This window comes from Clarias gariepinus, chromosome 18, assembly GCF_024256425.1.
Source record: "Clarias gariepinus isolate MV-2021 ecotype Netherlands chromosome 18, CGAR_prim_01v2, whole genome shotgun sequence".
NCBI classification, from domain to species: domain Eukaryota; kingdom Metazoa; phylum Chordata; class Actinopteri; order Siluriformes; family Clariidae; genus Clarias; species Clarias gariepinus.
Window position 1 is genome coordinate 17,583,362 of NC_071117.1, and position 115,364 is coordinate 17,698,725.

At 38.6% G+C, this 115,364-nt stretch overlaps 4 protein-coding genes across 4 annotated transcripts; 3 read left to right on the top strand and 1 right to left on the bottom strand.

Moving 5' to 3' along the window:
- Positions 1–15,350: 15,350 nt before the first annotated feature.
- On the top strand, positions 15,351–20,470 carry cracdlb (cracd like b). The gene is made up of 9 exons (XM_053477327.1): positions 15,351–15,399; positions 15,565–15,721; positions 15,893–16,025; positions 16,255–16,413; positions 16,509–16,577; positions 16,701–16,895; positions 17,015–18,308; positions 18,455–18,804; positions 19,882–20,470. Exons 1-9 carry the CDS (start codon positions 15,351–15,353, stop codon positions 20,029–20,031), a joined length of 2,556 nt encoding a protein of 851 aa, XP_053333302.1. The 3' UTR covers positions 20,032–20,470.
- A 2,395-nt stretch (positions 20,471–22,865) lies between these two features.
- LOC128506711 (interleukin-1 receptor type 1-like) lies at positions 22,866–34,358 on the top strand. Its single transcript, XM_053477275.1, has 11 exons — positions 22,866–23,286; positions 25,935–26,136; positions 26,529–26,715; positions 28,213–28,366; positions 28,718–28,777; positions 28,850–28,982; positions 30,504–30,643; positions 30,739–30,873; positions 31,020–31,184; positions 31,774–31,776; positions 33,104–34,358. Exons 1-11 carry the CDS (start codon positions 23,196–23,198, stop codon positions 33,421–33,423), a joined length of 1,590 nt encoding a protein of 529 aa, XP_053333250.1. The 5' UTR covers positions 22,866–23,195; the 3' UTR covers positions 33,424–34,358.
- A 1,668-nt stretch (positions 34,359–36,026) lies between these two features.
- Positions 36,027–60,132, top strand: LOC128506873 (probable ribonuclease ZC3H12C). Its single transcript, XM_053477481.1, has 6 exons — positions 36,027–36,218; positions 49,097–49,904; positions 53,575–53,714; positions 53,933–54,167; positions 55,556–55,662; positions 55,768–60,132. The coding sequence occupies exons 2-6, from the start codon at positions 49,195–49,197 to the stop codon at positions 57,150–57,152; spliced, it is 2,577 nt and encodes an 858-aa protein (XP_053333456.1). The 5' UTR covers positions 36,027–36,218; positions 49,097–49,194; the 3' UTR covers positions 57,153–60,132.
- Positions 60,133–60,203: 71 nt separating this feature from the next.
- On the bottom strand, positions 60,204–110,183 carry LOC128506874 (radixin). Its single transcript, XM_053477482.1, has 15 exons — positions 109,942–110,183; positions 99,652–99,759; positions 83,763–83,846; positions 76,941–77,036; positions 76,252–76,374; positions 73,779–73,930; positions 73,081–73,164; positions 72,776–72,922; positions 70,038–70,134; positions 68,523–68,686; positions 66,187–66,317; positions 65,058–65,218; positions 64,840–64,932; positions 62,916–63,140; positions 60,204–62,827 (listed from the first exon to the last, which is right to left on the bottom strand). Exons 2-15 carry the CDS (start codon positions 99,661–99,663, stop codon positions 62,663–62,665), a joined length of 1,734 nt encoding a protein of 577 aa, XP_053333457.1. The 5' UTR covers positions 99,664–99,759; positions 109,942–110,183; the 3' UTR covers positions 60,204–62,662.
- Between the last annotated feature and the right edge of the window lie 5,181 nt (positions 110,184–115,364).

A 115,364-nucleotide genomic window follows, 5' to 3' on the forward strand; every position in this document is an offset into this window, starting at 1 on the left:
ATGTCCCAGAAATCTGGCGCAAAAAAGTAAAGCCCACCTGCAGCATCTGCTTTTTCTTCTTGTTCTTTTTCTTAATTGATCTGCGGCTAACCAGGTAGGTGGTGCTTTACCACCATTATGAAATATTATGGGAAATTATGTGTTAATTTCTATGTCTGATAGAATCAGACATACAGTAGGCCTAATTGGGTCACAAGAAAACGTTGAAGATGCAGTCATAAATATATAATCAAAAATAGGTTTAAGGGCACGAGGTACACCCAGGACACCCCGTCCATCACAGGGCACACACACAATCACATGCTCATTCACACACTTCGGGCAATTTGGAAATGCCAATTTGCCTAATCTGCATGTCTTTGGCCTGTGAGAGGATAAAAGAAGCAGTAAACATGAGACCTCGCGCTGGATTTAGCTTTTACTGTGAGTATGTGACTGCTGTGTTAAATAAAACATTTTATATTTCAAGCAAATTCACCTGTGACTTTTGGAGACATGAGCACTGAATATGTAATTGTAATTACTATGTGAATATTAAAATCGTTTTGATTTAAAGGTGCTATATTTTTACACGTTTGTATGCTTTATGTGTTCAAGTTTGGAATCCGTCTTTGTTGTCTTGCAATAAAAGTTTGATTTTGCACAATGAATAGTGAATGATTTCTATATTCATAATTATTTCTCCTCATCATGTGCACATTTGCATACAACATAACATTTATACAAATCTATTCTTTAAATGACTTGACTCTTTGTCTAAAAAAGTATTTTGGAAAACCTTTTATAGTTTAATTACAGGCATTGTTGGCTAAAGTGATAGCTTTCTTGCCTGTCATGTGGATGGCCCTGGTTTAATTCCCACCCGGTGCCCAAACCTCAGCCACTGGATGCAGTGCCAGACCCAAGCCCAGATAAAATGGGAGGGTTGTGTCAAGAAGAGCATTCGGCATAAAGACCTGTGCCAAGTTGTTTGTGGACCGTTGTGGCGACCCCACAATAGGAGCAGCCAAAAGACTAACACTTCTTTATAGTTTATCCAAGACCAAACCATGAGCTGTTATAAAGAAAATATCACTTTTCAGTATAAAATGTAATGTAAATTTAAGATTATGATTATTTAGGAAAGTTCCATCTTGGAAATCTTTCTAATCAGGGATAATAGTGTTGGTTCTAAAAATACAAGGAATAAATAGTGTACAACAAGGTAAATGTATACCTTGGCATATCAATTTTTTTATATTTGTATTGCAGTTTAGGCCAAAACCTGCTATAAATTCAATTTATCCAACAAACTTAACAGTTGTTGCTTTGTGTAGTGTATTCGTGGTTGGTTACTTCTAACTGAAGTAATACAGAATACAGAATATTCTCTTCACCCCTGGTAAATTAAGATTATCCACAATAAATATTAATTTAAAAGAAAAACACTTCAGGTAGAAATGCCTCACTGCTGTATTAGCGCGCCTTCCTGAGGTACTTTGATCTGTGGGCGGAGACTTGTGAGCAAGGAACGTTTGAGACAGGTGAGGGGGCGTGGCTTAGCGTCGCGTGACAGCCAATTTACAGCGAATTCAAACACCTGCAGGTCCGCGACGGTCGCGCGCTCCGGCGCTCCGGGTACAGCTGCTTATCAACGTATTTATTTTTTCCGTCTACAGACTGTATTCTGAGGTTTGTCTCTGTTTATTCAGAAATATTTCTCATCAAATCACGAAATTAGACTGTTTAACGTGTACGGTATGAAAATGAATTGTATGCTGTTTTAAAAATATGGTACTTAAAAATGGCTCAACTTTACAGGTATGGGCGACATGAATCTGTGTATAATCATATTTCAGAATAAAATAAATATGTTGTGAGGAATGTAGTAAATGTAAACTCAGTGGACTTTTTACACACATGTGAAGGTCTCATGATTTGATAACGCCATACTATAGGAGTTTATGAATTTATGAGTATATGAGGTGTTTAAAAAGTACAGTGAGAAAACTGGCTATATTGTTTTTCTGTTTATCAAAAACAGCTTTATTTATTTATTTTTATTATTATTTTACATGTTTCTTAAACCTAAATAATAATAATAATAATAATAAAGGCTGTAACCTTCAGGTAAAACTTTACATAGGGATAAAGAGAAATGCAAGATAAACATAAAAGCATAGTTATTGATCATTGTTTGTCACATCATATTCGTAAGCTAGCCTGTAACTTCATTTAGACTTTTGACATTTTGATTCTGTGAATAATTTTTTCTGCCATCTTAGTTATGCCCAAGATTATCACTTTGTAAAAATATCTACATAAAATCTAAAAATTAATAATAGTTAATAATAGCCCTTATTGCCAATCTATCAAAGGATTTATAATAATAATAATAATAATAATTATTATTATTATTATTATTATTATTATTATTATTATTTAAAACTGGATGTCTATTTCATATTTAAGACTTGTATATGATTTAGGGCACTGTTATTATTTCCATTAGACTAATAATATTAGCCCTTGATGGGTAAAATGCCAATATACCAAAGGATTTATTATTATTAGTAGTAGATGTTTTATTATTATTATTATTATTATTATTTAGAACTGGGTGTCTATTTAAGATTTAAGATTTGTGTTTATTTCCATGGTACTGAGGTAAGATAATAATTTAAGAAGTAAAAATCCAGAAGGGGTAAAAAACAAGAAAAATTCAATTCCTTAATAAGTTACGCATAAACTCGATGAATTAAACGGAGATATCTTACTTCTTGGTCTACACTGTAAGAATTGCTGAATTATGAGCTACATGATATGTTAGAAAAAAAATTCTAAAGAATTTGATAAAAGATAAGGATAAAGATATTATATTTAATATTCTAAAAGCAGCTCTATTAAAGGACTGTCTAAAACACTGTCCATAAGGTGTGTAGGCTGAAAAAATTTGGGGTTCATACCCAGCTCTGTCAACACAGTTGCACTACAGAACCTTGTTCCAGCTAGTCAGCAACAGGGCATGTTCATGCCCAATAATAATAATAATATTAATAATAATATAATACTAATAATTATTATTAATAATATTATTATTAATATTATTATTAATATAATAATTATTATAATTGTTATTATTATTATTATTATTTTATGGTCAGCTACCCAGTTGTTAATGTTGCAGCCTTAGTAATGCACGTCTATGAATTTGTGGGCGGAGCTTCTAAAGGAGCCTTAAAGAGTAGGGTATATTTGTTTGCCGGTTCAGTTAAAATGTCAGCAAACTTTCCGCAGTATCGCTGACTCCTCCTTTAAAGTATATATACTTAATCTTAACGTGTATTGCAGTTGTATTTTAAAGGATCATTTTTAATCTATCGTTTTTTCCACAGTGCTTTAGTACAGTGTTACAGCCTGAACATTTTCAAAACTATTTTAAGTTTGTTTCTGTATGCAGTCTAAAGAGAGCGTGCAGTTTAAAGAGAGCACAGTTGATGGTGAGGATAATGAAGAGTTCTTATTAAGGCGCAGTTAAATTTTAAATGAAGCTGTAATAGACCTATTTGTTAATCTCATTGTTCTGTAACCTGTAAGGTATCGCCCAGGTAATGAATAAGTTTGAAAGGCAGGACAGTACGTATGTACAGTACAATCGCTAGATATTGCATGTTTGCATTTCTGTGTGTTTGAAGAAGTGTGTTATATTACTGGACTTGTTATTCTCCATATAATTATATTCAGTTTACACAGAAAGGTTTAGGAGTTAAACCAAAATCTGTACTACACATTAACCTTTAAATAAGTTACGTATTCTGGAAGATATACACTTTTGTAGGGCTCTGGATGAGCAGGTGATTGGGTGGGAAACATTAAAGAGTGGGCAGGTTCAAGTGTTAAGGTCATGTGGCTGAATATCATGTATAATAAGTCAGTTCATTTTGCCATGGAATCTTCTTGTAATGCTGTGCAATACTTCACTGGAGCCGCTGATATATGACTGATCTGGAATGTCTTAAACTGCAGCGTGCTGTATACAGTATGTTCTCCAAGACTAACATCAGGCCTCTTCTGACAATTAGCCTCATGTTTTTTGTTAACACTGCACTGAGGAGGGCACATTAGCGTGCAAAAGATGTCAAGCCAACAATCACCAAGATATACACAAGTTAAAAATTACCTTTGTGATGTGCACGGTGTCCACATTTAACTTGGTACTTTATATATATTTATATATATATTAATTTTCAGAGTCAAACTATTTTCTTACCTCACTTACTTTAGGTTGTATTCACTTTTTCAGGAAATTAGTTCCAGACTTTCGGGGACCTCTTACGTTGTTAAGTAATGAAGGTTAAGTAATAGACAAAAGAATACATCAATTCGCATAGTATTGAGTCAAATTAACTTTTTCTTTCTGAAAAAGTTGTATTGTTGCTACGAATTGTATAAGTTTTATAAGTTTTTAAATAAAAATTTAAATTTTATTTGTCAAAGACAGTCATACACAATATGACACAGTATGCATTGAAATGCTTGTATGACTGCCCATGTTTAAAAAATAAAGAATATGAAATTAGAATATAGTAAAAAAAAAAAAAAAAAAAAAGGAAAATAGTGTAAAAAAATTTTTTTATGAAGAATATGAAATATGAAATATGAGTATAATAAAAAAATCTTACAAAAACAGAAAATGTAGAAAGGTTTTAGCTGTAAAATTTACACTATGTAGAAGTTTATTGCCATTACCAAATAAGTTGTGCTCTGCATGAGGGTGAGGTTGCAGGTGATTGTAATTTATCAACTTACATATGCATACTGTACTAAATAAATCAGGGTTTAGAAAACTTTTTATTAAACTCTGTTTCATCCAGTTTGGTCTAGAATACATGTTTCCACCCAATTAAAAGATTGATTAATGATGATTAATAATTGATTAAAGGTTCTCCGAGATAAGTCTTGTGTAACTTAAAATAAATACCATATGTTTAAACAAATTGCAAATTTGAAGTAATTTCTATGTTAAAACAGTACCAAATTTATATTTATTGTTAAGGGTTTTTAAGTTTTTTTCCATTAAAGGTATAACATGGTTTCTTAAACAGAAGTACATTGTAATCATAGTAATCAGCCACAGCCTCATACAGTATTATCCAGTAATTACAATGAAACTAATATTAAAAGCTATGTATTTAAAAGAGTGAGGGAAAAATGTGTCCTTTATTTAGGTGTGTGATCTTTCTCAAAGCCCACAGGTTAATTAAATAGATTTAATGTTTTCGAATGAGCCTTGGAAAGAAAGGCCTGTTGGTAGTGGCAGCAGGAGCTCCACTACGATGCTCCTGTACGCCTGACCATCACACCCATCCAGTATGGGCTTGCGGAACATTTCATAGGAGCTGCTTAAGTGGCAACTGGACTTGCTTGAATTTCTTAAAGGTATTTCACCTCTCATCTGAAACACTTCATCAGGTCTACTGTGAAATCACATCAGAAGTGATGAAAGAACTGTATTTTATGTGGGTGATAAGTGGGGTTTTAGGCCATCTCCTACAGTATGTTGAGAAAGGGTCATTCTCGTTTGATGTTGACAGTGATAACATTTCAAACACTAACGCACTTATAATGGAGTTCTTTCATCACTGGAACAGAAACTCAGGGGTGAACATTAGGGTGTGACTGACTTAATGACGCCACACAGTTTATAGACCTGCCACTACAGGCCAGTGTGAGCTGATATACAAGCTGAAGTCTCTCAGATGAGAGGTGAAGCGTCTTCAAGACACTTGATAAACATCCAATTCCAGAGTAAGTGCTTCTTTAATATTATAATAAGCTTTACTTATCAAGGAAGGCTTTAGATTTTAGAGCATAGCTGTGGATGTTTGTCTATTCAGCCACAATTAATTAATGGGGTCAAACACTGATGCCAGACAAGGGGGGGTGCAGACTGGGTGCAGTTGTTTTTTAATTTATCCAATGGGGCTCTCTTTGTGCGCAGAAGCGTTCCAGTAAGGAGAATTGTAAAGACATTATACAAAGTTATGTCCCTCTTATTGTGTGGCAAATGTCTAGGTAAGAGCTACATATGGGTGCAAAATTGCTCTAGGATACATATGTTGATATTGTAATGCAGGTCTAAGCACAATGGAGAAAGTCCATGGCAATGTGGAGCACTGATGTGAAGGTGTATCTTTGGGAAGGCAATGTGGTGTCTCCCAGAAGTCCTTGTAACCCAATGGTAGCATTATTATACATTGTTCATTGTTAATAATGCCATGTGTTAATATAAAAATGGGTACAATACTGTAAAAACTTTGAGAAACCTTACTGTAGCAAATGCATTGCATTGGCTTAACCCTTCTCCATAAAAGATGGAGTTTTCGTTGATTGGTTTTCATCATTCTTTACAACTCCTTCTCTTTTTTTTCAGTCAAATATTTGAATTGTAAGGGTTCGCATTAATTCGTCATAAAATCTGGTCTGAGTCAAGAGTATTGATAAATATAATGTGTCTTTTTGAAGCCATCATTCAACATTTAAAATGATAGTGGAAAAAGTAAGTGAGCCCTTTGAATTAATAACTGTTTGACTCCCTCTTGGCAGCAATAATTTCAACCAGACGCTTCCTGTAGCTGTGGATCAGTCCTGTACATTGTTCAGGAGGACTTTTATTTCTTGCTGCCAAAACTGCTCCATCTCTGTCATATTCTTTAGACGTCTCATTAGTGTGTCCTTCCGTAGCAGCTCCATTGCTCTGAATTGTCCACTTGGCGGATTTGGTTTTTCTAAAGTCATTCTAGTGTGGACTTGCTCTGGTGTTTTGGGTCATTGTCTTAACTTCTGCTGATGTACAGACATCCTCCTATTATCCTAAATAATTTTTTTATACACTTAGGAATTCATCTTCCTTTCAATGACTGCAAACTGGCCTGATGCAGGAAAGCAGGCCCAAATTATGATATTTTCTTCGTCATACTTTGGGAAGGTGTTTTTGATAATGATGATGATAATGATGATGATGATGATATGCAGTGCCCTTTTTATGCCAGATGTGGCCCTGCAGGTTTTTTTTAAATAGTTCAATCTTAGTTCCATCAGTCCACAAAACATTTTCCCAATACCGTGATAATATAAATAAATATTTTGCAAACTTCAGGCATGCAGCAATGTTCTTTTTAGTAAGCAGCAGCTTACTTTGTAGTGTCCTGCCATGGACACCCTTCTTGTTTTTTGTGTACTGTAGACTCATGAACACAGATACTAACCTGTTTCGTTGATGCTCTCAAATCTTTGGCTTTATCTCCGTCGTTGTGCTTTTCGAGTCATTTTGACTGAGCGCCCACTTCATACTGTAGATCCTCTGAAAGCTTTTGTTGGCTAGGCATGGCTCATATAAGCGCATTCTTCTTGTGCAAAGCAAACTCAAAAAGTTTGCATGGGTTATTATCAGACAAAGTAGCTGTAGTCCACACCACCAAACTTATTGTCCTAATAAAACTCCAGGTATGCTAACACCTGACTCCAATTAACGTTTTTGAACTTAAGGATTCACATACTTTTTCCACTATGAGGTTTTTATGGTTGTTCTCAATAACGACTTGAAAGAGCCCAAAACGGGGCCCAAAACAGAAACGATCAGGATTTCAGCTCTCCAGTCAGTTGGAGAGATTCTATACCACAGTCTAAAAACCTGAGCTGGAGAACAAACATGCTAAGTGATCACCCTTTGAGCTAAAGTGTTTCTTGAGAAAAAAATTAAGTGAGCAGATAAGGGCTTCCTTATTAGACTCACATAATAAAAAAGTGAGCTGAGAGAGAAGAGTGAGAGCAAGAGAGATAGGTCACAGATAATAGCTATCCAAAGGTCAGTTAGCAAGAAGGAATGCGTTACTGGATTGCTAAGGAACAGCATGTGTGTCTGCAATAACAGTGTTAATGATCGAGCAGCTCTCTCCGCTCATATGGCATAGAGATCTACAGAGTGCGTAGTGATACTCAACACGGTTATACAGAGTAGTAATTTGAGTTGGCATAGCCCGTCTTAGCTCCAACCTGTCTGATCATAATATACTCTACTCTAGAGACTGATATGTGTGATAATCTCAGGAGATCAACAGCTTCTGATTGACACCAACAACCATGCAATAGAAAAAGGTCCTAAGATCTACCTTATCACCTTTCTGATGTTTGAAACCTGAAGCACTTGACCTGAATCTGCATATTTTTTTGCATTGCACTGCTATCACAGTAGCTGATTAGCTGACTGGATGCAGGATGTTCCTCATAAACTAAAGTAATAAAAATGTTCTGTGGTGAAGCTTTCCGTGAAGAGGAGTGTATTTAGTGTTTTTGGAATCTGCAAATTGCTGAGTGCTGCATGTTTTGCTGCTGTTTGGAAAGTAATCACATTTTGGGTGGTAAAATGAACTACTCTTTGCACCAGGTCACAATGCCCCCCACCCCATGGTTGATTATTTTCCAACAACACCACCCCCTGTTGTGCTTTATTTCTTCTTATGACACAAAGCAAACTGATTGTTGTATACAATGATTGTTATACAGCTTTATTTTTTTATACACAGTCGGATCACATGACCATGTGTAAGTGAATTCAGCATACATGGCCTTTTCTTAGTGAATAAATAGACCAGAGTTTCCTCCCTGTACAGATAATATTACCCGAGTATAAGGCAGCACCTGAATCAAAGCATTCAAATGGGAAAGGGAAAGAGCTTGAAAGGATCAAAACGACCCAGAAGACTGAATTAAGAGAGAACATTTCAAACTGCAACGTGGTAGTGGTAGTGTTAGTAGTGTGGTTGCATTTTCTTTAAGAAGTATTTTGTACTGTATGACACACTTTTTTCAATAACAGACACTACACTTATTAAATATATTCGAACAACTCCCCTTTAAGTCCATAAATACCAAAAACGTCATGTGATGTGTAATCAAGTGATGTGTAAGCTGTTCTGTAAATGTTTAATTGATAAGTTAAAGAGGAGTTTCCCTGACAACTGAATACCTGAGCAATGTGACAACGTGTGAGTGCAGAAGCATATCTCAATTATAATGCTCCATTAAAATTGAACCATTTATTATACTGTACATAAAAGAAAAACAACCATTATAGTGCTTTTCTTCATTTTTTTTCTACAAAGGGGGGAAGTGTTGTGACATTTTTAGAGCACCATAATTTAGTATTTTTCATATGCCTTGTCTTCATAAAAGTAGTTGATCAAATGTCAAACCTAATTTTACTTCCGAAAAACAAGCTTTCTTTTATTTTAATGAAGTCTTGAGGGAAAGTTCTTTAGGTTTCCCAAAAGAGTTTTTTTTCTCATTTTCAGTCCAGTTTTTTGTATGTTAAGCCAAACAGTGACCTATTAATCAATCAATGACAGTCGTAGGCACAAGGCAGGGTACACCCTGGACGGGGTGCAGGGCACACAATCACACATTCATTAACACACCCACTTATACACTATGAGCAATTTGGAAACACCAGTTAGCTTACCCTGCATGTCCTAGGACTGTAGGAGGAAATCATAGAACCCAGAGGAAACCCACTAAGCATGGGCAGAACATGCAATCTCCATGCATAATGATCTGGGGGAATTCATCCTGACCCTCGAGATATTGTGCGAGTGCTAACTATGCCACCGTTGACACCTATGGATCATTCCGGCATACAAAAATCTAATTTAAGGCATGAACCAGTGAGAAACAGGTGCAGATGATGACAGATGATCAGCGATGGTTGTGGTTGGAACAGACGAGAGGGGAAATGAGGTTGCTGCTGAGGTTGCTACATAAACAACCGGTTTTAAAATTGTATCTTAAAGTACTTTGGAGCCTGTCGCTGTAAAAGCATTTATTTAAATTTCTTTTTCAATTAAGTTAATCTACATAAAGTCTTTTAAGGAATTATATGTATTAGAGATGGTTCAGAAATTCATTCCGTTACATCTTTTTGATTCTTTCATGTGGCGATTCATTTAACACTATAATGACTGTAAAAAAAATGTTTTTAATGTTTTATTTTATTTGTTTGCTTTTGAGGTGGTGAAATGTTGCAAATTATTTTCTATGCATGTTTAACCCTGACTCTTTTCTTTTCTTTAATCACTTTTGGTATGTCCTGACCACTGTGTATAGCAACATCAGAGCTACAGTTTTAGAGTTGCTCTGATCCAGTTGTCTAGCTATTACAATTTGGCCCTTGTCACAGTACTGTAGCTACAGTTACACTATCTCATTACAATGGCGCCTGGAAGTTGCTATGACATACTGTATTAGGCAGCAAGTGAACATTTTGTCCCTGAATTTGATGTGTTGGAAAAATAAAGAATAGGCAAATGTATTTAAGTGACTTTGACAAAGATCAGATAATGGTTAGGAGAACTCCAAAACTGTAGCTCTTGTGAGGATGTTCCTTATCTGCAGGGGTTAGGACATACCAAGAGTGGTCAAAGGAAAGAAAACTGGTAAACTCAAATAGCTGAAAATTTTACTTCTGGTTCCAGTAGAAAAGTGTAAGAACACAGTGTACTAACAGTGTAGTTTTGGTTGCGAAAGTGGGACTGCTCAATATTATAGTATTAGGCAGATGGTCAGAATATATGGCTGAACAGTATACAGTAACAGTCAAAAGTTTAAACACAATTTTGGACACTACTGGATTTTTTTTTTAAACTATGACATTATGTATTTAGTAACAGTTACAACAACAAAAAGAACAACAACAATAACAGTCAGTTGTTATTTTAAGACCCAAAGTTCAGCTGTTCTGGTATAGTTCTTCCAAGATCAATATTGTCAGCTGTACGTGTAGACCGCTCCAGAAAAGCAAGACGAAGACGTACTGTAGCTCTGTTGCAGAGGAGAAGTTCATTTAGAGTTACCAGCCTTAGAAATCACCTCAGATTAGAGCCGTTATAAAGGCTTTACAGAGCATTAGCAGCAGACACATCTTAATTTCAACTGTTTAAAGGAGATTATTGCATTTTTTAGGGTATAGTTTTACAATGTAGAAATAAATACAAATCAGGACCATGGAGTTAAAAACTTCTGACTATATGTTTGTGTAATTTAAATTGGGATAAAAACTGGGTACTTACAGAATAGCAATACAAATCAAATCAGCACAGTATGATGATAATATCGTATTGGCCGGTCCCTGGTGATTTTCATCCCTAATATATTAATTGGCTTTCATCGTACCATCATAAGTACTGTGGTATCACCTGTGCACTTCTCTGGAGAGCTTCCAACTACAGTTTGGTGTGAGGAATTTACATAGTTATTAATAACCAGATAATAGATAAGCTGAGGGAGTGAATACATGCAAACCAGTGCAATAGAGAAACTGCTGGTAAAAGTAATCAGCTCTTTATTTGAGGGTTTTGCTGCATGTCCAGTAGTTTCCCTTAATAAAAAGGGAAATATGTTAACTTTCTTTGAAAGATTAGTGATGCAGATTAACACTTTCGTTACAGTAAAACTGGTAGAGTACTCTAACTGGATAATCAGTTAAACATTATGCATTTATTTGACAATTTTTGTATTATATAAAGCAGAGGATCCACAAAGTTAAGGCAGTAGGATACTATAAATGATTAAAAATTAATTATTAGTTCCATGGCTTCATACTCAGTAGTCTTTCTCCGTTCAGAGTCAGTACACTACAGGAATGCTGAAAAGTCACATCTCATTGGCATCGCTGTGCAGAAATGAACTCCCTTCTGACTTTAATATTTAAACCTTGCTCTTTTGATTTACCAGATTTAAAACATAGTAAATAGGAAAGAAAAAAATTGTAAGGCTTCCTTATTTTCAGCTTTGGTTCTCATGACAGAAAACTTCAACCTGAGCAGAATTGTTATTAATTACTTAGAAGCTGTTATTCTAAACACGATTTGTGCTGAGTCAGGCTCATTGAAATGCATCATGGTGTCTGGGTTTAAATAATGTGAGGGAGAGAACAAGCAAGGAGACAAATTGCAAAACTATTGCATGAATGATTTAAGTTTTTTAAATCAGGATTCATGAGTTTGTGCAAGACTTTAGGCTTCAGAACTAATAAAGAAAATCTAGAGTTTGCTATGAACAAAACTATAATATGTACACATAAAAACTATATGTACTGTACACTTAAAAATATAAGTTAGTAACAATGTTGTGTTATTTTTACCGATGCACCTAATAAGTACAAGAACAGATTCTAATTTTGATCTCACACCCTCTTTTCTATCACACTAACAACTTCACATGTACCTTTTGTCCCGCCTCTCTTTCTTTTGCAGATGTCAGTGATGTAATGGCAATGGATGGTGGGTGTTAGTGTGTGTGTAGGCACAGCTTTCTTCCCAGAGAGACGGAGGCAAACAAGGGACGAAAGGGAAACCACAGAAGAGAGTGAAAGAAGGGCTCACTGAGACTTCACATCACCCTGCTGGTAAGTTTACATTATATGAATAGGCAAAATGTCCATCCATGTATCAATACATATGTGTATGTTCTTATGAGATTTTTAGGTAGGAAAGTGGGATATGTCTACAATCCTCTTTTCAGATCTGTGTGATTTTGTCCACTGTGTCTCATCTTGCCATTTGTCATGGCCTGGCTTTGCAAAGCTGAATGCCATCAAGATACAATGAAAGAAAGAGCATAGTCTAGAATGGATGACCTTTATTGATGTTCAGGCACTTTAAGTAAACAAACTGTGTAAATTCAGTGTTAGGACTGTGGTGTAAAAAAAAAAAAAAAAAAAAAAGCTTATTTAAAAAAACGGTGGTGTTACTTTCAACTTTCTAAACACAATAACCCAAAAATGACCTGTTACAGGCAGGATAGCTACTCTTGTTATGGAGACCTGATACAGCTCCATTCAATAAAGTGCACACATGAGGAAAGGGAGGAAAAAAAAAACAAGCACAATAAATGGCTGTTTGACAGCGTCCAGTTTAGGATAATGTTTCTGGATAAAAAGCCATTTGCTGCTCTTTTATGTAATGCCAATATAGAGGCCACAAAGGTAGACATTCTGTGTTAATAGCTTTACCCTTTTCTAAACATTTTCCAGTTTCCACACTGTGTGTGTCTGGGACTAATGAATAGGTGAGTACAGACAAAGTCTGTGTTTCCTAGAGACTGAAGTGCTGTGCACAAGATTTCCTCCAATATCATGCCATCCACGCAGTGTTGATTGCTTTGCGACCGGTGCCTCAGGCCAGGCAAAAGTCAACTCCACACCCATGTCAGGTGGCTCTGTCTCAGTTCAACAACCTTTCATCCCAGAAACCTGATTGTGTTCTTCTTCTGATCTATCACAAAATATTACATGAACAGAAAACCACTTCAATCAAATTCTGTTTACATACAGTATACTGCTTTTATATTTTATAACCATGTTTAAGATATACAGTATAATAACATATTTTTAAACAATGCCTTGCTTACGAAGTCACTCTTGACCTTTGTAGCCATACAACCTGTAACTAAAAGATGATTGGGAATATATGTCATGAATGTCTAGAGAATAGCCTATATTAATGGATGGAAAAAAAATTTAATAGTTTTTTCATTATTATTATTATTTACATAAAGTATAAAGTCCTGGTGTAATCATTTCCCATCAGAAGTCACATACTTTATTTAATTCAGGTTACCTTTATGCAATTAAAGTTGAACATGGTAAAAATATACCATTTAATAGAGAATATACACGGATCACCGATCATAAGACATTATGCCCAATATTGTGGAGGTTCCCTTGTGCCACCAAAACAGCTCCAGCTCCTGAGGGCACAAGACTCACATGATCTCTGAAGTTGTGCTGTGGTATCTGTCACCAGGACATTAGCAGGTCCTCCATGGATCAGACTTGTTTTTCCAGCACATCCCATGGATCTTCTATCTAGTAAAGATATCAGGAATTCAGGAGGCCGGATCAACAGCCTTGAACTCTATCCTCAATACACAGCAATCTGTGATGCAATGGGTGTCCGAATACCTTTCTTTCATCGCCAGGATTAACTTTCTAAGCAATTTGCCAGATTAGAGCAGACAGTGTGGCCTTTGCTCTCCACATGTATAAGTATAAATACTGTATGAGCCTTGGGTGCCCATGATCCTGTCACAGTTTTACTGGTATATAATTGATAATCAATGTTAATGTTATGACTGACTTAACCAGCATGAAGACCAATGTGCTAAAAACATTAATTATCCATGAAAGAATCATTAAAACCACTATTTTAAAAATGGAATGAATATGGCACAGCTGTGTCTCCAGCAAACTAATGAAAAATGCCCCCCCCCCCCAAATGTTGAGTTTGATTTAGATCTTCACATCATTGTGGCAGTTAAAGAATCTGAATCTAACGCCATATCCACATTTTTATATTCTCTTCTCAATCATCATTTCATTATATTTGTTTCATTCAGTGATAAGCAGCACATTGCATTGCAGGTAATGCAAGAGGCTGATGATCTTTTTGAAGCGGTATAGATACCCCTGTTTGATCTAGACCACACCCTTTTTGGTTCACCTTATACAGTATATAGATATTGATATCTGTAGCACTAAACGAATAGAGCTGGAGAAAACTACACTATGTTACAACTGTATTGCACTGATATGAAAGTTGACCCTGTGTTTACTGATAATATAACTGGGTGGCACCATATAAAGGCAAAACAAGAATAACCACAAGGTAAACATGGTGCATCACATCATGCTTTACATAAAACCAGGTAAAATAACAATGAATAAATTAATACATTGGGTCAGTTTTTAAATCTCATTAACAGAATACCGTATACTGTAGCAAATAAGCAATAAGGTCCAGGGAAATAAAAGCACAATAATGATGTCATGACCAAAGCACAAGATTATGTCTAGCTGACATGTCCTGGTGTGAAAAGTAAGGAAAAACATTGTGATGTTGTCTTTACATTATCATGCCCCGTTTAGACAATGCTAGCATAGAGAGTGTCATCGGAATGCTTCAACTTTGTGCAACAAAAGCAGACATCACCAGGCAGTTTGGGGTGGGCAGGAATGCCATGTCCAAGCTATGGAACAGATTTTGAACAACTGGTTCCACTTCTGACACCTTGGTCAAGAAGGACAAGAGCTGGACGTGCAAAGAGGACGTTTCATGGTCCAATATTGACTTGATATCATGGACATAGATATAAAATTTAACTTTTTTATTTACTTAACAGTAATTATATTTGTAATTTGTCTAAAGAAAGCACATATTGGAAATCACTCAGGTGAATGTGTTTATGCATTGATGTAAATTTTTTATATGTAATATCTTTATGTAATATGTTTTGTCTTTCTCTATGGCATAGCTGTGATGGACTCCACTCCAGGAGAACTGAGTGGGAGCACAGAGGATGCCACAGGTTAGAGTTTTTTTTTCCCCCCAACTGAACTGGTTTAACTGGTTTATAAATATTGCAGGAAATGCCATTACATCATTAGCATAGTTTCCTGTGCCAAAGCAAATGGATTTATAAACTTAAATATTATTACTTAAAATAAAAGAGGGTTTTATCTTTGCTTATCAGGAAGGAAAAAATCAAGATTTAAGTTCTTCAAAGAGCGCCTTTTTGGGCGTCTGAAGAAAAAGGAGACCGAAGGACGGATGAAGCAAAGCCAGTCTACTGGTGATGTTACTGCACACGAGGGTGGAAGAGGCGAGGATGACTCAGAGGATGATTGTCAGTGAGTAAAAGATTTATCATTCAGTTAAATTCCCATCAAGCCCATATAAGCTTCCTTTAAAAATGTAGTCTTTGTGTATATTTTAATGAGTGATGGTTCTTATTTGACAGCTTAAGGTGCTGTGTGCTGTCAAATCATTGTTAAAATTGTTTAAATCTTTTGCTGTTGCAGCTATCCAAAGGGTACATTAAGCTCCAGGGCATTGTCTCATGATAGCATCTTCCTGGCTGATCAGCTCCAGTCCTCACAGCCAACACGGGTTCTCTCACAGGAGAATGTTCACACCAAGATTAAAGCTCTGCAGGTGAGTTAATGGTCACAATTAGCTCTATTCTACCTACATAATTCTTCTCAGCAGCCTGTAAACAAATCTAATCTATTTCACCTTAGCAAGATATTATGCTCTGGTATCTTAAGATCTTAAAATGATATTAATCTTTTAGATTATCTTAATCTATTATATTTACATATGAGAGAATGCTTAATTAAGAAGTAGAACCTGAAGGATAACTACTGTTTGTAACTCTAAACAGTTGAAGCTCCAGAAACAGAACATCCGACTGGCTCCTCCAGTGTTCATTCCTGGAAAGCGGATGGAAGACCCTGGAGCAACTTCTGAGGATGATGGCTTACCTCGTAGTCCTCCAGAAATATCCTTCCAAGAGGTAGCCATGCAAAGCAGAGCCGCTAAGGTGAATAAAATGCCTCAAAATGACACAAAGTAAGTCTGATGTTTGGTAACTGTTCTTCCTTGTGAGTGAAATCATTTTCCTTTTGGTTCTCACAGCATCCTGAAGCAAAAAGCCATCTCAGCCTGTTAAGTTTAGAAGGAACAGGTAGTGAAGAAGAAGTGCAGGTAAGGTCCTCATAATGCTGCAACACCTTTCTGTTTTTAATCACTGCAGTTTGTTGTTGATGTTTCAGTGTCGCAGTGTACAGTAGACATTCCGTCTTAACACAACTTTTCTTGCACCCTCAGGGTGGTTTCTCACAACCCTCATCAAGACCCCTTTCTCCGGTCCCCCAACTTTCACCTGCTGAGCTACCCTCTCCTGCTGTGGATTTCACAAGCCCTGCCCAGTACATCCCTTTGTTAGACAATTCAGCTGCCCGTCATCGTATGTCCATCAAGCCCAGGAATAAACGAGCAAACACCAAAGCAACTAAGAAACCTGTAAGGATTTTAATCTGCAATATTGGTTTAAAAATAGACACAAGTTCTTACAAGTCTTTTACAAGTACACAAGTAAATCAATTACCTTTATGTTTTTTTCATCTTAACTTCTTTCGCAGAATCTGTACCGTCCTCGGTCCAGCAGCACGAACAGCCTGGATCATCCACTTTCAGAGACAGAAGAGAAAGAGCAAAGTGTCACCCCTACTCAGATTATGCACCATTACTCCTACGCTACTGAAGATTCAACCCATGCCGAGGAGCCTGTATCACTGCCATCCAGTGCACACTCACAAGAAGATCCAATGAAATCGACACGGTTGGATGGCAGGCCATGGAGTCCACTGAACAGCAATAGTGAAGCTCCAGAAGACTTCCACTATGAGGACAGAACCAACATCACTTCACCAGTGTCGTCTGATGAGATTAAAGCCCTGCATTGCTCAAACCACACCAGAGATTCTCTGGCAAAAGAACCTATATATGACAACTATAACACAAATAAGATTACTGTTTATGATGAGCATCGACCCAGTACTCCTTTAAAAACCCTGTCCATTTGTCCAGTAGATATTGCATTTGAATATAGTGTTATAAAAGAAAGAATTGATGATAGCTTGGCAACCGGTAGCACAGATCAAATGGAATCAGTGAAAGCAACCATAGATGTGGATGTTTTTAAACCACCAGAGGCCATAACTAGGCCACTTCCTGCACCACGCATCAAAAAGCCAACTTTATTGAACTTAAATAGCGTTCCATCTAAAGTATTAACTATGAAACCTAGCGATCCTGAAAAAGAAGCAGGAACTCCATCACCAAGAGATGATAAACCACTGAGACCAAGCTCGTTTCGTTTTAACATTGCATCTGCAAAACATCGCTCCAAGACTCCGAGTGATGAGAATGTGGCTAAGCAGGATGAAGAAAGCTCTGGTAGCACACAGAAGGGCCAAGCCTACAATCACAGCCCAGTAGTACACGTGGAAAAAGCTGAAAACACAAAATCCACTGAGCTTTGCAGAAATTCTTCCTCAGCTCCAGATATAAGAGGCAGTTTATGGAGAGAAGCAATGTACCAGAATGCCTCCAAGACAGGAAATGGTGACAACCCTGAAAAGTCTGAAAACACAGAAAATCTAAAAAGTGAGATAGCTGAGGAATCTGAGGACAGAAGAGGACTGTTTGGGGTTAAACTGAGAAGCACATCCCTGTGCCTAAAGTATCGCTCTGAGCTTCCCAAATCAGAGGCCGAAATAAAGCAGCACAGCCAGGAAGGCCATCATATTGTAGCAGCAAAGGATAAAGTTTCCAGTGACACTGAAGCAGTCATTAATGACAGAAAATCAAATGTTTCGACAAATCCTGCACCACAAAGCTTAGACTCACAACAAGATCCCGCTTTAGATAAAGGTACATTCTGTCATTAATGAAGAGCATAATGTTTACTGTGTTAGAACGTAGAACTCCTAATAACTTTGAGATTTTTATTTGTTTAACTTTTCCTTAATATGTTGTGGAAAATGTATGATTTTTTTGTTGTTGTTGTTGTTTATTAGACAGTCAAACAGACAGCAGACCCGAACCAGCATGGAGGAGTGTTGCTCGAGAGAAGGCTAAAGTCCAGTCCACTAAACCACCAGCTCAGCCAGTTACACCACCAAACTCAGCATCTTTATCAACACCTCCTCAATCCTCCTCTACTCAACAACTAAATTCAAAACCTTCCCTACAGCCTAGACCACACTTAGCACCCACCAGCAAACCCCAACCAGCTCATCAAACATCACAGCAAATGCCACCCAAAGCAGCTCCAAGGGCAATGGAAAGATGGCCCATGTCCAATCAGAAAGAAGAAAAGTCTTCTGTGAGCCAATCATTACCCAGGGATGATTTAATGGATTTCAAGGTGAGATAGAAGATAAAAAGGCACTTAAAATTGTACATTATTGTGAATGCATTTATTAGGATGTACATAAATGTATAATGCATTACATTAGATATTCCTACAGTAAACACCCACAGTTACAGTACATACATAACAGAATATAAGATAATCAGTTATATTGATTAAATATACTCCAATCACTATTTTAATCATCTTTTATAAGATGTAAGCCTTTTTTCTGCACATCCTTTATACTTACAGGCAGCCATTTAAATTTTTGAATGAAACATCAACCTACAAGTCATTTAAAATCATTACAGTTTATTATCATCCTGATTTCTACACATAATCCTAAATAAAATATAAATAAAATTCCAAATTATATATGATACTGTATATAGACAATTTAACATCCTCTGACTTGCACTTTTGTTCACACCAAGTACAAGAAGATTTACCACATCTTCACCAAGTTTCCTCCAACTACGATCATTCATGATTTTTTTTTCAAGCCCCCGAATTCCTCTCACTATGGACTTTTATCCTTTACTGCTGTGCTTTGTATCTTTATAGTAATGCAATGGTCATTTCTTAACACAATTCCAGTATTTTCAGCAGCTGGATTCCAGCAATTTTCAGGGGTAGCAGCTGCCTGACAAAACCCATATTTAAAACCATTCACATGAGCACTTTAAGCAAGAAAACACTTTGTCTTCTTTGTAAATGCTTTTAAGACATTCTGAATTGCCTCTAAACCATTGATGTTGTGTTTCATTACTTTTATTACTGCTATTACACCTCACCTCACGGATGACTCCATAAGGGCTCTACTTTTGTGTGAAACAAGGGATCGTACACCTTACTGTACATAGTACACTGTCTTTGCATTTTAAGCTATTTGGGTTTCCACTTCTAAACAGTTAGCTGATAATATTCTAAAACAGAATAAATGGAAATAAAAAGAAAAACAAATGGGATTTACAGTACAGGACTGTCCACCACCTCTATGGTTTATTCTCTTCATCTTTTGGCTATATAGTACCAGCAAAAAAAGGATGGATATAATTAATGTGACTTTTAATGTCTTTTATATTGCAGGGACAATCAAAACCCGGAACCAAAAGTAACAGTCAAATAGAGCCGGATCAGCAGCCTTCATCAGACAGAGCTCAGCCGACTTGGATGGAACTTGCCAAGAGAAAATCTCTTGCCTGGAGCGACAAGACCTTAGATTCTATGAATTTTTAATTATCTAAATAGGTTCAAAATGCACATGGACAGCCACCAGAATACTTTTTTTTTTTGTAAATACCGACTGGTTTAAATATGCTTGCTGTGCAGAATTACTGTACTTATCAAACAATGAAAACTAAAATACTTGAAATCTACTGAAAACTAAATCTTTTCTTTTTAGTTTGCAATTTTATAAGACTAAAACTTTATTAAAATTGGTTTACTTTATAATGAAAACAAAAAAAAAAAACACATTTTAATACCTTTATATATTATAGGCTTTGTGTATCTCTCACAACTGGCTTAGATAATCAAAGAAAAATAATTAAAGTTTAGTCAGTATTTATTCTAATTTTTTTTTTGTTTGCTGATAAACAAAAACACAGCACGTTATCATCCGGTCTTTTTGCATTGTTTTATTACAGTTTCCTCCTGATTGGAAAATGTGCACATCTACATACCTGTAGTCTTGACACTTTCCACAATTATCATATAAATGTTCAGTGTAAATTAGTTCATACACACACACCTGGCATGTCCTAGTCATTGTTAACTGACTGGCTGTACACGTATGGGGAATTTTTATTTTCAGAGATTAAGGAAATAAAATGATCCCGTTTGTAAGCACTAGTAGTGACGTGACGGGAAATCACTGAGCTGCGACATGTACAGTAATAGTGCCAGGTATTGTTGCACTGTTGGTGCCAAATTAAAAATAAATGTATGAAAAGAGTTTCAGTATACCTTTTAATAAGTTTTGTCATAAAGTACAGTAAGTGTCATAATAATAATACATAAAATAAAACGCATGTTATTTTCTGAAAGTAGATACCAGTTTCATCACTGAATGAGTTTCAGCACACACTATCACCATCTCCCTCTGCCACCTTCCTGGTTTAGTACTGATCTTTATTTTAGTACACATCCTAGTTACTTTGACCGATCAATTATAAGTTTTCCTTCATATGTTCATTGTTTTTTTCTGAATAAACTGCTGCTATTTTACACATACTGTCATCATCACAGAAGCTGTCCTTAGTGATTCAGTGATGCACATGCTCAGAAGTTGCCCCCAAATTAGTTGTGTTCAAGCCATTCACCAAGCAAACCTACAGTATGAATCAATGAATGTCCATTCACAAGCAGTTTTAATTTTCATAGTTGTGTAAAAAATGTGTAAAACATTTCATACTGAAAAAGGAAAAATGTTATAGTGTATTTATAAATGTTTGGAAAGAAAGAAACATCCTGAAGAAATGTTTCTTAAAAATTAAACCAAAGCTGTTGCTTTGGTTCTATGGAACTAAAAGCCTGTAAAATAATCCTATCCAAATAATAATAATTTGTTTAATTTTTGATTTCACATTAGAACATATTGCTTAACACTGTAAGGACGTTTTTTTGTTGTTGTTTAGTTTTTTCCAAAATCAGCTAACTGTACACAATACAATAGTGGTTTCCTATATACTGTATGTGACTGACATAGAATAAAGGACAAGGGGGAAAAAAATTAATATGGGTTTCCTTAATTAACAAATCAAATAATAATCTTAAGTAAAATTCAAGTTTATACATCGGATACACATACAGTGCCGTGAAAAAGTATTTCTCCCTTCCTGAATAGTTATAGTTTTGTATATTTGTGATACTTAAAGAGGTCCTATTATGCTTTTTCAAATATTTTCTTTCATGCAGTGTGTCATGTAGCTGTATGTGAACATAAACTATCTGCACTATCTGTGACACTGACAGTGCACGATAAATGGAGTTTTTGTCTATTAAAAAAAAGAATCGGCTCACATTCGCCAAAACGAGTCGTAAGCAAATCTATTTTTACTCTGTTACGGATCCACGGCACTCCGTAACATATTTGCATAATGTCCGCCCACGTCCTACGTCCTGAACAACTTGCCTGCCCACGTTCTACGTCATGAACAACTTGCCCGGCATCTTACAATTACCGTTATCACACTCTTGTTAATGTGACCGAGCATTCATGCCAGGTTCGCTTATACACTTTGTAATATATAAAAACAATAAAAACATGAGCAAACGAAATCCTTTTTAACTGTTTATTCTCCACTATTCACTAAAACTGAACTTAAAACTCGTGAAGTGGTAAGGTGCATGCGCACTTCGCGTGGCCGGAGGCATTTTTTCACTCTGGGTTTGCCCTAGAGGCTAGTAGTAGTAATGGTGGACTAGCGCTGGCGTTATTTGTTTGGATGAGAGAAGGAGAGATTGTTGTGGATCATTTTCCTTCGAAGATTTTTTTAACCGGATTATCTTTAACTGGACATATTCTATGGATTTCTCACCCTCCGTCATCGGCCTCTCGGACTTCATTAACCCCGGTGAGACCGAACCATACTCGGTATACTATTAATATAATTAATTAAGGGAAAAAATCTCTCCAAACCTACCTAACTCTATGTAAAAATGCAATTACCCCCTAAACCTAATAACTTAATGTGCTCTAAGTCTCCTGAGACAGGCTCCAGGCCGGTATAGACAATGAGTGAGTGAGTAAATAAGAATTAATACAATATGATTGATGTATAAGAGAAAGGAGACTATTAATGTAATAAAAATTTTTATACTCATTGGTAATTCTATAAACTTAATGTGGGACGCGACTCTGTGTGAAAGTGAACGGAATTTAAAGGTGAAGCTAAAATATATCTGGCGCGCTCTAGTGGCTGTCTGCATCAAATTTCTCTGGATTATGGGATGTCCTTTTTTGTCATACTATGGAAGACATTACACTACTTCATTTTAAATCTTTATTTTCTGCTTTGTGACGATGTACAGTACACTATTAGAACGAAACTTAAATTCAATGAAGTATGAAGTAGTTTGCTGTAAATGGTGCAGCTCATTTTTACACAATTTAACACTTCCCTTCCTGCTTCTACTATTGTCTGCTCCTGAAACTCACAGGGTTCTGCTTTTGTGTCTTTCTCTCCATATTTCTGTGCAAATCCCTCGGTGACCAAGCCGGTTTAGCCGAATCAGTGGAACAAAAAGACACCAATGGTTTTCTAGGAGCTGAGGAGCAGCGGTGTGTTTGTGTTTACCGTACTGAAAGTAACTGAAACTTTTTGTTTTGACAACCATCATACTGCCTACCTCTACTCATCTATCTAGGTCTATCTCTACAGTCCTGTACATCACATTTCATGTTGCTGTTGAACTCCTTGAGAAAAATGCCTGGTGTTTTGATTTTACTCTCCACTTTGGTCTTTTCTTCATCAGCTTACATTTGCACAGGTAAGAGCAATTTAGTTCATTTGGAATTTGGGCTTTTACTCTTTGTTATAAGACAGATTTTTGTATTGGTATGATTGTGATGATCATATTTCTTTGTTATTCTTATTAGTAGTAGTAGTAATAATAGGGTAATAGAGTACTACGCTTACTACTACTACTACTACTAATAATAATAATAATCATAATAATAACAATAATAATAATAACAACAATAATAATAATAATAATAGGCAGCATGGTGACATTGTAGCACTGTTGTCTTGCATCTCAAGGGTCTGGGTTTAATTCTAACCTCAAGTCTGTGTGCAAGCTTAGTGGATAACTCATCTAATGCAGACTTGGCATTGGCATTAATTGGCGTTCCCAAATTGCCCACAATGTTCGAATGACCATGTGAGTGTGTGTGCCCTGAAATGGATTGGCACCCTGAACCTACATACCCCACTTCATGCCGAAATTCAGGATAAGCTGTAAAGATCATAAATAAATTAATAATAATAATAATAATAATAATAATAATAATAATAATAATTTGTAGTAGGCTTTTATTGTCACTTCGACCATATACAATTAGTACACAGTGAAACGAAACAACGTTTCTCCAGGACCAAGATGCTACGGTACATGCAACATAAATTAACAAAAAACTAACAAGTTAACTTAGAGACCCAATTAGCCGGCTAGCTAAGTAGAAGAAGTACAGTAGTAGTAGACAAGAAAGTAATAGTAGTAGAACTAATAAAGTAGTAGAAATGGCACTAGCACTAGTTGTAGGAGCAGTAGAGGTACAGTAATGGAAGTAGCAGTAATAGAAGTAATAGGAGGAGTAATTATGATAGCAAGAATGAGAAACAGTACTTTAGAAACAGTAGTAAAAGGAGTCAGAAGTAGTAGTAGAAACAGTCAGGTCCATGAATTTTGGAACAAAGAAAAGTCTTTAGGCGTCTCTTCGAGACCACCACATTGAATTCGAAACGATGTGAACAGAGTCAAGACTTTTAGCTTTATACCAAGGATCTTGACAAAAGTATGTCATTAACCATTCAGGGATAGTTTTTTGTACACACATGGGGAGTCTCATAAATATAAGAATAAATGATTGAAAAGAAGGTGCATGGTCAGGTGTGTCCTGTTTTCCTATTCCTAAGTGATTAGTCAATCAGATAAAAGGCCTGGAGGTGGTTCTTTGTGTTACATCTGTATTTAGTAGCTGTTCACTCGAACTCTTAACATGAGCTCCAAATACAATAGGGGTCTTTGTAAGCGAAGGTAGCCATCTAGCGATAGCTTAAACATTGGGGGTGGCCAATACAACAGTTTGAAACATTCGTTTGAAGAAATTTATTGCCAGCCCAGCAACAGCAAAAGATCACGATGATCACAGGAGAAACTAAAGTGGGTGACCGCAGAATCGTGTCCATGGTGGAGAAGAATTCTTTCACAACATCTAGTCAAGTCAAGAACACTTATGAGGAGGCAGGCGTGTCATGGTCAAAGTCTACAGTCAAGAGACAGCCTATGGGGATGTGTGTATACAGTATGAATAGCTGGAATATACACTGGAACCATGGTCTATGAAATAGACAGTGGAACCTTGGAAAAACTAGTCTTGAAATACAAAAAGTATTATGGGTAATTGTCTTTCATGCTCAATCTCAATGCACATGCTTTACTGGTAAAGTCAACATCTGGCATGTATATACTGTTTACTATAACACTGTGACCTTGTGTTTAAAGCATTTTATATTTTCCCTTTGTGTGTGTGAAAGTCATCCTACACAGTAGCCCCCTTCCTCCTCCTCTCCTGAATCGTCAAAGTTTCCATTATTGCTTATGGGGGAAATTTGGTTTGATATACAAGTGCTTTGATATACAAGCACATTTTCAGAACATGTTATGCTCGCGAACTAAGGTTCTACTGAGAGGCACAACTGATAAATCAATGGATTGGGAATAAGCAGCTGTTTATCCTTAAGAAACCAGTTATGAGTAAGGCTACACAGCTGTTAAGTCCCAATCCCTTGAGTTCTCTTTGCCTTGTGCATGGGTGCATCAGGAAGAAAAGAGGAAGAAGTAGTGCACCCATCATGCCTAGTGCTTACACTACGAATCTGTGGAGTGAGTATTATGATCTGGGGTTGCTTCTATTGGTCAGATCTAGCTTCAATAACATTAGGTCAAAAAAATTAGGTCAGCCGACTACCTGGATATACTGAATGACCAGGTTTTTCCATCAATGGATTTTCTTCCCTGATGGCCCAAGCATATTCCAAAATGACAATACAGTACTATGATTAATTTGGCTCAAGTTGTGAAAGAGTGTTCAGGAAGCATGAGACATCATTTACACACATGAATAGGTCACCATACAACTGAGAATTTTGGGGATGTGAGAATTTATGGGAAAAGACATTTCATCATCAACACAAGATCTTTGAGAGAAATTATGTGACATTCTGGACAGAAATAAATGTTGTGCCGTTGCATAAGTTCATCAAAGGCGGTTCAACAAATTATTATTATATTATTATTATATTTCATTGGCATTATAGTTCTACTTAAAAAGAATAAGACTAGTACTATAGTAATAAAAACAGTAACCATCACTTATGCATATACAGTAAACTATACATAACTTTTTTTTACAGAGCACCCGAAGAAAATAACGACCGTTAAAGGTCAGACTACTATTCTCCCCTGTGAATCAGACCTGGACAGTGAAAGTTCAACATTTAATTGGACTAAAGATGGCAACACTATAGAGTCAAGCCTACGTTATAAAATGCAAGGTGATTTATTCTGGATTTTAAACACTACATCATCCGACAGTGGTCTTTATGTATGCCGAAGGTAAGAAAAAGCATTATTTTGTGTAACATTTAAATATAACATTAACATTAATCATTATTCAGTTTAATTCTGTGCAATCTATTTTAATAATTAATCATTACAAGTGTTAGTAATTAATAAACTAGACGGATGTTTGATTACAGTCTCATGCATATGCCACTTGATCTTGTTAAAATATCAAGAATGTAAATGAACCTTAAGTACTGTAACTTTGCAATTAGTGGAAAACAACTGCACGTCTTTGCTAGCACAAGAATCTATTAAATACATTGCAAAATAAAGCAACATCAGTGCCATTCTCATGGTCTGTCAGCGTTTTAAGTGGTATTACAGCTTAACAGCATAAAATGTAAATAGACATACAGTAACCCAGGGTGTCCTTTGTCCAACAGCACCAACTCAACTGGTATTACCATGCATGGAAGCATGGAATCACAGGTACTCGTGTCCATTGAAGCTGGACCTTGTCCGAGTATCCCAGACATAAAACTGACCCTGGAGGGAACCAACATCACCCTCAACTGTTCTGAAGACCTCATTCCGGTCCTGGGGCAGAGACTGCAAGTGGAGTGGAAGAAGGTCAGGCGTGATAACTTGTCTGTGATAAGTTGAGTTTAGATCATAATAAGTCAGTGTTACATTTTGATATCACATTTCTTGACGTACTGTATATAATAAACAGTAGACTCCTACAAAGTGAGACATTAAACTGTCTTCAGTATAACTACTGCAGCAGCTTTTAGGTACTTAGTTATTAACCTAGTTAACCCAGTGTAAGTATGTATCCAATGTTGTAAACATTAAAGCCCTTTTTGTAAGTCGCTCTGGATAAGAGCGTCTGCCAAATGCCTAAATGTAAATGTAAATGTAAATGTACAAATCTACTTCTTAAAAAATGTTTTGTAGCTCTTACTGTAGCTTCTATATTTACTTCATTTACTTACTTAAGTAAATATTTCAGGTATCTGCACTTGACTTAAATAGTTTTACTATTGGATACTTTTTACTTTTCCTCCACTACATCCTACAACAATATCTGTATTTCTACCCGTACTACATTTCTGCTTTTCATAACCAAAGTGGATGATGTGATACTTTGAAACGTAAAATTTGAACGTGAGTACTTTTGTACTTTTACTCAAGTATAAATGTAAATGGAGGACTTCTACTTTTACTTAAGTAATATTTTACCTAGGGTTTCTCTAGCTTTACCTAGCTACATACTTTATATTATAGTATTAACCCTAGGGTTTTTATAGCTTTGGAGATATTGTACTATGAATAACAAATATACAATAACACAGTTACCTCAATGCTGGCAATAAAGACTTCACATAAGTACCGTGACAATATATTAGATGTTGTACTTGCATAATCATTCCAAGGTGCTCCTACCAGAATTATTGATATTTTTTTAAAGAACCGGGTAGTTTTCGATTATTTTATAGGATGTCAGCAAAATTAATTAACATGTGTGTCAGTGAAAAAAAAAAATTAATTATTGAGAATTTACAATCAATACAAATAAGCTGATTTAATCTTTAAATAGTTGATAGACTAAGTGTACCACATTTAAACTGATCACATTTAAAAAGCATTGCGACATTGCATACTGTTTATGCAGTAATACATTTTAATGTTGAAATTTAATTCATTAAGGTGCGGCACTGTGGAGATGTGGTTAGCACTGTCGCCTTGCACCTCTAGGGTCGGGGTTCAATTCCCGCCTCGGTATCTGTGTGCATGTTTTCCTGATATATGGTGGGTTTCTGGAATTCCCATAGAGTGTGAGTGTGTGTACCTTGCAATGGATTGGCACCATATCCATGATGATCGATGAGTAATTAATTAATAATAAATTCATAACTAATAATTAAAAAATGTTATTATTTTTGAAGGCATCTTCGCTAAGACTTGTAAACCTAAGCATTTTGCTTATTAATTTATTATTAAAAAATGAGGACAATACATTCCAAAAGACAATAAACACATGCTTCTGTTCCACCTTTTACACTTTTTATTGTCCTCTTCTTCCTCCTTACTGTATATAAAACTTGAAATGTCCTTTTTTCGCAGGACTGCGAGCCAACAGACTTACGAGGCAGTGAAATCACTCTTTTTAATGTTAACATGAACAACACCGGGAACTACACCTGTCTGGTCATCTTTAGATACGAAGACAAAAACTACACAGCGTCTCACACCTTTCAGCTCACCGTGCTACGGAAGGGTAAGTGAACATCCAGATGAGCAAATTAATGTATAGAATAATATATAGCAATATATCATAATTAAAATTACACAACTTTCAGTCATGATGAGAAAAACCTCTTCATCTTTTTTCTAGCAATCATTTATTTTCTGCCCAAGGCAGTGAATGTACAGTAGACACTCCTTACCACACAAATCGCAGCATCAAACATCATTAAATGTTATAGTCTCTGAAATCACATTAATGGATTTTAAAGCAGGAGTTGTATTGTAATAAAAACAGTGACGCGTCTCATACAGTACCTGCATCATACTGTATCACACAATCACACAATCAGATCCTCATGTTGAGCTTTTGTGTGTTTCACAGAGCCTTTGAAGAAGCCAAGTGTAATATACCCTCGTAACAAGACACTATATGTCAAGCCAGGCAAGTTCTTACCCATGTGTATCTAATCCGTTTAATGGAATATTAATAAACAACAATGTGCATTATTCACAGGTGTGGAAACTAAACTGGAATGCAACGTGTTAATTGGTTTTGGAGAGGAATTAAAATTCGAAACCTCTGTTTACTGGCTTATAAATGAATCTTTTGTTGAGACACACCCAGAGCTTCAGCAGAACCTGACCACGTAAGCAACCTCTAGACATCATGACTTTATAGAAAGCGACAAATTACAGTGTAATGTTCATAGAGGCATACATATGTGTGTGATGGATTACCAGTTTTCAACAGCAACAAAGTGATTTATTTATTTAACACCACTGCACTTCATCCTTCCCTCATCTAAAATGCTTATCCTGTATATGGTCCTGAAGCCTATTACAGAGAACAACATAAGGTACACCCTGAATGGGGTGCCAATCCACTCCTGGGCACAAACACAAACTCAGAGCAATTTACAGTACAATGCCAATCAGCTTAATCTGTTTGTTAAGTGAAGTACCTGGAGGAAACCCACCCAGCACACAGGACCGGAGGAGAGATTTATACACCAAATCCCATGTTTAATGAATTAAATCATGCTCATTCATTAATTTACTCATTTATAATTCAAATAATGTTATGAAATATCGACAAAAGCAATCGTTTTCCTGTTATGTTTCATGCACAGCATCGCTCTCTTGGTTAGTAAATCATAAAAATCTGATCGTCAAGAAATTTCCAAGAAACAACAGAAATAGAACCAAGTTACTAGTGTGGTAGAGAAGTAAGGACATGTGAGGCACTATGCAAAAGTGCTGAATAAACATCTCCTTGCAGAAACCAACATACCAACATTTTTTAATCAGTTTCATGGTTCCTGTGAAGCCTCTCTGGGTATGTTGTTACTATAGAAACAATCCAAACATTAATATTAACCAGTGCTGGCATTATCTAAAGTACAGTTTCTGACCAATTGGAACTGAAATTAAAATCAACAGTGCAGTGGTATAAAATGTAGTGTATTTGTAGTGTTTAGCTTGAACTTGAAAGACAAGTTGGTATAATAAGTAGCGTTGATTCTGTGCTTGAGTTACTGTACTGTCTTTTCACATGATCTGTGGGTTTCCACCAGTTCTACATTTTCCTCCCACTACACAAAACCATGCAGCAATTTGCTTTTATAAATTACCCGTCAGTGTGAAGCAAGGTGTTTTTTTTTTTTTTTTGCCTCGTGCAAAGTGTTACATCAACCGAATTAGGATTCGCTATAAAGCATTTACTGAAGATGAATGGATGAAGCTTTATTTTTGTGCACTAGTTTATAATCTCACAAATATCCATCTTTTTTTTTAATCCCATATATTCATGAAAAGATTTAGGTTAAAAGGCCTTTATTTGTCACATACTGTATACATTATTATACAGTGAAATTCTTTATTCTTGACATATCCAAGCTCTATTAGGAGGCTGGAGTCAGAGCACAGGGTTAGCCATTACACTGCGACCCTGGAGCAGACAGGGTTGAGGGATTTGCTTGAAGGCCCGACAGCAGCAACTTTGTGAATCTGGGGCTTGAACCACCAACCATCACCCCAGTACTGTAACTCAGACCCCAAAAACTGAAACCACAAACTCCGGATAATAGTGTCGAGCATGTTAATGCTGCTCCACTCAGGAGTTATAAATGTAATAATATACTGAACTATATGTATCTGCTTTTTTACAGATATACAAACGATTCCTGGATGTTTGGGAATTCAACATTGTTCATCTCCAAAGTTTTGCCGGAATTCTTTGGTGTACCTTTTACGTGCGTCATTTTGAATCCCATGGGAAATGACATGGGGCAGGTGTGGCTCAGCCAAGGTAATTCTAGTAGAATAAGGATTACTTTTTTATTATTATTGTTCCTCAGGTTATTCCTCTATTTTTATATGTCACTTTGCTTTTTCTTTCTATAGCTGACAATACCAACCATACACTGCTGATTACAGTTATGCTCATCATATTAACAGTCATTGTGGGTGCTGTCCTACTGAGTTTCTTTAAAATAGATCTAACTCTAGCTTATCGTCATGTCTGCTGCAAAGATAAGGGTAAATAAATCTTCATCTCTACTGACCAACAAGGTGTTCATATACAGTACAATCCACATGACATAATGAATTTCTGAAAATTAACTATATTGACCAATGTTTTATGAAACAAACCCAGTTTGACTGGATGTACTTTTCCTTTACAGCCTCTAAAGAGACGAGGCTATATGACGCATACGTGCTGTACCTCCATGCCAAAAGTCCTGGGTCATCTACAGCACAGGAATTAGCCCTGAGGACCATACCTGAGATTTTGGAGAAGCGACATAACCTCAAACTCTTCATACACGGTCGGGACCATGACACAGAAGGTAGACTACTTTCTGATTTTTAGCTTATTAGGCACATTTTTGATAAAGTAGCATGCATGGCTGGAAGACTTGGGAGAATTAGCCGGGTGAAAAGAATGGCATCCTCTTTCTTTCCCGTCTGTCATCTCCTAGTTATACAATGTTATACAATCATACACTCTTTTAAAAGATTATCACATTTTTATACCGAGTAACCTGATTAGACCAGCAGCATTCCATAAAGTGGTGATAATAGACGGTAACTGCACTGGGACATTTAATTAAACACAAGGCTGAATCCCAAATTCCTCTCTAACTCCTGAACAGGGGCACTACTAACTTGCGCTCTATATACTGTAGCTACATACAGTACAGTGTTGATATTGTCAACGAAAACAATGAGAAAAAAATATTAATTGATGAGCTTTTTCCTGTGACTTAAGACGAGACAATGACGAGACGTCACGGATATCAACAGACAGTAAGTGACGAAATCAGCACGTGGTAAAATGTGGTTTAAAAAAATAATAATAATAAAAAAACATCAACATATAATTTTCCTCACATTCCGCTTTGATACGGTGTACATTCATTATGGCATGAGCAGCAGTATGTCCCGGGTCATGGCGCGCGGCATATCAGGAGTAGTTTGTGTGCGTTGCCAAACACATTAAGCTTATAGGTTAGCAAATGATTGTGACCCATAGGAGATATCCCTACAACAGTGTGTAAATTCACATAAAAAAAAAAATATTCAAAACACTGTACATACTTGCTCCTATTGTTTTGTGGTTAAAAAATATGGACATTAGATGAAAAGATTAATTTTAAATGTTAAGATAATTATTTTGTGAAAAACATTAATAAAGGAGTTTTGGCTTGACTAGATTGACTGTAGGGTTAATTAATAATAATCTTATTGCTAAAATGTTACATTGTCATTGGTTAAAACTAGACTAAAATACTTAAGGATTTCTCTGATTAAAACTAAACTAAAATGTCCAGACTAAAACCCGATTAAACAAAAATAGGATAAGATTGACTAAATATGATCAAAAACTGACAGGAACATTTATTCCGGGACTAAGACTACGACTGAAATTTAAAATATGAACACTAAAACAGAACTAGCTTTCCATTTAACGCTCTTTGGGATTCAACCCCAAAACCTGGATGTGTGCTGCTATTCTAAAGTAGAATTTCTCAGCCGTTTCGGAGGACAGTGCACCACTTCCATGGTTTATTTGCCTGCATGGTTTGTTTTTTGGCTACATACTACTAATACTAGGAATTTAAAGCTACTTCTGTCGATCCCCAGGTTTGCCAGTTGCGGCTAGTTCATTCTGCTAGTTGCTGGAGGATATGTGTTTCCGGAGCAAAATAAATAGCTAAATAAACAAACAAATAATCTGTAGATAGTAAATGGTACTATCAGCATGGGTTTCGTGTGCCTACAAACACATCACACCAGTGCTGATATTCGGCACTACAGCACTCCCTCTCGAGTGATACTACAGTCATTCCATGTATTCATCTATTTCTAGTTAATAGGACAAAATAAACAACAACAATTAAATTTTGTCATGTTAATCGAGAAAATAGAAAGGTTTCTTACAAAAATCTGGAACTAGAATCAGCATAAAGATTTAATACATGTATATTTAAAACTGATTTTTTTTTCAGAATTTACCATATATCATGTGACTTGGACAAGCGATACGACAAGCTTCTGCTTTTCTGCCTTCTTTCTTTTTTATGCTGCAGTAAAAAAAAAATTTAATATGATGACAGTGCTCCTTTATGTCACGCTAAGCACCTCAGAGCGTAGACAGACAGATGCCTGTCCAAGATGATACTACAAGTAAATCCAATGTTAAAACGTCAGAGAAATTTCTCAAATGATGGGTTATAATGCATGACACACATATTTTTTATTTCAGCTGCAGGGAGTGTAACTGACGTGTTGAGCCAGAGCAAGGCGGTGATTCTCATCCTTCCAGGCAATAACAAAGAAAAGAATCTGCTTCCAATAAGTCAAGACGAAAACAGGCTCGAAGACTCACAACTCTCTGAGCTTTTTTCGGACATCACTCACTCCGGCGTCCCGCTCCTTCTGGTGGAGAGTGGAGAGAATGCTGATTATTCGCTGCTGCCAGAGTCGATCCAGTCCATCATTAAGAAGGATAGAGTGCTGAAGTGGAAGCCAACAGTGCAACCCAATGGTCGTTTCTGGAAGCAGCTCAGATATCACATGACCTAACAACATGTCTCTGTAGTTAATGTCTCATGCATTAATAATACAAAAACAAAACAAGAAACCCACACAATTAAAATCATTTTATGGTAACATACTGCACCTAGCTAACACTGTGCTTTACCTTTTCACCATGTCAAAATATATTTGATCATTTCAATTATTTAACACTGGCATTTCCACTGTAGTGTTACACATTATGACCTTTCAACGGATACCATTATTGTTCCTACAGTTCTTATACTGATCAGAATCTAGACACTGACCAGGAACAGAGCCATTGTAGCCCAAAAACGTAGGAAATGTAAACAAAACGCTTCCTTATTTCTCTTTCTATGCACATCTGCAATGCTATAGTGAACAAAAACAAATGTCTGAGCTTCTTATTGTTACATTAAATATCTCACAGCTCTCCAATCTCCAGTCCCTGGTTGTTAAAGGATAGCCCCTTACTATGGATCACAGGTTAAAATACAAATAAAATGTCTTTCTTTTATTCTGTTTTAATATGGAAGGGCATTTCTGGCAAATGTCACTGCAAATCAATACACAGGTCTACTGAATAATTATCCTGATCCCATGATGCTGATAAGAATGATCTCTTTTAGGATGGCCATACTGTACGTACAGCATAAGGGCTTAATGACTGGTTAATAGTTAATATTGATAGTTTAAATATATTCATGAAAAATGTATAGAAAATAATTTTTCCTTTTGTATAAGATTAATATCGCGCACAGTGGTTACTGTTTAGTACCTGCTGCCTCGCACCTCCAGGGTCCAGGTTCGATTCCTGCCTCGGGGTCTGTGTGCATATAGTTAGCATGTTCTCCTTAGTGGATTTTCTCCAGGTACTCTGGTTTCCTCCTACAGTCAGAGGACCTACCACGGTCATAAAATGGAAATAAATACAATGGTGATCACCGTCGCCCTCCACTGTCTCTAGCTGAACTACAGAGGTTTCTGGATGGATGGATGGATGGAATATTAATATACAGCAGGCATTAGTGGCTCAGCTCCATGTGGAAGGCCCTGGTTCGATTGACACCGAATACCCAAATCCCGGCCACTGGAGCCAGCGCCAATCCTAAACCCAGATAAAATGAGAGATTGCATCAGAAAGGGCATCTGGCATAAAACCTAGCTCTGAGTATTTGCTGTGGTGACCCCTCAATGGGTGCAGCTGAAAGACCAACAACATAAGATTAACATAGGCTACATTCACTAACCACTTTCAATTTAACATCCATATATTTGCTCATTGGCAGAATTATCTGTCACTCATCAGCCAATCAAGTGGCCATGTCAAGAGTTAGTGTTCACATCAAACATCAAAATAAAGTAAAAAAGTATGAATTCAACCACATTTTTTTGTTTCTTCCAGGTTTTTTAGTTTCCAAGAAAATGCGAGTAGTTGGAACGGCTATGCTTTTTTTTTTTTTTAATGATAAATCAATTTTAGATCAGAACGAGTATGTGAGTATAATACAGACTGTATTCCCACTTTATACCCATTATTTCTGGGATATACAGAGCCTCTGCCATCCTGACCAGAATAAAACGGTTATCAGAGATGAATAAATTAATAATGTTACTAAGTCCTAAATTAAAACAGTTCCATATATAAGATATTTTATTATTTTTTTCTTCCCATTTTTTCCTATTTTAAACTTTAATTTACAGTTTATCTGCTAACTATGCAAAATATGCACTGGTGATCCATGTAAATATTTATTCATTCATTTTCCATGCTGCTTTTCCTGAGTAGGGAAGACACCCTGATTAGGGTGCCAACCTTTCACAGGACATAAACAAACACGCTCTCACCCTCCAAGTCTTACAATAAAGGCATTTTAAAAACACCAGTCAACCTCCAACGCATGTCATTCGGCTGTCAAAGGAAACCCAAAAAGCCCAAGGGGTAAATATGCAAACTGCACACACACAAAGACTCAAGGCCAGATTGCAACCCTCATCCCTGGAGGTACTCTATGAGGCAACCCTGCCACCATGAAGACTTCATGTCATGTAAATATAGCTACAATAATTTCATGAGAACAATAATGAACAAAAAATAATAACAATACAGTAATATATTTTAGCTTTTGTCTTGGCGCGGTGGCATAGTGGATAGCGGTGTCAGTTTGACCTTCCTGGGTCGTGCTTGGTAGGTTTCCTTTAAGTAATTTTGTGTGTGTGTGTGTGTGTGTGTGTGTGTGTGTTGGGGGAATACTTGGAGGAAACCCACCAAGCACGGGGAAAACATGCAAACTACACTGATGCACACAGACCTGAGGAGGGAATCGAACCCAGACCCTGAAGGTGTCCTTTTCATTATAGTTCTTATTGTACTGTAATAACAATAAATTTCCTGGAGGTGCAAGAGCAATAACATGAATGCAAAATGTATTGTTTTGTACATTTCTTTTTTAATATGATTGGGAGTAAAATCTATAACATGTCAGGGTGTGTCAGGTTTGTACACAGCTTGTGTGTGAGGTGTGTGTTTACGCCCCTGCACTAAGATGCCGGTTGTAGCCCGTTAGTTTCGGTTCAATCCCAACAACACGTTTACTTCCTGCATCACCGCACTAAGTGTGATTGAGACAGAGAGGCTGTGTAGTGCACTCGACGTATGACGTTATGCGGTTTGGGATGGAGCTTGTTGTTGAGTGCCAGGTTCAGTGCCCGGCAGGTGGCTGGGCAGATCCTGCCAGTGCTCAGTGAGGAGGGGGCAGGACTGGACAGGAACCGGGCTTATCCGGCTAGTTTAGTTTGTTCGGAGATGCACCGCGACACCGGTAAGTTATAAACGGTCTTGTCTGTGTTATAAGCGCTTTATTAGTGCGCGTGAGTTGTATCGCGCGAGGGGCTAACTCTGGGGCTCTGTTGCGCCGAGTGTTTTTTCGGCTCGTGCACGCTGTGTGCGCGCGCGTGGCTAGCGCGCCCGCTGGAAACAAACAAACCAACCAACCAACGGCATGTCTGATAACACAATTATTTCAGGGTGTAAGGAATAAAAGAGACGTTTGAACACAGTTTATGTCGTGATATTAGGCGGACACGGGCTCGCTGTGTGTGTCTGTGTGTGTTAGCTGATTGTTTAGCCCGTTAGCATAGCTCTGTGTATGTTTCAGGCCATTTCTACTCTGAGCTGGTGTTCAACCGGATTAAAAATCACTCTAGTTGGTGTCACGTGACCCGAGATGACCTGAGATGGCTGCGTAAGTTTTTTGCTCCGCTCGACTTATGTTAGTAAATCACGCTTTTTCCTCCGAATTCTTACTTAACTTCGTTGAACAGACTATAAACATGTCGGACACACCTTCTGATAAGGACTTTCCTATTTTTCCTATTCTCGACGCGTTCGCAGGAGGCTAAAGAAAACGCGGCGAAAAGGCCTACTGCTCATGCGCCCTCGGCAGATGCTAACACGCGCACCGCTGAAGCGCACCTGGACATGTCAGTGATTCTGTCAGAAGTAAAGGCCAGTGGATCACGTCTTGATGGAATCACAAGTCATCTGCCAACTCCGGTTCTTACCTTCAGAATTCGTTTACCGCTCTTTCTGAAAGAGTCAGTGACGCTGAATCACGCCTGGATGAAGCCGAATGAAGGATTTCATTTCTACACCTACGGAAAGGCAGAAGATTCTACAGAAAGAATCTTGAAGACGATGGTGGACCAACTGCGGGCCAAAGTAGACAATCTTGAAAATAGAGGCCGTCGCGAAAATCTAAAGCATTGTGGGTCTGCCGGAGAAAGCCGAGGGCTCTGGCCCACTTTCGTCGTATCTTCAAGACATGATCCCAAAGTGGTTAGATCTACCTGTTGATTTCCCTGTTCTGGATATTGAGAGGGCTCATAGATCTCCCACTTTCGCATCCGCCAATCCGAATTCAGCTCCGAGAAGCATCTTAGTTTGGTTCCTGAGGTTTACTGATAAAGAAGCGATATTAAGAGCCGCCATGAAGAAGACGATAACTCGTAATGGATCAGAGCTTCCATTCTATTCGGATTTGTCAGCCGGTGTGCTGCAGAAGCGTCGTGGGGAAAGCTTTTGCTGCCCGTGGTTTGTATCAGGGGTTTGCCTAACTGGCCCGGCTCAGTTGTCTGCATAATGGAAAGATTCACCGGTTCAACAATCCGGATTCAGTCGAGGCATTTTTGGACTTTCTGGACAGCTAAATTTGACTTTGGCTTTTGCTTAATTAAACAGCAATGTCAAATATAGAGACACAAAGATTAATTTCTATTTAGAAAAATCTACTTTTATTTTTTAAATGCGTACAGCATTTTATCAAAAATAAACAATGTCATTATACAAGAAATAGCTAAAAGTTGACTGAGATGAATTAGGTGCATTACAGTGCCATACATTCTTATTTTAAAGCCTTTTCTCAGATGCAAAACTAAAAAAAGGTATTTCAAATGACTAAGTATCAAAACTAAGGCACACATAAATATAAATAATTATACAAAAACACTAAGTTATGCAACTTAACTTTCATGACTAAAAGTTTCAAAATTTACAGCTCAGACATAACATAAGCCTTTACTGACAATTTGTCGTTTTCTCTTGCTGGTTTCTTCTTCTCTTGGCTCGCTGATATTTTTATTGCTCCCTTCCATTTTTCAGCCGCAACAGAACGCTCCCTCAAATCAATACACAGCTAACTGTTTGTGTCTCCTTCCGTTTTGTGGGTGACGTAAGTACTTCTTCTTCGTCAGTGTTTACTGTCGGCTTGCATCCGGAAGCGTGCTGTGTTACGCCAAACAAATAATTGCGCAAAAACATAACGCAAGCTTTTAAAATGAATTAAAAGAATGCCTTGATCATTTTATATATATATATATATATATATATATATATACACACACAAATTTTGCATTTAGGCCATGCATAAACATGGAAATATTGCGTAGGCTTACTAAAAACAAAGCTGCCTGAAAGCACCATACAAGGTGTAGAATCAACAGTTTTTTTTTTTAAATTTTTATGACACCTACTAAACAGGAAGTTATGTCATGGTCTGTTATTCATTATTTGATAACGTGTTTGCAAAATCATGCCAAGGTTGCAGAACGTCACTGCAATGTATGCAGTCCACCGTTCCTGATCTGATTCATCACTCTGGTCATACAGACAGACTACAGTTCAAACATCACATTTAGCATGCGTTTCACTTCGGCATTCCTTTTACACGATTTAAACCTTTTCATTTTACGATTTTGTGCAAACTGTGACCTTATCCAGAACAACAACAAGAACAATAAAAAATCAGTTCCTGATGATAAACGAAAAAAAAACGTGGTGTTTATTCTCATTTCACCGTTTCTGTCTCTTAGTAAACATTCTGTGAAGATATTTATCAAGGCGTTTGACAGGTTTCTTGAAAGCGGAGGAGTAAAAAAAGTCTTTAAATATAGCAGATTAGGTGTAGGCAGGGCCTGAGATGACTCAAACAAACACAATGAAAAAACGACAACAAAGAAGTGGATGGGTGGATTGGTTATTGAATTAAATGTATTGTAAGGGGGTGTTTTATTTTTAAAAACCACTGGTCAGATTTAATCTGAAGTGGATTATGCGTATTAATGATGCATCAGAAGAATGCAGCAAAGAAAAGGCAGATACGATGAAAAAGAAATGATTTTAGCGCTTTTTAAAGTTTCCCTTTAAGCTTTAATTTAAAACATCCAGGATTTCTAGAACCACGACAGTCAGGTCCAAGTATGTCAGATGTCTTGACTTTTCACCCAGATCTCATGACAATGCTTTCTGATCATAATACGGAGCAAGCTGTGCGTTTGGCAAGTTTTTGTGTCCCTGCATTACATTTCCAAACAAGCCATGGAAACAGATTGTGTGCAGAGGGACCGACTGCGCCCGTCTGTGTCCCACTGGGGTTCCATACTTGCCCAGTCAGCTGTGAGGTCTCTACCCCCCCCACTTCAACAGACATGACCGTGGCCTGGTGAAAGGTTCGAGCAGAGGCCCGGCCTCACAATGGGACGTACAGGCTGGGGATGGTGTCTGAGCTCACATCAACAGCTGGCCCCGCAGCCATCAGGGACCATCGCTCCATTCTCAGGCAGTCTGTGAGTTCTTCCCTCTGCATCCCGGAGCAAAGTGTGCTCCTCCTGCTGCTGCTCCCCACATCCGTCATCATTACTAAGTCGGAATGGAAGCACGGAATTCGAGGAAGAATGCATTTGCAGAAGGAAACAGAAGTGAGTAGTTACCTCTCGAATCTTTTGCTCCGAATCGTTTGTTCTTTTGTCACGTGACTCCCATAGACGCTATGCAGTGCAGTGGGTTCCACTGAACATCTAGGACTAGAAGACCTGGTGACAAAAGAATAAATGATTAAGACCAGAAGATATGAGAGGTGAGCTTCTCATTCTGTTTATCCTAATATGTTCTTAGCTGCACTGTAATATTTTTATTACTGGAACTATAGCCCAAATTTGTGTATGTAGACGTATTGGGGGTCTGTTTATTGAAAATGTAACATTTTATTTTATTTCAGATCAAAAGAACGAAATGAACTAAAAAGATTTGTTCATCTTGATGAACGAGATTCAAAGAACCGAGTCACTAAACTGATTCAAACTTCCCATCACTAGTGATAACAGCACTGGGTGTTTTTTTAGAAGTGATCCAAGTCTGTAAAAACCTGGCTAAACTCATTTTTTGATCATTTATTTATTTTTTTAATCACAAAGCGGACATAGCTAGGTTTTCACCTGCCGAACAAAACTTGCATTCAAAACCAGTCACTAGAGCACTTTCAGCAAAAAAATAAAATAAAATCACATAATAGATAATGTTACATCGTCTTAAATAACACTTCATAATACACGTCATAGTTGCTTTTAAGTCGTTTAAAATTGCATTGGTTCACGGCTTACGCAAGCCACTAGTTTCTAACACAAGGCTCAATTCCAGATCCTTCTGTAATCCCTAATCAAGGGAACTACTTGATGTGTGGAACAAGGGATGTACACTTTAGCGCACTAGCTTTCCATTTAACGCTATTTGGGATTCAACCCTCGACCCGTAAACTAGCTGCTATTCTAAAGTGGAAATAAAAAGAGAAATGTATAAGAGTTACAGATAGAGACTGGCCAACAACTCTGTGGTTTATTCTCCTCACCTTTTGGCTCTAAAGTACATGTACGAATTTAAAACTACCTTCACCAGTGTTAGTTACTGTACACTAACTGTTTGTCGCCAGGTCTAATTGCTGAAGGATATGTGTTGGCAAATCAGAAAAAGTGTTCAACTAAATAAACCAATGATAATGTGTTAATAATAAATTGTGGAATCGTTGTATGAGAGCGATATCACAATAGAGTTTAATATACAAGCCATCTTTTTTTGCGTAAGCAGTATCACGCGAGAAGGAGTGCTGTTGTGCTTGAATATCAGCACGGCTGTTATATGCACGGTGTGTTATATATATGTATATATTACGGTATATATACTCGAATCCTGCTACATGATGAACACAATTATGTCAATTGATATTTTGTTCGGTTTATTTACTGGACGGATCAGAATTGAATCACACATTTAAAATTCTGTAGGTGTTTTATAAAGTATAAACAGCTAACGGTGTTCAATTGACCAAAATTCTTTAAAATATACCACAACTTTTGCAAAAAACAAAACGAATTTTTTTTTTAGAAACCTCTTGCAATACTGCCACCTATTGGACTGGAGAAGGTAAAGAAATATCAAGACCATCAATCATTGTTCAGTATTTAATCATTTTAGTACTACAAAAACCTGTAGGGATTATAACTGTCGGAGACAAATCAGTAAACATTAGTGCTATTGAATTACAAATCTGCTAATAGCACTAAAAACAAAGACTCATAACAGTTTCATTTACTCGGTGAGGTTTGACAATTACAGCCAGAAGTATTAGTTGAAGGCATAAACACAAACTGCATGTCAACTTGATACTATACGTCGAAGACATTATCAAGTTGCTCATATCAAGGAATTGAATCAAGGCTTCAATGCCTCACTCCTTTCTGTTACATTTAACAAACATGATTATGTCATCTCTTATTTAGTGGTAGATCACTTCCTGCTTCTATTTCATCCAAGTTTTTGTCCAGACTTCTAGACAAACCAAAACACGAGACATGAGGTTAGGTTCAGAGGAGATGTCCCTCACACAGCAGAGTTTGTAATTTCAACATCCTACAAAAAAAAACAAAAAAAAAACAACTTCTAACACATGACTATCCAGGAATTTGGAATTTGCCAGTAATTTGATTGAGCGGTGCAAATGTCTTTTCAAGGATTGCAGTTGCCCCGTGCTCAGCATCCCGTCTAATCCGTTTGAGTATATTGTCCAGCTCAGGATGAATAAATGCCCTGGAGGCGCGTGTCGGCTGCCGGGGTGATCCCCCGCGTCTGAAAGTGTGTGCAAACAGCAAGAGCCGAGGAAGGGCCGGGACATGATACCTCAGACATAAGGCGTCCTTCTGCTGGTCCTTTGATTAGAGAGAAGCTGCTGAGTAAATGGGATTTGGAAGTTTATCCCTCCCACCTCCCCTCCATCTCAGCTGGCCTTTGTACAGGTCAGTGTAGGCCACCACCCCCATGCCATGTAGCCTTTGTCCTGACACTGGCTCTCTCTGTCCATTTCGTCATGATACGCTGAACGGCAGCAGGTTCAGGGGATCGAGTAACCGTGTTACAGTGTGAGCCTGGAATGTTGGGTGTTATAACCTTCATCAGGAGCTGTTCTGCACCGATATATTATTAAAATAATGAACTGCAGAGTGTTTACAGAGTTTACGGAGTAGGCTTATCTAATATTCATTGTTTTTAAGGTTATTATATGAGGGATGTTTAAGTCAAACCAAGAGAATTAAATGAAGTCATTAAACTGACTGACATTTGCAGGAATTCTGGAGCACAGCACACTGATGAGACTCTTAGCCGTAGTAAAACATTTTAAAGAAGGCTGAACCTCCATGAGGGACGATCCTGGCCGAGGTGGCTCAGAGAGCCCGCTGCAGTCATCCCCGTGAACAATCAGTGAACGGAACACCTGGTCATAAGTGGCACTCCTGATTAAAATCGATGGATAAATTGTCAACAACTTGCGCAGGAGACGCAGATACTGTGTCTGTGGGAACTGTGCACACAACCATTCACCAACACCGCTTACATATTACAGGAACTCAGCTGGAAGTTATTGCCACATCCCCATACAGTCCTGACTTTGCTGCACATGTTCGGGTCATTAAAGGAGTTCCTGGGTGGCCAGCAGTTTGAGACGTGAAGCAGGCAGTCCTTGATTTTTTTACCTTGATGGAAAACAAGCACTAGTGAATTGCTGGGATAAGTGCATTAGTTTTTACAAATTATTTACTCTCAGAACTACAGTATGTTCCGCTTTGACTTGAACACCCCCAAGATCAAATAATATAATTTAGCCTGTTTTATAAATGCTTATATGTATTTCACATTTTAAACCTCAGGATTCTCCTGGCTGATGATTTCCCTGTTCTCATATACGCACTGAAGTGTGTGTACATTCGTGGCTGTGTGTGTGTATATACATTTAAAAATCTAACATTTATTAGATACAATAAAATAAAAACATAGTATTACTTATACTTTTTTTTTCTGCTGTATATCGCTGTATATATAATTGTGATACACAAAGTGCATCGTAAAAATGTTTCCAAGCATGGTGATATAGTAGTTTGTTGTATCTCACACGTCTTGTTGAAATGCCTCGAGCATTATGAGACGTGCTGGAGATGGAAATTTGTTTTGTTTTTATATTTTTTAAATTATTTTTGTTGTTATATTTTTATTAAATTATATTCTTGATGTTATTGAAGCTTATTATTATTATTACTATTAGTAGTATTACTTAGAGTCTAGGCGTTATTTTATAAGCATCAGTGTATTCTTTGAAAAAAAGTAACTTGTGCATGGTCAGAAGAGTCACATTTTAAAAAGCAACAGTGTAAATTTCTGCTTCATCAGCGAACCCCACGCCTGAACAAGCCAGCCCGGGGCATTTGATAGCCTCCAGCAGTTGGTGTCATGAAGACACCTGTTTACGTTGGCCCACCAAACAGATGGTCGTCAGTTAGCTGACCCTGAGGAGCGCCTCGGCAGCTGAGGATCAATTAGAAAGTCACCGTGAGTCAGGACACGTGGCTCTAGTCCTTCCTTCCCTTCAGCTTCACTCTCAACCTGATCACAGCGTGTGTTTAGGCTTTTGTTCAGGTGTGTGAGGGCTGCTACAGTAGGCTGACCAGATGCTTTTCATCAGGAAGCAACACATTATATTTCATTTCGCTTAAAAAAAAAAAAAAAAAACACAAACAAGTTGCCATTGCCGTTGATTTGAGGACAAGTGTACATTTTAGTTTTTCACAGTTTAGTTTGTTATAAACAGTCGTACCCCTCACCTGCCACGCTGCTGTTTGTTCCATTTCTGAGAAACCACAGTGTATTCAGGGTGAACGTCATCTCGTCTGAAGTCGGTCCCTTTGTCTGAGAGAGAGACTCTGTCATCTTCTTTCTATATACACTACCAGAGTGATACTACACTCTTACTCCTACACTCTTCCTGTGATCTTGTCAGTGAGCGTCCTTTAGCCCGTCCACTTATTACACGTTTACTAAACTAGTCCATAGAGATGAGTTGTTCTAAAATCTCACGCATGCTTTTTCATCATGAGGAAAAACAAACAAACAGGGCGTCTGGAAAGTCAGGAGCTGATGAGACGATGCTGAATTTGCGAAAAGCATGATGCATAGAAAATGCCCACGATTAGATGTGGATATACAGTAGTTAAAAAAAATGAAGCATATGTAGTTTTAGTCTCATTGGACTGGCGACTTAATAATTCAATGTTTAATCAGAATCGGAGAAATCTCTATAGAATATTTACTGCTGAAACTAATAAAGGAACACTTGGTCCTAGTTTGACCTCATATGTGTGTATGTATGTTTCAAGTGAAAACATGGACTTAAGTGTGCCTTAATCTTTTTTAATTGTACACCAACAAAAGTTGTACACTGTAATATTTCGTTGCACCGCCTTTTCCTTTGATTATGGCACAAATTCACTATGGCATCGTTTTCATAAGCTTTATGAAACGTCACAGCGTTTATTTTCCATCCATTCATTCATCCAAGATCTTTTTATCGATGATGGAAGATTATCAGACCTCTGAGTAAAGTCTTCTCCAACACATCCCAACAATTCTCAACAGTTTTAAATCCTGGACTCTCTGTGGTGGTCAAGCCATGTGTGAAAATGTAATATTATGCACCTTGAACCAGAAATTTGGGGATGATGATGAATCCTGGCATCGTCAGGAAAAAAAATGTGTTGATGGAAAATCCTGGTCAAAGATGTATTCAACCACAATTCCTCCTCAATTATATTTCCCCCACCCAGTTTTACACTTCTTAACCCACTTGTACTAGCTTAAGCAATCTCCTTAGTTGTTTTCTTTGCTTTGATGCAGAACAATTATCTGACGCTTCTGAGTAACATCTTTGCCACAACCACAAGATATCTCTTTCGATATGGTCGTTTAAGAAATGAGGCGCTACTCACTGTATCTGTTAAAAGTTTAGAAATAGAAGGAAAAATAATAAACACTTCTTTAATAAATCATTTTGAAAATATCTAATGAGTTTGATGGTGGACAGTGCTGTTGAAGCGACTGTGGAATTCCTTTCAGTTTAAGGACACCTGCTTCTCATGATCTCAGTTTTAGTCAGGGTTTTAAAATGCCCACAAATGCTTGCGATTTATTTCCTCGAAATTTACAAGTCCTGTATCAGCAGTAAAATGTTGTTGTTTTTTTATGGCGTCCCTTTCGGTTTTTCGGCTCAGAAGTTAGGCGATAGAAAGTCGTACAGCTCGGGTCCAACCGCTTTGATGTCGTTCCAGGAAAAGAAAAGAAAAAAAACCTTCTGCACGACAGTAACCCGGCCTTGTTTTGAGAAGTCGGTGACGTTTCAGAAGAGGAAGTAGATGATGCCAGGTTTTGACTTAAGGAGAAGCGGCTTGTCACGCTGGCCTCTTGTCTTCGAAAGGAGAAAAAAAAAAGAGTCATATTGTGGAAGTGTGTCTCTACAATGAAGATGTCTTTTTCCCTCTATAACTAGGGAAACACACTTATTGTGTGTAGTTGTTCAGATGCCTTACCACACCACCCCACCCCACCCCACCTCTCTCCAAACCACACAGACACACTTCGACCCCTCGGAGCACCCTCCCTACCCGCTCTTCCCCCACCCCCCCGGACACACTCTCTCTGTCCGTCATTCTCCTTTTCTCTCTCTCTCTTTTTAAGCAACACGCCATGCTTTTAACATAATTTGGCCTATTGTTTAGCGGTGACCCAGCCCCCCCTGAGGCTTCTAGTCAAAGAAAAAAAAAAAAGGCACAAAGAAGGGTGAGCCAGTGTAGTCCCTCAACTAGCCAGGTGTTTCCCACTGCCGGCCTGCTCCCTAATGGCCGAGGCCTCGTGCTGCAGCTGCCTGCTCAGGCCCTCTTTTGTGTGGCTCTATTGTTGGCCACACACCCCTCGTTGATTCATGGGCCGCACGAGGGAAGACCTTTTGGAATGACAGCCACTGGCTTATCTGCACGCTCCCCCAGTTTGAGTTTGTGTGTGTGTGTTCTCCATTGTAAGCCGGCTGCGCTCTCATTGGTCCAGGAGCAGCGGCTTACTAATGGGGGAATGGTATACATTGTACCTCCATCTGCTCTGGCTCTCATTGTCTAAGCTGCCTTCTGCAGAAAAAAAAAGATCTATGGTGCACAGACTCTCTTCCTCAGTTGAAGTGAGCGTTTGAAGGGCCGCTGCACCTCAAGCTTGGAACGCTTTACTACTCCTGGTTCAGGTTACCCTTTTTCTGGACAAAAGCACAAAGGCACAGGATCTCCAGTTTGTACAAGACAATCCGCCGAAGGAGGTCGATACGGGATACTTTTAAAATTTTTTTTTAAAGTTTTTACTTTTACTTATTGAAAGCACTTTTCTTGGGAAACTTTCCAGCCGATGCTTGGGATGCTCCGTCCTGACTGGTGGTGAGTGCGTCTTAAAAAACTCTTACATTCCTTCCATAGAAGTTCAAAATATAAAATTAATATATTTCATTTAAAAAGTGTGTAGGATCAGCATGAATCTTAAAAAAGAAAAAATGTGTAATGCCTCTGAGGAAGCAGTAGTGCTACATACCGGTGGAATTTCCATCTCACTCTTTGCAAAGTTGACCTATTTTCGTACATTAGATTAGGCATGCAAGTCCTCGTGCAAATGCTGGAGGTGGAGGTGTTCTACTTTTGCGTATACGGTACTGTAGGAGCCGCTCTGTGGATGTAGAGAGCATCTCTTTGAGAATCTTACCAAGTCATGTAGGGATGTGAGATTTTCTTTACAACTTTGTTTGTAGTCCTATTTAAACCTTATAAACTTGGGGCAAACTATATTTACAACAAAGATTTTATTTTGTTTTGCGAAGTCCCCAGTTGGGAAGTTGGAAGGTTATACCAGTCTGCATGGCCGTTGCCATGACGGGGAGACATATTTGCACTCTGGGGTTAAGACAAGGTTTTTGATTGTCACGTGACCACTCTGGGGCGGGGCATATGCATCAGGCGGGCCAAGCAGGAGGAGGAGGAGGACACCAGTTGCCGTTCCCCCGTGGCCTCAGCAGACATCTGTTGCCCTGCTGGCTGCATCCCACCGGTCCTCATCCTTGCTTTTGTCTCAGGAGAAGCACAGACAGCACATCACGCCCTCCTCCCCAAGACAACCCCCAAAACCCCCCGCCTCCCAACGCACAAACACACAATAACCGCCAGGACATGCACTGCCTTAGGGACCCCTGGTCTCTCTTACCGCATCTCTGTGGGTTTAACGCTTCTCCATGCCTACGCCCAGACCCCGGGAAAAAAAACGACATGTGCTACATATTCATTACAGCTTCATTAAGGACACGCGGCTGGGCTGGGCTGCCTGAGTTTGAAAAATGCCAACAAATCAAATGGAAGTGACGTTATCGGCTGGCAAATTGCCATCTCGACTGCATCAGCCTAGAAAAAAGAGCCAGTAACGTCAAGACACTAACTATTTTAGTGCATTCGAAAAAATTTTTTTCCCCAAATCCCAAACCTTGGGACAAAATAATAACCATTTTTAGATATGACCCGAAAAAAACGTATTTCAGTTAATAATAATAATAATAAATAAAAAAATTTGGTGACTTAAAACAGAACCGTTAACAAGTTCATAGAGTCTATTATTTTTGCCGTTCTAAGAAACAAATATATAGTGTTTGTACTGCAGACCGATATAACCACCCAAATTCCCAACTGGGGTCTGTGCAAAATCCTAAACTCATCCCAAATTAGGTTAATTCATCCCAAAACAAAATGAAATATTTATTGTAACAGTTTGCCACAAGTTTATAATCTGCAGTATAGGACTACAAACAGGTTGTGAAGAAAATCTCACGTCCTTACATAACTGCATATGCAAAGTAGAACAAACTTCCACCTCCAGCATATGCACGAGGACTTGCATGCCTCATATATTATACAAGAGGAACTCGTAATGGAATGTAAGAAAGAAAATAGGTCAGCTTTGCAAAGTGTGAGATGGAAATCCCACCAGTATGTAGCGCTACTGCTTCTTCAGAGGCATTACACATTTTTTTTTCAGGATGTACTTTCCATAATTTAACCACTCTACTCGAGCTCGCGAACTAACCCCAGAGGTTGTTTTGAAGACCAGCATCAGATCTTACAATACTTTAATTTTGCATTCCTGGCGAAGAGGGGGGAGGTTTAGTCCGGCCTAGACAAAACACTTTTCATTCTTCAGTCTGGCTTTTGTGGTTTGTCTATATACGTCTAATACATCTGCATACCGCGGGACTATGCAAAGGTAGTTTATATCTTAAATCGTGTAGCTAGTTTGCCTACAGTCTGGGTGCCGGCAGACTAGTGGCAGACTCTTTTGTTATGCCGGGACAAGTCACTCACCTGAACCACCTCCCCTGTCCAACCTACTTTGCTTTTAACCCCTTTTGTTGGGCTAAACTAAATTATTCCCGCTCTGCAGTGGCATTCTGGGCGAGCGTTCTTTAAGCAGCTGCAACCTAGCAACAGTTGGAGACTTTCTAGACCACCCTTTGTTTGCCTCATCCACCCCACCCCCCTTAAAAAAACCTTCAAATTTAGCTATGTCTTATTAACACTGCGACGAATATCCATCTGTCTCTGTTGGTTATCCTTGCTGCCTTCTACTATGTGAAATCATTATTTATTACCAGCCATGTGTTTGTGTGTGTGTGTGTTGTAAGAACAGAATATAGTTTGCCGACTGGTTAAACATTTAAACAGCAAATACTTCAATAGAAAAGTCTAATCCATGTAAATATCAGTTCATCACTGAACAATTAAGTAGCCTTGATATTCCCATCCCGCTAGAGGCTCAGAATGTACTGCGTCAAGACCTCTACCGAACGCCTTCACTTTCCACACCGAATACATTTCTCAGCCATCACCTCTAAGAGCTAGGATCAGTCCAACTCGCTCCATCTTCGATGTTTATTTTTCATTCGAAGTGTCATTAGACCAATCTCTTTTGTCCCTCCAGGTTCACATGACCAGAGCAGTCTGAGGGGTGAGTAACAGTTGGTCCAGAGGTCAGGAGAGGTCACAGGCAGCACGGCGCTGAATGCCCGTGACAGCTTCATGGGCCTGAAGGACCATCTGGATGATGGAGCAGGCCACATCCTCGACCTGGGGCTGGATCTGGACTACCTCCATGTGAAGGCTGTGGACCGGCAGGCCGGTGCAGATGCCCTTTCCAGAATGGACAGGGGCTCATTGGACACCAGCGAGGAAGGAGCGCCCAGCTCTGGGAGATGTCCTTCTTCGTCCAGGGGTGACTCGGAAGACAGCTGCGGGTCTGACGCCGAGGTGGAGCGGGGCTGTACGCTCGCCCCAACCGACGGTTCAGCTCGAGCTGTGCATCCGCCTCTGTGTCGCTCTCCATGTCTGGATCTGGATTCTCCAGGGCTGCCGGAAGTGACGCAGGATAATCCAGACACTGAAAATTCTCTAAGGGAGTACCAGACCAAGTTGGAATTCGCTCTGAAGCTGGGTTACGCTGAGGACCTGGTCCGATTGGTTTTAAGTAAGCTCGGGTCAGACGCGCTGATCAACGACATCTTAGGGGAGCTGGTGAAACTCGGCAGCAAGTCGGATGGTGACAGCGGCGTGGCGACTTCTTCAACTTCCACTTCGTCTTCTTTAATGTCTTCCGGGTCATCGTCTTCTTCAGCATGTAGCTTTTCAGACTCTATTGATTTGCGCCGCTCGGAATCGCCGTCGCAGTCTGCTCTGGATGACAAAGATAACCTACGGCCCATAGTCGTCGACGGAAGCAACGTAGCCATGAGGTAAGACTCAAGAAATACCAAAAAAAATCTCACTTTTTTTTTTTTTATGTTTTAGGGTATGTTTTCTTTAAAAAACCATTCTGCACAACATAGCAACAGGTTGTGATTAATGATCATATACTTAGTACCACACAACCTTACATACACAAAAAAGTCACAATGTCAGAAAGCTGTGAATTTGTAAACGACCCGACACCTGAATTCAGCGAGTGGGGTTTATCGGATATTTAATTTTCCAACAGCTAATAAATGTTTAAAATGAATGATTGGTACAAGGTTTTTTCTTAGTCATAGAGCATCTTTCCCAACTTTATCACTTTATTATGATTAAAGGTTTTGTTCAGAATTGACACTTTTGCCCCACCCATCAGACTTAATGCGCTTTGATACTGGATGCGCCAGTAGATTGTTTCATTTTTTCGAATACTGTCTTGAACATAAGGAAAGCTTCTGAACATAATTTTTTTTTTAGATGCAAAGGTATCAAATTACACATTAATTCCACCCCTGTGAGACTTCCTTGCATGTTAAATGTCAATGTGGGCTGATAAAAAAAAGGGTCTTAACGGAAAGTGCAGGTGTGATCTGGCAAGAAAGGTATTTTTCAAAGTAAGTTAAAGTAAACGAGCGTGTGCGAGCTCGCTCTGAGGAGCAGCAGGAAACCTGCGAGTGTTTACTGAGACCGCAGCATTGTGTGATTGAACCTTGTTTATCTTCTGTGCTGATGTTGTCTCGTTCGTGATTCATCACTTAGATCATGAAACCCGCCGCGCCGGTCTACCACAGGTGCTCGCGCCGGAACGTTTCTTCTTCAGGTGCTCACAAGTTGCGATCTTGTGCAAAGCTCATTTAAGTTTACACAGAATACACTGAATGTTCCCATTCAGTGTCCATAAACTGGATGTTGGTGGTTGTTGTTTTTTTACTACAATTTAGATTTTGGTCTATGTGTACTGGATTCTTTTGGGTGGTAGTTCATGTTACCGTTCCTCTATAATAATAGTATAGGTGTTACGCTTGAAACTATTCTCACATTGGCAAGGCGGCACAGCATCCCGTGTGCCAGGAACAAATTATTTTTAAAAGTCTATTTAGGATTGTAATGAAATCTGGGGGGAAAAAAATCAATAACGAATTGGAATTTTTATAAAATCGTCATACAGAATAGCAATACACCTCGAATCGGCACCTCCGTATCTGGATTGTACCGTATCGGCTGGTCCTCAGTGATTCTCTTCCATAATGTTTACTGCTGTGTGTAGATTAAAACTTGAGTGCTGTCAGGAGAAATTTTTTGATAAAACATAGAATTCGCTGCTTGGTTAAAGTAGACGTTTAATAATAAAAAGTAACCAGTTAAAAAGTAATATGCTAGATGTGGAAAAGTGACTTGTTTCAAAAGTATATATTGTGTACCACTGTGGAAAAGTCTTTGGCATCCTGTGTTTTTAGCATAGGTAGTCAATTATTCAATTATATATTACACTTATTATTCAAACATTCTAGTTGCAAATTTTTGCAGATACGAACAGACCGCGGTTCTACCTCATGCGTATTGTACGAAAAATAGACACTGAAGTGCACCAATATTTACAATTATATACAATGTTTTAAGTGTGTAGGTAAATATATAAAATGTCTAAAATCCGGCATATTGTAGGTGAGTGCGTGTGGGGGTGCGAGAGAAAGGAGTCAGCGTTACCAGTGTTAATGAATCAGTACGGGATGATAGAAATTTCCTGTCCTGTCAAGCTGTCCTGTTGGTGAATAATCCAATCGAGTTCACAGTCCAATACGGTGGAAAACAACTCGACGACAAAATGTCGTTCGAGGGTCCTCTCGTGATTTAAAAGCGCAGAGACAACACTTACATTTGACGTGTGCGATTCCTTTTCTGAGGCATGTTTACAGTTTTTGGCCACATGATGGAAGTTTCGAGAAAGCGGACAGATTTACTCAAGTGGATTGGTATGCTTTACATTGTATATTCGTGTTAAAGACGTACAAGACTCACTTTGTCAGACTTAAGAACAAATTCGAAAAATCGTTCATAAGTCGAGGATTACCTGTATTAACTTTGTTATAGGTTTTATTTTATTACTTAATTATTAAGTAAAAAACATTTCTAATGTTTAAACTTCAGTTAAAAGGTACAGAAAAGATATTTGTATGACAAAAAAAAGAAAGAAACATTTAATATGACAACACTTTAATAAAAAAAAAAAATGCTAAATGGAAGCTGCTGGGTCAAAATCCTCAGAGTGAGTGGTTCTGCAGGATGCTGAGTTAAACTTAGTTTCCTTATAAAACTGCTCAAATTGTACCTGAGATTAAAGGGATCTTTAAAGCATCGACACATCAAATACTGACTTTTGTTTAATTAATTATTGTTTTATGTGGCTTGATAGTTTTTTTTATATATTAGTACTTTATAGTACTGTATATATATTTTATTCCTAGGAATCTACTAGCATAAATCTATGAACTTATAATTTTCACTTATTTACTTCAAATAAAAATCCCCCAAAAAATGAAAGTAGGATTTTCAGGTCATTTGTTTTTATTTGCACAAAAAATATTCTCAGTGATTCTTCATATTGGTGGTTGAATTACTAGTTAAGCTAGCGTGCAGGCTCTGTAGATAAGTATCACGTATCTGTAAAGTCAGGCCTGATAACACTACAAGGACACACGTGTGGTTCTACTACAAACTTATTTAACTTAGAAGCACACAGCTGTATACAGTCTTTTAGTCTGCTGTAAGGTAAACATTTCTTAATTGGAACTAAAAGGTCCAAACTTGTTCGAGATGAAATGAAATGACCTCACATTAATGCTTTTACAAACCGCCACAGTCATGCTCCAAAGCCTTCTCAGAAGAGTGGAGGTTATGATTAGAGCATACGGTGATTCAACAAGAACATGTTGGGTATGACGGTCAGCCGTCCACAAACTTTTGGACATATGTTGTAGGTTCAAACTTTTCAGTATATTTTGTTAAATCATAAACTGATCTCAGTATTTAAAAAAAAAATCTTCAAACCATTTGAGGAAAGTACCCCTACGTGACAGGAAATTAAGAGTGTGCACTTTTGACGGAGTCTGTTTCTCAGCAAAACCTCAAAATGTCTAGGAAAAGTTATTGTAGGACTGATATATTCACCCACAGACCTAAATTTTTTGGGGATTTTAAAAGCGAGAAACACATCAGTAAGCGGAACCAATCGTTTTAAAGTGATTTGTCAAGATCCCGTTGATGAAGTGAAAATTGCTGAAATGTATTTTCCTGTTATTGCTTCATCAGTTTCTCAACCCTACCTTCCCCAACGTCGACGTACATTCCTACCTGACTACTAGAGCTCGCTAAACTAGCATTGTTGTATCTTTTGCGCATTGATTAAGACTTTTTCTTTGATGTATGGGGAACTGATTGACCATAAATTAAAAACAAAAGAAGTTTTTTTTTCTTCCATAAATGGTCAAGTACTGTATAATTGTCACAAACAGGCAAAATAAGTGTGAGCTTTCACGAAGGTTATGAAAATGTTTTTTTTTTTTGTTTTTTTTTAATACCTTGCAAAGGCGATTTTGCCAATATTTTTTTCACAGACAGTATATGAAACACCTTTATACCTTTTGGTGTGTATCTGATGTTTTTTTAATGTTGCAGCCATGGCAACAAGGAGGTGTTTTCTTGCCAAGGTATTCAGCTTGCAGTGGACTGGTTCCTTGAACGTGGACACAAGGACATTACAGTGTTCGTACCGGCTTGGCGGAAAGAGCAGTCCCGACCTGATGCTCTTATCACAGGTAAAGTCCACTTCTCACCTGCTCTGTACACTTACACTGCAGTTTAGTCCCGAACTCTTGGGTGCACAATCTTATCCTGTAATAATATATAAGTTCTTATAGTTCTCAGTTAATTTGCATCCAAAAAAAAACTGATTTTGGGCTTTATCAATCTAAGCATCACATTATCCCATGGACAAGTTACATCTTAGATCTTTTTTTTTCTTTCTGTCCATCAGATCAAGAGATCCTAAGGCGACTGGAGAAGGACAAGATCCTGGTCTTCACACCCTCCCGCAGGGTCCAGGGCCGTAGGGTGGTGTGCTATGATGACCGCTTCATCGTCAAGTTAGCCTACGAATCGGACGGCATCATCGTCTCCAACGACAACTACAGGGATCTGGCCGTGGAAAAGCCAGAATGGAAGAAGTTCATTGACGAACGACTTCTCATGTACTCGTTTGTCAATGACAAGTGAGTCTTTCTGCCATTCTATTATTCATATGTACTTTAGGAGGGTTTTTTATATATAGTTTTTATACCTGCCTAATCAAAATGTTGCCCACTAGGGCGGCACGATTCTCTCACAGTTTTAGGTAGTTTGTTATTAAAAACATAGTTTACAGTGTAGAATTCATTTTAACACACTTGCAGTAAACTCACAGAGTCTCTGTGTAACAGCTCGAATCAACACGGCAGGTTTAATGATCTAATACTTTAAGTTACAGCCCACTTAGAACTGCACGTGTCTGTCTCTGATCAGACGGTAGTGTGTATTTTAGTGTTTAGCATGTGTGTGTGTGAGAGACATTTACCACCATATGTTGATAAAAATAAAACAGATGCATAGTCGACTTATGCCATGATAAACCAGAGAAAATATAACACCCCTATAGGGTTATCAAACCTGTAGGTACGTTTAATCGTGCTTCACTGCCAGTTTTGGTGTAGTGATTACATTTCCAGTCTTTTCTCGAGAAAAATCAAACCTTTCATTTTTTGGTGGTCCTCGCAGAACATCGGGCGGTCACTCGCGGTGGCTAACATACTGACCTTCATAAATAATTAAAAAAATAAAAAATAAAGCTTTTGCCGCAATTACAGCCTGGCAGGCATTTTAGCTGTCAATTTTTCAGTCCCAAACTTTTTGAGCGGTAGAATACGTACTTTTTTTCTATATTTTTAGTATATGCATTTAGCAGAAATAGATATACAAAAATAACACGTTTGGTTTTAGCACCCTTGGACACACATTCCCCAGTGTTTTCCCTCTATTGACTCATATCACCTAGGCTGTGGTTTATAACACCTAGATTGTGGTTTATGTAAATTAGATGAACACTGCCTCGCCAAAACAGGCTGGTATTTCGGTAGAGTCCTGTATCGAGCAACGAAGAAAATGACAACAACAGGGGGTTTCAAATGACTGGAATCAAGTTAAGAACTTCAACACATTAATTATTCAAACTTTAGAACTGTCAACTTCTTGGAGGAAATGTGATCGGGGAAGAAACATTTTTGGGTGAAGTTGCATTGTGAAGAACAGCATTGTAAGAGCCTTACCATGAACACAATATGACGAGAAGTCACAGGTTTAAAACTAAACAGCTGTGTGTGACCAGAAGAAAACCACTTGTTAGTGTGAAGGTTTTTTTTTTTGCAAGTGTATGTGAGGGTAAATCGGGTCAGGGTGCGTGAATATGACATGTTTCCACATAGCTAAAGCTTATTCATCAACTGCTGTAGCAGCTTGTTTCACCTCATTCATTTCAATTTTCTGCATACTATAAAAAGTGGCCTATAAGTTTAAATTTTTTTTGTTGCAAAAGTTTCTGTTTAAAAAAAAAAAACTTGTCCTTCAGGTTCATGCCTCCTGATGATCCCCTTGGTCGCCATGGCCCCAGCCTGGAGAACTTCCTGAGAAAAAGGCCCATCATCCCAGAACACAAAAAACAGCCTTGTCCATATGGTAGATACATACATCCTTCTGTTTTCCCCATTGCGATACCAAAAGGTGTTTTGATGCAGCAAAAAAACCTGTTGTGATAGATGCATTTGTTTTTGGCTCCTTTAGGAAAGAAGTGCACCTATGGTCACAAGTGCAAGTTCTACCACCCAGAGCGCGGCACCCAGCCGCAGCGAGCCGTAGCAGATGAGCTTCGTGCGAGCGCCAAGACCTCCACAGCCAAAGGCACAAATGAGTCTGGCCTGGTGAAAAGCCACAGTGTTCCTGGTGGTTCTCGCAATGATAAAACCAGCGACGGAAAGCGTACGCACTCAAAGCGCCAGTCGGACCCCAGTGTCCGCACCCTTTCGTACGGTGACGTCGAGGACAAGCTGATCTCCAAAACCAAAGCAGACTCCCAGAACAGCAGCTTGACGCTACCCCCCGCACCAGGTGGGCCCCCTTCCTGCCACGCTCAAACGCAAGACCAGAGAGAACAACTGACGTGCTTCTCCAAAAGTCACGCAGTGCCTGCTTTCCCTCAAACAGACTCCTACCCCACCTGCGAGTCTCCAGACCTCAGCTACTACTCCCTTGTTCGTGGTTACTCCGGGCTCAGCATGTCCACCCAAAGGAGCCCGGAGCGGTCTTTTCTGTCGGACATGGACGCACGGCTCAGTTCTGTGGCATCCGACTGCAGCAGCGAGGGCAGCGCCAGCTCTGATTCGTATGGCACGGTGCCTCCTGGTGAGCGCTCCTGCATGAGCTCGCCTGACTCGCTGCTGGACGATGGGCTGAAGTGTCATCACTACCACCACCTCCACCACCACCGCAGGCAGTACCCACTGCCCATGGTCCTGCCTCCACCACCCCATCACCACCACCAAAGCCGTGTGCTTTCCCCAATCCCTTCGACTCACCCAGGGTACCATCACGGGATGGCCCGAGGACACAGCTTCACGCAAGACGACCAATCTCCAGAGCCCCACTTCAAGCACTCAGTGTCCTACATTGGCCCACAAGTCCAGCACCAGATGATCAGCGCCAGATCCAGCTGTCCTGGAGAATACCCTCCTCAGAGTTCGCCACTAAGTCGAGGCTTGGCATCCACACGTCTGGACAGCGTGTCTGATTCCAGGCTTTATGAGCGCTCACCCCTGTTGGCCAGAAAGCCCTTCCCAGACCAGGAGCGGATGGCCAGCTGGGAGCCTTACTATCAGCAGCCTTGTTACGAGCCCTTCACCTTTCAGAGCCTTCCAGAAAACAGGCAGCAAGGTTGGCGGGTTCCTTGGGGACATCCTTCTCCTCCTCATCCATCCCATTCTTCCCACCAGCACCAGGAACCACCTGCCCTCAGTCGCTACCAGGAATTGCGTGAGAAAGTGTTTATCAACCTGTGCAACATCTTCCCCACCGAGCTTGTGCGCCTGGTCATGGGTCGGTATCCTCACGTCACAGATGCCCAACAGCTGGCAGCCGCTATCTTGGCTGAAAAGAGCCAGACTGGGTATTAAGAACCGATTGAAACCGTAGCAAATATATTGAGTGTGGATTACTGAGGCATCTCCTAGGGATAGTCCAGGTCTTGATAGGTTATACAGTGCTTCCGTTTGGAGGTTTTACAAGGTTTTTTCTTTTTCATGGAAACCTGTAAACATGGCTGCCGTGAGGACGAGTCACGTCTCACTTGGATTGTTTTCCTCGAAGTTGTAGCAGTGGAGAGCCATAACTGCTAGTAGCAATTTTGTCTACCTGAAGTGTGAATGTGGAAATGAGTGTTACATTAATTTATTTTAGCCTATGTTACCAAGAAGGTTTTGCTTTATGTCGATGCTTTATGTTCAGGTGAGCATGTACTGATTCACAAGGCACTTTTTGTTTTGTTTTGTTTTTTACATTGCTGTTTATCAAATGTAACGTTTGATAACTTATGTCAATCAAACAAGAGCTGATGGAAGGCCAGAGGATTTGTTGGAGCGATGACGCGATCAGGTCGTTTGAAATTGGGGTCCACCGCGAAAAATAATAAATGACCAAACAAATATCAAGCAAAGGGCAGGACCCTGTCTGCTTTTTTCTTGTGACAAGGAAAAACAGTTGGCTCCATCATTTGAGGGGGAAAAAAACTTGAGTGGTGTGTAAACATTTACTCCAAGTTTAAACTGATTTAAAGTCAGTTTAAAGACATTCCTACAACATCTGGCCTTTCATAATCCTTGTGATGTAATGCCTACTCTCACTTGAATTTTTATGTTTTGATTTTTAAGTTTGCTTTGCAATTTTCGAATCACTGGGGGAAAAAGCGCCCCAAGGCTCAGTAAAGTCCTGAGTCTCCGAGTATTGTTTTAGTAGTGTCGTTGTTTTTAAATTATTATCATTTTGTTTTCATTATCAGGTATCATTTACGATTTTGTCATCGTGTGTTTGTTGTGTTACAGACCTTTATTCATGTGTGGATGGTGTGGTCATGTGCTCGTCTGTTACGTCTGGGAACTTCATCAACCATTTCATATCATGTCGCCAGTGTTACTTAGTGTTACAGTAGATCCAGTGGCAAGGTTTCCCAAAAGGCACGTTTTTTTTTTTTTTAAAGAAATGAAGAATTTTAATTTGTACATAGCACTTTTCGGGAAACTTGTGTCATCATCCTTAGCCACAGGTGTAGTCGTAGGTTAGAGAAGATGCCACCGGTCTGTCTTTGTACCTTAGTTTTAGTAAGGGACGTCTCTGGCTTCACGCAACACGTGCACGCCACCGTCACTCGTTGTCTCTGTCCCGGTGCCGTACTAGCAGTTACGAGAGGAGGAGAAAAAAAAACCCTGATTGGTTGAGAAGATTTCGTGAGTTCAGGAACTCTCGCCGAAATGTGTTTTTTTTTTTTTTTTTTAATCTGTTACTGATGTGACCTGTGGTAGCCAGAGAATACCTGTCCTTGTTGATACAAATTGTATCTTTTTTTAACTTAAAAAAGAAAACCAGAGACATTTATATACATATTAATCTATGGATAAAAAAAATATATATTCACACAGTTATGTACAATATGTAGTACTTGTGTAATTTAAGATATTTTTGGCAACATTTTATCATTACTTCAAGGAAAACGGTTGAAGTTGACGTTTTCTTCTTTTCTTTTTTTGTGGGATATAAAAAAAAAGAGAGCATTAAATGCATCTTTTAAAAAGGATGGAGGGTAATGACGTAATGGATATTTACTATTTTATTTATTTATTTTCTTTGGAAGGCAAAGGGTTATTTATGGTCTATTCCTAGAATTAATAATAAGTGGTTTTTTGGTTTTTTTTTAAAGGGGGGATATGAAATGTTTTTTTTTTTTTTTTTTACAATTTTATGAGGCAAAATGTATAATTTGTTTTTCCGTCTCAATGGTTTTCCAAAAGCTTTATTAGTGTAATGATTTGTATATATGGTGAAGGCGAGCGGACGCTTGCTGCGAAATCCTACAACTGGTTATTATGCCATGACGCTTCTGGAAGACTCTGAAACTAAAAAAAAAATTATTATTATTTTTTTTTTACATTTTCTCGATCTTGCCTGTGAAAGGGAGAAAAAAAAAATCTATCGCTTTTTGTTTTACCCGAAAAAATATTATCTGGTGCATTTCGAGAAGGCTGGGCTCTTTAGGGGTAAAATGCTGCCTGAAATATTTGTTAGGCGCACCTTCGTTTTGAAAAAATGAAGAGCCTTCCCTCAAGCCAGGTGGCACCATGTGCCATTGTTGGCAGTGGCGTGGGCATAGAGTAAATGCCTCTACACGGCATTGTGCTTAAGACACATCTGAATAATCTGAACCATGTTCAGCTTACGAGTTTTCAGGGCCGGCGTTACCGCGGGACGTCCTTAACGCCAGTGCGCGTTTGCAAGTACAAGAACAGCTTGGACGCAAATGCACAGGACGTCATCGACGTCTCAAGTAAACCGGCACCAGTTTTCATATATAGATACATGTATTAAACTATATAGAAGTTGTTTTTCATTGTGCTGTGCTGTATCGAAGGCTTGCTGTGAGTTAATGTTGCTGCACCGACGTCACGCGCTTTCTCCTTCATCAAGAGTCTCAGAGCTTTTGCTAAACCTGCCTCATGGTGGAAATGTACATAGGCTGATTACAGAAACCGTTCTGTCTTCGCTGGGAGACGACTGCCGAATCCGTTTCCACGGAAGGTTCTTCGGTTGTTACTCCCGGGTTGGGGAAACGTAGGCTTTACGCTCAAGGACCAAAGTGAACAGTGAATTAGTCAGCGGTAGGAATTCAGAAGACCTGGTGATAGTGCATTCGTTGGTCAAATGCAAGATAGTCTTTCAGATTTTCTTTTTTTAAACAGATGAAGTTATATTGCTGGAGAAGGGAGGGGGTATAGTTTGGGATTTTTATTGACGTACGTCAGGGAAACACGTGGTCAGAAATTTGTTGTTGCTGCATATCCTGTTTCCAGTTGTGTATTTTTATTGAAATAAAAATACCAATATCAAGTTTTGATGTTTGTGTTTTTTTCTATTCATTTTCATTTAAATACAAAAAAAAAAAAGCAAAAAAGCAAATAGATGCACATTTTATCTTTATTTATTTTATTTTAATTTTTTTTTTACATATGTAGTCATGGACAAAGCTCGACTGAGAATTCTATGTAACAGAAAGCGATATAAACATAAAAAGGGGGAATGAAAGACAAACAAAAAAAAAAACTATAACTGCAAACATGACAGCTGGTTCCAGAAGCAGCAGTGGCGGCTTTGCTCTGGTTGGGTTTTTTTTTTCATCCCCCGAATCACTTCAACGCCAGCAAGCCAAAATCCACCCGAAAAAAAAAAAACTTAAAGAAACAACGTCACACCGTCATGGCATTAAGGTAGCGACCTTTTCCCCTTTAGTGAAAGCTAGCACGCTAAACTCTGGTGGTTCAAATTTATAAAGCAGTTAAAAGAAAAAAAAAAATCTGTTTTTGGAAGCACAGAATTTTCTCTTTCTATGGCAATTTTTTCTGGACACTTGAATTAGATGCTGGGTTTGTTTGAAGCTTTAGTGTCTCAACCACCAAAACCAAAGTGCTCCTTGACCTTTTCTGCCTTCGCTAGCGGAAAAATGAAATCAAATATTAACGCTGCAGGATACAAAAAAAATAAATAAAATCCAAATTCTTACACAAAATACTCCATCGTCGTTAAGATTTTTACTTATATATATATTTTTTTTAGAACCTTGTATAAATTGTTGGTGGGGAGAAGTTAACAGGAAGAAAAATAAAACAATATTAGTGGTCTGCTTTCCCGTCACACAAGATGTGCATGTAACAGATACGGTCAAGGGAGTTACTATAAAAATGAACAATGCAGGAGATGAATCGTTCTTGACGTTTAAATTTCCTTCTAGTTATCTTTGTAAAGAGGGGGGAAAAGAACAACCAAACAAAAATTAATAAAAAATGGAAATAACGTGACACATCCGTCCATTCGAATCTTCACTTAGTGATTATCCAACACACACTTTGTAAATTTCGTGATATGAAAGAAGAATGAAACGAAAGACACTTGTTCGAGTCTGCTACGCATGGCCTCGGCACAGTTTCGGCGTCGGGACGGCTTTGGTATCGTACGTCGTTAGCTCTATAGGATCACGTGGTGACGGCGCTGAACAACACTAACTTAATCTGGATATAATACTGAGCTCTGAATTCTTGCCGAGACTAATCTCGCTCTCACACACACACAAACATGCCGAGATGACATTAACGCTACACCTCGAGTGGAAAACTGTCTCACCTGTCCCCTGTGTCTCACAGCACGCTCAGTGTTTGACGCTTCAGTCTCCACGCTTTACAGTTATGAGGTAGAGAGCCATCCTGATACCAGGACTGATGTTTTCATATGCTCCCCGGCCAGAAAGGATTTCATTGTTCACACACACACACACACACACACACACACATACATACACATACATCATGCAAACACGACCCACATACACGCGCACACACACAAACAGAGAGGTAGACAGATCTGCACACACTTCACTTCGCCTCGCCTCACACCCCGACACCCTTAAGCAGCTGCTCTGTCTGCCTGTCTGACGTGACCTTTGTGAGCCAGCAGGCAGGGAAAACCATCCATATGGAGACTGTGCATGAAACACTGGGAGTCTGAACACCACCAACACCACACTGTGAAACGACTCAACACGACTTAAACCCACTCCTAAATCGACTCACGTTTCTCAAAACCAGTGCTCATAGTCGTGAACGACGTTTTGCTTCCCTTTGGTGATCCGCAGTTTTGGTTATTTGATTCTTATTGAATGATTCGGTATTTATCAGGGTTTTTTTTTTTTTTGCACTTTTATTTTGAAAGTGGAGATGAAAATCCCAAATGAGACCCGCCATCTGTGTTGAAACAACTTTAAAAGCAGTGTGTTAATAAATCGGGTGAAGAACTAAAGAAGCTTATTAGATACTTTAAACCCTTTGTTAATCAAACGGTGAAAAGTGTATAATAAAGTGGGTCTATTAAATGAAAAAAAAAAAAAAAAAAAACGAATTGATGGCCATTCTGATAAAATTTTGATCTCTTTTTGCTATTTCCTTTTCATCTCTAAAATGACATTTTCATTTTAGTATCTCTTCCATCATGTACACAAAAACAAAAATAATCATTTCAAATGTTCATAAAGATATGATACAAAGCTTGCTCCTTTAATAGATCATTCGAGTGGGAGGAGCTTGAAATCAAGCCGCCTGATTGGCCGAGGGTGAGAGCTTTGGCAAGGTGCGAGGGGAAGGCCGTGCCCACGTCCCTCTAGCTTCTCTGCAGAGTAGAATTAGATCATCAGGTGCCATAAGGTTAAAGGTCATCTGGTGGGATGAGCTGGTTTAAAAAAAAAGAAAAAAAAAAAGAATGAAAGCTGTGCTTGTAAGCCAGCTGCCAAGGCATCAGGGCTGCAGCTTTTGAGAGTGGGACAGAAGAGTGGGCCGGGAGGGGCGGGGTTTCTGGGGTCAGGGTTCAGAGCTCCTCACATGGACTCGAACTCGTCGATTCGTTGCTTGGTGTTCCCCTGGCGGATCTGGCGCAGCGTCTTGTACTTGTCGCGGCCGGCCTTGACGTTCTCGGCGTGCAGGACGTCGTTCTGCGTCTTCTTAGTGTCGTCCCGGGCCTGTGCCAACTCCGAGCTCAGGGCCTGTGAGGATGGCGTCAGCAGTGTGGTTACGCGTACTGAAGAAATGATGGAAGAATAGAATTGTGGCTACAATCTGTGATGGACTCACCTGGAGCTGCTTCTTGACCCGGTCGTTTTTCTGCGCTTCGGTGAGGCGGTCCTCCTCGGTGTGTGTGTGCATAACGCCGTCGTTGGAGAGCTCAGCGCTGGCCTCGGCGCTGCTCTCGTCATGCTCGTCGTGCTCGTTCTCGGCTGAGCTAGCCGGTACTACGGCCGTCATCACGGTCTTTAGCTCTTCTTTGGTCTTCTCCAGATCATCCTGAGCTGAAATAGCCTGGCAAGAAGACAATTATATATTGTTAGAATATTATAGGCTCATAGCGTGTATTTAAAACTAATATTTTTGCTTAAACAGTCACCAAGTGAACGACCCAGTGTTTAACGCTACTGGGCTTCATGAATACTGTATATGAGCTTACAGCGGTGGCCAAAAGTATAAAGACAAGATACACTATATGTACAAAACATATGATGTCGCCGATCAGTACTCGTCTATCTGGCTGAACAAATAGAATCAGCCGATTTAGTTAATGAATGAAACAAATATACAGCCGGACTTTCGCTTTCTGTTCACCTATGCACAAAAATGACAAACTCAGGAATTCTCAGGTAAAATGTGAGCTTCTGGCAAATTTCTATACATGATCTTCAGGAAGAAATCAAGCAGGCATAAATTAAACGAGTAACACCAGACAACTGCGAATGTCTCTTCTGACTCTTATGCCAGGCCGGACGTTTTAAAGAATGAAGAAGTTTGTACTCAATGTTGATTGATGTAAAGCAATTTCACTGCACAAATTATTTGTTTTTTGTTATTTTAATTATATACATATATATTTTTTACTTGATGAGGTCACTTTTGTCTTAAATCTTTAAGCAACATTTTTCTAAACATTGTTGAGAGAAATGTACCGAACAACTTAAAGGAGGTCTATAGATGGTCTATAGGACTGCGTAGTGTTCTTCTGTAATAGATGAGCCTATTCCACGGGTGCTGAATTAAAACTTAATAGGGTCCGGTCAATAACATTTTTATCGCGCTGAAATCTGAATTTGGGTCGTGTTAGGATTCAGATCTCTATTTATGCAGTTTCCGCATTTCAACAATACTTATCGTTGACTTTTAGAAACTACATTAAACATGTGGACAGTTTAAACTTTGATGGCCTTGTATATTTCCTTGTATTTGTATTAAGTGAATCTTCATTACTGGGCTGTAAATGAATGTGAAAGAAGTCTGCTTGCTCTGTCATACCGGGCTCTCAGTTCAGGTATTTTACACACCCTCACCTCTAACCCTGTACGTTATTTTGTTACTTTTTATTATCGCCTCGGTTTCGGAACTTATTGGACAAATACACATTGATCTGTCCAATCTTTTTCAAATGCTTGGTTTTCATAGTTTTCATTATTCTCATTTATCAATAAAGCACAAGTTCTGGATAGAACTGCCACTTGGTCTGGAACATGGTCCGCCATTGAGTGACACCTGGTCCAGTCTTCTGTTATCAGACAAGATAAAAACAAATCTAGTGCACTTCCGAAATGAATTTAAGGTAACACGGGTTAAAAAGTAACCCTGCTGAATACCGAATACAAATACAGCACTAACTGTGTCTCAAGAGTCACATTTACACAGGTTTCAGTCTCTTCTCCATGTAACATGGAAACCACAGAAGTGCTTCTGAGAGGAACAGCTTCAATCTGGCAGGACATTAAACAGCAAGGCTGATACGCAACACAACGCATCACTTGAAGTTGTATCGATCCTCTCCACAGGCTGAGAGTTGAGAGCGCCGAGTACGATATGAAGTGGCAGAGTAATTCTGTACACTTCACTGAGCCATCACTGCGAGTCAGACTCTTCCTAGTCAATACAATCCAGTGTGTGTGTGTGTGTGTGTGTGTGTGTGTGTGTGTGTGTGTGTGTGTGTGTGTGTGTGTGTGTATTGAGTCTCGACAAGGGGCGTTACTTTGTGCTGCCATTCATTGGCCTCCTCTTCTTTTTTTCTCTTGGCCTCCTCCAGCAGAGTGATTTTGGCGGTGAACTCAGCCAGTTCTGCAGCCTGGAAGAGAACAGAGCAGAGCTCAGACACGAATCATACAACACACACCGTGAAACTCAGCTTCTTTAAAAGTGATGTTTTTTATTTTTTAAAATGCCATTTAGGGATGGTAGATTTGACATTACCAGTTGTTCTTGGTTCTTCATCTGATCTGCTGCTTGTTTGGCCAGCGCTGCTCGAGCCTCCTCGGCATCCAGCTTCTCTTTCTCCAGTCTCTCAGCTTCTTCCTTCGCCCTCTGCCTTTCCTGGTCCAGTTCTAGAGCCCGACGCGTCTGTTCTTCCAGCTCTGCGCACACACACACACACACACACACATCAGTTTATCTGTTTAGTATATAAATATACCTTAGCCAGTTTATAAACTCTCTATAATTTATTTGTTATAATTTCCTAATTTTAAATTTAACAGTTGTCTGTAATACAATTTATTTCCCTGTAGGGCAATCCTTCTTTTTAGGTCACATACAGTCGTATACGCATTTCACTGCATATCATACTGTGTATGGTTGTGTACGTGACAGATAAAATTTGAGTCTTAATGATCTCTCTGACAAAACTTTACAGTCAAGCTCGGTTACTTGTATGAGCAGATCTACAGTAAATACAGTATGCACTACAGTATGCACCTCCGTGTAGCTTACAAACGAAGTCAAGGAGCAAGCATTTGACCCATATTGGCCCAAATGATTTTACTGTGATCACTATGAGACAAATAAAAAACAAAGTCATGACCTTGCATCTTTCTGGCCTGTACTTTTTTTGGCCCCGCCCTTTCATCTCAGCTAGTTTCACATCGCACCCGAGGCAGAACAATAACCGAATTCAGGAAGGGCTGAGGTGTACCTTCACTACACGGCTTGCTTAGTGATTAAATTACCTGAGCTGAGATGTAATATTTTTATATCAGCAGCTCTGTTGACTGTCTGACTTCAACAGTAGTGCTTTATCAAGTGTACGATGAGATACACATCAAAGCACACTGATACACACATGATCCATGATCTCATCACAGTCGAATTTGTTTCATCATCTTTTCGGCGAACAACCCAAAATATGAGTGACCAAAGCCCCGCAGCGACACGTCAATGTGACTGTACTCGTGCTGCAATCTTAAAGAATCACTTCACTTTACTACAGTTTCACTTCTCTTACGAGAGACCTCTCAAGTTTAGCAATTCCCCCCCCCTTTTTATTCTGACATGACCCGGCTGAAAACACATGACTGCGGAGGCTTCGTCCGTGATGCTCCTGTACCTCTCTGTGCTCGGGCTGTTTGCTCTTCAATCTGTCTCAGACGCTCGATCAGCTCGTCCTTCTCACGCTCTATTCTTTCCTTCTCCTTTTCTGCCAACTCGCGCTTCTTCTTTTCATTTTCAAGTTGAGCTCTTGAAAGAAAAAAGAAAAGAAAAGAGAGAGACAGAGAGTGTAAATGGGTGAGAAATTGATGCATGTATGAAATTGTTACAATTCTTCATGTTGTCTGATCATACATCATCCCTGAAATAAAAACATTTTTGGAATCATTTGGAAAAATAAAATTTGTTATAAAGTATTGAGGGCGAGTCAAAAATTATCCGCACTCTGGTGATATTAAGCCTACTGTTCAAGGCTCATGTATCTCCCCAGTCACTGCTGTGCAGGTGTGAACGTGTTACGTCAGTTTATTCGTAACTGCGCCACTACCACTTACTGTATATGGTTGTGTACGTAAAAAAAATAAAAAAATAGAACAAAGAACAGCAAAATGGATAAAGAACAGCAGCAAATTAGTTTTCAAAAGTCAACCATCAAGTTTTCTTGCATGGAAACATTATCGGAAAAAGGTTCAACAATCAACAAATCAAACGCTTATTAAAGAGCTGAAGCCTAAACATCGAATTAAACACAGAGGACTGCTATCCACAAGCGCTGTGATCTTGCACACCTCTGCACTGTCGGCACTGGTGTTAAAGCATCCTCCTGATCTTTGCTCTATGAGACTTTCACTAGACTGGTCCCCTGAAAGCAGCCCTACGAGAATGACAACTCACTTCTGATGAAGAAGTGAAGACAGCGTGCATTCGTGGCTCACGCTCGACCTTAAACATTTTTTAACGAGGGAATATGAAACTTGTTTACGGATGGACAAAGTGTATTAAAAAGAAAGGAGTTTATGTTGAAAAAAAGTGTGCATTTCTTTTTTTTTTTTTTTTTTTAAAGTTAATTAAAATAATCTTTACAATGCGAGTGCGGATAATTTTTGACTCACCCTCATACTATTTTTAAAATAGAATCCAAACCAACAGCCAGGCATTTACAAAGCGCCAGCGCCTGCTCATGTTAATGAGCACGGCCTTTAAGCTTCGTATCTGACATGAAAAACAAGCTGTATCTGTTTAGTGCATTCGTATTCTGTTACATCAACAACACAAAATAAAAGCCAAGACACGATGCTTGTTGTTAGCGAGTAATAATTTTTTCTGGAAAGGTCCAGAATCTTTAGTTATATAACTGTAAATTAATTTTACAGCTTATGTAGAAAACAGAATGTAAATGTTGCCCTCTAGTGGTTAAAAAGGGAATTTAATAAAAACCCATTCACCTTTAACTTTCCTTCACATATTATCTGTAATTAACAAACAGTATTTATTTTGATCAAAGAACCTTTTAGAACAAATGTTAACATTGTGTGGAAATCTAAACATCCTGAACACTATGTGTGTCAAATTTTTGAAGACTGCACATCAGTGATGGGTGCTGAAGTTTGTCGACCTGCGTCACATTTACGACACGAAAACAGACTTCAGACTTTTATGACTCCTGACGTCTTCCTGTGATTACATGGACACGCTGGGCGTGAAAGTTCAAATAAATTAAGAACTCTGGGCCCAGTATGTCAAACACCATGAGCACACACAGACAGGTTTTTTCACTTTGTGTCTTCGTCAGGGTGATGTTACTGTTTTTAATAAGACACCTGCGGTCAGATCAGCAAATATTAGCGCTAACATCGCGGCCTATAACAGAATAGACTTAATTAGAATAAAATAGAAACGTTAAAATAGAAACCTGCTACAGAACTAAACATCTGCTTCCGCCATTTTATTTTGATAATGCTGACCAGTTGTGCATTTACAAACTATTTCACAATTTCTCATGTTGGTATTAGCAGACACTTAGTGAACAAACTCGTAAAAAGTAGTCAGTAGATTGAGAAAAAAAATGAATAAATAAAATCCCTTGGTCTTTTTCTGTCAGGCTTTAGTGCACATTGTAGTCTTGGGGATCTGTTTTAAGCCGACGAGTGTGAAACTCGGTGTGGTTTATGCACTTTGTTTCATTACTATTTATTCATTTTTTTAACCACAAACTTTTTCCACAGATATCGAGACTAAACAGGAAGTCATGTGGAACAATGGAGCCTATATGATGTTTGTTAATCAGACCATGAAGCTAGTCAATTATGATAATCCATAACAATATTATATATACACATACACACACACCTAGTAATCTTTTTTCTAGCCAGAAACTAATTATTCATAGTTTCGTATTATAAGGTAACTACTGTTGCTAGACCATGCATTTTTTTTTTTTGGTTAAACATGTACCTCTCCATTTGTTTCTGGTGTTTCTCCTCTCTGGCCTGAGCCTTCATCTGCTGCACCTCGATGGTATCTGGCTTTCTTCTTCGCATATAGAGCTCGTGGTTACCCATGCACAGAGCCAGGATCCGTTTATTGATCCGCAACCGTGGTGCATAGAAAACGAAATCCTGTAAATACACAAACGAGACATAACCGTGTCGGGTATGTTCACACATCGAGATAAAATACGCTGTTTATTAACAAACTTAATATGTCCTTTAACGGTCTATTTATAAGTTTAGGGTGTGAGCTATGCTTTAGAACGCTTTGCATTTTAATCCTACGGGAAAGTTCATTTAAAGTAAGACGTCTTACTTGGTCATTTTAACCGAGTAGCTCTTTTATGTGCTATTTAAAAACACTTAGGTTTAGGTTAAATAAATATAATCTAAAGCATATGTACATATTTACCAGAACAGTCAATACACACACTTCTCATTATAGTTACATACACTACAAACCCTTAAGAAGTAGACTGTGCAAGCAGTAATGTCACAGAATGCTTAAACTGGTAACCTTTATGTAAATATTAGATCATGTACTGTAAAATGTCAAATGCGCGTGTTCTTTCTTTCCCACTTATCCAACTCCTGTTTATGACCACACCATCCACCATCATCTCAGTTTTCTTAACAAATTGACTTAATTGCCATTTACCACCTTTAAACTTTAACTGTTTGAATTGTTTTGTTGCTGCTACTTCACAAATTTAAATCATTTAATATTTTTCATTATGGTTTATTAGCACATGTTTGTCCTGCACAATTAACTGCATGAAAAAAAATCTAAATCGCAGTATGGACCTGTGGAATTACTTAACATTAAAAAAGCTTCAAATGTATTATAGATAATATACGCACAGTCAGGATTTTATGTAGAATATATATAGTATTATATAGTACTTATTATAAATAATAAGTATATAGGTATAATTTTTTTATTAGATAATTTGTGCCATTATTGTGCTAAATAAATAAATAAATAAATACAAAATATTATAATTAAATCGCGGTTTAAACCTTAATACATGTCAAAAATAATCGCAATATGATTTTTTTTGTTTATCAATTAAGCACATGATATAAAATATATAAATAAGATATATAGATATAAATGCTAAGCGCTTATAAAGAGTTAATTATTTAATTTAAATTAATAAATAAATAGTTAATTATTTATTTATTTATTAAAATAGTGGAGAGTTGCAGGATTACTCAGACAGCAAGAGCTTGTTACCTGCCTGTAACTTTAAATCGTCAGTACTTCTAATCAAACAACAAATACATAATGCTTGAAATAGTTAAGCGCCTACATCATCCACGAGCTTGTCCATTTCATGTGGCACTATGAATAACATTGCCGTCAATTTATTGAATGATAGAAGCCATAATCATGATCACAAGTAAATACAATGTCAGGTGAGGCTCTGCCTATCAAATCTGCCACAAATCTTAATAATTCACAGTTGTGAAGACTTACTGGTGCTTTCTTATCGATGGGCTTGATGACAAATTTCTTGTCGTTGAAAGAAATGTTACGGATTTCGCTCCAAGGAAAGCCAATCTTTGGTGTGAGCCTAAACAGATAAAATAAATAAATAAATAAATAAATAAATAAATAAAGCAAATATGTGAGAAAATGCAAACTGAATGTCATTTAACTTGGAAATGGCACCAAGAACACTTCTGAGCTCTGCCAGCAGAGGGCATCAGAGTGAAGCACGTACAGGCTGAAGCTTAACGTAGTCATCAGCTCTGGTGTGGAATTATCTAGAAACCTCATAAGCAACTTACAGTAAAGAGCATACTATAGTGGGTCGATTTTTAGATCTTCAAATAAAAATAAAAAAATCACTTGAGGAACAAAGTGTGCATGACTGATAAACACTCGAGGCTTGGCTCACTGACGTTTCACACTTCTTTCACTTCAATAGTCAGGTCAAGATCATGTTGCACTCGACCATATTAAAAAATAACCACCAGCCAGACTGTTGCACTGATATCATTATTTTCCAGGAAAGAGGCCGTGACCTTTACTTAAACACATGACGCATCCACGTTATATTCCTGAGTAACACGTTCGTCCAGCATCAAGGCCGACTCTGCTGACAGGCCTCCCATCACGGTCCGCTCTCGAATCTCCTTTCCCTCTACAATTTTTTTTTTTTTTTACCTTTTTCTGGTGACTCATAACAACCAGACTGCTTTTAAAGTGAAAGCAAATTATTTCGCCAAAGATTACGATCTTTTCTGACGAAGCGGAAATCTGGTTGAACCAAATCCCGCAGGAAGAATTAAAGAATTACTTTCTCCCTGAGTTTGTTTACGGAGAACATTATACCCACTCGCTGGTTCCTCACACAGGAATAACATCCAGTAATGGACAGCCTGGCCTTTACTTTGGTCCTGTTCATGCACTGATCCAGCACTTCTCTTTTTCAACCAGCAGAGGACAAGATGGAAAAAAAAAAAAAAAAAAAAAAGCACCTTAACCAGGACAGCCTCAATAACACCACTGGGATCAGTACAATTAAAACCTGAAAGGCTGGTTGTTTACCAAAATATTTATGGTTTACCATTAGTGCCAGAAGTAAAAGCAGGCCATTGGTTTCTTTTAAATACCATGAACCTCATACCAGCTTATACTGTAGCATCTATAAAATACTGCAGGGCATCAGTATCTGCAGTGTCAGTCAAAAGTTTGGACACACCTTTCAATTCAATGTTTTTTTTCCCCACATTCGATACTACTGGATATATTTTAGAGCTATGAAATAACACATGGACCTGTGTAATTAACTAGCAACAACATCAGTCACAGCTGTTATTTTAAGACATGAAGGTCAGCTTTTCTCGTGCAACACCAGTACGGTCAAGCGCCTTCGCAAAACCCATCAAGCACCATGATGAACCTGGCTTTCATGAAGACCATACCAGGACAGCAAGACCAAAAGAGCCTCAAAAATCACCAATAAACAAACAACACGTCAGATTAGAGCCGTTATGAAGACTTTACAAATCATGAGTAGCTAAAACATCTGTTCAGGGAAGATATTATATTTTTTATAGTATAGAACGAAATAAAAATCAGGGACCTCCACAGAATTAGAAGGTGTCTCCAAACTTTCGACTGCTAGTGTATGTTTACATGGACAATATTTCTTCAATCCAATTGAAATCGTAATAAAATGCACAATTATTTTTTTTTAAACATGCAAAGTGGATCTGTCTGATGTGAAGCGTCAGACAAAATTTTTTTTTTCTCCAACTTCCCTATATTTTCTGGCGAGATCCCACCCTCTGCATAATGATTGGTTGCCAGAATTCATTCTCATCTATGATTGGCTCACGTTTCACGTGTAGTAACCAATCATCAGCCAAAAACCCGAGCAAAGACCAGTAGGAGAGAGAACTGTTTACAGATCAGGAAGAGAACCAAAATTTCCATAACGCACTGAAGGAAAATACATATTTAAACAGGAGAGAAAAGATCCGCTCGAGTATACACAATGATGACTAATATTTACTTCTTGAACAGATTATTAAAAAGGAATTCATTCACCACCCCTCTTACTCTGATCAGGCTGAGATGTTTACATGATGCCTTATTATTCTGATCGGACCATTATTCTGATTAATAGCGGAATAATAGCCTTAATGTACTTATACAAGGTTCAAACCTGGACTTTAGGGAGCTGAGCTTTAATCAAGGTGATACATCAACCACAGCTCCAAATGAACACAGACAGACAGGGTGTCTCAGTCTCCAGATTTGACCTCTTAATGAATACAAGCAAGTTAATTTAAAAACATAAAGTTTGAAAATGTTTTCAATTAAAGACTGGATCGAGATTTCTCAACATGTGGCTTTAATTTCCAACATTACAGTAAGTGCTGCAGTTCTCTCCAGAACAAGAATAAGAAAATATTAACAGTAAAGGAGTTGGATCATTTTTAAATCATTGTTTTGTAGAAAGGTGAGGGTTGGGGGGGGATGGTGCAAAACATTTTTACAAAGGAAGCCAATCATTTTAGACACCAAAATATTTTTTTTAAGTATTAAATAAACAATCATTTGCTTTTGATATATTAATTTTTTTTTTCCTTACCAACATGGCAACCTTAAAAAACAAAACCTGAAATCAAGAATATTAAATATAAAACATTGGTGCTTGCAGTATAAACTATGGAAAGTGTGGTGGTCTGTGCATGACTCACTTGTCTTCATGTTCATAAATGTTGAGACCCAGAGCATCGACTCCCAGCCACAGCTCTGTTCCCTTCTTGTTCTTAATCTCGAAGTAGTTGACACCGTACATCTCTAGATCCTGCGCGATTTTCAGATACTCCATCATGGAGTCCTCTCTGAAAGCACAACCACGAGTATCACGTCAACACGCGGCCGGTGTGTGAAACGAACCTCGTTCTGTTGTTGGCTATTATGAGTGTGTGTGTGTGTGTGTGTGTGTGTGTGTGTGTGTGTGTGTGTGTGTGTGTGTGTGGTGGCTGTAAACAGTAATTACCTGAGCATGCCTCTATGCTCCTCATGCCAAGTCTGTATCCTTTCCTCCCACTGTTCTTTAGTCAGCTTGTGTTGCTCTAGAACTCTGAACAGACGTTAAAAATTTTAATCTGATTGTGAAACCAGTGAATAACATGCAAAGTATGTTTTCGAAACAGGAATGAATTAATCATGGGTTTTAAATATTTATTATCCGACACTCCTGCATCTCCTGTAGAACCTTAGAATAAAAAAGTTAAAAGTTTTAGCTGTTAAATCAGCCATGTACTTTACTGGTTTGGACCAGAGTTTTCAGATCTGCACAGATTTATTCTTTTCCTTTGACTCACAGCACCACACAAGGTAATTTCACGAGCGACTCAAATGCTCGTCTGAGCCAGGGACATTTAATTATAGCCCTCATGTCACACGCGGTTGTGTTTTGACACGCTGCCTGCTGAAGCATAAATTCGGGTCGGCTCAGTTGACGTCTGAGGTCTGTACCTCGCTTATAATGTGGTCTTAAACCTCGTCTCAAACTCATTACTGTCTCATTTGAAGAAAAATTATATAAATGTCAATGATGATACACTAATCAGTAACCTTTAAAAAAGAAAAAAAATCAACATATGAAACAGGATAAAAATAAAGCCTGAGACGGGGAGAAAGAAAAAAAAAAAAAAAAAAAAAACAGGCATTCACTAAGGTGCTGCTCTTCACCTCTGTGGTAGAAGCCTGTCGTTGGTGAGATAGCCAGGCTTGTGGACGTCCTTGCTGTAGTCGCCGTATTTGGCCTGGACCGAGTAGGACGCCAGAAGCACCGCGGTCTCAGGAGGACAGTAATTTTCATCGTTCAGAATGGACTCCTTCACCTGAGAAAAAGACAGAGCACTGGAGCTCAGGGAACAGACTCTGCATTGCACCAGTTTGCAGCAGAACATGAAGTTCAGATCTTAAAAAGGTGAATTAGAGCTAGATACTGTACACCTACACACCATCTATACTTATTGCTTATGCATTGTATACAGAAACTCATTATACAGGTGCACTTTAGATATTACATCCATCATCATGTCAGTCAAACAAAAAGCCAAAAGGACAGCCAGATCACGGATAGCCGGAGATTATTTAGCTGGCACAGAAATGGCAAGAGCATGGTGTGTTTATAAAAACTGATACACTCTGATCACCATCACTATAAACACTGTATTCTTACCGTTTACTTTAGACACTCCTAACATTTAGACATTACAGCTCATGCTTGATATTTTTAGCTATTGTGCTGTGACCTTTGCAGTAACATTTAAAACCATCAGTGACACACACCATGATGCCCCGGCCAGGTTAGTGTCATGATCGTGTAGAGGACATGAATAGTGGTCAGTCAGTTCAGATGAGCTACAGGCAACAACAACAACGTGTGTATAGATAAAGTGGACATACAATTGGGGTCGACCAGATATTGGCCTGGCGAATTATTGGGGCTTAAAATATATAGTTTCTTATTTATTTATTTTTTTTTACAATTATCTGCATCAATCATTTTTGTTCTGGGTGAGTGTGTCTTCAGTGAAATCTCTGCAACTTATGAGAGGAACAGAAGCCGTCTCGCTGGAGAGCAGCTGAGCGCCTGTGCTTCCTGCACCACAGTCTGGCGCTCATGAATTGCAGCTATTATTCGACAAACAAATTTCAGGACAAGTTCTACTAGCTCAGTTTAAATTCTACTAGTATTACTGTATTTATGTTAGAAACCTACAGATAGTGGCTTTTAAAAACGGGATTCACCATTCACCCTCCCAATACGATTTTATCACAATACCCAGGTGCCGATTCAATAAAACTTTAATATAGTTGATTCTATAAACTATAAAAAAGTTTAATGATGGATTAAAAGCAGCCCATTCCTTATAGCATTAGTTTTCTCACTTAAAAACCCAGGAGCAGCATTTATACATTACAAACTAACTTTGACTATAATAGTGACATTTAACTTTAAATTGAATTAAGCAAAAAAGATGCGTTTACTAAGTAGCACATAACTCGCAAACCATAATTATCATTTCTAAACAAACTTTATTATTATTATTATATATTATTAATTTTTTGTTTTATTTCTAAACCTAACTTCTACCACACAGGATGAAAAAAATGTAAATAGTTCAGAGTGCACTACCTGTAGGATTATAAAAAAATGCCGACTCATAAAAGCTTATAACTAACTCATAATTTTGTTCACCATCTCTAGTTACTTTATTTATTTAAAAAATATATATATATTAAAAGCTAAAGTTCTCCTTCAATTAAAGGCGTGTTTAAAGATATTTTAACAACATTTTGTGCAGGATTTTGCGTTACTCTAAATTTTGAAACCAGACTGATTATCTGGCGAATTCGTTACTAATTATCCTTATCGGCATCAGCCCTGAAAATTGTTGAAATAAAAATCATATCGGCGGAACCCTAATATATTGCATTACACGTCCCAGCATGAAAAGCAAAGAAAACAACTAAAATGTTGAAATGAACTTATGTTAAAAACTGTCCAAATGCACTATTCACGCCTGGAAGAACAGTGCAGAATCCAACTCCATGGAGGAAATGTGGTGGGCAAAAAAAACAACAACACAGTCTAAATGCTGAGACAACTCTGAGAAAAACAGGGTTCCGTTTTCTAGGGGGCCAAATGATTGAACTTTGGAGCAATAGAAAAAGGTAGTGTGGTCCTGTTAGCCCAGGTTGACCCTTTTTTAAATTGATGGGCGCGTCATGGTAAAGCACATGAATCACTGCACCCATCATTCATAGTGTCCACTGTACAAGCCCCTGGAGTCAGTGTTATGATCTGGGGTTGCCTCAGTTGGTCAGGTCACTCAGCAACACTATGTGGCAATGAAATGAAGTCAGCTGATGACCTGAATGTACTGAATGACCAAGCGATCACATCTATGGAGGTTTTTTTCCCATCCCTCATAGCACAGGCACATTTCAGGACTCAAACTGTGAAAGAGTGATTCTGGGAGCATGAGGAATCATTTTTGCACCACCATAAAGGCGGACAAACAAACGATTAGACTTAGATTTTGTGAGGCAGTTACATACACCAAATGATTTTTGGTACAAAGTTGCTTGACCTAATAATAATAAAAACAAGATTTTATTAACAGTAAGCTGAATAATCCTTTCCTGTTACCTGAAGAAAGAACAGGCGCTGTGTGATCTCCTGGATCAGCTCTTCAGAAACGTCCTCTGGAAAGAACTTCGCTCTGAATTTGAACTGCAGCGGGTTCTCCTTCTTTACATCCTGCTGAGTCACCTACGAAACAAGAGGCACTGAGATTATAATCTACCGGAGGACCAACCTATTTCTACTGAAATCATTCTAAAATAGGACCTTAGTGAACCATGAATGAAATGAAGCCGATTCTTTATTTATTCATCATCATTATTTAATCCTCGATAAACTACATCCTGAATTTTGACCACCTCAAATCCACCATTACATGGTCGTAACGGTTCAATGCTGTAATGATGACTAGGATCGTTTCGATCGAATCATCTACCATTAAACTCGTTTTCTTTTGCCTTTTCTTTCTCTTACACGCACATAGCCACACATACAGGCTCAGGGGAACACATGATACTCATGAGAATGCAGAGTTGAGCTTCACTTAACGAAAGTGTGTGCCAACACACATACACACACACATATATTCACTTTTCCATCTGAAGCGTTCTGCCCGAAGGCTTCTTTTTACAGCTTGGCACTGCAGAGCAGGAAGCCCATTAAACTGCACATCTGAGGCACGGGGCTAACAGCAAGCTAATAGGAGCTGGAGCTACGAGGCTGGCAGTGGCTTTGGAAAGGAGAAAGAGCTTTACCTTCTTATTGAGCTTCAGCCATGTGGTGTAACCCTTACTGTCCGTGTACTGCAACCCGAAAAACCAGACCTCACGCAACCCCACGGTCTTCACCACCTAGAGACAGAAGCATAGTGTTAAAAATGCCATTACAAATTATATAAACATTTAAACTATCAATGCTTGCAAAACAAACAGGAAAATATACAACCATGTAACAAATCATTTATAACTAACTGTTTTTTTTTATTGAAAAAAGATTAATTGAAGAAATAAAGCTAATCCAGAAGTGCAAGAAATGAAAACCGTTCCACAAAGCACCATCATTTCCAGACCTAAATCTGAAGGCGGCACTATGCAACATCTGGATGAGCCGTGCAGATCTATGAGAAAAACGGGGGACGAAAATGAAAGGATTCCCAGAGAATACAAAAGAGGAAGTAGCTACAAGATGGAGAATATTTATAACTTACTAGACTTAATAATAAAAGACCATCTGTGAAGTTTCTATTTTTTTGTTTGCAGAGGGTTCAAACTTTTGCACTCATTGGTAGCCAAAAGAGATTCAAGTTGCCGTTATCACTGACCAGCATTAAGCAAATGAGCACAGCTTCTAAAGACTGAATTTGAATGAGCGGTCCAGCTGGTTGCTGTTTCTCACATTAGGGATGGGAACCACCAGTCACTCCATGATTGGACGTTATTACGATACCTAGGTGCCGGTTCAATGTATATCGCATTTCTATAAATTACGTATATTACGTCACTTTGCCACCACTCGTCACTTTACTTATTTACTTATACCCATGTGTTCTAGGAGACTGTTGTTAAACCGTATTACACTGTAAATATAAAAAATGTTATTATTCTTTTTTTGTCGTTGTTGAAATCTTGAATGTTGAATCCATAAATAATCACAATTCTATACACATTAGAAGTAGAAATATGATCTGAAAAACACCAGCAAGTCTACCCAAGTGGAGCGGCTTAGTCCAAGTCCAGACTTTAATCAAACTGCGGACCACGATCGAAACCCTCCAATGTGCCTGAAGTAAAACGATTCTGCAAAGAACAGTGGGTCAAAATTCCTCCACAGCGAGGCGAAAGACTCGCAAACTTCGCAAACGCTTAATTGCAGTTTCAAAACCAGGTATTGGGTTAAATTACTTTACTCAATTAAAATTACTCGATTAGTTTTTTTAAAAGTTTTTTTTGAATTATATAGTTTAAATTAAAGACTTATTTCCCCTAATAAATGAAATCACCCTCGGCAAAAGAAACGGCATTTTATATTTTCCGCAGGGTATGTTTGTGTAATATTTAAAATATAAAAATATTAAATTAGCTAAATTATATAAATCACTTAAGTGTGACAAATATGCAAGGGGGGAGGGGCAAATACTTGTTCACTTCACTGAAGCTTCCAATAAGTCACAATTGATTGGACTACAATAGTGAAATAACATTTGGGTTCTGCTAAGAACAGTCTCCTGTCTATAGATTACCAATTCTAAGTTCTGGCATGTTTCGTGTTCTAAGATGCTTTTCTGCTCACCACAGTTGTAAAGAGCAGTTATTCGATTCTCCTTCACCAGTTGAAGTTCTCAAGCTGTGATTTTATGCACGGTGCTCTTGACACATTACTGAATCATTCTACAAAAGAGCGCATCTACAGGTGTTCCAGTGGATTTATGAGTCTGTCTACATATGTATTCATTTAGTCATTTACTAAAATGTAAAAATGAAATTGGTATTAACTTGGTGTTAGTGTTCTCTTGGTCACGTAAGGTTTTAGAAATTCCACAACAGTGCACACAACTCGCAGCTCTTAGGACTCCTCGCATTTCTTTATGCGGTTGATTGATCTGCAAATGGCTGTGGTGCTATTGCTGCATGACTGACATGGCTTCCGCACAAGCGAGAATACACCCAAGCTGAAAGTGCGCAATGAGAGGAAGTGTTAAGGTGAGGTCACCGTTACAAAAGAAAGAACTGAAAAAAAAAAAAAAAAGCGCACAACCACAAGAGTATACAAAAACTTCTGCAAGACGACTGAGTGGTAACAAACTACACGTCTAATAAAGACAAGCTTCTACTTTTAATAGATAAAGTTCGAGTTTTAACAGACCAGTACACTTCATCTTGATGTTTCACCCAACAAACTCTAGTTCTCTTTTTGCATATCATTAAGCAAACGTTATTGGAAGCGTGACTTCCACATTCCACACTTGTTCTAAAATGGAGAACATTAGATTAAAAATGATTTTTTAAACTATAAACTGTACAACACAAAACACACCTGCATGACTCTCTATTAAGACTTCATGGAGAAACATTAGCCCAATCTCTTTAGCACCCGTTACTGGCAATGTGGTTGAGCATCTGAAATTGCCATGATGGCCTTTAAATAGCAATGACCCATAGTTTAGTGTCATCTTAAGTATCGAATGGCCTTCCTGTAAAGATGCCCAGGTCTTTCAAAAAGCATGTCAAAGCATGCAATTAGTCTCCCTTTATTCTGTTCCTTATACAAGAATAAAATATATGAGAGCTTGACCTCTATAAAAGAGGGAATCCAGTGACATTTTTTATTTCCATAAATCCGATCCACTTGACTGCTGCGTTTAGTCACCTGGGCTCATTCACAAACCTTTTTAGAATTCTCTCAGAGAGCTCCTATCTTAGCCTAAAAAGTCCTTGCTGGGAGTCCTAGACTAAAAGTGACTTAGGAAACTTCTCAGAGCAACTCTGAGTAAGGAAAGTACAAAAACCTTTATCTTACACTAGATAAAGACACTTGCAGGTCTACAAAAATGGTAAAAACTACATTCCTCCATTTATTCCTTTAATACCAACAGACTTGTTTGGATACATTGAATGTCATCATGGAAAAGATGGAGCTCATCTAAAAATATTTTAATCCAGGTCGAAGATGATGTGCATTTTTTATAAGCACTTACACCAGCTCGGGTCTTGTGAAAGCCTGGGTTTATACATCAGGAAGTCTAATAACCAATTTCCCAACCCCATGAAACTTGAAACAGGAAGTAATCTGGCAGGTTCCACCAATCACTCCTTGGCAAGCAAACCCCAGACCACCATTTTCAAGAGGACAAGTGATTGGTTCCCATTTTCTATTCCCAGGCTCGAACACCAGTATCAAAACCCCAAAAGAGGTCATATCTTTTGGAGAAATTGTGTTCATCATTCCAGCATTTACATTTGGGCATTTGACAGATGCTCTTATCCAGAGCGACTTACATTTTTATCCCATTACACATCTGAGGGTTAAGGGCCTTGCTCAAGGGCCCAACAGTGGCAACTTGGTGGTTGTGGGGTTTGAACCTGAGATCTTCCGGACCGTAGTCCAATGCCTTAACCACTGAGCAACCCCTGGCCCCATTGTTGCAGAGAAGCATTCTCTTGGTCAAGCAGCTTAACAAAACTGACCAGACTTTCTTGGCCAGACCAGGCCTGATTTTTGTCCAAGGTTCTTGATCCTGACAAAAACACTTGCTTAGAAAGGAGCCAGAAATCAGTAAAAAAAAAAAATTATAATCTTGTGAGGTGCTAAAGGTTATAAAACAGCTGATCAACAAGTAGCAAACTGAACAATTGATTTTTCAATCTAAGTGGCCTTGAGGTCAATAGTAATGGAGTATAATGCACTGAGAGGCAGTAAAGTAAACAGGTTTGAAAAGACTTTTAAACACTAAAAGCCTGCTTCTTTGTAAGTTGGGGGGCAAAGTTTGTCCTTAGGACATAGTTGGAAATTGTCATCCTAGGAAATGCCATTTAAAAAATGTAAAAGATAAAAAGATCTCAGATTTGGCAACTGAATATTTTTGACTTTGGCATTAACATTGCAGAGTGTATACATGGACTAGCACCTCAGTGTGGGTCATTCATAATCACCAAAAAGCCGCAATGTTACTTTACATTAGTATGAAATAAAGCGTACTTTAACTTAAGCTAAACCCGGCATGATGGCTTGTGTCTGAGGGATTAATTTGTGTTATTTCAGAAACTGCTAATCTCTGGGAGTTGAAAAAGAGATTGAATGAAAGTCTTGAATATACACAGAATGTTGCAGGGAAAAAAAGAATAATAAAAAAAAAAAAAAAACATCAGGTATGTGAGCAAGGATCTTTTTTTTTTTTTTTAAGAAAAAGTCAGAAAAGAACGACCAGACTTGTTTAAGCCAACATGGCAATTCAATTAATCACTCTTTACAACTATGAAAAGAAAAGCGTTCAAGCATGCACCGAAAAGAGATTTAAATGAAGCCTTTAGGTGAAACCACCGGATTAAAATCCTGTTAATAAAAGAAAAAAAAAAGTCTGAGGTAACAGTGGGCACAGGCCCAACAGAACTATACAGCTGAAAAGTGAAGAAACAAACATCACCACCTGATGATTTTTAATTTTTGTTCTAATCCAAGCTGGTATACAGGTGTTCCTATTAAAGTGGCCGGTGAATTTATATCATTGCATGCTCGTACTTCCTTTTCTTCTTCTTCATTGCCAATTCTTTTTATTCTTTTTTTTATTATTATTATTTGTACAACTAGTTTGCACTCACCATCTGGCGCTTCGTCGTCTTGCTCCATATTCAAACAATGAGCCAGCTGTGCAACCACAACGCATGCATTCTTTATCATCATTAACAAATGACAGCTGTTTAATATAAGAATCAACAACAGCTTGGAGGTAAATATTGTGCTGACGCATAGTTAATGTTTATCTGTTTTTGCATTATTTAATTATTTATTTCCTACGGGTCAAACAGAACTATGGATCCGAGTGTTTGTTTTTATTTCGGAAGCTGATGCTTGAAGTAAAGTCGTGCCTGCTTTAACAGACACTCCATTAGAGAATGTGTAAAAGTTAACTAATAGAACATTTATTAAAACGTTCTTGTGAATGTGGTGCATTTTCTTTCTCCTTAACTGCCCATGTCTTACTGGAAATCATTACAAAGTTCTCCTGTGAACCTTTAACGGTCAGTGTGGTGAACTAGGACCTCGTTGGTAGCTGCAGTGTTGCAAAAGTGAAACATGCAAGTCTGTGCATTTCAGTCTGAACCCATGTTGCACAATTTTTCATTCCAACTGCTTAACATCATCGTCAACAAGCAAGTTTCCAGCCCTACACAATCATCGGCCTGATGAAAGATGCCTTTCAGTCAGAATACTGTCTAGGAGTGTAAAGATCAAAAACTGTCTAGTTTAGACCACTGTGTAAAACATATTTGTAATGAATAAAAAAAAAAAATTGTTTTTTTTTTACAGACCTACTGAAATATACAGTATTTCCCCCTCCAATCCCACAGTGTAGCACAAATCACTGAAAAATGTTCATGACAACCGGCTATTTTTTTAAAGCAGAACACTCAGTGCATCACAGCTTGCTGTGTGTGGGGCTTAGCAGGCAAAGAGTACAAGGTTATTGATCTGACCTCCAAATTCCTCAGATTTCTCAATCTAATTAAGCATCCATGGGGTGTGCAGGTCAAACAAGTTGATTTCTCAATCTAATCGAGCATCCATGGGCTGTGCGGGTCAAACAAGTTGCGGATTTATGGAGGCCACACCTGGCAACTTACAGCGCCTGAAGGATCTTCTGCGAACACGCTGGGCCGTATTCACAAAGGTTCTTAAGATTCTCTCAGAGCGCTCCTATCTTAGCCTAAAAAGTCCTAGCTGGGAGTCCTAGACTAAAAGTGATTTAGGAAACTTCTCGGAGCAACTCTCTCTGAGGAAAGTACAAAAACCTTTACCTTAGTGAGGAGGTGTGGTTAACCATGTTGGTTAAAAAAAAATTAGGTAAAAGGTCTTGAAATGCGCTCTTTGTTTAAAAAAAATTAATAAATAAAAAAAAGATTGTATGATAATAGAACCGACAGTGAAATCATAATGTTTGTATAATCATGTCTGCAGGCTACTTTACGCAAAGTTTCTGTTATAGGCTAAATATTTTAAAGTTAATTAAAAAACCCAAATGTTGAAAATGTGTCTACTTTTGAAGCGGCCAATTTATACACAGTAGTTACTATATTTAAGTTCTTACATTTATTTACTATACTGATTTTATTACTTGTGATTTATTTCAGATTGATGGAGCAAAATGGCTCAGATTTTTGCCAGTTTACATGATTGTAGGACAGTTTATTTAAGTTGCACTTTTGAATGGTATGAAGCCAACAATCCAAGAGAGATGGAAGGAAGTAAAACAACAAGAAAAACTAATTAGACAGAAGATCAGTGTTTACTTTTAGCTTTACGTTCAGTATTTGGAGAATATTTCTTCTTTTCGCCATTTTGTCCTCTGCTATAGAAACTCTTAAGCCTTTTAAAAGTCCTCCTCTCTATTCTTAACAATTTTCACCTTAGGAGCTGTTTTTAGGGCTAAGATGGTCCATGAATCATTTTTATCTTTACTAAGATTTAGTCCTAAATTTAAGGGGAAATTTAAGAAAATGTCAAAATCCTAAACACCATCTTTTTTTTTTTTTTTTTTTTGTAGATATTTGAAATCAATTCAGATTTTATTTGCCAAATACACAGTGAAATGCTTTTGCAACCGGCTATGACCTAAAAAGAATTTTTTTAAAAAGTATTACATTAAAAGATTTTTTTTAAGAAAAATAGTGTATGAAAAAGAAAATGCAACTAAAGAATATAGAAAATAACTAGATTATATAGAAAATAACGACTAATATTAGAAAATTAACTTTAAACATCCTGAAATTTAGGTTAAAGCAGTCAAATACAAGATTAACAGTCATATTGTGGCAGTTTTAGCCAAACCAGACCCACTGTACTCATGGAGGTTCTGCACATACCTGGTCAAATAGTTGTTTGCCTGTGGTGTTGGGCTGGATGGCAAACTCCAGCTCCGCATCCATCGTAGTCACCCGTACATTGATCTGAAAAACAAGAGACACGATGCTTGTTCGTAAAGTGTGCAGATACAGTTTATAAACAACTACTGTATAAGCGAATATTCAACTTACTTAAAGTTTCCTGGAAATATTAAGCTATTAACGATAATAAGCATCTTTGAGCAAGCATGTAGACATACAGACTAAAGTCTAGTCCAGAAATATAGGATGCTTTCATAAATGTCTGACTCCTGGTTCAAGAAGAACAAAAAATATTCAGAAGGAATGGAAGGGCTCATGGTTCGAATCAAACCACATCACCTGTCAACCATGGTGGAGGCAGTGTTATGGCATGCACATGGATAGCTGCCAGTGGAAGGATGATGATGATGATGATGATGATGATATCTTTAATATTCAGTATTTGGGTTCATCTCTCTGCCTACATGTAAATTTAATTGAAAATAAATGTTCTTCAGGCCCTAAATCGTTCAATTGACTTCAGTGCAATTTCGCATGCTTTATGCTTACAGAAGAAATTTTTTTTTGAAAGAAGCAGGTAAAGGGAAGAAACTCAGAATTTGGTGACACCCAGAGGCTTAAACTTTGGGTTCTCATTGACTGCAAATGATTTGAATTTATGGATCTAAGAACAATCCTCTACTTAATTTGTCCAAGTACTTTTGAGCCTGCAAAACCAGCGGTCAAACAAAACTGACCGTTTACCATTTTAAATTCATTTCGTTCATTCACCGGGAGAAAGACCAAGATATCACCGTGTCATCGTCCAAATACTTATGCACCTGACCATATTTCACGGCGCAAAATTTTTATCTAACAATTTGTAAAATAACGTAAACATAGTAAAATAGTCTATATGTATTTATTGCATGCGTGCTCAAGTGTGTAAACACCCTTTCACTGCACGACCTACTGCTTATAAAATTGAACCAGATGCTTCTTCTGAAACGGTCACGTTTGGCAGAGAGGGAAAAAAAAACAAACAAATAAATAAAATGTTCTGCCTGACTACAGAACTGCAGCAGAAAACAAGCACAATCGAGTTGTCTTTTTCAGCGAACGAACAAAAGCTGTGAGACTGCCATCAAAATAACTGCAAAGTGTTTCTTCAGTGGTCTTTATTTCCATCAGTCCCAAAGTGTGGACGAGACCGTTTCACGTGTACAGGAAAAACAACCGCTGACTGAACTGGACCACGGCACAGCGGGGGAGCGACTGTGTGTACCGTCAACATAGGGACGTCCGGCTTTCTCTTTTTATTTGTTCTCGATGTGAGCATGTTGCACGTTGTATGTCATTCTCTGTGTGTGTGTGTGTGTGTGTGTGTGTGTGTGTGTGTGTGTGTGTATATACGCACATAAAAGTGGGAGCGAAACAAAAAAAAACACTGTTAAGGGTCACAATGAGTGTCTCGCTCAGAGAAAACCCCCACACACACATTTTTCTGCTCTTTCAGCACTCTGAAAGGCTGTGTGTGTTCGGGCTTCTGTGTGAAGGCAGCTCCGCTTCCCCGGCCTACTCCTTCGCTGAGGTGTCGCGGCTGGCGGAGCTCCGTGATTGGCTGCCGCTGTGCCTTGTGACCTGATGGAGGAGGGATGACCTAGAGGGCACTCTTTATCCCTGCGTGTGTGCATGCGTGTCTCGTACGTCACCGTCCTGGTGCCGAATTACAGGCTGTACGCATGAGCATGAGGTAGCTACCTCTGCTTATCACTCTCGCTCTCATGCATGCACACACTCTCGCTCATACACACACACATACGAAAGGTGATCCAGGGAGCCGTCCTGTTGGGATTGAGTTACCTCGGTCTCTCGTGTTCATGTGCCAGGCTTTCCTTTCTCTTCTCTGTTCTGCTCTTTGCCATGAAAGCTCCAGCCTTGCCATGTTAAGTCGAGCGCACACACACACAGTCTTTTTCTCCATCATACACCATAGCTCTCTATTTTTCTTGCGTTTTGCCAGGATAGCGGCATCACTGCTTTCAATTTATTCATCACTAATGAAAAAATGACTTAACGTTTGTTTCCATTATCAAAAAAAAATATATATATATTATTATGTTAACCTGCGGCAGAATTAGTTTGATTAAAATATGGCGGCCGTGTTTTTCCTGAGACTTTACATTCCGTAATCACCCGTGAGCAGATAAAATGCTGTGAAAAAAGCGATTTGATCGCTGACCTTTAAACTACATCCGGTGTAGGAGTTGAAATGTAAATAATGTTCACAGCCATGACATGAGCGGCATCGCTACCACAGAACAGAGCCGCGAGACTCCTGATGAAAAAGAAACGATTGAGAGCGCGGTTCTTACTAATTATAATATCGACCCTCTTCCGCATACATGGGCTCAAACTGCACGCTGAATTCTTTACATTTCTACAAATGTACCATATTGCCAAAAGTATTCGCTCGTCAGCCTTTATTTGCATATAAACTTAAGTAACACTTAGTATCCTCAACAAAAAGTAGCGCAGTGGTAAAGCACTCGTCCCATCACCCGGAGATCGCGAGTTCGATTCCCAGGTGATGGTGTAACCTCTCGCAGCCGGAGGTCTAGAGAGAGCCGATTGGCCGATCTCTCTCAGAGGGGAGGGATGAGCGGTACTTCGTGCTCCCACATTAATCACGGCTCCACAGCCAATCAGAGGAGTCTTTGAGCTCACGCCAGCGGAATGAACGAATAGCGCTGTCCTCCGAGTGTGTTACGCCGCTCCCAACGGTGCGTGAGCAAGCAGTTTGAAAACATGTGGTTGGCTGGCGTCACGTGGTTCGAAGGAAACCCGTGATAGTCTGAGGCTCTCCCGAATAAGAGGTCGTAGTAGCCTTAATGTGGTGCCCTCTAGTGACTGGGAGGAATTGAACACGACTAAATTAGGGAGAAAATCGAGGGGGAATTTTTTTTCTTCATTTATTTAAAAAAAAGGGACTGGACTGATAAAAACACACACACACACACACACATCACATAGATTAACTCCTCTCATTCTCATAAGAATTCCCTCATGAACATTCATCAATTGCTAATTTGCACAAAGTATTTTTATCTTTGCTGCTACTTACAACGAACATTTACTGTTTACTGTTACTCCTCCCACTACCTCAACTCATTAGCACAAAGTATTGTAATGTCATGTTCGTCGCTCTTGTTTGCACATGTGCACGTTATGTTGTCTCTTTTGTATAAAAACTTAGATAGTTCTCTGTTAACTTAAAATGTCAATCTGTCTTGTCTCAGCTAATTAGGGTTTTTAGTTACCTAGTTAGTTTCTGTTAATTTACATTGTTAATTTATTTTGTATGTAGCACCTTGGTCCTGGAGGAATGTTTCACTGTGTACTAAACTGTATATGGCTGAAGTGACAATAAAAGCCCACTGGACTTGAGTAACATCCAATTCCTAATCCGTAGGGTTTAATATGACGTTGCAGCTCTAACAGCTTGACCTCCTCTGGAAAGGATTTCCACAAGTTCATGGAAATTTTCCAGAAGTGCATTTCTGAGGTCAGACACCAATGTTGGACGAGAAGTTCATCCTAAATCGCTCTAATTCATCCCAAAGGTGTTCCATCAGGTTGAGATGAGGACTCCAGTCAAGTTCTTCCACACCAAACTCGCACATCCATGTCTTTATGGATTATGCTTTGTGCACTGGCGCACAGTCATGTTGGAACTGGTGCAAGGTTGTTTTTTCAATCATTGGGTTCGGCCACTTCCTTCCAATGAAAGAAACTCCTAATGCTTCAGTCTACCGAGACATTCTGGACAATTTCACGCTCGGAACTTTGTTGGAGCAGTCTGGGGACAGCCCCTTTCTGTTCCACACAGCCCTGTAAGTGACTGGACACGTGCACACTGGGACAGTTTAGTCAAGCTGAGCTCTCTGAACAGGAGTGTGTGCCGCTGAATGGAGCTGAATAATTGACAGCAGGAAGGAGAGAACTGCTCTTGGGCCTTAAACACACACACACACACCATTTTGGAGCACACATTTCAGCTGCAGTTACATAATGAAGGTCACGCAGTGTCAGTGAAAAGACTGTGTTTAAAAATAACCACTAAGCATGATCGGAAACACAGATGCTTCTTAATATAGTACAAAACTAACGTGTAAACGCGTTCAAGCATTTGAATAAACACGATATTTTGACGTTGCAACCGCACGAATGCTGTCTCTCAGTTTATTTCTGTATCATCACACAGGAGGCGTTTATCGCTCATCATCAAAACCCAAAACCTCGTCACGTCTAAACACTCATTCATAAAGAATTTTTTATTTTTTTTTACCTCCACAAGCACGGGCTGGATTTTATTGTTTTGGGTTTTTTTTGCGAGGGAGCACGTGTGAACGCACCGTGGTCGTAACCGTGGTCTATAATCTAGTTTATCATCATCATTTGTGCATTACTGTAGGATATAAAAGTGTTTCCTGAAGTTCGATTTTCATATTCATAAATACCAGACTTTACATGTTGATGCTCTTGCAAATAGTTTACAAAGAAGTGTTTAAAAACGTATACAAAAGAGGGAAATGGAACTCAGTCACACTTGTGCAAAAATACACAGAACTGTCGGTCTAGACAGCTGGTCGTTAGCAAAACAAAAATCTAACAGAAAAAAAAAAAATCAGACGCAATATTTCGTTTCCCAACGCAGAACGTTAGTGTAAGAGTCTTTAGGTTGCATAGAAAAAATATATATAAATTATTCAGTCACAGGCACAAAGTAGTGGATAAAAACGGTAATATATTAGCTTACATAAAACCATTATCTATCTAAAATCGAACTGTATTGTTGATTCGTTCATCGCTTGATTCTTGTGTGAACCGTGAGCGCTCTGGCGTGCAGGTGTCAGGCTGACTGGAGTGAAGTGAGTATTAGCAATAGCGATGGCGAACACCTTCAGCAACAAAAACCCCCAAAGTGTGTGTGTGAACATTTCCCTCTTAACTCGAGCGAAACCGCCGCTAGAATCAGAAGGAAAGCCTTTGTGCTGGCGAGGCGTGGCCAAGTCGTGAAGGACACGAGACTCAGGTTTGTGTTTTTTGCTACAATTTTTTTTTCTCCAGTTCTCCTCAACGAAGCTTTTTGAAGTTTATTTCACACACGTACGAGCAACGCCGGCTTATTGTAGGTTTTTGAGTTCCGTACATTCGTTCTCTCTCACACCGTTGCACTTTCCACTTTTTTCTACCCCCTCACAGGAACACACACACACACACACACGACTTCTGAGCTCCGCACGCACAGTCTCTCTCACGCGCTGTTGTGCTTTCCATATTCTCCTCAGGTGTGTGTGTTTGTGTGTGTGTGTGTGTGTGCTTTTCCAAATTGCCTCACTCTCCAGCCCTTCACACTTCACTGCACTTTTCTCTGCCATTTACCACAGAATTAATGTCAGTTTTCCTAATTAACATTTCAACTTAATTTAGTTTTAATTAAGTTATATTTTATTGCTGCTACTTTGCATTTCCTTTGTTTTGGATATTGTTTTATCTGCAAAGTTAATTAAAAGACATTTTAACATTGAGTTTGTTAGTTAGCACCTGCACAAAACAATAAATAAAAGCTATCAAGCAATTGTGACATCTGCAGTCTGTTTCAATAATTGATGGATGAATTGATTATCTAAAATGATCATTATTTGCAGCCCTAATATTCATGTCCTAAAAGAAAAAAAAAAAACAGTGTATATAAGAACTTCTGTAATTACTACAATAAGGGAAGTGCACATGCCTTGGGTGAAGATGTTTTTGTCCATTTAGGGTCCTAGCACTATGACATCAGCCCCATGTAGTCAGTGTGTGAAGGGCCCTCATGTTTATTGTATTGTCCCTTAACATTTTGGGCTTTTGGGAGGTCTTAACATGCTCAAAAACTCCTGAAAACTGGCAGACAGGTTGGAATCTTCTGCCATTAGGAGGTCTTAGAGTCTGGGCCCTGGGCATGGCACGAGGCCCTCAGGGGCCTTCATACAAGATTTTGTGGCATAGCTTATACGCACTTGCACGTATGCACATGAAACACATTTAGGGCTCATTGAGCTGAACAATTTTCGCATTGCATGTCATGAGCTCAACTCGACAGGTAGTCAGTCCGGTATTTTGGATCGTTCGCAAAACCCACCCATTAGAATTTGATACACCAAACCGGGCCTATGTGATCTAAAGACATTGAGGATGCAAAATTGTAGAGAGATCTCAAACGGGTCAGCTGTGACGATGCCTCAAACTTATGTTGTTAATTACTTAAGTGGTTAATTACTTTCTGTGGGACGTCGCATAGAGTGACATCGCATTTTTCCCCCTTTTTTCCAGCATCTGGGGATTTTTTGACATCTAAACATAAAATTTAACCCTTTTCTAAAGTTATGTCATAATGGTATTGGTATGACTCACCGGGTTGGTGAGGGCTCAGAGTGCTTGGGCCCGCTCATCATTTCTTGTAACTATATTTATTTATTAATTTGTAAGAACTGCTGTGAATTGAAAAATGAAAGTGCATATTAATGAGTTGAGTGAACACACGGCACATTCAGAAGCTTAAACTTGAAAAAAACTAATATACTTAAATCTAAATATTTGTCTAAACGTAACCAAGAGGCAAGTTAAATAGTCAGCAACATCCTTCAGCCAACACATCCTCCTCACAGTACAGCTGACCCTCATACACACATACACACACACACACGGAAGGTATAAAGGCAGGAAAGTGATGAGAGAAGAGCTTAATTGTCATTTCCGAGCCACTAGCTCCGAATGGCCGTCCCTTTGTGTCAGGAGTGGAGCAGGCGTCCAGCAATCAGCCGTGAAATGGCTGGCCTTTTGTATGGCGAGTGTGTGTGTGTGTGTGCGCGCGTGTGTGCGCATACGGCCTTGTGTGTCAGGAGTCAAACACATTCAAAGCCAAATATCTTCCAGTAACAAGAAATGATTGCACAAGAGTTCACAATTTCATTTCAGCTGTTTCACAATTAATGCATCGATCCAAAGTATGAGTGTCACTCGTTAGTAACATCAGTATATATTAAAACTTCTGTTGGCCGCACCGTCTGATCACCGCTTTCTGTTCAAGGCTACTGTCTTCCGTGTCACTGCTGCGCAGGTGTGAACGTGTTGCATCAGTTCATTTGTAACTGTGCTTGCAAACTAAATTTGATACGATCTAGGGAATGTAAAAAATGTAAAAGTGACAGTTTTTTGGGATTCTCAAGATCCAGGTATTGGAACATTATCAGGAAAAAGGTTCGACAATAAACAGTGCTCGTTACAGAGCTAATTGAAGAGCTGAAGCCTAAACCTCTGATTAAACGGAGGACTGCTACCCGAGGCCGTCGTGATCTTGCATTTTTGACACGCTGCAAGATGTCTTAAGCACCTTCCCTATAGTCCTGGTCTTTGCTCTATCAGACTTTTACCGGTTTTGTTCCCTGAAATCAGAAAGACAAAAAAAAAAAAAAAAAAAAGAAGCAGCAGGCAGAAAGATTCACTTCTGATGAAGAAGTGAAGAAGACGGTGCATTCATGGCTTTCAGCACAGCTGTGAACATTTTTTAACACAGAATGCGAAAGTTTACTGAAATCAGCGAAATTATGTTGAAAAATCATACATTTGTCTTTTTGATCATTTTTGACTCGCACGATACTAAAGTACTTAACATTAATACTTATTTATGAATACTTGTATATAACTACCATTTGTTTACATCCAAGTGCATTCGATCATCTTTCCATCTTTACATTAGAGTGACGTCTTCACGGGCAGCCATGTCCTGTTTGCCTGTGGGTGTGTGTTTTGACAGTAGGATATTATTTAAGGAGTGGTGCTAGTGTACATACAGTACACAGTGTATTTTTACTCACGCCATCTCATTCTAATGAAACGTCCTGCTGTCTTGTTTGTAAGCCGTTTAAATGAGATTTGCCGAAGTGGGGGGGGGGGTTGTTTACCGATTAACCCCTCAGACCTAGTAGCAGCAAAAAATAAATCCAGCTTAACACAGTGACTGTCTAGAAGATACTACCAGTCAAAGAAACACTGGAAAGAGATTAAACACAGTAAACAAGACTGTAACAACCGTACGCGTTGAAAATGTTCATGACCTTCATAGATACGTTTAAATCACCACAAGAGGAGATGAATTTGGCGTCAACCGCAGGAACTCATAGACTACCTTATGTCAACAGTTCAGTTCGGTTCTAGTGCAGAACGCCAGAATATTGAGGGATATTAATGTACTCCCTCCTGATGGCCACGCCCATCCCTTTATGACCACCAAAAAAAATAATAATCTTCTAGCATGATGTGGCAATTCAAAGCACAAAAACTTCCAGTGGTTCTACCATGCATTGGTGTATTAGTGAAGTAAACTGTAACTTCCTGCTCCGACGCTGTCCCCTCCATCCCCCCTCCACCTCCACTTTCATTTCTTCCTCACAGGATGTTGACCTCCCATCCAACACTGGCCTTTTACACTCCACTTGTCCATGAACAAACAAAATCAGGCACTCGCAACGCCACATGCAGACCCCTTTCTCCCTGTGAGGTCCAACACGTCATAAATCCTACACCTCCCCTCTCAGAGGGCGCAGACGGCATTGGCGAGTGTCGTCTTCTGCTCATCCTGGCGGACCAGAGAGCGTCGCATGGAGCAATGAAGTCTGTGAATACATCATACACCAACTTGAGTCAATGGAGAGAAATAAATCAGTGGTACGAGTAGAAAAGCAGTGTTTAAAAGTCGCTCAAATCAATCTTCCAGGTCGAGACTTCTTTCTTGACAGGTAGAAACATTTCACTATTCATCCAAGTAAGTAGTTTTTTCCGTCTGAGGGAAGTTCCTCATATTTGTATCCTTCAGGGTCAAAAGGGTTCTCCCCTGTCTGAAAAGGCTTGTTACATAAACAATGGAGATGGTGAGAGTAGGAGGAGGGAGAGTCGTTAAGAAGAAACAGCAATGGAGATAGATTAGGGAGAGTCGTTAAGGTGTAACGAGCAGACACATTGGGGGAGTCCTTAAGGGCGTTCTCACATTGAATTGCTCTGTGCCCAGAGGTGGACCTGTGAAGAGGTCTAGATCTTCCTGGCGGTGGATGAAGAGGAAGCATGAAAAATAGGAGACAGGTTGTCTTTAAGTCCTCGACCTTTGCCATAGATGGCTTCTTTTACCCTGCTCTCAAACCATCTAACCTCTCCGTCTAAAATTTGTACATTATCATCAAACGTGTGTTCCCTGTCCTTCAGGTGAAGGTGTACTGCTGATTCAGGCCCTCAGGTGTTGCTCTGTCTGTGCAGTTTCAATTTGTTATTCATTGACGCAGCCTTGTTCCTTGTGCTGCACGTCGTTGTAACAAATGAGTATAGCAGGACAGTCGCAGTTTAGTTTAAAATTTCAGTGTTTGTGAAAGGGCCGCTTGATGCGAGTTAAGGAATGGAAAATGTTTGCTTCTTTTTTGCCGACCCTAGGCAATTCTATAGCTTTCGGTTTCTTTATTATCTACACAAGAGGACGGAATATGTTGCAAATGCTTTAAATTTTTAATACTTGGAGTTTTATTTTTGATACTTTATCAAAACTATGCCGAACACCATTAGAACCGTCTCCATTCATTGCAGGTTTTGGCGTTGACTCAAGTGGTGCATGCCTGAATGACACCCAGGCCAATATGTTAGCCTTTAGCTTCGTTCTCGCTAGGAGAATGATCCTGTTTAAGAGGAAGGAGCCGTCGTCACCAGTGGGTGCTCACTGGATTAAAGAGTTCTCGTGTTTTATTCATCTAGAAAAGAGTCGCTATTCCATAAAAGGAATCCACACAGGAATTTTAAGATGTCTGGCAACCATTTATGAGCCACTTATAGAAAATACAGATGCAGATAATTTGGACATGCAATGAAATTTCTTTTTCGGTTTATTTTTCTTATGCTTTTTTTATTAGAATATTATACTGTTTGATGTGTATGTTTATTTATATATTTTCTCATTTCCTTTTCTGCTGACTGGCTGTTTTCTTGTTGGGGGGGGGGGGGGGGTTCGATGGAGGGGGGGGGGGTTGGATGGAGGGGAAGGGGTGGTGGGGTAAACAAATAAATAATAAAATGTACCACGTATGTATGTGTATCTTGTTTAAACTTCCAATAAAAAGGGAAAAAAAATTCTAACACTTTCTTAGACCTTAATTAGCACACACACACACACACACACACACACCTGTAAGCCAGCGATCAGTCATCGATATCGGTTGATTCTGATTTCTGTAATTGGTTCCAAAAACCCCGATCAGAGCACTCCTAGAACTGAGCTTTGCCATGCTTAACCCTAAAATGATCCAAACTTTCATAAAAATTAAAGAAAACCCTTGGTGTTTATGCCATTACTTATTAAAAACCCTTTCGACGAGCTGTGACTGAACTCCAGAACACAGTCATTATGCCTCGCTTGAATTTGCATTTCAATGCCGAGTGTGAGCGCGTGCCTGTTTAATAGTTCCGACTAATAATCCTGCGTGACCTTTCCAGAAAACAGTGTCATAAATAAAGAGAGAGAGAGGAAGAATGAAAAGAATTCTATTGTGTTCACAAGTTCATATTTGCCTATTAACATATAAAAACATTTCCCACTAATACCACAACATGAACCGATCTTAGTTTAAAAACTAATCACCATGGTTTGTCTTTCCTGTGTTCTGCACTGCAGCTCTAATAGGAAACACTCGCTCGAGGAGAGCATTCATCTTAAAGCGTTCTGTTCACCAAACCATAAACCACACTGCAACATGCAGCACAAGTGTTTAACAGTTGTATAACTGCACACATCGGGTCAGCAGATGACGGAGGACAGCTGATGTTGCTGCTTTTCCTTAGAATAGACGAATGAATGTAGGTACAATGTGGACGGATGGATGTTTAGTCTGGTGCCGGCTGTGTGAAGTCGCCGGGTTGGACAGCAACAGTTAACGTTTCTGTGCGAGTATGTGTGAGGCAATTCATCGAGGCAGATAACCAAAAGAAATGTTATGACAAGATCAAACAGAAAAGTATGGGTGGAGCTAAAAACAATAAGAATGGTCCCGATTTGGAAGGCGAGCCAGCCATTTAAGATTTGGACTATTTACTAGATGATGAGCGCTCAAAGTGTACCATAACGTCGATGTAGATCTTGTAACTGTCCATTTAATCCCAGTGAAAAACTATTTCAGATTAACCACAGGATGTGAATGACTCATTCTGTTTTCACTACAATTAATCTCCTGGTACACCCGACCTAGTATACACTCACACACACTCATCACTGCAAGCCAACAAGCTGCCTCCTGATGTGATCAAACAAGCAAATGTACTGTAGGGCGATGCTCTTAAGTCATCCATCCCCACACCCCACACATCCTCTCTCCCAATTTGGTCAACTGCCTTTTGCCACCCACCACCCAGATCTCCATCATCACAACACCACTACCAAGTCCAACACATGCTTTTTCCAAGTCATGCCAGCTGGATAAAAAAAAAAGAAAAAGAAAAAAAGAGCTGTTCTGCTTTCTTCCACACACGATACACGTTAGTGTTGCTGTAGCTGCCAGGACGACGACTATCTAAGATCGCTCGTGTCCCAGAGAGCACTGCAATCTTTGCTATGGCATCGTCATACCTCTACAATGGCGATGTTTTTTTCCTCGGGGGAGTATTTTCGTTCCATTGCAGTTGAGAGACAGCTGGAAACGTTTTTGTTACAAAGTTCAGGGGTTGAATGAAAAATTTAGCGTTAAAATAAAAACAACTCCTGAATTGAGAAATAAGTATTTCTTAGAAAAGGAAGGTGGGCTCTAAATCTGCACAGCCTGCATTTTACATTTCTTAAAATACAATAAAAATGTAAACCAGGAACTTTAACAAGCAGCATGTTTGGTATTGAGAAATCGTGTCCCTCGAGTAATGCGACACTGTAATGCGACACCGAGCGTCCTTTGTAGAGTAGGTAAGGTAATGAGTGTGAATCAGATCTGGTTAAAAGCCAAACGGTAGGTGGGAAGTAACTATTTATGATTGTAGTAGACTCGGACTCTTTTTAACGCTCATAACTTTTCTCCCGGCTGGGAGGAACTCTGAACAGTTCATAGGAGGGCTTATGTGATGTGATGTAATGTGTTATTCTAGGACTTCCCGATACTCTCGATGTTGACGTCCTCCATGGAAGGAAGAAAACATAATATCCTGGGCAGGTCCAGGCACTTGCAGAAGTGCTTCCTTATCTGAATGGGACAGTGTTTAAATTAGTGATGCTATACATGAGGATCTGGCTGTGTGCATGCTGGCTTGTGAGCATACAGGAAGTAGAGGAACTGCAATGCCTTATTCATTAATGAGAAAGTGTTGACAGACCAGTAGATGATGACTTGCAGGAACAAGTTGCTCAGTTGCTCATTGTATTTATTCCTGCACTGATCATCTATAAAGGGCTGCAAAATAGCCAATGCCGAAACCCCAGCCACTGGATGCAGTACCGGGTCCAATCCCGGTAGTTTTGGGAGGGTTGCGTTATCAAGCGTAAAAACCTGTGCCAAGTTGTGTGCGGATCAGATGGTTCCGCTGCGACGAGCCCTCAACTTAAGCACCTGAAAGACAATGCTTATGACGTTGGTAATTGACTGCGCCAATGCATCCTAAGGTTTAGTGGTTTAGCTGCAGTACACACTGATGAGGGTCAAGTGTAGCTGGGGTCATGACTAGCTACTTGAAGCACATAATGAGAGTTCTTCTGCCCAGGTTTCTCTCTCTGTCCACTGCTTTGAAAGTAAGCATCTGGTGACCAGGGAGGAGCGGTGAGTCCTTACTTGCTGTCTGTTTGGATGCTTCAAGTCAAGTATCATGAATGTTGTGGAATCATTGGTGTGGCCAGGAAACCACCTCGACGTGTAATCAGCAAGCACCATGGTCACACAAGCTTTGGGTCATTGTTGGTGAATAGGTCAGGAGTTGGTTCCTTTTGATGGCATGGTCCTTTCTCTGTGGATTTTATGACCTGGTTAGAGTAGTCGGCTGACTGCAGGGTCATTGACTAGGCGGTAATGGCACAGAAGATCGCATCAACCTCAACACACTTGTTAACTGCTGGCGAAATGGTTAAAGCTCTGGGTTACTGATCAGAAGGCTAAGAGCTTCAATGAGGAATTCTTAAGCAAGGCCCTTAACCCTCTCTGGTCTTAATCATGGCTCAACCCGGGCTCTGAGCACAACCTTCTTAACAAGCTATGATGTGCAAAGAAAATAATTTCAGTGTGCCATGAAAGCATACGTGACAAACTCACAATGCAAGGCTCATCCTTGATATAAATTAGTAGTTACCTTACGGTCCTGATCGCTAATTCTTTTGTCACATGACTCCCACAGACGCTATAAAGTACAGTACACAGGAAACAGAATTGAATGGTTCTCAACGAGTCTTCAAGTCCTAATCATTCGTTCTTTTGTCACGTAACTCCCATAGACGTTATGCAGTGCAATAGATTCAATAGGTGAGAAGCTCATTCTTTTTATTATAATATGTCCTTAGCTGCATTGTAATATTTCCATTACTGGAGCTATAGCCAAAATTTGTGTATGCAGAAATGTTGGGGGTCTGCTTATAGAAAAAGTTCTGATCAAAAATACAAAATGACCTAAAAAAAGATTAGTTCATTTTGACAAAAGAGATTCAAAGAACTGAGTCACTAAGATAGTTCAACAATCAAAGAAGCAATCAGATTGGAATCTTATTGTACGATACTCTAAGTACCTTAATAGCTTAATACGCTGTAAATTATACTGTTGACGTCAACAGTTGGTTCAGTTTCGTATTGCAAACAAGACTTATAGAAGCAACTGTATAGCAGCATTTGCACACATTCCCCTTGTCCTGCCAGACAAACCGCATGTCAACGCAGAAGCCTCTTCTATCGGACCAGCAGAACGGAGATGTTGCAACAATGCTATGTCAGTCACAAGAAAACCACAACTCATTCATTAAATGCTGAGCGTTTGTCAAAAACCATGACGGAAGAATGAGCCTTTAGTCCGAGCACCTACTTACTCACCGTGTTCACTGTGTCGCAACCATCTCGAGCTTTATTTTTAGGTAAGGTTCATCAGAACGAATTGCACAACTTAGGAAATTGTTAAATGATCCAGATTTTATACGTAAAGCTGCATCTTTCACAATTACCCCAATTTAACCCTTTCATCAGTGCGGGTTCAACATTAACACAATAAACTGTTGCGAAACACGTCAACCTCAGAAATTTCCTCAGAACCTCAGATCTCAATCTGGTCAAGCATCCATGGGATGTTGTGGACAAACAAGTTAGACACCACAGGACACATTCTACGGTCTTGCTGAGTCATGCCCGTACCCCTGCCATTCTAGGTGCTGGAGCTGTTCTGGCGGCATTAGGAGAACTTAAAACCCTTAGTTGGATTTATGGTTATGGCTAATCGGTGAGAATTTGGAAAGGTTGAGGACAGTGATTTCAGAAAATGGAGAAAAATGGGACAAGGAAGAAAGTATTTGGACCACAACATTACTGTGAATTCTTCTTCTTAGTGTTTACTGGCAGTTTGCTGATAAAGGGTAACCTTTCTGCAAAACCATGAGTGATCTTGTGATCAAATAAACCATAAAGCAAATGAGCAATCCTGACATTCACTCAATAGGTCTTTTAAGTTTACCCGTTATTCTTATACTGGTGAAAAAATGTTCCCGCTTCGCCTTATCGTCAAGTACAAGAGGTTATCAATCAGACATTAAAGCACTAACACAGAGTTATCAGTAGTGGTCAATATTAGCTTAAAGTGTTTATCTGTATAAGCAAGCTAGTTATCTTGATTACATTTTATAGCCACCCTGGCAATTGTTAGCTCAGGCCATCAACGGCATGAACGCTACACGGAGCGTTAATTTTTTATTTTTTTTTCTTTCTTCCCCCACCCCTGTTAACGCTTGCTCCCGTTTAGTTAAATCAAGGATCCACAACCTCCATGGGAAGCTAAAAATAACACTCCGGCTCAGATTGTCCTCATGTGACTGTGACCAAGAAGCGCAAGTCTCACAGAGGAATGTGAAATGTGAGAACACCTTTTGTTGCGGTAACAGTTGAGTCAGGACCAAGTGTGCTTGAATCATCAGAATGTTGAGATGAGTGTGCATGTGGTTTTAGTAGGTAACAGAAATGCTACCAAGGGCTGGAATGCTTTACGGTCTGAAAGAAAGCTTAAACTCTTGCACAGGTCCCCACACTGACAGCACATTATGAAGCTGTTAGAATATTGAATGCTATATACCACAAGTACTTCAGTACTACTACAGTACATCTAGAAAACCAATCATTTAAACTACACAGAATACATGAATAGGACATAAAGACATTAAAATACAGCAGAAAAAAAAAGGAAAAAGATGGAAAGTTTTTGTCTATGCAGTAAATCTTTGGTTTGATCTTTCCAACATCTGGGTTCATTTACCCGTAAGAATAATGATACGTACTAATTCAAATTCATAAATCTGCCCAACATCATCAGCCGAAACGTTTCGGCAAAAACTCCTTCTCGCAGAATGATCCTTCCTCAATCTAACTAACCAGCATGAACAATAAGCAAACTCTCTTATTTCCAGTCATAAAATACACATCAAAATCAACCCTAATTTTGAAATTGTGAGCCAAACAATACATTTAACAATAAAATACAGTCCTACTAACCCAACAGCCAACTTTCCCTATAATGTCCTCCTTAAAATGTAGACATTTCTCTTTCTCTCTCTTCCTTTTCCCGATAGTTGTGGGCATTTTTTCTTTTTTACGCTTACCGGTTTCGGCATCTTCACCTCCTCCCTTGCCGCTTATCCAGGGGGGAAAAAAAAATGGGAAAACTCGTCCTCCGTTACAGGACGATCCAAATCCTTTTGGCGCAGGCTCTGGAAGAGAAAAAGCAAAAATAAGTCATATTACTTTTCTGCTGAAGACAAGAACAATGTTAAATAGTTAGTAAACTCTACTAATCATTGCGCAAGTTTCCTCAGAGATGTCTTTTTTACAATCACTCGATAAAAACGCACAAAAAGCCTTACAGGGCAGATGTTTCAACCCCCGTTCTCATGTTACTGCCTGCATAAAGATTTACATTTGTCCTGCGTTCGTCCTCCAACCTCACAGAAACATGGTATGCAGACTGGATGTAAAAGGGTGTGTGCATGTGAGATACGCCACATGTTGGACTGGCATTCCATCCGGGGTGTGATCGCCTTGAGAAATTCATCTGATCCAAAATGATCATGACCAGGATAAAGCTTTTAATAAATCTGAATGAATAAATGCGTTTGCGTCTAATTTTCACGTAAAAATTAGTTCCATGGAATCGGTAAAAAAGAAAGCCACATGAAAGAGACAGGGATCAGTCTTTATTATCGAGATTATAAATAACAGTATGGAAGTTGTGACGGCTTGAGCAACATATCAATTTTGTTGTCTCTAGACGATAATCCATCGTCATGATATCTAATGATGTTTTCTCTGAACTAAGCTTCTGTTAGAACCAACAGAAAAGGCGAGATCAGAAATCTTTAATGAGATCGGACACAAATTAGTTACTTTACTGATTAATGGATTAAGTAAACGTCAGAGCAGAGGCAATGCTGCACACGTAGCTACAAGTTGTACAGCCGACCTCTCTGAATCATCTAAACAAAATCATCAGTGGTCCTCACAGACTGGTACCGGGCCGCACAGGAAAAATTTAAGAAATATATTCTGTATTTAATTTCCATTTTAGTGACTATTGTCATGTATTGTATGTTTGAGACAACTGACGTTCTGGATTAAAATCGACGAGTGCGTGATGTGTGGAAAATCGCCTTTCATTAAATTTATCCGTGAGGCAAAAAAGGTTGGAGATCATGGATCTAAAACAATGTCAAGCTGCTATTAAATGATACTGCAATAGAATGATCCATCATCCAGTAAAATAAAATAAAGTATATAAATCTGTGTGTCCATATGTGACATAAACATCCTATATCCCTGCATAAACTCACTGGGACAGCTGATATCTGATGTCTAACAAAAACAAACGATGTATGAAATATATTAATGCAGACCTCAAGAAGAAGAGGGGAAAAAAAAAAAAAACGTTCATGTCTAGACAGGTCTTAAAAAAAAAAAAAAAAAAAAAAAAAACAGGGCCCTGGAATACAGATAATCGTCTTTCCCTCCCTTCTTACTACTTTTCCCTCACAAGTTCGGTTTAATTTCGACATTAAAAGGTGTCCTGCTCCTGATGTTACACCTGAAAACTAACATTTTTATCACAAGTTTCACACATAGTAGGTAACACTGGCTAGCTATTATCATCTGACGTTTGCGGAGACACGTGTATTTGATACAACTAAAGTTTTCTATATTTTTATAACTACATTTTTTTTCTTATTTTCTATAGCTATATTTTCTGCAGCTAAAGTTTTCTATATTTTCTCTCTTTATTTATAGATTATAGATTTATTTATATCTTTTATATTACAGTATAATTTATTTTTTTATCAAGAATCTATTATTGATAATCACTTCACTGCATATCGTACTGTGTATGTGACAAATAAAAATTTGAATGAATTATTCTACTATAAATGTAATAACTGATATTTGTTTTGTTGCAGACGAACTGATTAACAGATTTTCATGACTATGAATATGGCTGCTGTGGGAAAGTTAATCTCAGGAGAAAAAAGAAAAGAAAAAAAAGAAAAAAAAAAAAACTCAAGCTAGTATTGAGAATACATGATGTCCAATTAAATTAGCTCAATCTTTGGTCATGTGTTAAACTACAGAGTTATTGGTCTAGTATTGTTATTTTTGATGTTGAACTAGTTGGTTGGGTACCGAAAACCTATATAACCGGTATATACCGGACCGAAACAGAACGCAAATTCCGGTGCCTCATTTCGGTGCCACTTAAATGCCTGAACTGTCGATTTAAATATTTGTTCTCTTTATATATTTTTGTATATTAAATTAAAAAAATTAAAAGCACGAATCATCAGGAAATAGACCATCCGAGATGCGCGTGAATGCAGCAACTAACGTTACACTCACTTTGACGGCAGCAGGCGGTCTACCGCTATCTTAGCTTGTTAAATTAAACTTTCGTTAAAATGCCTAAAACAAAACGGTCAAAATTGTGGCTATATTTCGCAAGAAAGGATTCCGACACCGCAACGTGCAGCAAATGTTTTACAGCAGTTACGTGTAAAGGGGGAAACATGTAAAATCTAATGAAACATTTGAGGGTACATAGAATAGACTTAAAAGCAGAGAGATGTACCGTGTTTGACAGCCTGCTGACAGCAGCTGGCATTATCTGTGTGGGTGAACCCCAGCCCTAGTCATACCAACCGTAACAAAAAGAAGTCCACCGATTATGGTGACAACAGCGTTTCCACAGGTTAGTAGTAGGCTAATGTAATGTTAATTACAAAACGCAAATTTTGCATTCATGCTAACAAATGGTAAAACGATTACATTAGTATTTGTAAAATACTAATGTAACATGGATTCTGTTTATAATTATGACTTTTCAGTTAGTACTAGTAGTACTACAACAGTGACCCATTTACCACAGCAAAGAAGGCTACGCATGTCCTGTGCAGGGCATGCAGTAAGTCAGGAAATGTGTCGTATTTTGCCAGAAAAGGCAAATATGGTGAAATTTCTGAAAAAAAATTGCAAAAAATTTAAGCAGTTTAGTTATTGTAGTTGGGTTAGGTGGCTTATGTTTTGTTGTTTTTTTGTATTTCCTTATATATTCATATATTCTTTAAACTTTTAATATATTGTTAAATTTTAAGCATTAAATTTTTTGTTAAAAAATATATATTCTTGAGTCATCCACCAAAATTTTGTGGCTTTTGTAAAGTATCGGGCACCGTTTTGGCACCGGTATCGTTTTAAAAGTATCGATTTGGCACTAGTATCAAAAAAAAAAAAAAAAAAAAAAAAAAAACACGATACCCAACCCTAGTTGCACTTAAGTTGTGGCGCAATTTTGTAATGGACTACATTACTAATGGACACATTTTTTGTATGTGACATTTTCCTACGAATGCCTTATTCATGATCTGGGAGCCTTATTTAAAATTAATTGGCCCTTTATTGTCTATATTATTCTTGTTTGTTTACATATATATTTACAACTGTTACATATATATTTCAACTGTTGTTTTTCTGTTTGTTTGTTTTTAAATAAATATATTGTTAAAAAAAGGAAAAAAAAAAAAAAGAATGATGCATGCATGTACATGCATCTCTCGATTCATGCGTTCTTCGTTTCCTTCCTCGCTGTTTGCACAAACATCTCACCTTCCTGCTGCAAAGGATGAGCTCCTCTATATTGCAAGATATTTGAACTGCCAAAAAAAAAAAAAAAAACTGCTGTGTCATTAACATCTTCAGTCCACCTAAACTTTTCTAGTACTTCCTTTGTGAATCCTATCTACAGAATGCCTGGTATGTTACAGCATATTCACACTTTTGTAGTTGTTAAAATCCCACAATCCACACAAGCCACAGTCTCCTCTGGTTTGTTCATTAGTGATCAGAGATTTTTGTCATGTTGATTTGTTTATTAGAGAAAAAAAAATGAAGGGGGAAAGGATGTGGGATTTTTCCAGCTGACAGTAGAAAGTATGTAATGTACTTGCTGAAAAGTGAAAATAAAAATAATAAGCAGACTTTCAATGATGACACGGGCGTTGAACTCAACACTTGCAAAAAAATTTTTAGGGTATGTGGGGGAAAAAAAATCAAACAAACAATCTAAACATGTCAATGAGTTAAAAAGCATTGAAACTTTGACATGTGCGTTCTGGTCAAGATTCAGGCATTTAAATTAGGGTTGTACGATTTGATAAAATAAATAAATTCACATTGTGATTATTTTGTCACATATTGCAATTTAAACTGCAGTATGTAACGGATAAAGAGACTATTTAGTTATCAGAGTTATTTGGGTAGGCTAAAAGCAAATACTGGCTCTAGAAGTAGTTGTATAAGAACTTATACATTTCACTTATTTTTATTAATTACTGAAATCCCTCAACAACATGGGCACTTTCGCTAGTAACGTGATTTTCTTATCTGGCATTTCCTCGTTCGGCAGGACGCCTGCAAAATTTCATGCGAATTATGCTCATTTTCAAAAAGCACCAAATTAGCCTTTCCTTCACACACACACTAAACAAAAACACTGCAGTGTCCATCCAATTAAAGCGATAAAAGTGACGTATGTGTGTATTCTGGGTTGATGCCAATACAGTAGTAGGAGCCCAGACAACACCAGTTTACCACCATTAAATCCTTTTTTTTACGACAGTTTGACTGAAAATCAATTAAAAGGCACTAAACATCTTAAAAAGACATTACCTGAATGTTTTTTCTCGTCACGCTTTAAGTAAACCGCTGGTGCTTGGGGGATTCCTACTGGCTAACCCTGTTTATCACCATACTTACAGGTAAGCCAATAAAATTTGTTTAAACAAATTAAACAGCACGTACGTACATACCATGTTATCGGATTATCACTGTATTTATGACGTGCTATAATAATGCTAAAGCTGCGGTGTGTGTGTGTGTGTTATAAAAAAAATAAACATGCAGGAGTGCCAGCTGCATCACTGCAAGGCAAACACATTTGCAGTGAAGTGTCACTAAATGTGAAAGGGAAGTCCAAAAATTATAGCGCTCATCTTGAGATGAGATTCCATGGAACTCAACATTTTCAGCTGAAAGTCCAGCCAACACCGACATGGGAAAATTCTCCCTTATCGGCGGTTCTTCTTCTTAAGTGTTTTGTAACCACCCAGAACACATCTGCTTATGGGATGTGTTCACTGAGTCTCTGAAACGTGATTTAATACACTTCTCACAGAGAAATGAGAAATAGCCTGATCTTCTTCAGAATTCCCCAACACTACACCCGATCACGTTATTATCGTGTAATGTAATGTTCATTTCAATATGACGGTTACGCATGCACCAGCTAAAAATACACACTTCAAAACCACATGAGGCATTGTGAATATTAATAAGACTGAGGGCAGCCATTTTCATTCATTTTAATGAGAAAAAAAAACCCATATCAAAATGCTTGTTTCTCATCATCGCTATTGGTAAGCTAAGAAATATTTTTACACCTACACACAAACATTCACAAGCAGTAATCAGTATAATCAGTAATTATACAAAGCCTACAAAAAAAAGAAAAAAAAATTAATTTTTTTTTAGATTTCATCAAGGTATGTGCTAATCTGATAATCAGTTAACAAAAAAAAATATTTTAAAAATGACGCAGTTACAGAAAAATAATCAACAACGTCATGGTGTGATGTAATCTGACGCTTAACAATTTAGATATTAAGATAGAGGAAGGTCTGTAGAGCGAGTTACAGTAAATGAGAAAATGAGATGTGAACAACACTTCTAGTCCTGATCCACACTAAAACCTGTGTTCAGTCATCCATAGAGTTTATACAATCTCTAAAAATAAAAAACAACACACACTAAAGTGAGTCTAGTCCATTTTGAGTCATGGTGTGATCTGACTTCTGTCCTTTGGTGTAGTGATGCAAGTAAAGAGACATGCCCGTTTACTCAACATTCTGCTTAGGGATTCACCTGAGATGAAAATAACTTGTGTACATCATCTCTTATCTTTCAGTACTGCAATAAATCATATCGTAGCATACAACAGGCATCACTAGTCTTTTTAAACGCTGACCACCTCCTCAGGAAAAAGTGACGAGCAGAATGAAAATTAAAATGCCTTTATATAGTAGGTAGTAACTCCCTGATTAAAACCAAGAAAGAAAAAAATTATCAAGATACGTACTAATGCTGTGATACTTATGTATAGCTTTGTGCAAACTTATTTTTTTTTAAGTCTTAAGTATTATTTAGACAGGATTTTTACAAATTGCAAACATGTGCAATATTGTGTGTTATCAGAGGACGTGCGTAGTTAATATGATTTATTCATATAAATTGCAAAGTCTTTGAAGTCTTTTTTTGTACACATTTTTATATAAAATGATTGTTGTGACCTGGTTGTAGGCCGTGTCGTAAATCAACATGTATGTAGTGTTTGCCAAAGATGCACTGCTTGCAATTTTTCTTTGCCCATCCTGATATCTGATTGTTTTGAAACTCTGGCAATTCCCATTTTTTTAAGGACTATGACTAAACAGCAGAGATAAAACATTTCTGCAACTTTTTTTTAACTAAAAATTCCATTATTTGTTTAAAAAAAAAAAAACACTGAATATTAAATAAAATTTTCTCCAAAACTGCATAAGATTACACAACTTTCTTTAAATTCTCTGTGTAGTAAATCTGAACTATTACTGAGGTAAGAAGAAAGTAAAATTTGTACTAAATCCACTGTAACTTTGAAACATATCATGATTTAGTGCAGTGGGACTGCAGATGCTTTATATGAGTCTCAGCTGAGCTTTGGAATGCACTTCTGCACAGAACGACCATTGTGGAATTTGGCCTCATTGTACTCCTGTTCATGGTGACAAACGCCACGAGCAGTGTGCAGAGCAAGAACATTTATAATGGCCAAGACCAATGATAACATACTCACATAAAAAAGTACAAATAAAGTCCAACTGAAAATAACCGTTAACACCGATGGCTATCACAGGCTTCCTCAGAGGTATGAAACGCCAGCTGATCATATCTTTCTGAACTGTTGCTCACGCACCTTTAGGGGTCATGAGGTAAACCACTCGGAGGATATCGCTTTTAGCCAGAAATGCATTAACTGCAGCACAATGACTGATAATTCAATCAAAACCGTGACATTGTCCCTGTCCGTCATGGTGCATGATTGGACGCTTACCTCACCAAAGTAAAAACACCAAGATTTTAACTGATTGAGAATTTATTGACCAATAAGGTTTGTTTTGCATAATATTTCTCAGATGCTTAGTGATTTACACACACCAAGACATCACAGTTCACGTGACACACCCTAACGGACGTTGTATTTTTAATGGCCAAGTCTTGGGTCTGTTTGTTTAATCTATTTGTGCTACAATCATTTGTCTTAATAACTAATGTCTTAATGACTAATTTCTGCCCAGCTTTTCTCGTTATAATTATTTATGTTAACCTTAAACTAACAATATAATTATAATAAACTAAAGTTTGACTAAAAATGACTTTTAATCTCTTAACTCTTAACAATTTGTGATTAATCACTTAATAATTTTTAACTTCTGATTAAGAATAAAAATGTGCAATGCTACTTCACTGCACATAAAAAAAAATCAAAAACATCTATTTGCCATTTACACGTTTATTCTCGTCACCTGATCAGGTTCCTTACTTCTTTTGAGTTTGGCCCAAAAAATTTTTAAACCTTCCTCTAAATCAATCAGGTCACACCCTACTGCTTCTCCCTGCACAGGGGACGTGGACAGCACTGAAAACACACTGGCTTCGTAATCTGTTGCTGTTGTAACAACATTACTGCTGCCTCAGCTGCCACTTCCAGCGTGTTCCCTGCTTTATCATTTACATTGGCGTTATCAGAAGCAGCATTCGTGATTGCAATAATTTAATTCAAAATACACAATGTTTGACAGCACTATTGCCAACTTTCAGTACTGTTCCAACACTCACCAGGTCTTTATTACTGACACTGACAAATGGCTGACAGCAGATTAAAGGCCATTACATGTCTAATCATATTAATGGCTAAATGTTAAACAATGATTAAAATATTGATTTAGATACAACTATTTGTTTAACACGAGCATTGTGTATAGCGTTTCTGAAAGGAGTTACTCCCTGGGATTATTTTAACGTTTAAGGGATGAATCGTAGCCGACAAAATTTAAATCAAACAGAAATATATTTTCTTTATGTCTGGATTATGGTTATTTTGTACCTTTTACAGTCAAATAATTTGTGCCATTTTCAAGTATTGTGTCAAAACATAAAAAAAAATATTTTTAAAAGCGTTCTCACATTATCCATGATTGATTCGGCACACTTGCACTCAGTATGTCAGTATACGTACACCTACTTGGTTTGAGAGCTCAGTGGTTAAGGCATTGGACTACTGACCGCAAGGTCCCAGGTTTAAACCCCAGTACCACCAAGCTGACACTGGTACTTGCCTTAACTGCTCAGATGTATAATCGAATAACCATAAGTCGCTCTGGATGCAAATGCAGTAAATGTAATGTAAAGGAGATTGACAGGCATGTGCTGTAAGCATGTGCGTTCTCAGGTACAGTTGCGTACATATTAGATTAGATTACATTTGTGCCCGAGTGCTATGCACCTTTTCCATCAGACTCAGGAATGGAATGAGTGTGTTCACACTAACCAATATGAACCAGTTCTCTGAAATTATCCCTGGCCCTAATGCGAAAATTGCTATGAAATTGCTATTACTGTTCCTGTCAAAGTGTCGCCACAGCGTACCATCCAATTCACACACAACTTTGACACAGGTTTTTACGCCGGATGTCCTTCCTGACACATCCCGTTGGATTTACGTTGGACATTGGGCGGAACTTCTGCATGGCAGGCTAGAAACCTTCCACTGAACCACTAATGACCTTATAAGCCAAATACATATTTAAATACATTTTTGCACCATATTATTTTATATTTATCTTGAGAGCATAAAATAAAAATATACAACACTGCAGTGTTGTAGATCAACGTAGATCAATGTTTGTAGAGCCGTGGTCCGTTCGTATCTGTGAAAACTCGTAACTCAAATGTTTTTAAGTCTGGGACTTAGTGCGCTCTATTTCTGCAATGCTAAAACAAATCAGAAATATCCACAGGATGTATTGAGAAAGTAGCGCAAACTGATGCATCTATAAATTTCTGCTACTGGTAGGAATTTCTGGCAAGGTAAGGAAAAAATGATAGAATGCCGGTCCCAAGCTTGGGTGAAATGGTTGGGTTGTGTTAAGAAGGGCGTAAAACCTGCACAAGCAAAAGTCCAACAACATCCCAGCTAACATTGGATATTTAATGACCTCTGACGCGTCCCGTCGTGGTTGGAAAACAGTCCCAAAACAAAAGTTGAACGGACTTGTTTGACGTTATCGTAATCACGTCATCAATAGTCCAAATGTTTCGCTTGGAGGATATATATATATTGAGAAACACACAAAATTTTAAAGTAACAGCAACCCCAGACAACTGTAGACATGTACAAACGTATATGAATGCATTTTTAATGCCTTAATTGGTAAAAGTTTTGGTGTTTACGCAGACTAGGTAGCATCAAAATATCGTAGTTAGCGTACCGTGAAAAGTATCGCGATATGAGATTTAGCTCTGTACCGCACGCGCCTGTAGACATGGTTTTAAAAAAAACAACATAATGGTGTAAAACTAACCACAGTTAAATTCACCGCTACAAATGCGACCAGTGCAACCTTAAACGAACTGCGGGCCTCTCTGCGCTTTCCTTATAGACACAAATACCCAAGACTTTATATTAAATATATATATATATATATATATATATATATATATATATATATATAAACAGGGTTTGTTTACATTGCTAACCTCGGGAGGCCTTTAAGCTGAATTAGCCTGTAGTTAATCCGTGTATCTAGGCGACGCGGCCAGGCTTCCTGGGAGCACAAAGTTGTGACAGCAGTCATTCTGCCATATGGAGAGAGAATCCTCCTGCTGAAACTTTACCTTCACTTATAATCCGCTTAGCAGTGCGAAATTTACTGAGACAGGGAGTCTGTCTGATTAGAACTGTTTCGAGATTGTTTGAAGTTTAAAACAGCGCAAAAAAATAAACAAGACGCAAACTCTTTCTTTACCTCTTTAATCTCGGGGCGGATGTTAAACCGCTACACGCTATTACACAAACACTTAACTGTCCCTGGTGTCAAACTCAAAACTCTTGCCCTGCCTATACAAAACAACGGTTTATTATTTTACGACACGTCGCGTTGTAAAAACGTGAACAGTACATGTTAAACACTTTGCTAAACCGTGCACAAGCCGATTAACAGGAGAAAAAAAAAGAAAAAATAATAACCCGAACAACTCACCTCGACTGAAGCACCGCGTCTTCCTAGAGCAAAAAAAGAAAAAAACTCCAGAAATCCTTTAAAAACGATGCAGAGGGGCTAAAAAATATCCCGAACTGCTTTTTAAGAGTCCCTGTATCCCGTTGGCACGCTAATTCATACAGAGGAGGGATAGAGCACTAAGGTTTAGGCTGTAAATACCCAGCGCACTGAGACGGGGAGAGAGAGGGGGAGAGAGAGAGACAGAGCGCGGCGGAGGCCCGTCAATATGGCCGGCGTGAGCGAGCACGGGGCGTGGCTCAGTCCCATCAGAGAGAGAGAGAGAGAGAGGCGGGAAAAGAGGAAGGGGCGCCTCCTCATGTTAATACTTCATAACTGTGTCGCAGCAGCTATAAAATAGGTACTGTACACTTCTCGGGTTTTTTTGGGGGGAAAGTCTAAAATGCACAGAATATTTATACCAAAACATAGAACATAGCTGCCCCCCCCCCCCCCCAAGCTCAAATGTTTAGCCTTTATTCTCACATATAAATTATTGCACAGTGAAATTCTTAATTTTTTTATTTTTTGAATATCACAGCTTCTTGTTATTAGGCTGGGGATATTAAACAGCAGACACACCACCCTAGCATTTAGGGCCCAAGCACTATGACATTATAATATGAGAAGGGCCTTCTTGTTCTTCCAGCATCCAGGGCTTTAATAACAGCTCTAAACATGCTCAAAAAGTCAGGAAGACAATTTTGGAATCTCAAGACCTAAGACTTTAAAAATATGATGAAAAGTGGCTAATAACGTCCTTAGTTGTATGAAAGCTAGTGACAGAGGACCGTCTGTGACACGCCCACAGTGTGAGCTACATCATTTAGTTTTTGGGCTGAAGCACTATGACATCAGCACGAAGGGCTCTCTTGTTCTTCCTACATCCAGGGCGTTTTGGACATCTGATAATGAGGATGCGAAATTGTGAAGGGGTTTTTCATATCTCAGACGGTTCAGCACAGTTGCGTTAATTGGCTCTGTTGAGTGAAACACATAGCCATGCCTATGTTGAGGAAAAACAGGTATATTAATTATTCTTATTCATCAAAAAAGCACCAGGGTCTGGATCGAACTGGCACTCAATTCAGATCTGGACCGGACTGATGCCTGATATAGGATGTCATTGTACACTGTATTACAATTCCCCTTCATCCAAACCCGTTTTTGCATGACCATGCTCCTGTGCACAAAGCATAACCTTAAAGATATGTTTTGCCTAAGCAGGTGACTCTTCAATACCTTAAAGAGTGTTCTGCGACCGCACCAAGCTCGGACCTCAACCCCACTGAACCGCTGCACCCCAGTCCTTTTTGGTAAAAATCAGGGCCTGATCTCGGTAATACTCCTGTGGATTAGTGAGCACAAATCTCCACATCCATGCTTCAAACTTTGGTGGAAAGCCTTCACAGAAGAGTGGAGGTATTTATAATGGCAAAGTGGGACTACAACTGCAATGATATATATACATATAATGTAATTTACCAGCTGCAACAGTACTAGGCTACAATTAACAGGTATCAGCAATATAGATGAATTCATTTAGATTAGCGTGAACTAACGACTTTATGGGTGGTATAAAGACACAAGACGGGCTGATTTCTTTCTAGCCCAGACTGTGGAAGTATGCATGCAGCATATCAGTTCCAGCTGTGTTAGGTGAGTACACAGATGGAAACACTTCCTACATATGAGCTCCATTTGGGTTGCAATATTTTCAGCCCACCTTGCTGGCACATGCATCACCAGGGAATGAGAGGGTGTGTGTTAAATACAGTCACAGATGTAACAAACATCCAGGAGGTGGATTGTTTATTCTTTGTTTTGACTTCAATAAAATGCTTTTAAAAGGAAAATAATATGAGGCAAAGCATACCTTTTGTTAAAGTACAAACTATGCATGATGACAAGTGACAGAACGGAACAAAATGGATACAGAGTAAAATTTCTATCACATTGGAGCTTATTCAGAGGTAACACATCAAAGTCAGTAGAACATTACTGATCTGAAAGACTGTGTAAATGTACAAATACAATCTATAACGGAATAAACTGCTGCCTGTGGCTAGAAAATGCATTTGTAATTGGCTAAAAGCAACAACCGTTATTTAGTGGTATTATACAGAACTATTGAGTTTAATGTTCTTATTAAAACCCTAATAGAAACCCTATAAAGAGCATTTTTCTTTTAAAACTATATAAGCACAGATGGAATGTAAGCATTTTTCAAACAACATTAAGTGTGTTAGTAGGGCATTGGGTCAGCACAAGCCAATTGGAACATCTTTAGCGTATCATCCATACCATTAACATTGATTATCAATTATATACCAGTGGTAACTGGTGATGAGATCATAGGCATCCAAGAATTATTTATACTTTTGGGGAACACTGGCTAGCCTGTCTGGTCCGATTCCACAGAAATGCCAATGCAGCAGAAATTGCTAATGAAACTTTAATGCTGGTTATAATAGAAAGGTATCAGGACACCCAGTGCATCACAGATTACTGTCTATGAGTCTTAGCAGGCAAAGGGTTCAAGGTTGTTGATCCGGCCTCCGAAATTCCCCAGATTTCAATCTGATCAAGAATCCATGAAATGTGCTGGACAAATAGTCTAATTCATGGAGGCCCCACCTTGCAACCTACAGGATCTGCTGCTAATGTCCTGCTGCCAGATACAATAGCACACCTTTACAGTTTAGAGTTCTTGTGGAGTCATGCCTCGAGGTGTCATAGGCGTTATGTTGGCACAAGGGAAATCTACACAATATTAGGTTGAAGGTTCAAGGGAATCAAGCCTGGCCGGGAATCAAACCCGGACCCTGGAGGTACATTGGTGTATATATATATGTATAAATTCTGATTAATTTTGTATAACAGCAGCTCTAATGGCGGCAAGGCAAATTACAATTTTGTATTTATGTGTGTATTCTAATATCATATAATATTATATCATCATGTGAATACGAATAGTTTATACAGTATGGAGATGATATTGTGAATTTTTTTTTATTTAGTATCTTTGAAAGAAGGTAAAGGTAAAGCTGTAACTTAAACTTTGTGACACGTTTTTAGGGTGGAGGAGTTTACACCTTGTGGTTTTTTCAGTAACATGTTGCGTTTTTTTTTTGGTTTTTTTTATCTTGCAAGGCTGACAATTGAACAATGGTTTATAAGGTGTTACATTATAAGTGATAACAGAAACTAACAAGTTTCAGGAACATTCTGTAACAATTATTGTACTTATAAACTGACACAAAGCACCATGTTTTGATCGGTCTTTGATTAAATGCAATCATTGTCAAATGATATGGTATGATGGGAATAAAACACATCTGACCTTTCAGGTGGTAATGCATCACACAACCCAGTGAATGATTAATGATGGCACTCCCAGTCATGTTTTATTTCTCACCTAGGTCTATATTTGGCCTGGTGGCTTAGTTTTAGCACTGTTGCCTTGCACCTCCAGTGTTGGGGTTCGATTCCTGCCTGCTTGTGTGCATGGAGTTTGCATGTTCTACTCATGCTTGCTGGGATCCCTTTGGGTACTCCGGTTTCCTCCTACAATCCAAAGACATGCAGATTGGGCTGATTTGTGTTCCCAAATTGCTTGTAGTGTGTGAATGAGCGTGTAAGTGTTGACCAGAGGTCCCACCACGATCATAAAATGGTAATCACTATTGGCCTCCACTGTCCATAGTCGAACTACAGAGGCTCCTAGATGGGTGGATGGATAGATGGAGGCCTATATTTAGGCCCATTATCAGTACCTATTAATAGAACTATATAGGCTATAGGGAATCTAGAAGAAAACAACAAATATGGATTTTCCAAATGACCCTCACCTAGTTTAACTTTTAATGGTTATGATGTAAAAAATAACCATTTAGATCAACGAAATACCTGGGCTTCAATAAGAAAGGCACTATGAACGGGTTTAGATTATAGTCAATCAATCTTAAATATTTAAATCTGAGATTATAATAAAGCAAGTTACTATATGGTCAAGGCGGCGTGGTGGATTAGTGCTTAGCACTGTCACCTTGCACCCCCAGACTCGGGTTCGATTCCCTAATTCCCCATGCTTGGTGGGTTTCCTCCGGGTACTCCGGTTTCATCCACAGTCTGAGTTAGGCCAATTGGTGTTCCCAAATTGCCTGTAGTGTGTGAATGAGTGTGTGTGCACTGTGGTGGATTGGCACCCTGTCCAGGGTGTACCCCACCTCGTGCCCTGGGATAGGCTCCAGGCCCCCCAGCGACCCTGTATATAAAGTAAAGCAATATAGACGATGAGACCATACGAAGATGGTCACTTTTAAGACATACTGAATCACATCTCAAATTCAAATAAAACAAACAAAAAAACAAACAAACAAACATGAAGACAGGAGTGTAAAAATAAAAATACACTATAAGTCTATAAAAGGCCTTGCTTTTAGCTGAAACACTCTTTCTGTATGCTTGAGCAGTTGTGTGAATTGAGATTTCACACATTGCATCAAATTAACAGACAAATATCCGTTAAATTAAACCTTCTGAACTTGCATTCAGTTTTTGTCGTTGTTTGTTTTTGTGCTGCCGCTTAAAGAATTAACGTAAATGTATTTTTTATGTAACAGCGACACCATGTGGCCAGACCAGAAACTTCATTTGTAAACTTGCTGAAATCAGCCGTCGTTAAAAATGGCGGCAAGTTGCAAAACCTGAGGTGATATTTTTGACACTCCTGCGGCCATCGATCAACCTCACTGGCTCTTTTATATCGTCTGGGGTTAAAACACACAAGCAAAACAGTGTTTTAATCAACATTGTGGTCATTTTCACAAAGTCTTTTATATCAGGTCCTGGATTTAATATCCTGCTGAATCCTGGGGATGGATGAATAAATCCTGGGATGGAGCCTAAACCTATTTTTTATGAAATCAGCCCAATAAATGTATGATGAAATGAACACATTGCTATTTTGCACATAATAGAGAAACCTTGGTGGATAAAATGGAAGGGAATTGCATATGGAACACCAAATGGTGTTTGGTGTAAAAACCGTGCCGAATTGATATTTAATAAATTGATCATTGATATTTTATAAATGAACTGCTGTGGTGTTTAGAGTTTGTGGAAGTGTGTGGAAGTGCCGGATAAAAGCAGACAATGAGTTCAAGATCAAAGCCAGAAATCGGACGCAACATAGTGGATGCCAACTGCATGTAAATACCAAGAAGACACGAGACACAGAGAAAGGAAAGACAAGTTCATGGACGGAAACAGTTAAAAAAAATTTATAAGGCTGGACTGGAAAATTGGCTTTAAGGCTGGGAAGATAAGGGAGAATGAGACCTACAGTTGGTGGTAATGGTGGCATGGTGGCTTAGTGGTAAGTTCTGTACTGTTGCCTTGCA

Coding starts and splice junctions, on each gene's coding strand:
- cracdlb (XM_053477327.1), top strand. CDS start 15,351: ATGGACTCCACTCCAGGAGAACTGAGTGGGAGCACAGAGGATGCCACA. Junction 15,400..15,564: donor GAGCACAGAGGATGCCACAG/GTTAGAGTTTTT, acceptor TTTGCTTATCAG/GAAGGAAAAAATCAAGATTT. Junction 16,026..16,254: donor CCAAGATTAAAGCTCTGCAG/GTGAGTTAATGG, acceptor AACTCTAAACAG/TTGAAGCTCCAGAAACAGAA.
- LOC128506711 (XM_053477275.1), top strand. CDS start 23,196: ATGTTGCTGTTGAACTCCTTGAGAAAAATGCCTGGTGTTTTGATTTTA. Junction 26,137..26,528: donor GGTCTTTATGTATGCCGAAG/GTAAGAAAAAGC, acceptor TTTGTCCAACAG/CACCAACTCAACTGGTATTA. Junction 28,367..28,717: donor GCTCACCGTGCTACGGAAGG/GTAAGTGAACAT, acceptor TGTGTTTCACAG/AGCCTTTGAAGAAGCCAAGT.
- LOC128506873 (XM_053477481.1), top strand. CDS start 49,195: ATGGGCCTGAAGGACCATCTGGATGATGGAGCAGGCCACATCCTCGAC. Junction 54,168..55,555: donor TACTCGTTTGTCAATGACAA/GTGAGTCTTTCT, acceptor CTTGTCCTTCAG/GTTCATGCCTCCTGATGATC. Junction 55,663..55,767: donor AAAACAGCCTTGTCCATATG/GTAGATACATAC, acceptor TGGCTCCTTTAG/GAAAGAAGTGCACCTATGGT.
- LOC128506874 (XM_053477482.1), bottom strand. Junction 72,923..73,080: donor GAGCATAGAGGCATGCTCAG/GTAATTACTGTT, acceptor TTGTGCTTTCAG/AGAGGACTCCATGATGGAGT. Junction 65,219..66,186: donor AACAGCCCGAGCACAGAGAG/GTACAGGAGCAT, acceptor GTGTGTGCGCAG/AGCTGGAAGAACAGACGCGT.